Source organism: Gobius niger, assembly GCF_951799975.1.
Source record: "Gobius niger genome assembly, chromosome: 17".
In the NCBI taxonomy this organism is placed as follows: Eukaryota; Metazoa; Chordata; class Actinopteri; order Gobiiformes; family Gobiidae; genus Gobius; species Gobius niger.
In genome coordinates, this window is record NC_136868.1 from 13,171,429 (window position 1) to 13,309,904 (window position 138,476).

A 138,476-nucleotide genomic window follows, 5' to 3' on the forward strand; every position below is an offset into this window, starting at 1 on the left:
ACTGCCTTGGCCAAAGAGAAATCACGTGGATATTTGACAATGTGTGTCAACCTCGTAACTAACTGGCCATTGTTAAACGTAGTTGTTGTTATAGGAAGATGCAATAATGGGCTTAATAATAATAATGGCTTAAACTTGAAGAGTTCATTTGCAAAAACGGATATTTCTGTTTTTCTTTTTCTTTTTTTAAGTAAGAACAAGTTACTTTACATTTGTATGGCACTGAAAAGTCTGGTAAAGAAAAAAAACTTTCAAGCATATGTTGAGTTTTTTCAATGGCAATCTGTTTTTGCAAATGAACTCTTCACTTGTTATGCACCTTTCAAGCCTGTGTTACCAAGTTTCTCAAAGCGCTACACTTTTATCTTTCTCGCCATACTTGGCGGTGGTACTACTGTAGCCACAGCCGCCCCTGGGGTAAATAGGTCCCCCCCGACACACACTACATTCATTCTGGCCTATTGTACATGTTGTTAGTGGTAGGGGAAACCACGGGGAGAACATGCAATCGTGTTGCCCAGATGTAGAGCAGAGGTGCCCAAAGTGCAACTAAGAGACACATTTTTTTCTTGTTGCATTGGCACAAATTGCTGGAGATAGTTGTTTTAACTGCCAGTTTAAGAATTCTACTTGATTAAAACCTAATAACAAATATTATATTATGAGAAAGAGCTGCAAACAGGTTCCAAGGCTGAATAAATGTAAGGGGTATGGTTTAAACTTCTCTTAAATGCACCCATTTCAATAGTTGACTACACTGACCCCTGATCTATGGCCCTCCAACTTCATTATGTGGCAATCGATAAAAAAAGCTTGGACACCTCTGATGTAGAGGATGTTTTGTCCTCGTTATTGATTGAAAAACCTCATGGATAAGTGCTTACATGATGAGTGCTTACATGAACACATGAACACACACACATTGTGCAGAGTGAACTGACATTCACACCTGTTGTAATGCCTTTCGCACTGAACACCACTGAGCTCTACATTTGGATGTTTGCTCTGCCCTTGTCGAATATCCTGAAAGAGTCCCCTTTAAAACAAGGTAACATCGGTTCATGTGTGCTTGGGATTTATGAAGCAGATCCTATCATTGCCTCAATAACAAAATGCTTTATCAGCTTCACAAACATGGACCACATTAGGTAAAAACACAGACGCATTTTATTTCTGCAGTGGATGAATGGACATTGCACTGATGGCATACAAATCGACTTAGCCTCGCGCAGAATGGGAGGTGATGCGCTACACCAGTGGTTCTCAAGTGGCATGGCTTCGGGACCCACCATTACCCAAAGATGACCCAAAAAAAATGTCATTTGTCAAATATCTTATAAAACATTGTATTTTCCACACAGGTTTTTACTGAAAAGGCAGGAGATATTATTAAGACTGAAATTATGATCAAAACAACACATTAACTGGAAGTCAGCTGTGTTTCCATGCACTTTCAGATGGAAAATATTTTTTACAAAAAAGGTTCCGCAACCCACTTTTGGGTCCCGACCCACCAGTTGAGAATCACTGCTTTTAATGACAGAAAAATGAGACTTGTATGAAAATATATTTTAAACATGATTTTATATTGACTTCCAGCTGTTTGCTTGAGGTCCAAACATGATGTGATGAGGTCAGTATAGTTAATGGTATATACATAAAGATTTAGCATATTATTAACAACTAAAACAACATAAAATAATAATAGAGGCGTAACACACTTCTCCGCAATGAACAAAAATACCTCGAAACTCAGTAAACACATTATGCTACAAACAAACCTTACATTTTCATCTTTTTAAAACTGTAACAAAGTATATTAAGGCCGCACGGCTTGTTCCTTTGCATATTGTTTGCAGATTTTCTTTTCTTTTTTTAAACAGTCTTTTATGCCATAAGAAAGTACTTGGACTCAGTAAATGTCAGGCAGCTGGGCATATTTGCGATCCCAGTATCCACCGTTGAAGATCCAGTCCTGGGATTTGGTGTGTGGGTTTTGGCCCTGTTGAAACCACCTGGAAAAGGGGTGAGCTTATTAGTATTCAGGTCGAGCATCTAGTAAACAGAAAAAGACAGCAGGCGCAAAAACAAAACTAAAAGCAAGAAACAGAGATAAGCCATGCGGCACACTGAGCTAGCTGGTAATTTGCATAATATCGGAGACTATTTCTGGACCAGAGGGATCTTTCAAGTGGTTTAGCCAGTGTTAGATACAGTCCAACTGGGAGGGGAGTGATTGGCATCTTGGGTAATTTCATTTAAAGCCAGTGTTTTTTTTCCCCTAAAATTATCATTCATTTTGTGGGGAATCAAACCGATAAGAGTGAAGCGCTCTGGATAGAGACAGACAGAGGCGGCAGAGGGGTCACATGACACACATCACACGGTTCAGACGCATCAAACATATGGCAGGCAGCGCTAACCTTGGGCCGAGGGCAGGACTCCTGAAAATCAAAGTGAGGATGCAAAAAGGAAAAAAAAAAGGCAGGTGGGAGAGAGAAAGATTTAGCATTTAGCATTTCAAAGCATTAAAAGGTATGCAAAATAGATCAAATGACGGTCAAATATCACATTAAAAACGGGAGAGTGGTCACCCAATTGTAACCACTCTCTCTAATAGGAGAGGTGGGTGAAATCAATGAACAATCAGATAGAGCCAGGAAACCAGTGACTTTTGGATCTGTGAACTGAGCCTCTGTCCCCCAGTACATGAAAGTAACCCAGAAAAAGTACATATTGTTTGAGCGATCTAAAATCCACTGTGACATAACATTTTTTGCCCCGACCCAGAGGATGAATCACAGATCACAGCCTTGAATCTATTTCATAAAGGAAAAAAAACAACTATTGAATACATTTACACACCAAAAACACAGCATTAAAAGGCGCACTATGCAACTTTTTATGTTAAAAAAAATTGATATTAGTGCGTATTTGACCTTTGAGAGACCCAGTGTCTGCTCAGGTGGCTAAATAAGCGCCTTCACTTTCTGCCCTGGTGGCCTCTATGATGCTTCAGGATCCATCTTATTTAAACTATTTTTGCATTTCTGGTGTAAATGTATGTGTAACCATGGAGACAGTTCAATCAACAGTGAAAACCTACTAAAAGTCTTAAAAACTATTGATCATGGTGTGTCTTAGGGGCCGCCAGGATGTTGAGTAAAGGCGCTATGCTAACCACCCAAGCAGCCACTGGGTCAATGAAAGGTCAAATACGCACTAATATCAACATATTATCAACATATTATCAACAAACTCTAAGTGAATATGGACATGTTGTACATCATTTTGAAGCTAAGAACCTCTAACATTTGACTGCTGAGTTGGTTTTAACCTCTGCAAACTTATTTTTGATCGCCGCGCAAAATTCAGCGGCTAGCAATAGCATGCTGGGTCAGACACTACGATACAAATATACCTAATGTAGCTTAATAAAATTAAATCAGCCACTGCTGTAATGGCCAAGTGTTTGTGTAATGAAAGGATGTTAAAGAATGACAGATATAATATATTTTTAATGCTCTAGTTGTGATGATCAGATCATTTTATGTGAGTTGTTATATATATTATATATCAATGTAACCTAAATCGCCTGTCATATAGGAGGATATTTAGTGTAGAAAAGTCCAGTGATCCTTTTTAAAAGTGTGAAAAGTGTTTCCATAAGTTTATGGGGGAAAGAAGACCATTAACTTTTTCACTCAGAGAAAGTCTCTTGGTTATTATATAGATATCGACAGATTCTCAAACCCCCAGTATTGGTATCGGTAAAAAAAGCAAAAAAGCTCCATCGGTGCATTTCTAATAAAAAGTTGCATAGTGCACCTTTAAGTATTTGACCTTCAAGTACCACCGGGCCAAGATCATGATCAAATCAGAACTAAAGTGGGTCTACAATTGACCCAAAGGCTTCAAATGCTACCTACAGGTATTCATAAAGTAAACCTTAACCTGAAAGCAGAAAAAAAAAACAATATCTCTATACTTAAAATGAATAAAGACTACAATTGCAGTTGACCTTGTGTCATATGTACAAATGCCACCAGTGGTACATGAACCACAGTTTTAAATATGGCCCCTTCTCGTACTTTAATGCTAATTCTTCTTCCCGTTTCTAACACATCAAATTGACAGAATGTTCACTTTCTGCCTGACAGTTCTTTATCCCTTCTCCTCACATGTGTCAAAAATAATCCATTATCCACCAGTCCATGGTCCTGATTTTATGCACGATTCTAGTACTAGGACATATTCTTTGGGAGTACGCTCTTTCCTACCTGGTCTTCCACTCCTCGTCTGACTTGGCGCGGCTTTTGCGAGCTGCTCTTTGTTTTTCCTCAAGCCTTTTCTTCTCTTCACTGGCGAGATCTAAGAATCAAAAATTTAAAAAAAGCAACTTCAGATCTGACTTTTATCTTTTGACACTTGGGGCTAATTTGGTTGAGCCCAGGATGAAAGGGGGGGTGTTACCGATGTCTCCGTTCTCCATGGCTCTTATGTCAGGCCGCAGTCTGCAGTCGGTCTGTGGGATCACCCCCTCCATTTCCTTGTGAAACTCATTGAGTTGCATCGCGAAGGACGTGAAGTTGTACATCTGCAAGTCAGTGTGGAATCCATAAAATATATTTCAGTACTGTATCCCGCCAAAGTGTGCCTCGAAACTGTCAAATCCTGAGCCTTGAAATGCCAAAGACTAAAGTTATGAAAGTTATTAAAGTTAGTTTGGGGATTTGGAGCAGAAATATCAAACTTAAAGGGCAAGACTAGATTAGGCTTCCAAACAACTGTGGTTTCCTGCAATCTGTCGCTTGTAGATAATGAATAGTATGTAAATACATACAAGGTCAATTTACAAGGTCGATTTTTTAAATATGGTTTTCATGCATTTCATATTAGTGTTTATTATTTGATGACTTTGATGTAATTAAATTGACAATCTCTTGGCACCTCCTGGATGGGAGGTAAAGCTCAAAAATAACCCAGTGTGTTTGACTACGTTCTGAAAACTTTTGTTTCTGGCTGGTACTGACAGTAATTGGCTTTTGGATTGTCGAATAAAGCAGGAGTGGAATCAAAGCTAACACGCTGTTTTGACATTTCAACAATTTTAAGTTTCTTTTTTTGGTTTTGATATGCTTTTACTCACACAGTAGTTGAAAGTTAGTCAATTAAGACCAGGGCCGTCTCAATGAGGTTGAGAAACCGGGCATTTGTCCAGGGCTGAAGGGGCCCCCACATGATTTTGCTGCATGAACCAGCAGGCTTGTAAATCAAGAATATTTTATAATAAGCAAAATTTACATTTTCTACGAACAAAGAGGGCCAGCTCTTTTAAATCTTAATGCAAGATTACGTACTGGGCCTCCAGACTCTTTCACTTCTAAAAAGAAAAAAGAGGGGGCACTAGTTATCACTGTCCTGAGACTAACATTAACTAAAAACAGAGAAATTCAGTTGTTGGCAGAGGACATACAACAGACAGAAATAACATACAAGAAATAAGGTTTTAGCCGTGTACCTGAGCAGAGTTGGGCGGTCGGGGCGGGATCCTCCACAGCAGCTGACTCCCAGGGATCACCTGCACAGTGTCAGTGGCTGGAGACGGCCCTTCCTCCTGCTCCTCGCCGCCCTCAAACAGATCATTTTAGAAAATTACTAAATGAAAACAAACAGCGACGACGATATCACAAAACATCAGGCTAACAGATGCTACAGGAGGCTGCTTCTATCTAACCAGTGCCTATCCCAAAAACATGTATTACTAAACAGGTGAGGTCCAAAAAACTGGGCTAAATAAGAATTTATCCAGAAAGAAACAAGAAAAGTAATTTAAATGAATGCTGCTCTAAACTAAGATAGTAAAGAAAAACACAGAATAACAATACTGAGATACAAATCAACGCCACACTGATCAAAATCTGTATTGACTGTATGAGCAGCAGTGGCTCAGAGGGTTGGCCCCACGACTCCACAGATCGGCTAATTCATCGAAATCTGCACTTATTTGGAAGCCACAGCTCTAAATTAATCCAACTCCCTCGAGGATCATACCGACTTAGCCTTCTTCTCCTCAGGTGTTTTCTTGTCGTTTTTCTTGTGAGCGCCCGACTCCATGGTGTACATGCACTCGGTCCACTTCCCGTAGAGCGAGCAGAGCTTCTTCTTGCTGTAACCACACACAGGGACACACAGCCTCAGGCGCAAACACGGGATAATCAGCTCCTAAAAGCCACTCGCACATTGTGTACAACTGTATTTAAACAGGGCAAAGATGGGACAGCTTGTGCTTGCTTCTAACTTCACCCCAGTTTGGAGCTATACCTTTTGCATGACTGAGTGCACCCACAAAGACCTGACAGTTACGCATCAACTCGTCTAGGCTAAGGTAAGAACATATCTCAATATGGAAAAACAGTGGCCTATTCCTTTAACACCATTTTGAACGACAGTGCAGGATTTTAGAGGCAGTTGTGGTGAACAGGTCTGGGCTCATTCTACACATTAGGACATTGCTGGAACATGTAGGGGGGGAAATACTTCATTTTAGCATCTTTAGTGTGTCCACATGACTGTAGTTTTCCTCTATCAGCACTGAGGAGCGTGAAGCAGCTTGAATACAGATAAGATAATACCAAGAAAGGCTATTTAATTTTTTTTTGTCACTTAGTGTGTGTCTTTCAAGTAAACATTTCAATTATATATATTCGCGTTTGTGGAGGGTATGGATACTTATGCAACTCACTTTATGTGAGAGTAGCTACATTGCAACACAACTGCATTGGTTTCGCAAATGGAAAAAGTTCCTCTGGGTTAGTTTATTTTTCTCAATGTGTAACTCTGTGTCAGCCCTAATCGGTGCTTAACAGTCTAATCGACGAGGCTTTTAACAGTGCTTTTAACAAGGCTTCCTCTTCCTGGAGAAGGCAGGGTGTTCTCAGCGATCTATAAAGAAAACTCAACAGCCTAATGTTGAAGACAGAAATAAAAACTAGGTTCACAATCCCTTTTAAAGGAACCTTGAGTCAAGAAATCAGATACTGTACCTTTTATCCAAAATATAACCCTCCACTTTGTGCAGCTCTTTGCCAAATAGACCACAAGGTTTGAAATTCAGGAAGCACCTCTCACCGGTTCTGAAAAGGAAAGTTGGAGAAAAGTAGCTGACACTCCTGCTCCAGAATTTCTTTTCTGATTTATTCTGACATGGCCAAATCCCCTGCAAGATGAGTGTGAAGAAAGACAGAAATAACTACTTTAAAAAAATTGTCCTGATGATGCCTTTAAGGGAAGCTCTGTCATGGGTGTATAATATACAGTGGGAGAAAAAAGTGAGTACACAGTGTGGAATTTCTTACATTTCTGCCTAAATTTGTCATAAAATTTGGTTAATCTTTATGAAAATGACAAGAATGAACTGCAGCAGTTTTCTAAAGAGGAATGGTTCGAGATTTATCCTGATCGTTGTGAGCGTCTAATCTGCAACTACAGAAAAGCAGTTATTGCTACAAAAGAAGGATCAGCCAGCTATTTAATACAGGGGTTCACTTCCTTATTCACATGCTGTTGTGAATGTCTCATGTCTCAGCTAAATATTGTGAAAAACTTGTGAAGTAATTGTTCTGTTGACACTGTTTAATCATTCTTGTGATTTTAATAAAGATCAGACCACATTTTATGACAAATTTAGGCAGAAATGTGAGAAATTCCACATGGTGTACTCACGTTTTCCTCCCACTGACTGTACATCCATGACAGATCCATATAGTGATGCCCTAAAGTTGTGGACAGGTGATAAAATGCTTTAAAGCTAAAAAAACAAACACACAAACATCTAATCTAAAGTATCCAGATCATAGCAATTCAAAATTATTAGATTAGACATTATTAGATCTACTACATCATTCCCATTGCAAGATATGACTGGTGACTTGTTGGCTGACGTCTCCTTTCTGTTATGTGTGCACCACTGCATTTCTTTGTACAATGATACAGCTTTTGCTCTTACTTGTGATTGATTATCTCCACATTTCCATACTGCTCTATCCACAGCTGCCCCACGATGATGTTATGGACACAACATGTAGGATTCGTCCATGTGTATGATTCGTTAAAACTGCGAGAGACAAGGACACATTGACATTGTTTGTAACAGCTCAGTCCATAATGTTTTCTTTGTTAGGAGAAACTCACTTTGGTAGCTCCAGTGTGATGATGCCTTTGGGTTCGGCCTCCACACTTTTGCCCCAGAACTTGAGTTTGGGATAGATAGATCCGTGGAAAACAAAGTCGCGCTGCAGCCCCTCTGCGTGGAAGGCACTGATCGGAGGGTGGTGACTGACCTGCTCCGAGAGCAGACGGAAACCCAGGTCCTCCCTGAGCAGCGGCAAGCACAAAGTGAGAAAGCACAAAGTGAGACATTGTTTAGAGAGTGCTGTAATACTCACATAAGTTACACTACAGGGATACTATATTTAGATATCACTCAGTAGCTGGGTGGTCTGTACAGTTGAAGTTCACAAAAAATAAATCTTATTTGTAAATATATTTCTTCGAACTGTCCTAAACCTTTAACTTGGCAAGAGCTAGATTAATATGACAGTGTTAACATAAGCACTGATATCAATCCTGGATCGCTCCGGCTACATTGTTTGGGGAGATTACGCAACACAAATCCATTAAATATTTCCTTTTTAAAAATGTATTTGTTTGTATGTATGTAGCAGCAGAATACCTGTCGTTGCTGCTATATTAATAAATATCCATTTAATCCAAACCACTTTCGGTTCGAACTCAAATGGTTTGGTGTGAGCCGTGTAAGATTGACAAAGATTTCTTTAAACAGAGGAACGAAAATTGGACAAAATATGTTGGTAAATTTCAGCCCAAACTGTGGCTGAATATGTTATACAGCAAAAATGGCTGAACAATGTAATGATTTTTTGAGAAATTTAGATTTAATGCCAGTTTCAATCCAATTTAATATTTTTAATGTAATTTAAAGCCGTGGATTTGGCACAATTAATTTAAAGCAGTACTAAGTAACTTGTTTACCTTAATAAATTTGCTGCCACCGGGTCGGAGGCCCCAATACACACTAATGGAATCACGAAGAAGAAGCTAACAGGCTAACGGGCAAAGCTAACTACAGGCTAGCGCCACTTTAGCAGTATTTACAGTCAAGTTTGAGTGAAAAAAATAATCGCCATTGTGTAATTTTGCCGCGTAAACCTATGGAATAGCTTGAATGTGTCACGATGTACCACAGTTTGCCAATTTATATATATATATGTATAAAAACATGGTCTTCACAAACTATGGAGCTGGAAATTAATTATAATTTAAACAACAATTTTAACAATCAGTAACATTATTGTCGCTGGATTTCTATGGCCGTGATGTGTATGTTGTGGAAAGATATTCATATTTTGTAAAACAATTGTTGTAAATATTGAGTATCTCAGTTGTGCAGGTTGTTGTAAAAGAAGAACGATTTCAGCTTCTTTTGCACCTGTAAAAATATCAAGTAGAAAGGGGGTGGGACTAAATAAGTCACACTTCATCCCACTCCTCTTTGAACAATTGCTTGTACTGGTATGCATTACATGTATTATTATTGTTTTTAAATTGTTCGAAATAAACTAAACAAAAAAACAATAATAAAAAGAAATAATTGGATGAATATCCCTCCCTCCCCCCCTTTTTTTGTGTCAGCGTAGTATTTACTCTCACGAACAATTAATAACTAAAAAATCACAACATGCTACGACACCTGCAGCGGCGCTTATGGCCTCTGAGTTACTTAGTACCGCTTTAATGACTTTTAATGCCCTGTGGAAACCCTGTAAAAGAAGCATTGCTAAGCCAATAGAAAAAGAAAATATGACAGTGAAATGTTCTCAGAGTGAAAGGAGCAAAACCTTAACCTACAAACTTTGGCACAGACGTATTAACCAAACTATATTTTAACAAAAACATTGGAAAGGCTGGTTTAGACTTTCTGTATTTGCTTGTGACACGATCAAAGGTCAAACAACAGACGAACACTAGAGAAACTAAATGAAGTCACCTGACCCCAGAGACACGTCTCAAATGACCTCGTGTCCCGAGTGTTGACACGAGCAGCGCCCGGACAAAGGCTCAGACACAAAGCTTCCTGCGGAGGCGAGAATCGTGATACGGAGGCTTTTCTTTGATATAATTTTCAAGAAATGTTGTCTCAGTGTCAGGAAGATATTGGGTACATGGTAACTGCTCATTCTCTGCCACATGGTTGGGAAACATGAACAATAAAAACAGAGGAAAACATAGTGAATACCCTTGAAGAACACGCTCCAATTTATTGCTCTGTACCTGACAATGCAGTTGTGACAAAAGCAAAACGCCTTTAAACCACTATAAAGGAATGAAAAGTTTCCAGTAGAAAACGTCACACACACAAAAAAGAGGAGTTAATAGTTAGATCAATAAGAAATACCGATACACAACAGTGAACCTTGTAAGTGACAAATGTGTTCTGTACTTGGAATTTGAATGGTCATTTTGGAAGAAGAACATCCTCTACAAACAACAAAATACCTTGTCTATGGGGTTCTACTATAGCCAACCTTGTAGTTCAGACCCAAACATTTTCTCAACTACTGATGCACAATGGTTAACCCTTTATAGGTCAAGTGACTCTTTTTGGTAATTTCTGCACACTTAACATATGGCCTCCCTGCGGCACATCAGGAAAGTAAAGAAACATGTTGTCCTCACTGTGCCAATCAAAAGAGATCACCCCACATCACAGAGCCCACTACTGTGGCATTTGACCAATCAGCAGAGACCGGTCACGCGCTCAACTTCCTATTTTCTCTGAAATCTGAAAAAGACCCGTCTGGCTAAATTCACAGTATACATTTCTGTACATAACTTGAAAACTTAACATGGTGAGTTGATGAAATTCACACGATTTACTGGTGAATAATTGTTCTCAGTGATGATATGTGTGTTGGTTTTAGAGGACGTAGTGAAATGAGTGAAATTACAGCATGAAAAAGGCAGGCACCATATTTGAACATACATACATTCACTTAAACCTAAAGTATATTTGGTCATGCCCGTTGCACATTATTATTCATACTCAACGTATTTTCTTGACAAAAGAACCAATAAACCCTAGGACTATTTTTTTTAATGTTGCCAAAGGTTATTTTTAGAAAGTTTTTAGGCAAACAATACTGGAGGTGGCTGACCCTACTCACTGCGTAAAGCACAATCACATTACAAAAGCGCTTGCCTATGACAGGTGTGACCATTCAAATAACAATTGCTGGGTTGCAGGTGACGTCACAGCATTCTAAAGGCCTATACTGTTATATAGAGGAAAAATTATTTTGTCTTTGAGGAATTTTTTGGTCTTGTACAGAGAGATCATGGACCCAGTGACTGATATTAATGATCATTTTTCTAATCCATACATTGTCTTTTTAGCTACGACTTGTGGAAGTGTAATGCTGTTAATAGGAAAAACTGGCTCCTGCCCCCCGCTGGGTCCGGTGACATCATCATATTCTAGAACCTGCAACCCAGCAATATCACAAAACACGTCTCCTGAGTACCAGCACCCCCAAGACCTGAAAGTACTTTTTGTATGTTTTATATATAAACCTTTGTATTTTTTTTACCACTTAAAGAGCAATGAACTAAATATGGTAACTTTATGGTGGTTTACATCGATTTTTTTGAAACATTTTACATCAGAAAAAAACTTTTGTTATGTCCCTAGATATAATAACAAAGATGCCCCATTCAGCCCCATTCATTGAAAAAGGTTACCGAGTCCTCCTGTGTGAACCTTAATGGCCGCTCTATCTCCTTCTACGCAGCCTGTTCCTTAAAAGTGCAAAAAAGCAGGAAGCCTTGCGCTCCATGGGCGGGTGGAGCCTCCACAGAGCTCCAGAGCTTGATTGACAGGCTCAAGAGCCAGTCAATGTACTAAAAATACTTCCAAATTTCGGGGTTTTAACCAAAAGCCAGCGTGGTTACAAATATTTCACCTACCCCAGTGTGGTCACAGTCATGGGTCATAGCGATTTTTAGAAAAAGAAAAAACTCTTTGGAGCCGGGCGTTTAAGCTGTTCTTGGGACGTTTCAAGTCCCATTAGAATAAATGCTCCCAAGTGTCTCTTGGTGGAGCCCTGGCCACCAGGGGGTGATATTACAGCAATGTCAGCTCCTCACCATAAGGACTCATTGAAATACTTTGAAAAATTAATTTCAACTCGAGAGTGTTATTGTTAGGGTTAAAATGTAATGTTAAAATGTAAGCCAAATCTTAATTTTCTTAAGTAGTAAATAAATTGCTAATATAATCGCAGTAGAGGTTGTGCACATGACAGCATGGTAACAGCATAGCAAAAGCATAGCAACAGCATGGCAACAGCATAGCAACAGAAGTAAATGTCTTGCTCAGTATTTGCTTTTTGACACAGTCCAGAATGTTGAGGGTCTGTATATAGAAAATGGTATGCATACTCTCTATTCTTAATACTAAAGCCCTATAGTGAAGCTTTGAATGGGTCCACATACCTGACCAGTTCATAGGTTTCTCCCAACAGAGGGTTGAAGGGTTTTCCTGTGCGCTCCCATTGCGAGGCCACGGCTGAGACGGCAAACGCAGCAACACACTACAAACAAGGACAACAACCCTTAGCTACAACCACGGGGTAAGGTTTCATAAATCAGAGCCAGTGACAAGTATCCCTGAGGGTACTCAAGTCCTGGCGCACTCCTAGGTTAGTTCTTGGTTTGTTTTGAGAAAACTTGGCTTCAATCAGCACCAACAGCTTCTCCAACCAGCACCAATCACACATTACATTCACACAAGCAAGGAGAGTGTCTCGCCCAAGGACAAAATGGATCTGGGATCGAAATACCCAACGTTCCAGTTATAGGACAACCACTCAACCACCTGAGCTACTAGTTTATGGTTTGGTTCGTTAAACATGGAAAGAACGATGAGTTCCAGTAAACTTTCCAGCTGCTTCTGCTCCTGTTATTTTCTGATAGGGGATTAATTATCTCCCTCTAATGAATAAATATACACTTCACAATACTAGGGCTGGGCAATTAATCGAAATTTAATTTAAAAAAATCTAATTTGGTCAATTTCAATTATCATCCTGGGAGTTTCTATTCGACAGATTTACAGCCATTTCTGTGGAAGAAAGATTTTTGTGTTAAATGACAATGGAGGAAGGTTTTGTTTTTGTTTGAACCCCTCCTCCCCCCATGCATGGTATAGACAAGTCGTGCACCCCAGTCCAAAAATAATGCCCAGGTAGTTGCCAAGGCTGGTGCGACTTATACTCCGGAGCGACGTATAGTCCAGAAAATACGGTACGTTTATAATAAAGGTTTTAACACTGCAAGAGCTTATAAATGGTCACATTTATATAGCGCCTTTCTACCTGCTTTAGGCACTCAGAGCGCTTTACGTCAAAGAACTACTCACCCATTCACACTCTCATTCACACACCAGTGTACGCAGACACTGGAGTCCAGGTGGGTGAATCTTGAATTATTTACCAGGTAGCCTCTACACGCTATACCTGTTTGTTGTGCAAAGAGCCCAGAGAATCACTGATCTTGTCCAATCGTCTCACCTTCATCCTCTCTATCGAGTCCTGCGAGGCGTTGGCCTGTTGTATTAGGTACGTGTGCTCCATATACTCCGTCAGACGCTGCAGAAAACTCAGCGGTTCATTGAAAATCACCGGCATTGTGATCTTTGAGAGCTCCTGTGAACGCAGCCAAAAGGAATAAGGACATAAGGTTTCATTACTCACAGTACAAAAATCGCTCCATGCATAACACCATTGACAAAGTAATATTTGAAACAAGTGCGGGTTAATAGTGAGTTTAAACTCCGCTTCTCTGACCCTCTAAATTATTCCCAAACTGTACATTTTAAAGCAAAACCTTCAAGTGCAGAAACCTCTTTTAATTTCCTGTCACGCCTGGTGTGGGACCTTGGTGTTTTTCAGATGAATAAAATAATGCTTCAAACACTCAAGTAAAAGGAGAATTGCTTTCTTTTTACCATTCCAATGCAGTTTCGCAGGATACTCCAGATACTGAAGTCATTTCTGGAAAACATCGGCGCAGGCAGACTGGCCCTGAAAAACACACATTTAGATCATTTAGTGCACGTTGTTTTTAACTATATTGTACAGAGCGTTTAAATACTCAAGCAAAAGACAAAGTACAGATAAGTGTTGCCAAAAAACTGCTGCATAGATACAAATCAATACAAAAAGTGCAAAAAATGTGCTGGAAAAATGACAATAACACAATAAAAAAAGCAACAAAAGCACGACTAAAGAGTGATGAAAAAGCAACAAATAAAATGATTTTAAAAAGGGATTAAAAAAAGGCAATGCACAACAAAAACACTTCCAAAATGTGACAAAAACGTGGCAAAAGAGCGACAAAAACGCACTGGAAAAACAACAACAAAGCGACAGAAACATGACTCAAAAGTGATGAAAAAGCAGCAAAAAAATATACGAGAAAGTCATGAAAGAGCGACAAAAAAGTGACAAAAATGCAATGAAAAAGTTCCCAAAAACATGACAAACATGAGAAAAACAAGCAGCGACAAGTTATTGTAGGTCTAGCTTTCAAATGAGGCATTACACTGGCCTATAGGCTGCAAGCTCCTGTCAAAAAGCTTTTAGATTTGGGTAAAGCTGAACTGCAGAAAAGGCGCTTGTTTAAAGCGGAGGTTAAGAGGTTAAACTAGGTACTAGATACTCAATTGCACTTTTATCCCCTAAAATTGATTTGATTTTTTGATAAACAATGCCAGACAGAAAAGAGAAAGTAATGGAAATGAAAAGCGTTTTAAGAAACAACCATTGCCGCATTTTCACTTTGTTAGGCCATGTATTTGGTCGCTGCAAACAGACTGAAATGTATCGGGCAATAAAGTATTGCTATCCTTTCAACCAAAACTGCCCAAAAACGGCGCAGAAAATGGCCTGGACATTTATCTAATAACCTGGGACATTGTGACATATTTTCCAGGTGAAAATTGTCAACAAAAGCGAGAAATGGATTGCGTGGCGTCAAGGCGGAACTAAAGCTCTGGAAGCTATCAGCGTAAGTATCAGAGGTGCTGGACAGCCTCCCAAAATCCCATTTCCTCCAGCGTTAAAGTTTCACTCATACAGACACAAGGGGCAAAGATCACGCGAGCACTCAAATGTCTGGGATAAAGCGAGTGGGATGAGAAAAGGCGAGAGCGAAGAGGTAATGTGCTTCAGCAATCGAAGTTAGTGATGATGAACTGTTTATTCGCAATCACCACACTGATGAAGACAAAGTCAGGAAAGAAGCCAGGTTATAGCACAACATGCTAAAAGAGGTCTTCAGCATTGTGAGCCTCTGTATATTACATATATGATTGTAGCATTTTGATACCTGGTAATTGAAACCAATAAAGTGTTTATGTATCAACTGGAATTAAATGTACCAAGGCAACCACTTACAGATTATCTCCTTATTATGGCACCTGCTGTTGGGTTCTTTGGGTATAAACTTAATATTTGTTCCTAGAGCTGATGTGATAGAAACTGGAACACGTAAGAAAACAAAATTACTTTTCCACTTAACATTTGATGAGATTTACTCTGTTTTTGCGAGCATAGCCTTAATAAAAATCGCATGGTTACTAAAAAATGTGCCAAAGTTGAGTTGTATTCTTGACATTCCTAATTTAATACATGTTAGCCTTCTTTTGGTCCTAATTTTGTCATTTTAAGGCTTGTTTTGACACATTGTGATGAAAAAACAACATAATAATGTTTTTGTTTGCTTAATAGAACATATTATATTGCAATGGTTTAATTTTCATATCCCAATTTGTTTTTCTCATATCATCCCCCCAGTCCAATGGGAAAGCTGCACTTTAATAATATTTGCTGAAGAAGTTGATATGGTTCTGATAAGGATGTTACAATGTAAAGTCCATCACAGTTTGTTGCACACAGGGCGACATACACCACAACACCAATAACTGCAGAAGGTCATAAAGTCATGCCTGATCGGAGTATTTCGAAATTAGATTTTGAACCGCCGTCTAAAACTGCCCAGAGCAAATAGCCAGCACTGGATCATATCGCAGCACCAAGCGATTATTGCATTACACAGCCAGCTTATCAATATTTAAAAGTGCCCACACAGAGCTGTGGCCCTTTCAATACAAGTCTTTCCCGTTCACCAAGCCAGCCACGCTGAATTATTAACATTTTGAAGTGGAACAACCTCCCCCAAAAACAGAAATAGTCAACAAAAACAAACAGTGTGGAGTGTATTCAGGCAAATAGCAGCTCATTAAGGGCATTTTGTGATATTTATGGAAGAAACATAAAAGGCACCCAAACTTGAGGCGCAGAGATGGGCTGACCTGTGCTCCGAGATCCCATTGGGCTGATTCTGGTCCTCGTCTCCATGGTGATCCAACATGGCGGACGGGCTGCTGCTGTTGAACATCACAGTGTCTTCGTCGTCGTCTTCTTCTTCTTCTTCTTCTTCGTCAGAGGAATGACTGGCTACGGTCTCGAATCCACTCAGGGAACGGTCCGACCCTGAATCTAACATGAAATACACAGGAGGGAAAGATTGTGAGAAAGTATTTTTAGAAAGGATCCCAAATGGTAAAAGGCGACGAAAAGTAGTTGAGCCGCAATTTGAGGCTCTGAAATCCCCAGGCGCGTGGATGATTGTCCAAACTAGAGCTAAATAGAACTGGGGGGAACATGCAAACTCCAAACAGAAGGATCTACGTGGTCTGAGAAGTGCATTAAGGATCTTTTTGTTGTGAGGCAAGGGCACTAACTACTACAACCCTGATGCTGCCGAGGCTTGAGACTCTGCAGATGGTGAAGGCAAAGCTAGACATAGAGACTCAAAGCATGTACTCAATTAATTATTGCTACGTGAAATAAAGAATCAGAGACGGTGCCATGCGTGGCAGGCATTACACCAGATGCACTTCCTAATAAAACAAGCGGTGAGAGCAGGCGATGTGGTGGAAGTGTCTTGCATAAGGACACAACATTAGGTTAGACCAACAAAACTGTTACATTTGTAAAACAATTAGTATAGGTAAAATATACTGCAACTGTAAAAAACACTTGGTACTCATGTCATAGCTTTCCCAAACTTATTACTCTTATTACTCCTAAGAAAACAAAATATCACTGCTACAAAATGTATGTAATATTGTAGCTGTATACATCATATAACACTTTTTTAACAAAGTTCAAACAACTATACTGTAATACACCCAACAGAAAATAATTCAGAAAGTAGATCTTGCTTTACCCCACTAAAAACTCAACTACAGTTTATTCAGGAACTTTGTCAAACTATCGTCCACTGTAGTAAACATCAAACTTGAAAAGTCACACATGAAGGCAAAGTTTTTACCAACGCAGCCCATCAATCATAATTAGTGCTGTCCATTTCAGACGCCACACGACATGCGCGTATGTGCATCAAAGTCACATCCTCTTAATCCCATGCAGTGTCAAACATACCAGAGGCATTTACCCCCAGCAGGGAGGGAGACTCCGGTGTCCTAAGAGTGAATGACAGTCATGTGACCAAAATCTCACAGCCTTTGTGGGGTCATTTTTTATGCTCACAAAATATAGTAAAGTTGGCATTTTTACAATAAAATGTGATGTAATATTATTCATGTCGCAAGGAGCCACAATAGAGCAAAGTCACTGAGGTCTTCCATCTGACTGAGAGTTACACATTTTTTTGTTCACAAACCCAAAAGTAAAACATAAACATGTTAACTCAAAAATGTGCAGAAGTTCAATTGTCATGATTTTGCTAATCTAGCTTAGCCTTTAAAGTCTTGTTTTGACGATTTTTTCAGCAAAAACTAACTGGCTACCAATTTTCATTAATATTTTACGTACTGCTCCGCAAACTGCCACCTTATTGTGGTAGAAGGTTTGAGCGTCTGAACTAGGAGCCAATATGTTGCCCACAGCTTTGTGAACATAGTAGGGTCACAAAGTGCCCACGGGTCAAGGCTGACCGGTCAGAAGAGTGTCTCTCATCATAAAGGAAAACCTTTATGATGAGAGACCAAAAAGGCCAGGTGCATTGCTTAAATTGGAAGTTCCATCGTGGACTCACCACCTGCGGGAGGAGCCATAACGGGCTTGTCCAGTGAGAAACGGGCAGCTTGCATTGTTGTCTTCATGACACGGAAGAATGAATGGATAGAACGTACTGTGTTCAAATGGTTTCTACAAATATCGCAATATTGAAGTAAGACCAAGTGGGCACCTTTCAACTGATTTTGCTACAGTCAATACTGTTTCCATTATTCATTATAATAGCGAAAGATAATGAAATCTACAAAAGCCTGTATGCTCAAAGTCGTACAGGAGTTTTCCACCGTAGAATAGTTTTAAAGTCATCATCTGTACAGGGTTGTTTTTACACTTAAGAACTATTTCAGTTTCCAAAGTTTTTGTTGATCATTTTCTTGAGCTGGGAGTCAACCAGGTAACTTCACACTTTGCACTCACCAGGCATCAAAACATACATGACAACAAGGTTTTTTACCGCTCCAGTTTTTGGCACTAAACATTTTGCACAAGAAAATTTTCTCTACTCACCAGACACGGCGTCGTGAAACTCATCCTCGCTCAGCGGGCTCCTTGGCGAAGATCCTTTGACCATCGACTGCTCGAGCTCGTGGTGCTCCGTGGCCAAAGTCTGCAGCGCATCCGACAGGATCTTATTCTTCTCCAACTCGTGCTCCAATTTCAAACTGCGCACCTGAGCTCACGCCAGCACACCGTGACAACAGACAGAGACAAGGAGACCGCGATGAGTCACGGCAATACATGGACATCATTTTATTTCATCAACTTCTGTAAGAGTGCACACAAGCAAAATCATGATGAGACGTTTTTCATGCCAGAGCAGAAGACTGAAAAAATGTGTGGGTTGCAAAGTCGTATTACATTACATTATATAAAACATGCATAGCTTTAATCCTGTTCAATTATCTAGAGATGGAGAGACACTACTAGTACTATTCCTATGTATGCTGTGTGCCAAATAATCTAGGTGACATTAGTAAATACATCGTAACTATTCAAAACTACTAAACATTATCAATATTCCCAAGTCAAGGCCAAGTCAACTTAAATCCATGCTAGATATTTTGTTTTTGTTTGGCACATGCATCAAAATATCGGCCCTGATTAAACTAATACATCATATTAATGAAATGCACTTTACTATGGCTTGTACTAATATTACCTTAAATGGTCACATCGTTCCCAACTTTCTGTAGATACAAAAATGTTTGTTTCATTTTATTTGGTCAAACTGTGAGAATTGAATTTGTGTCGCAAACTTAATGTAATCACAATATATCTGAAATACTGAAATGACCAAAGTAAAATTATGCAGCTACAACAAGTAACAATATCTCTACTCAGGATGAAAATGAAAGACAACTGATCGACAGTGGCATTTTTATGTACGCGCAATCATTGCTCAAGATAAAAGTAAAAACACGGCCCCAGAGAGCGCCCGTTTGTGTGAAGACAACGAGTGAGTCCGTGTTTAAGCTGCTCAAGACGTTAGCATGCTACCGGTTAGCATTTAGCATTAACATGATAAACACATGTACACTAATAGTAACAGCTCAGCTCTGTTACTGTAGTATTTCTTCAGTGTTCATAGATGTTAGCCACACGTGTTTATTGTGTTGAATCAACCGTCAATCGTTGACAGTTGGTATCTGGTAGCATGCTAACCTCTTGAGCAGCTTAAACATTGACTCAGACTGAGACTCTGTTGACATGACAAATTGTAAAACTCACAGAAAGGTTTTCTGTTTCCTCTTTGATGTGTTAATTTAGTCTGAGGAGTGAAGCAGAGCTTCTTACGTCTGTGCCACATTTGCTGGTTTTATCACATAAACGTCTCTGGGGCCGTGTTTTTACTCTTATCTTCTTGAGCAATGATTACGAGCACATAAAAATGCCACTGTCAATCAGTTGTCTTTCATTTTCATCCTGAGTAGAGATATTGAGATATTACTACATGTTGTAGTACTGCATAATTCTACTTCGGTATTCAAAATGGCCGCCGGAACTATGCGTGATGTCATTGGAAACGCATGTATAGACAAATAAATGGATCTGATAGGCAAAAGATATAGTCTATTGCAGTAGAAACCTTTTGGCTGAAGTAGCAGTGATTGTAGCTATAGTTATAGAATGAGAAGAAGAAGTAGTAATAGTAATATCAGGTGCAGGTTGATATGTCTTTTATAATGCATTGAGGCTTTTGAATGGTACAACATACAGTCAATTTTGAATGTATTACTTCATATCCTTTTTTTAAATTAGGTGTAAAAAGTATTCTATTTATCATTCAAATATCTACTTCAGTACAGTACTTGAGTAAATGTATTCTGTCACCGACTTCCTCTGGTCGCAGTTCTATGCTCTGCTTTTGGCTGAAAATAAGTCACTATGATTTTGCTTGCGTGCACTTTTTAAATGAGGCAAAGGCAGGGAAAAAGAGATGGATCGGAGCATGTTTTTGTGTAATGGAGGACAGCTGCCTTCATGTTGCCGTCTCAAATGGCCAGGCAGCAACATGATTCTGACGCGGGAGGCGGATCAAATAACGAAATAGACTCAGATATAAACCATTAGTAAAACCTCTCCTTTTCGGGCTGCGCATTAGAGTTAATAATATGATGTTTTTCACTGACGTTTCTTTTTTTTTCTTCTCAGATTTCACACAGATTTGAATGATAATTGAAACAAAACAAAAGATAAAAAGATTTTACGGTGGTGATTTCAACTGAGGATTTAAAAGCCCTTGGCAAACACATTGGATTATTATCCAATGCTGATGCTAACAGCCAGCGCTTTTTTACCTCTACTTTTTATATTAGTCTATGGACAATAGAGAAGTCCACGTTTATGTTAATGGTGAATTTACAACATCCCATCCCGAAACTCTATTCCTTGGACTACTTTTCAGCCGCAGGCACTGTTGTTGTGGCATCTACAATTAATTAAGTGTAAATTGATTAACACTGACATACACACAGTTTACTAGAGTGATCTTGCAGCTTGCACATGTGGCTGGGACGGCGAGAGGTACTATCAGCTCCTACAGTGTCCTCCCTGGGGTCGACCAGCAGGAAGTTCCTCTTTAAAGTTCAATGTGTTGCATGCAACTGTCATTATGGTGCAATTTACACCACTTCACCTCTCAGTCTAATGTTTCCTCACCAGTGGAGGATAAACAGTGTCTTGTGACCAGAGGTTGCAAGGCTAACTGTAGTTAAATGAGTCTTCATGTTTAAAATTGACATATCATCATAATTAAGGCTTAAAACCATTATCTTGTGGTCCCTCATTTAAAAATATTGTCTATAATAGATGAGGCAGAAATGAGTGAGAGACTGTCCTGGAGGAGCGCCCTCTTCAGGCAGTAGTGGGAAGAACACATCATAAAACAGTGGAAACAAGCAGCTTTCACGCTAACAAATCAATGGTGTTGTGATGAATGCAATTTGGGCTCAGAACGATTCCGGTGATGGATAATGGACTTTAAAAAATTGGATTTTGTGCTCCCTCTAAAATACAACAAAATCCAGGAGCTAAAGATTGGTGTGCTTCAGCAGAAATAGAATAAACAACCAAAGAGAAGAGGATTAATCAAAACGGCATGAATGAATCCAAATATGACAGGTGAAAAAAAAAGGTGAATGACCTCTGTGAATGCTGATATCTCCCATTGGTCTTCATTCCTTTTTCTACCAATATGCAAAGCAAGTACTTCACATTAAGGAACAACCATTCAGAGAAAAATGTGAAGTGTCATGCCCAAGGGCACAGCAGCATTATGCACTGGAGGGAGGCGGGATCAAGTCAGGTCAGTATAACTGTAGTGGAAATCAGCACCATGGAGCCTCTACTGGCTTCTTCAGTCTATTTCTCTTTCAGAAACTGCACATTTGTAGATTTACTAAGCTGTTCCTGAAGTCATGCCACATAAACAAATATTCTGGGATACTTTTTTTGGCTTCATTTGACAGGACAGCTCAAGGCTAAAGAGGAAATCAGCAAACTGTTGAAGCAGGGGCCTGACCCCAAAACGCTGAGGCTGGAAAAGTGTTCTAAGTTTGTGCTCAGTTTTGTCAACTAGGATATTACTCAATAACACTGATTGGACATGCCCAAAACACCTCTCATGGCGAGCCGTCTAAGTGGCACCTGGAACAAACTCCCTAAGCCACCATCGTTTGCTCCTCTCAATGTGAAAGAGCAGAAACTCTAATCCGAGCTTCCCCCAAGTGGCCGAGCTCCGCGTCCTGCCTCTTAGCCTGAAGAGGAAACTCAATTTGACCTCTAAATCACGATGTGGAAATGGGAAAGGTTTTTCTTGTTCTTCCTTTTAAAAACAGGCTTGAAATAGACCCCTCCTTTGTCGTTACGTGAAGCGAACACTTCCTGACTGACACACTGAAGAACTTCAGGACGCGTCACTCTTTGATTCAGGCTGTGCATAAAAAGCTGTGGTCGCGCCACGTATCAGTTCAACAATCAGCGGCAGACGCAGTGACTAATTCTCTCTCAGATCCGCCGCTCAGATCAGACTCACTGCTGAAAATGTTTGCTAAAAAAGAGACTTTGATTGTGACAAACTACAATTTTTGCATCTACAAAACGGGAGCATAGATTACAATCAGGGCTGAAATTAGATACGTCCACTTTGGTGAAATTACATGTGCAGCGGTTGTGGTATGTATAGCTTTAAGAGCAGCTGTAGTAATTATCTAATCAGATATTTTACAACATCCTCGTTCAGATGTGAAGCACACTCGCCACATATTATAATAGCATGCTTGTATAACTGATTACAGGGGAGTAAAAGTACTGCCCGAGCTACATACAGCTCTAAACTTAGATCAACTGTATTCACATGGAAGTAGTATATAAATAGTAACAGTGGTTTGGTGAAGTACTTTAAAGTAATTAGGGCAGCACATTATAAGAAAATTAATTGATATTTAAATACAATCTTGCAAATTGGAAAGAAGATATTGCAAAATTTCACCAAACCACACATTAAACACATTATATCCAAATAGCCTTAAAGCCTTGAAGGTACAATGGGAAATAAATGAGGCTAAAAATAAAACTGAACTCATAGGCTGTCGACAAAAACTTAAAATCTCAGACAGATGGAAGATCTCAGCAATTTTGTTTTGCATTGGCTTTCTACAATGTGGATATTGCGTCACCAAATATTGCACATTTCACACCGAAACATCCTCCTCCATAGATGCATTTCTTATTTCAAAAGTTTGTGCCATAAATGTTTTTATGAAGGTCTGGCCAATGTCATCCCTTGCAGATTTGTCTGCATACATATAGTTTCTCAGACGTGCAGTGCAGACTTTCTCAAACATTAACTTTAAATAGGTTAAGTAACACTATACGTTTAGAGATTATGAGGATTTTGATGGTCCTTGAGACACTCACCCCCTCCTGTCTGGAGAAGAGGCTGAGACACACGCTTAAGCTGGCGCTTGTTTCGCCGGACAACTCGCAGATTTCTTGCATTTTATGGAGGAATGTGGATGGAAACTCTGCAAAACAAGGAAACGCGCAGTTAGCGACATTGGCACTGAAACAGAAATAACAGCTAAACGCAGATAGACGGTGCAATCAGGGCTCAATAAGCAACAGTAAACATCAGGTGACAGAAACAGATGGAGCAGGATGCTAGAAAAGCTTTTGTTCATTTACATTTGCTTTATGTTGCATATGGAAACATTAATCATGAGCCTTATGTTCCTGTCCATTAGCGGATCGGTGTCTGGGATGTTTCACATGTTTAAATAACACAAATGACAATTAAATAGATTTACGTCCGAGCAGCTCGTCGTTTTTCAGCATCGACATGAAGGATGCCACCTCCCTGTCTAGTTTCTTCTGACTGACGTCGGCTGCCTGTGAAAGACAGAGCAACAAGAACTTCAGAAAACAATCCCTTGAAATGTGTTTCTGTCTTGGGGATGTTTGCGAGAAATGAGGTGAACAAAAGGGCGGTGGACAAAAACACAAAGCAAAATATATAAAATGCAAATGAACGTGCTGCTGAGACCCTTTCTTGCAATGACTAAAACACTTTAGTTCAAGGCAGAAATACCCACTGAGCCAGAGCCATCACAGCGGGAGAGGCAAAGCCGGAAAGTGCCAAGGACCCAGAATGTGTTGCCTTAACCAACAAATACTGCATTTATGCAGTTACTATGAACAATGCTTCCTAAAATGATCATAAAATCACAATAATGTGCTTTGTTGACACTTACTACGTTTGAACAGTTGCGTCTTATGGCTGAGGTTGATGTGGGATTTGCACAATTTCTTGTGCAGGGCAATAATTTGTTGTGACACTCTTAAAGAGTTCAATTTAGAATTAAAATATGTTTTGTATGTTCACATGATGGATCTACAATGATATATTTTCAAGGTCCGATTAAAATAAACATCTGCATTTATTCAGATCATCTTTTGCAGCAGTTCACAGCAGAGCACTCCCGATCACAACGGTTGGACTCGATTTGACCAGAGTTCTGCCACTGCTCTAGTCGCATTGCAAAGGTTTGGTTACATGAATTCTCCGCAGTAGCTTTAGCGGGTGCGTTCAATAAGCCTGCTATTATTAATTTCTTATAGGAAATTGCCAGTGGGTCAGACCAGATTGTTTGGCTGACTGGATCTGGCCCCCGGGCCGCCAACTAAAGAGGCCGGATCTATAGAAAAGGCTCTGCACCGAGCCATAGAATCTAACAATCTCGCCATAGTAATAAATTTACTAAAAGGAATAATTTAGTAAGTGAAGTATCTCCAGTCCAATACATCATTGATACAAACTCCCTTAAAACCGGCTTTAATCAAACATAATGTCTGGATCCACAACATATTATATCATTTAAAAATGTTGTTTGCAAACCTGTAGTGACTCTGACAGTTGTCCGAGGGACATCATGTCCTCCTCGTCCTCCGTCTCGCTGCCCTGTTCCTGGGAGCAGTAGTGAGTGCTATAGGCCGAGTGCTCCTCCACAGCATCCAGCCAGGCCTGACAACAGCAGAACACAGAAAAATGAAGACACAACTTTCTTTATCGAGCTTACCCTGTAGCCACAGAAAAACAGCAGGGTGTTTGCAATCAGAGGAAAACTGGCGTTCACTTTTCTTGTTGCCTCTGGATCGTTGTGCGCCGACACTTTGAAGTGATGCACACTATCATCAAAGCACTTGAGTGTGAAAAAACAGTTGTCTTTGGCTCGAATCTGTGAAAGCAAACACAAAAAACAAACTGGTCACTAGTGCAAATGTCACATAACACAGTAAAACAAGAAGTAAAACAGGCAGACGTAATTATAAATCCATTCTGATACTTTCTTCATCCTTAAATATTCTTTTTTTGCTTTTTCTTCATAGAGTATTGACTACAGTATATCCACATCAAAGTAGCAATGCAGACTTTATGAAACGCCTTTTTTACGCCAAAAGACAGTGCAGGCCTCCAATAATTCAAGCTCAGTTACAGAATTTTGGAGGTTCACATGAAGAATGGCAGGTCTGTCCACAAATTGTCAAAATAGTGTGCTTGTATGTAGCTTCTTGCAACCCAAGTTAAGTTGTAGTCATAATGCATTCTTAAAGGTGCATCATGTAATGTATTAGTATGTATTAGTATGTATTTAACCTTTAAGTGCCCCAGTTGTTGTATGAATAGTTAGCATAGCATCTTTACTTTCCATCACAGAGGCCTCCATGATGCTGCAGGATCAATTGCTTTGAGAGTTTCTGGTAGGTTTTCTCTGCTGACAGACCCTCCCACCAGAAAACCAACAAAACAATTGATCCTGGAGCAGTGTAGAGACCACCGTGTGAAAGAAAAGGCGCCCAGCTAACCAACCCGAGTCATTGAGTCGATAAAATGCCAATTGACTCTGTGCATAACTTCAAATCATAACAACGGCGCCCAAGAAGTCACTTCCTGTTTCGATCATCCAGTACGCCAAAAGTGCTTGTGCTTTCGTGTTAATTGATGGTATTAGAGAAAGTGTAAAATGTGTCAATGTGTCTTTGGACATAGTGTCACAGTTGTAAAAGGTATTAGGCAGAATAAGTCTTGACTTCAGCCTAAACCCCTTTCGGTCAGGCTTCTTTAGCACTTAAATATTTAAAGTACATGTTTTTTTATTGTATAATGTTTAAAGAGGGAGTATTATGCTTTTTTCAATCACATAGCACTAGTCTATAGCACACTACAATGATGACGAAACCTTCTGTTGGTCTGTAAATGCAGTAAATAAGAATAACTGCCTTGTATAAAATTGCTTCTAAAAATGGCTGTAGCAAATGTCTTGAAATAGGCCTCTGTCTCTTTAAGAACCTCTGACCCTTTCCGACACGCCCCCTCCACACGCTGTCTGTGGCATCAGTGGGGAGGGGGTTCTGCTGAGGAGCAGTTGTTGGTTACTCGGCTGGTGACGAAAGCTCGGAGGCATCTCCAGGAGGTGGGGGCGTTCCTAGGAGGACTCAGGCAAACTTATCCCTAAAATGGCCGCCATCAGCGTTTTTACAGATTACTCAAAAATACGTGAATGTGCCAAGACAACACAGGGAATGACACAATAACATGATGTAAAGCTTGAAAAAGTCGATTTTGCATAATACTTTTAGATCTTTGGAAAACATGTGACAGAATATAATTAAATACACACATTTTAAGTGTTTTGTCTGTTAATAGTTACGCAGAAAGAAAGAATAATAATGAATAAGATGGTGCTTTTATTTTGGCGTGCTGGATCGAAACAGGAAGTCACTTCTTGGGCGGCGTTGTTATGATTTGAAGTTATGCACAGAGTCAATTAAACGCAAATCACATAAATCTCCATTGTGAGCGGAATTAAGTCTTATTTTATTTTAAAACCTAAACCTTTAAAGTCAATCTTTTCATACATTTACACATAGCTTGATTTTATTTAAAGTAAAGTACAAAAAAAGTGAACTTACCAAACAGCTCGAGTTAGTGAGAGATTTGCAGCCTTGCCTTTTGACATTGGCCACTGCATCTGACCTTGTTTGAGGCAAGAGAGAGAGAGACAGAAAGATTAATGTTTTTTTCTTTTTTTTCTTAAAGGCTCATTCGATCCCGCAGCTGATAAAATCTCAATTGGGATACAGTGCGTGGAAGACGTCTATTTTTAAAACCAGCAGCACGTGTCTAATGAAAAGCTGAGACCTTTTCATATGTCAGGGGCAGCGATCAAAGACAACGTGACAGGAGATACGTACTGTTTGGAATACCAAGACAAGACCCCATCCTGCAGAACGACCCAGTACGAGCGCCAGCCGAAGAATCTCGAGCTCTGCAGTCGACACGAGATCACACCTTATATAAAATTGTCAAGCTATATTTTCATCAGTATTATGACTCCTTACCTTCCAGAGAGGCCCCTCAAATTTCTTCACATGACGAGTTGTTCCCTGCAAAAAGTTGAGATTGGATTATAAGCGATAGCGAGTTGATAATAAATATGTATGGAATAAACAATGTGCTACGTTTTGTGGTTTTAATATGGAAATATGCAATTGCAGGAAAATGTTTCAAGTAGTTATCTGTGCTGGGCTGTTTTTTTAATTGAAGACTTTTCACCTCTCATCCATAAAGCTTCCTTAGTTCAGCTGTTCTCCTGGTTGCAAACTGGGCCTGTACTTATATCTATGGCTTGTACTGAAGAAGTACAAAGGCCAAAGAGAATATTTGGATTGAGGAAGCTACTACATGGATGAGAGACGAACAATCATCCATCCATCCATCCATCCATCAATCCATCCATCCATAGGCCACAGTGTCAGGAGGCTTAGCAGGGACTTTCCTCAGCTCCTCCATGGGTGGGAACCCCCAAAGCGTTCTCAGGTCAGCCAGCAATGTCTTCCCTGTGGACTCCTCCTGGTTGGACATGCCCAAAACCCCTCTCGGGGGAGGCGTTCAGGAGCAGAACAGACAAATGAGCCCCCTCTCAGTTGGCTCCTCTCGCGTGATGGAGCAGCGACTCTACTTCAAGCTTCCCCATGTGACTGAGTTCCTCACCCTAACTCTCAGGGCCTTGTAGCCACAGCTGCCCCAGGGGTAGACTGACCGAAGCGAGGCTGCAAATCTGCACCATCCGACCACTCACTCACACTACATTCACCCCAGGCTTCCTGGTGTTCCCAAACGGTCTCCTATCGAAGTATCAACCAGGCCCTTCCCTGCTTAGGTTCCGAGATCTGATGGGATCGGGCAAAGGTGATATGGCCCTAATATACAATGTATTAGTTGCTTTAAAAATATAAAGCATAAATAAAAATTTAAACCCTTCACACTGATCACCTAAATCAACCTAAAACTATAATTTAAGGCTAATTTCTAGTTAAAAAAAAGTATTATTTTTTTTTAAGTGGGGGGCGACAGTGGCACAAAGTCGACTCACCCGATTTATGTTGCTTTCAAGGACTTGCTTCATCACAGCGTCATTGGCCAAGTCCAAGGCTGTTTGGCCTGTAACACACATACATGCAAAACAAATCAAGTCAATGGATTATTGACAAACTACATGCTCACAAACTACAAGCCCAACACAGTTCGAGGCACATCAAGATTGATCAGGTAGGACAAATTTTATTTATTTGCTATTAAATCTGAGGCTACTGCAAGTATTCAACAATTTGCAAAAATAGTAAATAGTACCTTTTCAGTGGGTTTTACACAGGATTTCCTTTGTACATTTCTCCACTAGTGCAAATGTGGTCATGTAGACTGAATAACTAGAGACTTGATAACACCCTGAATACTGTCATTTACTTAACATTGCAGTAGCACCACCAACATTCTACATTTGGCTCACAATATGTATAAATTATCTTGGTTTCTGCAGAGGGTTGTCTTTGTGACCTGATATGATCTTTTCAGCTTCATTGCACAATGAACAATATCACAGTATCAGAGGTAATTTGGCGTTATTGCCATCATTGTAGGTGCGTCATACCCTGCTTATTGTTAATGTTGGGACTGGCTCCGCTCTTGAGCAGCTTCAGGGCGCACTGCTTCTGCCCACGATAGGCTGCACAGTGCAACGGCGTGTTACCCAGCAGATCCGTGCAGTTGATGTCTGGAGGCTTCTTCCTGCTGAGCTGGAGCCAAACGCATGCAACAAAAACAGTCAGGCGGAGGAGAGGGTTATTATTCAGGAGAACACCCAAGCAGAACCAAGCCTGTTTTTTGTACATCGCTAGAGCAATTAGACCAGTGCATTTCTGATACTCGTTGTTGATGCTTTTGGCACTTTGTGAATTTATAAAGTCTCACCAATTACAAAGATGGTACAATCTGAATAAGTTAAGTTTGAGAAACACTTGGCAATAGAGCATTTACTTTAAAGTTTGGGTTTGAAGGATTTAATCTTAATATTTCACAAACATATCCCACTTGTGTTTCTCGATATGATTTTTTTTTTTTTCTCAAATTGGTTATATTTCAATGAAAACGAGTGTCAAGTGAGGCGTTCAAGTATCTCGGGGACTTGTTCACGAGTGAGGGACGGATGGAGCGTGAGATCGACAGACGGATTGGTGCGGCGTCAGCACTGATGCAGTCGCTGTATCGTACTGTTGTGGTGAAGAGGGAGCTGAGTCGGGGGGCAAAGCTCTTGAGTTACCGATGGATCTACGTTCCCACCCTCGCAGGGTGGCTGGGCGCACCCTTCGAGATTGTGTGAGAAGCTCAGTTACCCGGGAGGAGCTCGGAGTAGAGTTGCTGCTCCTTCACATCAAAAGGAGCCAGCTGAGGTGGCTAGGGCATCAGTTCCGGATGCCTCCTGGTCGCCTCCCTCAGGAGGTGTTCCAGGCCTGTCCTAATGGGAGGAGGCCTCGTGGAAGGCCCAGGACACAATGGAGGGACTATGTCTCTGGCCTGTTGTCGCCTCGGGGTCCCCCCAGAACTGCTGGAGGAGGTGTGCGTGGATTGGGAAGTCTGGGCATCTCTGCTCAGACTGCTGCCTCCACGACCCGGCCTCGGATCAAGTGTAGTGTAGGAAAATAGATGGATGAATGATAACAATTGCAATTTATTTGCACATGGAGCCTTCATCTCCTCTGGCACGACTTTATGAAACTCTTTATGGAAGCTTTTAACGTGTACCCATGTAATCATAACTGTCCTGAAATATTTTTTTATTTGATAGGGACAAGTGAGAACAATCAACATGTAACACGCTACAACATTTACAGCCGAGGTTAATTTGCAATGTCCGTCCATAGTCTCCTTTGTCTTGATCCCACTGTCCTTGTATAAATTAGCACATTAAGTCTTTTTTTCCCTTATTTTTTTTTACTAGTATACATTCCCTTGCAATTTCAATTCAGCCTCACCGACTTGATCTCCAAAACATCGAACAGCGGTGCCTCTGATGTACTCACTCTTAATCCTATCCATCCTTTTCACCAAAGAGAATCGCAACACCTCCAGCTCTGCATCCTGTTCTTTGATCTGGATGCCACTGTATTTAAACCAAGCCACATGGCCAAACTCTCAGACACAATAAAAATATGTTAAGGTATAAGATTTTCCCCTCACCAATTGGGTTAGGGTGGACAGGTCTCCTTCTCGTGCTGCATCCAAAAGGCTCTCTTCTAGTTTTCGCTCCTCTGTCCTCTCAGCCGCTGGTATTAATGATAAGGTTATCATTTATACATAAAACCTCAACTTTTAACTACATGTACTGAGGATGTATTGATGTGTCAGGTTTGTGGCTGTCTCACCTTCTAACATGTCTCTGATCTCTGCGTTTTGAGTGACATCTTTGGGAATCTGTGCGGTCCCATTGATGACTGTTGCACATGCATCATAGTGTAGCAGCTGCATAACAACCTCCTAAAACATGCATAGTTTGATTAAACGGATGAATATGTGTATGCATATATTAAATTCAAAGCCATTTTAAACTTTCACCTTTCGACCTGTGAAGGCAGCTTTGTGTAGTGGTGTATCACCGATGTTATTGGGCAAATTAACATCTGCCCCCGCCTAATAGAAGACATGCAAATATTATTACCCTTGGGTTTGTCAAAACAAAATCAACTTTTATGAGAAACATACCCTAAGTAATTCCTCCACAACATCTTTGTGTCCAAAATAGCAAGCCAAATGAAGAGGTGTCCATCCTAGATTAGATTTACTCTTTCCTAAGAAAAAAAGAAAAGAAAATGTGTATTATTCATGCACATGGATCACAAAAATGCAATGCTATATCTTACGTAATTCTATTGTAGATTAAACAGTTATACAGTAGGTCTTGCACGAGGTCATTATTTTTAGACGATGAGGACGACTTAAAGAAAAAATTATGCAATGTATTGTATTCCTCATACAAACCATTAATCATTAGCAAATAAATGCTAAAGCAGGTATCCTAATGTGTTATATTGGAAGTTCAAGTAATCAATGATCTACTAAATTAAATGTTCTTATCTGACAATATAAAATGTATACACGTACAGGTACATTGTGACTGGTTTAGAGTCGCATACCTTTGCAGTTGATATTAATCGGTGTCTCTTGCCTTGATTTGGACAATAGAAGTATCTTGATGCCAGGAAGGTCACCATTCCTAGCACAATGCAAAAACTGTTCTTCTGGCTCCAACTCCTCCATGCACACCTACATAAAACAGGAGAGGGGACGGTTGATGCAAAAACTGCTGACATATACATAAAAGAATGCAATGGAGTGTTAAATGTAGGATTATTACTAAACTGATAGAGAGGTCGTCAGTCACTGGACCAGCCTGACGGGAAGTACATGCTCTTTCTTAATTCTTGGTTCACATGACTTTCTTCAATTGCATGTGTCATGTTAGTATGGCTTAGCTGTCAGAAGCCAACACCCACCAACGTATCTTATTTATAAACAGTGACAATTGTGAAAAACTGACGTAAAGAATGAGAAAAGCCAAACATTCTCGGATAAGATACAGTGCAGCCACTGTAGATGTGGTTGAGGTGTGGTAAACAAAAGGCTGGGCTGGCAAACAGGTTTACCTGTTGCCCTAAAGCATGTGACTCTAACTGCTTGTAATAGTTATTACATCAGAGTGGAATGAGAAAAGTACAGACAAATCAACAGATAATAATCTGCCAGTATGTTGTGATGATATATATTCATAATTATGCAGGCTAACCTCTTTGTGACAGTGTGTTTTTGTTAATCATGTAGAAACGTGGGTGAATTGAAAATATTACAAGCAATTCAATAATGTAGTTTATCTTTAGTATAACGGTGTATTACCCGTCTAAGCACTGGCTCATGACTTGTAAAGTCTGTAGGCTACTTGGAAGGTTTTATTTATTCTCCACATATGGCATTTATCAACTTCTTGACTGCCTTATATTAGAGACAAGAATATTATACAACTATAGTTTTGTTGCCTTAAAAATGCTCTGCTAAAAACAGTGACAAAAGACAACGGTATCAGTATCATTAGTTCATGGGTAACAGCTGGTTGAGCAAACAAAGGATGAACTTACAGCTTGAATCAGCAGTGAATAGTGAATTCCAGCAGCGTGACCAGGCAGGACAGGTCTCCCTCTCTCTCATACACAGGCCTTGTATGCTGCAGCATGTGATGTTTTAAGCCCATCTGAGCCGTGTTTGCCCCACAGTAGCTTCTTTTTCGCCTCAACGCAATCGTTTACTAGCGCGACATCAAACTGTGACACTACAGCTCATGCCTCATTTCCGCTGTCGAGACTTCATGACTTGAAGCTGACCGCTTGCGAAAGACTGAGTGACTGTCAAACGCCTCACACACGCGCGCCTCTGTCCTGTGTTTACATGAGCATCAGCTGATTTCACACAGCGGAAGTGTCGACTCCAACCACCGCGACCTTTCAGCGTAAAAGACCATATTTCATTCTTATATGGAAAAGATATAGACAAAAACTGCTCATCAACACACAATATTACAAATAAGGTTCACTTGAAATGCTAATCCAAATTATTTTCAATAAATACCCTAAAACTACCCAGAAAAAAAATTAACTATGGGCCACGACATTTGTTTACATCTTCCTTAACCCGGAAGTGCTCTATGCTAACGTGCTAGTTGCTGTCAAGTTTGTTAACACAGCACAAACTGGTTGATAAAAAAAATGTGTTTTATATTTTTTTGCTAAGTCAATTGACAATGAATCAAAAAGGCTATAAAATTGAGAAAAAAATCTAATCTAATCAGCTGATACATACAGATCATTTCTCACATAGTTTTAAGGCACTTTTACACACTAGAATTTTAACACATAATAAGGACATCAGTTCATTTTTAAAAGGAACAAAATTGGGGTTTACATTCAGGAATCTACACCTATGTAAATAAAATGTACTCAAAATTATGAAATTATTATACATATATTCTATTTATTTTTTTTATCTTTAATAAATACACCAAAATCTGCATGGGTACATTGTTCTTTACCTTCAACAAATTATATAAATCAACCCAAAATTTATGAACATTGTTACATTCATAAAATAAATGTTCTGGAGATTTGATCCATTTGACAAAATGTACACACGTTGTCTTGAAATTGGTATCTAATTCTTAAAAATTCTTTACAAGGGTATATATCATTCATGGATTTAAAGTGCACTTCTTTCATTTTAGGTAGGAGCGGAAATTATAGTTATTCATTTTCTGACCAATTTGGAGATAATACTTTCCTTTTCACATGGAGGGGGAAATATGTATTTGTTAATGAAGATCTTAAAATGGAATTATTACATTTTACATTAAACAAATTGGAGGAGAGTCTCACCAGGAGGGGGCAGCAGAGGTTAATGCAGGAGGAGGAGAGTCTCACCAGGAGGAGGCAGCAGAGGCTAATGCAGGAGGAGAGTCTCACCAGGAGGGGGCAGCAGAGGTTAATGCAGGAGGAGGAGAGTCTCACCAGGAGGAGGCAGCAGAGGCTAATGCAGGAGGAGGAGAGTCTCACCAGGAGGGGGCAGCAGAGGCTAATGCAGGAGGAGGAGAGTCTCACCAGGAGGAGGCAGCAGAGGCTAATGCAGGAGGAGGAGTCTCACCAGGAGGGGGCAGCAGAGGCTAATGCAGGAGGAGGAGCGTCTCACCAGGAGGAGGCAGCAGAGGGAAATGCAGGAGGAGGAGAGTCTCACCAGGAGGGGGCAGCAGAGGCTAATGCAGGAGGAGGAGAGTCTCACCAGGAGGAGGCAGCAGAGGCTAATGCAGGCGGAGGAGAGTCTCACCAGGAGGGGGCAGTAGAGGCTAATGCAGGAGGAGGAGAGTCTCACCAGGAGGAGGCAGCAGAGGTTAATGCAGGAGGAGGCAGCAGAGGTTAATGCAGGAGGAGAGTCTCACCAGGAGGGGGCAGCAGAGGCTAATGCAGGAGGAGGAGAGTCTCACCAGGAGGGGGCAGCAGAGGCTAATGCAGGAGGAGGAGAGTCTCACCAGGAGGCAGCAGCAGAGGCTAATGCAGGAGAATCCATAAGCTCACAGCCTATAGGCCAGAGTAACGCCTCATTCAAAAGCTAAGATCTTCAAAACTAAATGGAGCTTTTCCTTGCGTTGTTGCCACATTTTTTGCCACTTATTCATCGCTTTTTGTCACGTTTTTGTCGCACTTTCGTTGTGTTTTCTTCCTTATTTTCATCTCAATTTTGTCGCTATTTTGACCATTTTTTACCAAGACGCTTTTAGATTTGGGTAAAGCCAAACTGTGAGAGTTAAGAGATTAATATCTAATTCCTAACATGATTTATTGACTGACATTTACATTTTTCTGATTTTTCCACTAATAGAGAGCTTATTTTAAAACGAAAGATCCGAAATCTGCTCTTGTAATCTTCTTTTAGTCTTTGTGATTAATGTCACAAAATAAAACCATAAATTTAAACCTGGTTCGATCCATTATTCAGATTTCTTAACTGAAAATATGGGAAATTTGGGGCATTTGTATGCATAAAAGGGCTTATTTTTTATATGAAAACATGAAATGACAGAAAACTTGCAATAGTTTTTTTTTCTTATATTTAGGTTTCACATTGACATTGACATTTAGAAATGAGCCCACGTGCACTTCTTTAGAACCGCAGCAGTTTGATCAAGCTGTCCAATTAACAGAGGACAGTTTCCAGAGAAATTATAAGAGATGAAAAAGGCGATCAGATTTGTTTTAAGAACTAGTGAGGATTTAAGTTCAGATCTAAAACAATGCTCAAGTATTAATCAGTTCAAGAAGAAATATAAAGAAAACATTTTTCTTAAATATGAGACGACAGAACATACTCAGAAATTCATGCTTCACAAAGGGCCACAGTAAATCATCTCGCGGGCCGCATCTGGGCCTTGTGCTTGACACATGTGGCGTAAGAAGTAACGCTAAACACTGCTAGATTTAACCTGAAACGTTACTGAAAACATAGAATAGCCATCAAAATATATGTTGTAACCCACCTCTGTCACAGACGCAGACTTTTGCAGCTGCCCAACTGTTCATCTGCTGCTCCGTTACCAATTCATTTATGAAAACTTCAATGGAGTTTTTTAACCTCTTACCGCCCGCCTTAAGCGAGTGTATTTTCTCCAGTTCAGCTGGACCCACGTCTGAAAGTTTCTGGACTGGAGCTTACAGCCTTTAGGCCTGAGTAACACCTCATTTGAAAGCTAAGACCTACAAAACTGATCTAAACTGATTTTTCTGTGTTGTCGTCACTTTTTCACTTCCTTTTTTTTTCCCCATCTATTTTGTTGTGTTTTTGTCACAATTCTGTTTTGTTTTTGTTGCTGTTTTGAGGCTTTTTTGGGTCACTTTTTGACACTTTTTTGTTGCGTTTTCATCCTTTTTTTCTTCTCGTTTTTGTTGCTATTTTGATGCTTTTTTCAAGAAGCTTTTAGATTTGGGTAAAGCCAATCTGGAGATAGTGTGCTGGGATCAGGTGGGGGTTAAGAGGTTAATAGACTGCAGGGCTGCAGAGAGCGATCATGTGTTTAACCTCTTAACCCCGGCCTTACTACACATTTTCTTCAGTTCAGCTTCAGCCAAATCTAAAAGGTTACAGCCTATAGGCCAGTGTAGCGCCTCATTTGAAAGCTAAGGCCTACAAAACTCATCTAAACTGATTTTTTTCTAGTGTTGTTGCTGCATTGTTGTCACTTTTGGGGATTTTCCCCCCCAATGCTTCTTTGTTGCGTTTCCGTCGCACATTTTTCTCACTTTTATTTATTTATTTATGGTTTATTTGGTCGGGACAGTGCATGTTAATGAACATACATGGGTCTCATGCATGTAAACAAGCCACACCAGATTATAACCTTGGGATAATTTCCATCCGTCGTCCCTCCTGCACACTCTCAAGCACACTCTCATCCATCCTGCCCTATTGTACATGTTTTTAGTGGTAGGGGAACAGTTTCTGTTACTCTTTGTGGCTTTTTTGTAACACTTTTGTCACACATTTTTTTTGCTCTTTTGTGGCATTTTTATCCTCATTTTCGTCTCATTATTGTTGTTGTTTTGACACTTTTTCAAGAAGATTTAGGATTTGGGTAAAGCCGAACTGGAAAAAATGTGCTTGGTTCAGATGGGGGTTAAGAGGTTAAGAAGCTAACCCAGGCCTTTAGCTCATATCTATATATTTTGGTCCAATATGTATCTTACTAGCTGAGACCTGGCCTTTCGGCCGGGCCTCGCTAGTCTCCACATTTGATATTCTGAGATTATGAGTTAGTCCCTATAACCCGTCACTCAGTATAGCTGTAGACCCGCACTAAGTAGACCAGTGGTTCCCAACCCATTCCAAAAACTACATAAGATAACATATGACCTAAGACACAGCGGTTAGTGCTCGTGCCTCACAGCTCGAAGGTCCCGGGTTCGATTCCCACCTGGACGGGGCCTTTCTGTGTGGAGTTTGCATGTTCTCCCTGTGTCTGCGTAGGTTAGTGGTAGGTTATAAAAAAGATGTGCAATAGGTTAATCCTCCAGCCAGGTGTTTCTGACCACCAGCCTGGCCCCACATCATGGAGATGGGTCCCCGAGCGCCGGCCCATACTGGCAACTCACTGCTCCTACAGCTCGCCCCATGCGACACTGCAGAGAATTAATTTCTCTACAGAGATTAATACAGTATACCTTAACTTAACTTACTCAATGCGTTTGTTAAATGTGACGTCACACACAATAATAAGCTACTTCTGGGTCCAAACTGTTGAGAGTTCCACAGCAAAAACCCAACTTCATCTGAAAACTGCCAAAATAATAAATAAATCAATAAACTAATCAATAAATATATTGTCGAATAATTACCAAAATATCACTGCAAATGCTGAACCAAAAATATTATATTTTTAGTGGGGGTGGGACGCGTTAATTTTGTTTAACGCAATTAATCGTATTTCTCTCAATTCCACTAATCATTGGCTGCTAAAGTCTCAGCCTCTCTGCATTACTAGTTATGCTCCGTCAATAGGTCTGAAAAATTATAGAGCGTAAAAAAGTGTCTCACCAAGCAGTGAAATCAGAACTTCACAAGTGATGGAAAAAGAGCATTTATTTGTGTTATGGTTAGTCAGTCAAAGTGTTATTTTGTTAAAAATGTTATGTTTTTTCCACAAAAAAAGAATTCTACTGCCCTGCCATAATCACAATGTAATACAGTCAAAACTGTGACAAAATGTAAACACACAAAAAACGACAACACGTACAGCATCTCAACAACTATGACATTCCTATATTATATATGTAAAAATACTCCACAATATTTGGTTTTAAAAATACAAAAATGAATGTTTTTTTTTTATTCCACTACCTGTTGTACAAAAATCCAAACATGTTTCACTGTTTTGTTCATAAGTACGTTTTACACTAGTGCTCATTTGCATGATTTACCTCATTTACATTGCAAATCTTGTGTTGCATAATTTCTATGATTATTCAGACCTAATTCTTTCGCAACAAAATGATTTGCCATTAACAGGAGCCAATCATGCAGCATTATTATTATTAATGTGCTTGTTTTCGTACTCACTGCTGCATAATATTGATGTGATAAATCAGTGAAGGAACTGAAATAATATTAAGACCTAGTTCTAATTTCGCTTCACTCACAGAAACCTTTTTTCTTCTTTTTTGTGTGCAATTTAAAGCATTGAAAAAAACACTTTGTTTGAGAAATGTAGTTTAGATTTGAGGAGTTGGAGGCAGTGAACAGAGTTATGTTATCTTTCACCACTCTGTTGGTTAAAGATACAGTGTGTGAGGTTTAACATTTACAAAATGGGATACAAGGCATAACTTGCGATGCCGCAGGTGTTTTTTCCGTTTCGGAGCATCCTCATGTATCCTCCTTCACCCCAACTCGTGCCCCAACTGCAGCCAAAAACAGACAAACACACACCTCAGTGAAGCCAATGGTGCATATTAAACCCCGGTAATAGTCCTTGGACAGACCTGTTTTTGATGATCCAGTAGTCCTGTCCCCCCTCAGAGCCGTAGCCCACCAGCAGCACCGCGTGGCTCAGGTTACCAGGGTTACAGCTCGGCTCGTCGTAGATCCCTGTGACACAAATAAACTGGTTATGTTCAGCCGGCCGCCGGGGAAAGAAAAACATACACACATTTTTGTAAAACCTGAGTACACTTTATAAAAACATGTCGCTTTTGGCCGACCAGGAGACCATGTGTTTGAATCAGACGTTAATTGTGTTTAATTCAGGCTTGTTTAGTTGCAGTCCAAGTATTAGACAACAGGAGCTGCAGCCAAACAATGGTTTGCAGATGGATTCACTGTCACTTGATATGTTTATATGTTGCTGCTGCTTTTAATTGTTTCTTGATGTAAAGCACTTTGGTGTCACATTATTGACCTAAAATGTAATACATACTGTAAGTAAATGTGGCTTGGCATGAAAGGAGACAAAATTGTTCAGAAAAATAATTATCAGTGGAACATAGACACAAAGGGTTCACAACATAAGTTCACTGAAGCATGGAGACTCAAGATGTTGCTACATGTGTTACTTGTTTGAAGCACCTGAGCTGTAGAAGAGGAAGCTGGCGTGGTCCGCATCCATGGCCACAGTAATTGGTCCAATGGTCGCCACGGCATCAGCCAGTGCCTGTTCGTCTCCTTTAGGGATGAACCTGTAGTCCTTTATGTGGGCCACGGCCAGTCGACTGTCATAGAAACAGGGCTGAGTGTCCTGTTCAGGAATACACAGGTTACTAACGCAGAAGAACGGTGTTGAATGCAAAACATTATCAATCAATCAATCAAAAGAACTTTATCATCCCAAAGGGCAATTCTGATCGCTGTTCTCTGGTCATAAAAAAACAATAAAATGTAGACACATACAACCACATTCGATACATACGTCATGAACTGCAACTGCAATATAGGTGCTTTATTTGAAACCATAGAGAAACGGCCTACCACTGAAGTGTATGGGTAGTTGCTTGTTGACATGAGCCCATTGCTGATCACATAGTCGTACGCGTTTGCCATCCACGCCCCGCTGCACCCGTATGTCCCGTACGATTTGGAGCAGTCGACCAAGTTCTGCTCGCTCAGGGACACGAGTTGGCCATTCTGTTTGTACATCTGCCCCTCTATTGCTCCCGTGGTGCTGAATGCCCAACACGAGCCGCAGTACCCCTGTCAAAAATGATTTAGGACAGTTTAAAGAGGTTTGGGAGCAGTTTCAGTGGGGCGCAAAAAAAATCTTACCTGGTCCTTCACTTCACTGACATAACCTGTGTTCCTGTAGTCGACAAAAAAGGAGTCTAACTTGCGAGCGTTGGAGCGCAGTTTTCGTGCCGAGACCGCTTTGCCCCTCTTCACAAACTGGGCATCTATCACAGCACCTTGAAGGACTTGGTATTCCTGTCGTGTCTGCGTTTGAAAACCACAAGGAACATTATTTGTAGAGTGATTAATTTTCTAACTTTCATGGGTGATTAATGATGTGAATGCTCAGTTTTGAAGAGGAATAGACAGGCACTTAACCAGATCTCCGTATTTATTCATAGCCATGGCGAAGCCTCTCGAGCCCAAGAGAAACCCCTGATTACTGTCCTCAATCAGCCGCTTGTTCTCTTCCCAAATAGCCCTCCTCTCCATGTCATCCTACACACAAACATCAAGTGAATCAGCATTTATTATTGACAATATGGCAATAGCATTCAATAACTACGAAATATCAACATTAACAAAATTAGCATTATTTTACACCCGCCTTAACCTGGGGCTCCCAAAGTGGAGGTCGAGACCACACAGGGATCACTAAACTGGGCGTCCAGAGATTCTTTCAAGATATAAAGTTTTTAAACTTTTAAAAGTATATATTTTATCTCGGAAATTATGACTTATAGCAAAACTAAGTAACTCATGCCCCTAGAGGCCACAAGCGCCACTGCAGGTGTCGTAGCATGTTGCGATTTTTTACTCATTAATTGTCTGTGAGAGTAAATACTACACTGACAGAAAAGACAAAGGGAGAGAGGGATATTGTACATCCAATTACACAATGAAGATATTTTTTTTCACTCAAACTTGGTTGTATATACTGTTTAAGTGGCGCTAGCCCACAGTTAGCTTTGCCCGTTAGCCTCTATTAGTGTGTATTGGGGCTTCCGACCCAGAGGCAGGAAAGTTGCAATTGAGACACCGGGGGGAGACTAAAATTGCAACTAAATTTAGTCGACTAAATTTAAGAAGAATTTAGTCGGCTTTGCATTGATAATATTAATTATAATCATATTTAATCGTGTTCCTCTGCTTCATGTTTCTGCTCCACATGAACAAAGCTCAGAGCTGATCCTTTGGCAGAGAATTTACATGATCTGAGGCTCTTTCAGACGGTCAATAGAAGTTTGGATGAATTTAATCTCTCCTTCTCATTTTTATTTAGTCTTATTTTAGTTGACTAAAATATCTGGACATTTTAGTCATAGTTTTAACTTAATTTTTTAATTTTAGTCGTCAATAATTTTCTTTGACTAAAATTAAGACTAAATATGTTAGTCGACGAAATTAACACTGCCCCCCAATCATCTCATTAACACTTGTATTACCCCCAGAGGGACTACGCAAAGGATTTATTGAAGTAAACAAGTTACTTAGTTCTTCTTTAAGACGCCAAGCTGCAAATATAATTAATTAAAAATATAATTTGAAGAGATAGTCTGTCAGTATAACTGTTTCACAAAAATGATTCTGTATGATTTACTGCCTTGGCTTGCAATTTAATGTAAAGTAAGTAATGTTAACTTACAATAGTAAAAAGTTTAATTCAATTCAGCTTATAATAAATCATCAATCTATGACAAATGTGCGGTGGTTGTACATGGCACAAATGTACTATACCACCACAATACTTACTGACTACAGAACAGTAAAATAACCTAGTCTGGACTTAATTATTAAACTACTGGACGACCTATAACCTACACAGGTTGTTCGTATTTATGACCAAAACAAAATCCAGGCAAAAACTAGAACTAGGGCTGAACTAAGATAAAGCCAGGTTTAGCCCAGCTCCAGCGGAATAGTTTGCATAAGAGTCAAACCCTCTCTTCGTAGGTGACGCCGTGGTCGGACTTCCACATCTCCCACTCGGACGCGGGCATCTCCTCGGAGTCCAGGGCGGCTCCAGGGGGCGGTCCACATAACAGCAGGGAAAACAACAGCAGCAAACCGACCTGCAGAGCTGCAAGACAACAGACGCTGAAAAACCACAAACTAACTCATTGCCTGGAGTATGACTGCAATATTTAAAGTAACACTGCGGAACATTTCAGGTTGTCACAAGAGCAACTTAACTGTTGTATTTCGGAAAACATGAACCAAACCCGCTACAACAAACAAACAAACAAGCCTTTCATAAAGCAACTGGGAGAGGACATAATGAATCAAACCATTTGGCTACAAGTATATACCAAAAGTGGCAACATCAAAGTAAAATAAGTCAGGTCTGAGAAAAGGCGACCCTTAAAGATGTGTTGAGAGGCATTTTCCACAAATAAAACACCTGTGAAATAATAGTTGTATTTTGGTCTATTTTCTGGGTGAAATGTCATGCAGTCCACCTTAAGTCCACCTTAGCAGCAATAGTTAAGTTTCTGCTACAATGGGAAAGTATTTGGTTGGCTAATACAGCTGATGACCAAGGTTGGACATGTGCAGAAGTCAAGTGTCAAGTAATTTGTGGAAATATGAACAAGTTTGGTGAATATTTTCTAAAATTACCTTGTGCGTTACACTCACCTGCGCAGTTGTGAATAGATTCAGTCCCCATGTCTGCTCAGCTCCGCTCTTTGCGTCACCTTCACTCTCAGTCTCCCTGATATATAGCTTTGCAGTAAACACATGTTTTGGTGGACTTGGGTGTGAATCCCTAAATCAACACCTGAAGAGCTTATTAGTCGACAAAAATAGGACACATCCCTTCAGGTTCGCAGTAACACTTCTATTATCATTTGGAAAGAGCAGCAATATTGTAAATCCTCCAAATGGCAGGTTATAATTGTCCATAACATCTGACACACAACTTTCCAACAACTTTCACAATATACTGACGGCAAAGAAACTACACGCAATGCAAGAAAGTGACGTGATAAAGAGTAGTTTTTGAATACAGTGTTCTGTACTTCTTCTTGGAGTAATGTATTCATAATTTAAATGATCATTTTAATCCCGAATTGCTTGCATTTTTGTGTATGTAACAGTGTATTACAACTAATTTGTTACTTTTGTGACCAAAAAAAATGAAATGTTACGCAGTGTGGCTTTAAGGTGGATAACCAATAAACATCAATATCACAACACACATTTGGCCTCCTAATTTGGTAATAAAAATCAAGAGTCCAACAATTTTGAAGTAACAACACAGCCTTACTTAAGTATTCTACATTTTTGACCAAACAAACCCCTCCTCTTAAAGATCTGTAATTTGGCCTAAAACCTCTTGTAGGCCATTAAAGGCGCATTATGCAACTGTTAATATGAAAAAATAAAGTTGACATTTGTGCTTATTCTACCTTGTAGTGACCCAGCAGCTGTATGAGTGGTCATCATGGCACCTTTACTTTCCATAACAGTGGTCTCGCAACGTACTAGAATGAGAGGGTCCGTCAGCAGTGAAAACGTAATTGCTCCTGGAGCGCCATAGATGCCACTGTGATGGGAAGCAAAGGTTCCATGCTGACCACTCATACAGCCGCCAGGTCACTACAAGGTCAATTACGCAGGAATGTCATCTTTTTTTTTTACATGAAAAGTTGCAACTTTAAGTAGTGATGGTAAGAATAATAAAATAAATATTTCCCCATAAAACAAGCGGGGGTGACCAAAATGTTGTAAGAGAGGCTTGATATAGGCTAATTGTACTCAAGTAAAAAGTAAACACTACTTTGGTACTGGTATTTGGGCATAAACATCTGATCATTGTGATATTAGTGATGTCACCCAACAAACAAAACACAAAATACTGCCAAAAGTGTGATGTTTCTAAACAGTACTTGTATTGGCTCCATGTTTGTTACACACCCACCTCGTTACACCCACCTCGGATGAATGTTTGCAATATGCTCCCACCACATGGATGAACGCATGCCTCCACATGGCCTCAAATGACACTACTGTGCGTAAGCAGCAGCTCCCCCTGGCGGCACGTGAGCGCCACCGTCACTGCAGATGAGCTGACCGCCGGTGCATCTGTGCCGTTATGTCCGCGCCGCCGCCAACACCCAAACACAGTGCGGCAAAACAAGCATAATGGACGACTGCGCTACGACCTGAATCATGAGTCACGAATGAGGTGCGCAGGATCATGTCTTTTAAGGTAATTCTTTGCATCACTCTTTGACACACAGCTGCGAGGCCCAATGCAAACAACGCATCACCTGCCCCACTGTGCGTTCAGACACTGGTTTATTGTAATAACGTGCTACATTGGGGAGGAAATAACCCGGAGGAAATAGACGGGATTAAGTTGGTTTTGCATAGTTTTCCCTTTGATGAAATTTACTATTATTATAGTGTCTACCCCGTGCATGAATGAAAACAGGCACAGTACTGCAGCCACTGCAGCCAATGTTATGATGCTGCCGATTACTCATTAAACCGATTTAATTGCATGATGATAGTAATCCTCTTCACATCCAAAGCCTCTCCAGCCTAAATGCTTACAGATGCTGCACAATGTGTTGCCTTTAGTTTATATTGTCTCCAAATAGGATGTCTTTCACAGTTACAAGCCATATTTTTCACTGGATGCAATTTAATTATTTGTGAAGATTTTGCTTATAATGTTGACATAGCCTACAAAGTCTAAGCTGTAAACAATGCAATGCTTTGATTTTGGGAACTATCAATTAAGCCTGTCACGATAACAATTTTGAAGTTCGATATATTGAGGCAGGAAAGTATCTGCCAACTGTCAATTCTCAGGCATTAAAATGACAGTAAACCTTTGTAAACCTAAAAGTGCATCGTCATATCCTAAAATACCACATGAGCTGCAATAAACATGAAATATAAAGTAACTCAATTTGCTTCAGTTACAAATCTAAGTTTTACAAAGAAAACATAGCGGGGAATGCTAAGAAATGTACAGACGATAATCATCGGGCCAAAAATATATTTTTTATCTGTTATTTTTTGAACGATAAGTCGATATAGTAATCGTGACAGCCCTACTATCATAGGTGCATCGTAGAATACATTGCATTTTGTTAATATATAGCAGGGATGTCCAAACAACTGTCCCACAGTTCGGCTGTGGGAACTTTATTTGTTCGGCTTGGAAGCTAACAAATAATAAATCATAATCTTTGAAGTGTCAGTTGTTAAGACGGTAGATGTAAAACTCAGTTGACCAAAGTGGATTGTGAGAGTAAGAGAGTTACAAGCCAAATCAAAATTACAATTCAAGCAAGCCCTCGTTATTAAAATATTGCTCAGAAATTTATTTCTGATTGCATTGGGGCACTACGACCTGGAGTGTGCCTCTTGTTGTCAAAATGATGCTGTTGTTCGTCCATCACCACAGAAGCTGGCAATGGACAACTCCTTGAATGGCTCATATTGATTTTCTCCAATAGCACTAAAGTGTTGTTTACTATTTTGTGGTGTCATTCCTTGTTCTCGTCCCAATAAATGCCTAGTCAAGCATCTATTGATAATTTTATTTTGCAAACAGTTTCAAATAAAATTGAGGAGAAATATAGACCAGTAACAACAAAAACAAGCTGTAGTTTGTCCTTCAGTTCAACATTTAATTCAATGACTAATTGGCTCTATCCAACCAAGCAAAATAACTTTAGCCATATTTAGTAATCAATCATTATCAGTTCTATACAGACACAAGTTAGTATATATTTTCTTTCATGACATCATCAGTCGCCATTTGTGTCGTAAGTAAAATAACAAATAGTAAATCAACTACTTCACTAGTTTACTACTAAAATAATTGTTACTTTCAGCCCCAAAGGTTTTATCATTACTTTCTATCATTTTTATATGTAAGACCACAGGGGTTACATTTGATAAAAGTGGTCAGTTTGCCCACAAAGTTATATCCATTATCGGCCTGAATCACCCTGCGCTCCATTGTTTTCTCTCAGCTCATGCGTCTAATACTATAATGGTGGTCTGAGGCCAGTGCTTGTTGTGTGTATTTACTGCAGAAGGAGACTCCCCTGGCTAATGCAGTGTTTTGGGCGGCTCGACAGGGGAACCTGGCTTTACTGCAGCTGCTCCTGAACTCTGGACGAGTGGACGCCGACTGCAGAGACACGGTACAGACACTGCACGACCCGAACAGCTTTGAAACAGTCCCACGTCAGTCTTGTCTACAGGGATGCATTAACCCACAGTTTCTGCAAGTAATTGTCAATATACACTTTCCTAACCAAAAAAGCCTTCTCCAGCACATGCCAAAGATTCTCAGTGCAGTTCAGATCTGGACTCTGTGGCGGCCTGATATTGTCATCTCTTAAAAATACCTGTGCAAGGGAAGAAGTCATCCATTGATGGAATAACCTAGTCATTCAGAATGATCTCATTCTTTGGGCCTGATCTTGTGTTTCAAAACGCAGACTATAGCGCAACGTTTTGCACTTATTAGGAGTGCACTTTGACAGTATGAAGTAAGTGGGGTGGAGAAACAACAGTTATGTTATGAACAACAGCCTTTTTCCTCCAACCAGACTGCACTGCCAGGAAGGGGCAAGGGGTTGTGGGGGATTGGGGGGTGAACATGTGCATTTGTTTTGCTCTCTCTCTCTCTCTCTCTCTCTCTCTCTCTCTCTCTCTCTCTCTCTCTCTCTCTCTCTCTCTCTCTCTCTCTCTCTCTCTCTCTCTCTCTCTCTCTCTCTTTTTCTCGACATCAACATTGTTTAGCTCACAATGGGGTGAATGGCAAGACCAGTTTATTTAATTCATACACAAGGCATTCACAGCACTTTGAATTGCCAAACTAAAACCTCAATAAAGTTTATAGTTTGACCTGTGAAAGCCTATCATGCTTAAGGAAGAACACAAGTTATGTTATACTGTATTAATCTCTGTAGAGAAATCTCTGTAGAGAAATTAGTTCTCTGCATTTGACCTGTAGGAGCAGTGAGCTGCCAGCATGGGCCGGCGCTCGGGGACCCATCTCCATGATGTGGGGCCAGGCTGGTGGTCAGAAACACCTGGCTGGAGGATTAACCTATTGCACATGTTTTTTATAACCTATGCAGACACGGGGAAAACATGCAAACTCCACACAGAAAGGCCCCGTCCAGGTGGGAATCAAACCCGGGACCTTCGACCTGTGAGGCACAAGCACTAACCGCTGCGCCACCGTGCCTATAAGGCAGTGCAATGTAAAACAGGAGCCGAACATCAGAGCAGTCACCTCCTCTTGCGATGCCCTCTCGCAAGTGGCGAAGGCGCACAGCGCAATATCTCCACTACTCAGAAAATCTCAATTTGCTCGAAGCCTGCGCCAGGCACAAGATCTGGCCTATAGTGTTGCTCAATCTAGACCTGACCAACTGCAGCAGACCCCAGATCATAAGAATAAGCTAAATCAAGTTTTTTTGGGGGTCAGGCAGTGTGTTTCACAAACACAAAACCAAATTCCTATTTTGAGTCTCTTTATGAATCCCTTTGTCAATTGTCTTATATTCTAGTAACACATCAGAAAGATGTCATTTATTATCTAGTTTTCCCTGTGTTCAGTACGGGACCACAGCTCTGATGGTGGCCTCCTACAGCGGACACTATGACTGCGTGAAGGAGCTGATCATGCAAGGAGCTGACATCAACTACCAAAGAGAGGTACAAACGCACTACAAAGTTACTTTCATTCACTCACTGGCTTAATGTTGTGTCATGGATGATGCTTATTGGCAATAAAAACATTCAAAGTTTTACTGCAAAACTTCTCATCGCTTCTCAGTCAAATGGCTCAACAAAAGTGAGTTGAACTGTATAAATACTGCACAAGAGTATGTGGAGGTGAGAGTGTGAAGGAATGTGCTGCTCAAGAAAAAATAGAATGAAACCAAAAACAAAGGGGGTGAAAATAACTAGTCATTATTTTATCTTTCATGAATGCATCAGCCTACTTAGAGTTTGAGATTAAAGAGTCGATCTGTTCAGGTCCTTGATTCGCATAAAGCACATAAAGGCCACTGCTGTTTGGTTTATTGGAGAGAAAATAGAGTTTATTTCTAAGGAGATTAAAAGCATTCATGCATTTACATTTAAATTGAACCATTTCTCATCTAATCGAGCAATTTCTTACAGCTTTGCAAGGAGGTATGAAGTAGTTACTGACCAAAAATGTGCATAATTAAAACTGAATATAAAATGTCCATTGTAGGGCTGAAACAACTAATTGATTAATCAACAAATATGATTATTAAAATAGTTGTCAAATATTTTAGTCATTGATAAATCATTTACACGGATTCAGAAAGAGTAAAAATTACTTGAAAATGTGCTATTGATAAGAAACTATGTTATTTCTAAGGTGAGGGTGTATAAAGTGTTTTGTACATTGTAAATTTCATAGATATTACCTGTCTGTGTCTGAAGGCAATTATCCAATCAGAAAACAGAATTAGCTCCACTCTTATTGTTAACAGATACTTAAAGAAGAACTAAGTAACTTGTTTACCTTAATAAATCCTTTTCGCAGTCCCTCTGGGAGTAATACAAGTGTTAATGGGATGATTGGGGGGTCTTTCATCTCCCCCTGGTGTCTCTGGCCAGAAAACCGCAAAGCTAACTGCGGGCTAGCACCACTTAAGAAGTATTTACAGCCAAGTTTGAGTGAAAAAAAAATATCTCCATTGTGTAATTGGATGTACAATATCCCTCTCTCCCTTTGTCTTTTCTGTCAGTGTAATATTTACTCTCACGGACAATTAATGAGTAAAAAAAATACAACATGCTACGGCACCTGCAGTGGTGCTTATGGCCTCTATGGACATGAGTTACTTAGTTCTGCTTCAGGACTCTCTCTCACTTCCTCAATCCCAGCTCCTGTCCCCGATAAAGTCTCGAATCAATCAATAGTTGCAGCCCTAGTCCATAGTGATTGACGATAAAAAGTGAATAAGTGTTTTCATGATGTTATTTGAAATGCTCACATTAAATATAAAAATGTAGTCATAAAAGTGAGTAACAAACTAAATAAGAAAGGGAAAATAGAATGGACTAGAAAGCCAAAGAACCGGATGTACTTTGCTTAATTGGTGGGTTTTGAAAATGGCAGGCGCATTACCCCTTAACCTTATTCCATTACAGTCATGATCAGGTATTTAGAGGTGAACTCCTCAGCACACTGGCGTAAAGGAGCAGGTAAATAGCCGTGTCTTTCCTGTGCCTGATCAGACAGGTTCCACGGCTCTGTTCTTCGCGGCGCAGCAGGGACACCATGACGTGTGCAAGCTGCTCTTTGAGTTCGGCGCCTCCACTGACTGCCAGACAAAGGTATGCTGCTGTGGGCACAATGACGCTGGCTGGGGTGGGTATATAACTGTGGGCGGATGGGAAAAAACAGCTCTGATCCAAACATGTCTGAAGCTGTGAGTGAGTCAGAGAATCAGCAGCTTTGAGGATTGGACATAAAGGAAAATCTCAACATAAAAACAGATTTACTGCATTTAAAGACATGTTTGATAAGAAGTTTGTGAATCCCCATGCGGCTAAAAATAGACTGATGTATTGTCATAGCACAGCAGAACAGAGAACAATTGTTTGGAAAGCACATATAAAACAAACTTTGATTTACAATTGATTCTAAAAAACAATGTAGTCTAATCTTTAATCTCTGCACTAGTGTTTGTGCCAGGCCTTGTTGAATACATAAAACTTTGTTAGCAAAGGGGTCTCTGAGCGCTGTGGGGGGATTTTCCAACAACTTAACAGCAACATTTTGTAGCAAGTGATCAAAAACAGGCAAGTTTATTTGCCATCAGTGTGGGACCCGGAGACATGAACTCGAGACATTGCACTGGTCTGATGTTATGCTTCCACATGAAGAGGGATAAATGCCCTCTGTTGTGCGTCATACTGATATGCAAGCCAAAACATACAGTACAGAGCTGGTGCAGCTGTGCAGCATGACCCAATATGATTAATGGCAATTTGAGTTTATTCTCTTTGATAAATATTTGGAAAAAGTTGCATAAAAAGGATTTTTTTTGTTTAGATACATCCGATCCTGTTTATATTGTGCATTTTTCTGATGTATTTTGCACGGACTGTTTCTTATGCGTAGGACGGTGGCACTGCCCTCACTGTTGCCTCTCAGTACGGACACTCCAAGGTGGTGGACGTCCTGCTTAAGAATGGAGCAAACGTTCATGATCAACTAAATGTAAGTGCCTCTGCACCTCCTTCTTCTTGCAAAGTTGGTACAACGCCAGATAACCTCTCTCTCGTCTGGGATGTGATCTTTAGTCTTCCCTCGTGCACTCAGTGAGGGTCTTGTCGAGTCTGTTTCCCCCCAGAAATACAAATCCCACTATCACTCACCAAAATGGAATAGTTATCAGTTTTTCATGAATTACACATTGCTACATTTATGGGTATTTCATAGCCTGAGAATACCCGTGCTGCTGTGTGCGCTCAAATCATTTTGAACTGCACAACAGCTTGGGGACCATGGTCGAAATTTTCGCAGCGATTTGGGGAAAATCACAGAACGAGGAGGGACGGCAAGACAATGACGCACTATTCAATATACGGAAGCTTGTAATGTAGTTTATTTACGGATAAATAAATAAAACGTTTATTTACGGATCCATCATGAAAGCAGCAACGGCATATCTTAATCAAGCTTTAGACCGTGTTCTAAATAGTTTAGCTCGAAAGTTTACAGCGGGTACGTCATACGTCATCAGATACGATGATATGATTGGCAATGGCTACGTGCAGACGCATGATAGACATTCGTAGCATCCAATAAACAGCTACCTCTCATAGGAGAGGTGTGGTTTATGAATTAGCGGTCCCCAGATTAAATCTAACTTGTGACCACTTATCACTGTATCACTTTATGCACCATATGTAAATCCAATCATGTTGTTCTGTGTCAATTGTTGCCATATTTTACCTCTTATTTTTATCTTATTTAATTTAATATTCTTATGCATGCCCCTAAAGCCTTATAGCTTAAAGTTTATAGCTTATTTTCATCTAAACTCTGTGCTATATGTTTTTTATGTTTAATGTTACACGTCTCACGAAGAAAAATTCCTAGTTTGTGAACCTGTTTACAAACAATGGCAATAAAAACTGTTCTGATTCTGATTCTGATTCTGATTCTGATTCTGATATTTTGTCTGGCGATAGCCAGGCTAGGTATTTCACAGTGTTTTTATGATACAGATCTGACTCTTGCTAAAATATATTACATTTTATTTTTATGTTTTTCATAGTTTTATAGCACACAAAAAAGCATTAACCCCTGAAGATTCAGGTCTGTTAAAAAAAACTGTATCTTCACAGTCTCAAGATAAGACCAGTGCCTTGTTCGAGGTCTACATTGTCAAACTACTGCAATTTATCTTTCTCTGCTTTTAAAAGCAAAAAAAAAACTTTCAGTAAAGTTGGAGTATGGATAAAAGATAAAGCTCTTTGAATTCCCTCAACAGTGAGGCTGATGCCTGCATAATGTGAACCTTTTTTTTGTTTTTAGGACGGGGCCACTTCCTTGTTCCTGGCCACTCAGGAGGGTCATGTGACAATAATCCGTCAGCTGCTGTCGTCCGGTGCCAAGGTGAACCAGAGCAGAGAGGTAAAGTATAGACAAGTCCACGTTTGCATTTTCCATTCATTACTGTAAAGGACACCTTGCAGAATTTTGCTGGAGTCTGCTCTATTTCTACTACATTGATCCTTATCTGTGCTCTTGTGTCAGGACGGCACTGCCCCCCTGTGGATGGCAGCTCAAATGGGACACAGTGAAGTGGTGAAAGTGCTGCTCTTGAGAGGCGCAGACAGAGACGCAGACAGACAGGTAAAGTCATAAGGATTGAGAGTTGGGACAGCACTGAAATGCCAAGTGTTGCCATGTTTAGCTGTAGGTACCACCAGACCTACACATTATTAAAAAAAACAACTACAGTTTGCTGGAACTGTATAATAATAACTTTCTGGAGAGCTGTCTCAGGACCCACCAGTTATCAACACCAATTTTCATTTTGTTTTACCCTTTAAAACCGGTCTCTTTTATTTTTCCCTTTACTACAGAAAAACTGACAAAGAGTATCTGCCCTGGCCATGATTTGCTATAAGCATTACACTTAGGAAAAGAGATAAAGCAACAGGGAGTGGAATTGTCCAAATGTACAGGACACCAGACCCTAAAGTGTATTTGTGGAGATTTATTTACAAAGTTATTAGACTGTGTAAACTTTCTGAAGTATAGAAATCAAACTGTAAAGGATCCCATAACACTTTTTTTGCATAATGTCTTGGCACAAGTCTTGATTTTTTGTTTCCTTGAAGGACGGTACGACAGCACTATTCAAAGCTGCCTTAAAAGGACATTGCAGTGTCGTAGAAGAACTTCTCAAGTTCTCTCCGTCCTTTGGCCTCCTAAAGGTACAGTTTTTAAATATAGAGCTGCATGTTAACATTACCGTTGTGAACTCATTATAATTGTTTCTTTCCTGTTTATAGAACGGTTCTACAGTGCTCCATGCTGCAGTGATGGGAGGCAATCTGCGCACAGTACAGTTGTTGCTTGGAGCCTGCGCTGACCCAATGTTACGCAATAGGGTATAACATTTTACACAGTTATACCAATTCCCTAAAAATAAAGTGTATTTAGCAGTGCTTTACAATATATTACCAAACTACTCAAAATCACTAAGGTCTTTCGTCTGAGATTTGAATTTCTTTCTTACAGAATAATGAACTTCCGGCCGATGTCACAAAGAACGAGCGCATCCTTAGACTGTTACGTCCCGGCATCTGTAACGGACCCAGTTGATGCTGGACGAGCCCCTGAGCTTCGATGATGTGCACTAGAAGATAATCAATTATTAAACCTAAAAGTCATCCAGCCTGCTACTGTGTCGTATAATAACTAAACGAATGTCTGCCATTAATACAGGTGCACTGACTATTGTGGATATGCAGAATTATGTTATATGCATAGATTTCATACATGAGTGACATTTCAAGCTTTTAATTATCTTATAAAACATTCTTACTGGAGGTCACGAGTGATTGAAGCCTATTAGTAATGTAACATTGGTATGCCCTGGACAGTGGACAGATTGTCACATAGCAGGCATAAAAAAAAAGTCAGTCCAAATCAAATGAATTGGGCAGTATAGAGCTACCACTTGCATGTTTTTGATGATTACAGGCAGCAATGACAGGCTCCATCAAGGGAGATTTAAAGTTTCAGTAAAAACGGTCGGAGGGTGTTTTAGAGTTTCAAAGCGGTGCAAAGAGAGATACTCATTGAATGGCGGTGCACCCTTTTGCACCCCTCCCTTTGAGGGACCTCCTATACGGGCCTGCAAAATAGCCTAATGTCCTAATTTCTTGAGACAGAATTTTGGTATTCATTTTTTTTTAACCAAGTTGCACTGCTTTGGTGTCATCTCCTCTTTGCTGTGCTATATTAATTTATAGCGTTTACTGCAAGTGTTGTAATATACAGTATTTGGACAATTTTATTTCGCTTTTATAATAAATGTAATAAAAAACTGACAGCCAAAGCACAGGTGACGGTGCCTCTGTGTTGGTGTCCTAGGTTTGTGTTCACAGTGTATAGTGTATTTGTGTAAAGTGAATTTATCAAGTTAAGCCAATATTTCCACTAGAATGGTATTAACGCTATTACAGCCTTTCTGAATATTGGGACATGGACATCACATACAAAGGGGTAGGATTTCCAGTGGAACCATACATACAAGTGCTTTGAGTGCCTAATGTAGAAAGCGCTATTTATGAGACTATTCACCATTATATTATACCCATATATTCATAACTTCTTTTTCTTTCCTCTTCTCTTTCTTTCACTCATGTACAATGCGATTGACTGCGGAAATGCGGGAAGCGAATGCAGAAATTGCATAAACTCTTCAATTTGCATAATCTAATTTGCATAAACTGGTAAAATGCATAAAATGTCATGTTGCATAAACTGTATAAACTGCATAAAGTGGTAAAATGCATGAATGGGTTAATTTTCATAAATTATGTAAATTGCATAAACTCTTTAAAATTATAAATCCTAAATGGCATAAACTCTTAAGTTGCATAAACACTTTAATATGCATTAATTGGTTAAATCCCATAAAGTGGTTACTTTGCATAAATTATTAATGTTGCATAAACTTTTATATCCCATAAACTGGTCAAACTGTTGAAATGGCCTCAGTGCTTGATTGGCAGAAGCTGCACAAATGGTTGAAAGTCCTGGAGTCTCCCGATTGGCTGGATTCCCACATACACACCAATGCAAAAATTTCAAACTCTCGTATAAAAAAACTGGAAAACTGCAGAAGGACAATTTTTTCTCAAAACCCACAAGTTGCAGAAGCTGAACATGCACAAAGTGCAGAAGTAGCAGAAAATGCAGAAAAAAGTGCAGAAAAGCATGGATTTGCGGCAGCCCCATTATAAGTCAATGGGAAAAATCTCCGACATTTTGGCCGATTGCGGAAAAACTGTAAATTGCATAAGTCCCAAAAGTAATAGCACCCTTCTCCTCAACATGCGGAACGTTTTGATGCATAACTTGCATAAATTGCACAAAGCATGAAGGTGCTGAAAGCTCTAGAAAATCGGGAAAAAGATGGAAGAGGAATAATAATAAAGAACATGAAAACCAATAATTGACTGCGGAATTCTTCCGCAGTCAATCAATGAGAAAACCTGTCAATGTCCATAATCGGCATCACTATATAAAAAAATAACAATATTCATAGGATAATCTTACAATAATAGACCGTTTTTATTTGTTGCCATACTTCAGACAGCTAATAATAGCTCTAACCCTCCCTCTCTTTCTCTCTGGCTCTTATTATGTAAATGGAAACCTGGGCTGAGCACCTGTCAAAGATGACACTCGATCACGTGACCATAGCGGAAGTCACTAAAGTTTTCGCCAGTGCGGAAGAGACAAGCCTTCTCAAGTTTTACTGTTTTGAAATGTAAAACTACATAGTGAGAGAAGGACAAACAGGACAAACAGGCAGTACGTGTACGGTTTACTTCACAGCGAAACAGTTTTATTTCAGTACTTGGATTTTTAAGGTAACGCGCAATGGGAGGAGGCAATCTACAGGTGAGTACAGAAACTACTTGTTCAGAAGAAAGTGCTCGGTAGCGTGACAAACTATACTGCTGTTTTACATAAAGAAGTCCAGCATTTGGTGAACAACTTTCATGAAATGATCACGCCTTATTGTTTAAAATTACGCATTATCGTGAGGCTACATCCATTCCATTGTTATTGTAGGTGTGGTAACGTGTTACGTCACGCTGACTGATGGAAAATTATGAGTTTGAGATATTGCTTGATTTAAGTTACAAATAATGGGTGCATTTTGATATGTTGGCCCATCTGTGCTGGTTAGTGAGTTACCAAAAGCTACACTGATTTTATATTTCAATTATTCATATCATGGTTTTCATAATCTTGCTATTTAACATGGTCATATCCTACATTGCAAATATCTGGATTCTTCTTTGTGTTGTGCTTTTTCAGAAAGCTATTGATCTCGCCAACAAAGCATCTGCGGAGGACAAAGCCAAAAATTATGAAGAGGCTCTCAGATGCTATGAATCTGCAATACAGTACTTTCTACATGTTATAAAATGTATGAGGTCGAATTTCAAATCGGTCTTGTAGATTTACAATATGTGTTTTCAACCTTTCTGTTTTGTTTTAACCTCTTTCCTGTCCAGATGAGGCGCACGGGGACAGAGCGAAACAGAGCGTCCGACAGAAGTGCGCTGAGTACCTGGAGCGAGCGGAGAAGCTGAAGGAGTATATAAGCAAGAAGGAGTCCGCGCCTCCTGCCAAACCAGTCAAAGAGTCAGACAATAGGGGGTGAGAATTCATTTTTGGGTATTCTCGGGCTTAGCTATAAACAACGAAACAACGAAGAACATAATCATTTAAAAAGAGATGAGGTACTCTTGATGGAACAGATCCCACTGTGTTTGTATTGTCGCACATGTATGATAAGTAACTGAGGAAAAAAACAACCAACTCTACTTCTTCCTCTTTGCAACATTAAAAGGTGTATGCAAAGGTGTAGGCTGGCTTTCCGAACATCTGGTGGCTTTAGTTTCCTCTCCAAAGCGATATAAAGATATTAAATGCGCATGGAAGGTGATAAATCTTGATTAAAATCTGAGTGATCTGAGTAGAGTCCAATAACACCTGGGTAATCTCTTAACACCCACATGAACCGAGCACAATTTCTCCTGTTTGGCTTTACCCAAATTCAAAATCTTCTTGAAAATAGTGTCAAAATAGCGACAAAAATGAGACAAAAATGTGTGACGAAAATGCAACAAAAAGCCACAAAAGGGCAACAAAAAAAACAACAACAAAGAAGTGACAAAATGTGACACAAATGCAGCAACAACGCGAGTAAAAAGATCCATTTGGATGAGATCCATTTGTTTTGTAGGTCTTAGCTTTCAAATGAGGCGTTACACTGGCCTATAGGCTGTGACCTTATGGATCTGAGTAAAGCTTAACTAAAAATGCACTCCATTAAGGTGGGGGTTACGAGGTAAGAGTTGAATGTCTTGTTTACTTGATTACATTGTTGTTTATTGTTTATTTTTTTTCTCATTAGAAGTGAAAGTGATGATGATAAAGACGACTCTGAGAAAAAGAAGTTTAAAAACCAACTCTCTGGTAAATGCCATGTTTGCATACAGTAAACACCAGAAATTAATAAACCCTAACCTTGAAGCAAAATATATGTTATGTGACTTGATATCACTTTTGCATTCAAGGCGCCATTGTGATGGAAAAGCCCAATGTTAAATGGGATGATGTGGCTGGTCTGGAGGGAGCCAAAGAAGCGTTAAAAGAGGCGGTCATTTTACCAATCAAATTCCCCCATCTTTTCACAGGTGTTAATAAAAACTGAAGGATTTGGGTGTTCATATTTGGTTTGTGCATGTAATGTGTAGGATAACCTCTGACTGTGTAGGAAAGCGTACTCCATGGCGGGGGATCCTCTTGTTCGGGCCTCCAGGAACAGGGAAGTCCTATCTGGCCAAAGCTGTGGCCACAGAAGCCAACAACTCCACCTTCTTCTCCATCTCCTCCTCTGACCTGGTCTCCAAGTGGTTGGGCGAGAGCGAAAAGTAAAATCATTGTCGTTATTCAGGATTGTATCCGGACCAATGTTGGGGATTGTAGGACTGTATGATGATTTTAGAATTCTTCATCCACTCAACATATTGAAATCGGACACAAAGGGCAGTTTCATAGATTTACTGATGTTCAATTTGTCACAAAGGTCTAATGAGGTTACAAACATCTGGTATCTGAAATTACATGGGGACAACTATTACTACGAGTAACTTAGCTACACACATAACTCAACACCTAAATCACATTTCTTAAATTATTACGTGAAACTATACTAAATAACATGAGTTAACTCTCAAACACCTCACACACAGGCGCAGACAATTGTGGCTGCCCAACTGAAGCTAACTGACAGCTCAACTGTATATATGGTGCTCCGTTACTTAGCAACCATAGACTCCTCCCACCTAGTAAACTGTATTAGAGAATTTACAACAATCGTATTAACATATGTCAAACAAACTATAGGCACTGTACATACAATCTGGTTGCATTTGTCTCATACCAGGCTGGTGAAGAACCTGTTCTCTTTGGCCCGTGAACACAAACCCTCTATAATCTTCATTGATGAGATCGATTCCCTCTGCGGCTCCAGGAGCGAGAACGAGAGCGAAGCTGCTCGGAGGATCAAGACCGAGTTTCTTGTCCAGATGCAGGGTACGAGTCTGTGCTTTCATTCACATAAGTATTAGTGGTAAGAGAGCGCTATAAAGTTACAAAGTGCAGTCATTAAAATATTTTATTTATTTTAATTTATTTATTTATTTGAAAAGAGACAGTGCACATTAATCAACATTTTAAAATGTAAATATGCCCGAGTTAGCAGAGAAAGCTAATTTTCATGGATAGTCCCTTTGGCAGATGTCAAAGCCAGCCTAAGAAAGACAGAATTAAAGTCACACACTAATTTACAAAACACAATATAGTTACATACATACATAGTACATAAAATGAGCCAAGTATACATTTTCAATATAACTAGTGCTCACAAGTCTGTGTCTCCACAGGCAGTCTTTTCTTTATAAGAAAAGACTGCCTGGCCCAATGCAGTTTTTCTGAGGGGGAGGATGCAGTCTTCCCTCACTGCCCCTCGGGTTACTCGCTCAGTGAAGAGGGAGCAGAGCCAGATTCTATAAATTAAACAGATGTTTTTTTTAATTTTATAAGACAGTCCCAACTTAGTAACTTATATTTCTGTAAATTCTTACAATGGTGATGTCTGTAGGTTTTTTGTCCAATGTTTTAAGCGCTTGTTTGTATAATGATTTCATGGGATTGCTTGTTGTTGCATGTGTGTTGGACCAACTTATGATACAGTATGTGACGTGTGAGATCATGGAAAAAAAGTTTATTTTGGCAAATATAAAAAGATTTGTTGATATACCGTAAATATCAATCTACATAACATCATTTTTGGATGAAAAACTAGAGCGTGTTTCGTTAACACACTGTTTAATTACTGGTTGGTGTTTTCTTTCCTTTCAGGCGTTGGAAACAACAATGATGGAGTCTTAGTTTTGGGAGCCACAAATATCCCCTGGACACTGGACTCTGCCATCAGAAGAAGGTTTGTGAATTAAGATAGACCATACCATCTAGTCAATGCAGAGAAGACCATGTGGATATTATAGGCAACTTAGGTGAATGGAGAGTGGTCGTGAGTCTTTTAGAAAAGCATGTCTGGCGAAAGAGTGCTATCCAAAACTCTTCCTTATTCTTTTCGTAACCAACATGTTTTTGGGCTGGTAGGTTTGAAAAGCGTATCTACATCCCTCTGCCGGAGGAACACGCTCGCTCCTTCATGTTCAAGCTGCACCTGGGCTCCACCCCCAACAGTTTGGCCGACGAGGACTTTGTGACTTTGGGCAAAAAGACGGAGGGCTACTCTGGGGCAGACATCAGCGTCATCGTGAGAGATGCACTCATGCAGCCGGTCAGGAAGGTCCAGACTGCAACGCATTTTAAAAGGGTAAGCTTCAATAGCGTGACACAGAGCTTGTTGGTTCTGAGCATAATGACTCAAAAATGTGTGAATGAAGTATAATACTGCTGTAGGTATGTTTCAGACAAGGGAAGGTAATAACATGGTTAAAACTTTAAACTGTTGATGAAGCATGACAAGTCCCCTTTAAAATCTATTATAGAAAACGCAATCTCAATGGCCGCCGCCATGTTTATTTCCCATACCGACTTTGAAGCTAAGCAGGGAAGTGCCTGGTTAGACCTGGGATGGGAGACCGTTCCTCGGAAGCTAAGCAGGGAAGGGCCTGGTTAGGACTGGGATGGGAGACCGTTTGGGAACACCAGGAAGCCTGGCGACAGTACCGAGTGTGTGCATGGTTGGTGTTGGGGGCTGATGTGCGCAGACTGGTTGCCTGTCCATGAATAATGCACCAAATTGTTAGGCGACTTTGAGCGTCTGGAAAAGCGCTATAATGCATTATTACTCTTATTATTATTATTACATCCGCGGCTGGCCCCCACGTGACGGTCCCACCGGCCGCGGGCATTGGCAACGGGTCCATATGGACCGCGGTGCTGCTGTCACAAAAAACGCGAGTGCACGAGATCTGACTGCCGTGCGTGTGCGCGCATCCAAACAGGGCGATGTGTTTGTGCACGCGTGTGTGTGTGTTCGTGCGTGTGTGTATGTATGTGTGCGCGCGCATCCAAACAGGGCGATGTGTGCGTACGTGTGTATGTGTGCGCGTGCGCATCCAAACAGGGCGATGTGTGTGTATGTGTGTGCGTGTGCGTGCGTGCCCAAAACCTGCTCAAATACGAGCCTCTAATCAAACGCGCTGCTCCGACTGATTTATCCTCCGTGTGAGTAAAAGCGAAAATGAAACTACCACTTAACGAGCGCATGGCCTGCACTGCGTAGTTTTTTTTCTTTTTTTTTTACTTTGCTGCTGTACCATTTGTTTTCTATTTTGCTTTCACGTATTGTGAGCCCAGAGGTACATTTTATTCTAAAGCAGCTTTGAACGCATTGCCAATTTTATTGTAAGGTTATAAATACTGTCTAACAACGATCATTAGGCTATTCCAGTTCAAAGCCAACTTATTACTTTTTTTATTGTACACTACCGTGATGCTCCAAACCACGGGTCCTGCACCGTGAACTAAACTGTTAGAGCTGAACCCCTAATATTTATCCATCATTATTCCACTGTCTCTTGAATCCTGTTCCCCGAGTTTAGCGAAAATATTGTCGTTGTAGTTTATAAGAAAGGAGTACGGGTGCATCAAACACTCCAATTGCAGTTTGTTTGAAAACAATTTTTGCCTTCATTCTTTTACACATTTGTAGTGGCCATAGTTTTTGGAATGGGTTGGGAACCACTGGTCTACAGCTGAACTGTGTGACGGGTTGGACATTTCTTTGTAATCACTCACAATCTCAGAATATCAAATGTGGAGACTAGCGGGGTCTCAGCTAGTAACATAAATAAGCAACAAGGATTAATCAAAGCTCAGGTCAGTACATAATTTTGACAGTACAGTCCTAACACAGCTCCGCTCTGAACAGGTTCGGGGCAAAACCTTTAATAACCCCGATGTCGTGGTGGATGACCTCCTGACCCCGTGTTCTCCCGGAGACCCTAACGCCATCGCCATGACCTGGGTTGACGTGCCCGGGGACAAGCTGCTGGAGCCTGTGGTTTCTACGGTAACGTCAACACTTTTAACACTTTTAACACTTTAACCATTTCTCCAACTTTTGAAACACGGCTTTAAGACTTTTCTGTCATCTCCTTTTTAACCCCCATTTTGAAACCACCTGTCTTTGTCTATTCTGTGTTCTACTTATTCCTCTCTAATATCAACTACCTTCATGTCCTTTAAAGGAATAGTAGTAGTTTAAGGAATAGACCACCGTTGTTGTTTACTGAGATATGTTCTTACCTGAGCTTAGACGAGTTGATGCGTACCTGTCTGGTCGAAGTTAGAAGCTACTACTTGATTTTCCCGTTACACAATGTCGATTTTCTAAGCTGATAATAAGGGGTATATATTGTGAGGCACAGCTTCCAACTTCACCCCAGTTTGGAACTATAGGAATATGCTGGGAGAGGCTAAATGATAACGTCGTCTTTGGTCTTTTTGCGTGACTGAGCACACACACAAAACCAGACAGTTACACATCAACTCGTCTAAGCTCAGGTAAGAACATATCCCAGTATGCAAAAACGGTGGCCTATTCCTTAAACTACTACTATGTATATGACGTTGTGCTATTACTATATACATTATCTATTGCAGCCTGACATGCTGAAGTCTTTATCAAACACAAAACCGACTGTGAATGAAGACGACCTGGAGAAACTGCAGAAGTTCACTGATGATTTTGGTCAAGAAGGCTAAACTGGAGTTTCCGACACAACTGATAAATGAGCAAATTTGAGATTTCTAATTACGTACTCCCTTCAAAATACTATGTTTACACATGTTTAAAATAATGTCTATCTCTGTTTTGATTTGCAACTCCAAATTGATGATCCGGGTAAAAGCACTTTTAACAATACAAACACTCATTACCTCTTTATAAATGCTTTACTTTTTATGCTGAAGTTGTCGCTGTTGAGAGACCATTTGCTCATGTCATATCTATGCATTTTAAACATTTTAGTCTATGGGGGTCTGTTACTGTAATAATTCAGTTATTGTTTGCACTATTAAGATGTTAAACCTTTGTTTGGAGAGCTTGTCAATGTCAAATTCTGATGATTTTGTGTTGTATTCGACATGTTTTGTGAACACTGGATTCAGGGGTTAAATAAACAAACAAACATTGTTGCATTGGGATGAAATGATTGATTTATTAATAAATACTTTTTGGTTAATAAATAAATGTTTGAAATATATTTCGAGTCGATTAAGTACATTATGACAATATTTACTGTACATTCAAGATGTACAAAATGACATCATTAAGATGCATAATCTGGAAGTAATTACCTGGAGTCCTTTAATCTGTTAATAATAAAGGTAACATTTTACAGGAAGATAACTGTGACATGTCTTAACTGTTTTTAAAGTATGTTGAGCAAACAAAATGTTTTCATCTTCAAGGCAGTGACAAAGACAACATTATTTTGTGCCGTGGTTCGATTGAAATGTAAAACAAAAACAGAGTAACAGCAGCTGCCAAAAGTGGAAATGAATGAACCATAAAAAGGTACCGGGTCCCACCTGAAAGTAAATGTAACATAATGAATTACTAATGGATATAGGTGATCTATTCTATCAAGCTGGTCCATAGAACTTCAAAAAGAAAGCTAATTTATTGCTATATATTTGTGGCCATTATTACTGAAGCCCACTACCGCCACAAATAACCTGAGAAAGTGCTATATATTTAAGCTTATATAGACAACACATCACTAGAAAGCGAAGCAGTGTTAATTTTGACAACATATTTTAATTTAGTTTTAATCTTAGTCTTTTGACGAAAATGTAATTCGATTTTAGTCTAGTTTTAGTCAAAAAAATATCTTCAATTTTAGTCTAGTTTTAGTCGACTAAAATTGCAAGTAAATTTAGTCGACTAAATTTAAGACGAATTTAGTCGACTTTGCATTGATAATATTCATTATAATCATATTTAATCTTGTTCCTCTGCTTCATGGAGCTGCTCCACATGAACAAAGCTCAGAGCTGATCCTTTGGCAGAGAATTTACATGATATGAGGCTCTTTCAGACGGTCAATAGAAGTTTGGATGATTTTAGTCTCTCCTTTTCATTTTTATTTAGTCTTATTTTAGTCGACTAAAATATCTGGACATTTTAGTCATAGTTTTAGTCTCATGAAAAACTTTTAATTTAGTTTTAGTACAATTTTAGTCGTCAAAAATAACACTTTGACTAAAATTAAGACTAAATATTTTAGTCGACGAAATTAACACTGACGCGAAGCACAATGGAGTGATATAAAACAACCTACCTGTACCAATAAAGAGAACAAACTAAAACCAAAGAAAAAAATAAACAGATGCTATAAACAAAGGCTGCTAGTCAGTCATTTAAGTTTCCATTAAAGTGCATAAATATTCACCTTTTGGTTGATAACATTCATAGAAGGCAAAAGGGGTTAGGATTTAGGAATGGACCATATATAGCATAAGTGCAAGGAGCGTAAGGACAAACAGGAAGAAAGGTACCTGTCCATTTACAATCATGCTTTAAGCTTAAGATACACCTACACTCACAGGCCACATTATTAGGTACACCTATTCAGATGCTACTAAAAGCAAATATGTAAATCAATCGGTGTCAAGAAATCAGCTTAGGCCACTCGAAGACTTACTGACCTAACCCAATGAAGGAGATTTATTTGACTTTGAGCATCTTCAGTCGTGCCATCAGGGAAAAGGCTGCACCCATCACATCGCCTCTTAGTTGCTGCGATCAGGAAGAATACTGCAGCCTTGATCCGTGCCAGCTCCACCTGACAGAAGGACAACTTCATCCAGAAAGAACTCTCCCTTTTCCTTGGTTTCCCTTTAGTTGATATTTATCTGTATAAGGGGTTTGAGAGTTTTGATTCTCTATGTGCTTCAGAAGTGGTAGAATTGGAAGTTCTTGAGAGACTATCCATCCACAGAGCAGGTAAGTGAAAGATGCACCGAATAAATGTGGCCGCTAAGTGTGAATAGCTGAACAGTCACTCTTCCTCATGGCACAGAAAAAGCCACAATAGAAAGTACAATATGCTACAAAATACAGTTAAACGTAAACTTACCCAATTTTAGTTTCATTCTTACTTCTTAGCTTGCTTTCAAAGTGGTAATTGTGGTTCAGGTCTGGACTCTGGTCAGACACTTCAATATGCTGATTTACTCATGCCAATTATTCCTTTACCGCATTAGCTGATTGATTTGAGTGGTGACTGAAGTTGTTGTTTATTATAGGAATAGATTTCAGGCTTAACTGTAAGTACCATGCATCATTAATCCGCATTAAAACACAGAGAACAGAGACCCGAGGGCCAGACCCGTAGCGGCCCCTGTCAGCATCCCAAAAGCCATGTCTGTGCCGTTGTCCCGCCGCTGCTCTCGAATGATGACGTGGTTCACTCCAGCACTGGGAGCCACGTATCCACCTGGACCAGAAGACAAGAGGTACTGTGTTATTCTGGCTTCATTAAATTACAAACTAGTGCAACTCAAAGAACATATCTGGCCTTTGGGCTACAATTGACTAAAACAGACCCAAATAAATGATAAGATTATGAAAAAACAAGTAGCTAAACTGTTCGAAAAGTGGTTTTGCCTTGCCCTGGCTCCAAAGTCTTTAAAGTTTCTGCAACGTAAGAGTTTTTTTTATAATATTTCTTAAAAAATGGCCAATTTGTGTCCCAGGATAATACTGGTTTACTGGTAATTGCAATTTCAATTTTCAACATTCATTATACAAAAATAAAAATTATACATGATATAAAAGATGTTTATGTTGAAATGTCTTTGTCTGGGTTCATGGAGGAATTGTATGTATACTGTATGTAATTAGAAAGCAGAGTGATCCCCTCCCAGGGTTGCCAAGTCCTATGGCAAAAATCAGTTTGGAAAAGGAACAGAAGGGGATTCTCTCCTACTCCCACAATCCGAGCACCTTTCCCAAATCAAGTCCAATCTGGTCCAAACCAGTTTAATCATAAAGCACTATTAAAAACAACAAGGCTGGCCAAAATGTGTGAGACAATATATAAAACACAATAGGAAAAATCCAAAACAGAGCCTCAAAAACACGTTGTTAACAGTAAAAGTCAATACTTCATACTAGTTAAATGCCAAGGAGAACAGGTTTGTGTTAAATAGTGCTAGTGCAGACTCCAGTAGTTAAAACTCACTGATTGAATTCAAGAGGAATATGAAAGTTGTGTTTGTGTCGTCCCATGTAACTTAAGGCAATTTGTTGTTGTTGTTGTTTCCCTAAACCAGGACAGAACACACTGTGAAGACTTTAAAGCGGTTTAAAGCTGAATGTAAAAAAAAAAAAGGCATCTTTTATCTTAGCACCACTCGGGAGCAACAATTAAAGCCTGAATACCACCACACAATAAGTACTAATTACATGTGTATTCAAACATATATTGAATGTACATATCAAGCACAAATAGCATTGCACATCAAACATAAAAAGAGGTTGTCTGTAGGGCCAGGAAATTTTACAGTGTTCTACTTTGCATTCATATTGTTATACATTCTCTATTATAGTTGACCAGGTGGTAACGGAGCACTATATAAATCGAAGAGCAGTCAGTTAACACAGTCAGTTGGCTTGTTGCAAATGTCTGCGTCTTTCTATGGAGCAGAAGATATATGCTGGCTGCCCCTGCTTTATGCCATAGTCAATATGTCAAAGTCACTCATACCTTGATACTGATAAGGGTAGGTGACAGCGTATGGCTCTCCATCGGCAGAGTATACAATCTGTGTAGGCGGAGCAGCAGTGTAGTCTCCATATGGTCCAGGGACATAAACCTGTTGAAATTGATGACATAAACACAATTACTATCATTTTGTAGACTAAAAACTACATTACTATAAATTATATCAAAGTAGCAAATGCTGTCGGCAAATGTAAGAATGTATTTATTACACTCAAAAGTGAACAAGACAAATTGCAACTTTTGAAAGCAACTCAGGAAATAAAACAAGTACAGTATAATCATCCGGAGGTTATTTACCGGGGGACTTGGTGCATATTCAGAATAGGGAGGTGGAGCGGAGGCCATGGTTTCTGGCACAAAACCAATTTGAGGAGCTGCAACAACCTGGAAAATAAAGCAAACTTTTAATAAAATAATAATTAGATAAACAACACAGGGGTTATGAGATTTTTAAGTATTTAGAAGTACACAAAAGTCAAAACGCTCCTATCAAGAGAAATTTAAGGTGCCCAAACTTTTAACAGGTGGCCACAAGAAAATTTCTCCTGCCTTGACTGATATGCTGACAACTTATGTATAGCCAATAGTTTAATATCACAGAAAGCGCTTCATGGAAAATCTTACCATATTGATCCTTGCATCCTGGAACGCCATTGTCCATGCCCTGCAGTTTTAAAACGCAACAGATAACTTAGGCCTCAGATTCACGGCTGTAGTAGCCAAACCAAGAACTTCAGATTTAAAACAGTGCCTTACAAAGCATCATCTGCACTGTCTGCACACAAGCTGATGACTCGTCCATCACGGCACACAATCTGGAGTAAAGAGTCGTGCATTTTTCCCTCAGGTGGATTTATATCTGGACAGAAACAAAGGCTTAATTCGGCTTCTATATACTCATTCTAAATCCTGCCTGGTGTGTACCTTGACAAGCGACAGAACTGCGAATGTTGATACAGTCAATCTTCATATGGATGTCATCTTCCATGTCACGTCTCAGCTGATCATTGTAAAACACAAGACGTCCATCTGAATACAGGTCAAACCAGTTCTTCTTCCAGCGGTGCAGAATTGTACCTACAATCAAAAATGTGCAACTTATTTCTGCAAATTAAAGTATACATAAACATACATGTATTGAACTCACTACTTACTTTGTCTGTGGAGCCATCCACTCTTGACCATAGCCATTTTCTAGGAAAATCAGCAATAAAAGACAAACTATCATTGGGAAGAAGAATAGGGCCTGTCACGTGATCCCAAATACCTCGTGACTTTTGACAGATGGGCCTGAAGGCGCAGCTAACTGTTATCCACACATACATTTGCTTTTAAGGATTAATAAAATACGCTTGAACAATGTCTAAGGACGTAAAAGCTATTGTTTTTGGGTCGTTTGCTGCTAAACTGGTACAATCTGGCCATCTATGTTATACTAGCTAGAGGTCTGCAGCCTTTCAAGCATACACTATAACGGTGGAACAGTGTATAGGCGACGACAGGCATAAAAACAAGCCATATATTGGGATATTAAATATAATCCGTAATAAAAGGTCCGCAAGAGACTTTAATGTTGCATGTACACAAACACAGCGCTCACAGACAGACTTGCCTTATTTATTCGTTTCGCAGTATCGTAGACTGTCAAGCTCGGCAATGACGGAAGGCCACTTGGCAAAGGCTTATGAAATCAGTGGACACTGGACAAAGCTTCCCCTGGCTTGGACTGATAAGACCCACAAATGTCTGGACAGAGAGGGCTCTTTTAGCATCTTTCACTCATCGAAATTTCTGGTTAAGCCCCGCCCGTCTTGGGAGAAGGAGGTGTTTGTTATGAGTGACGATCACTGACGATTCGCATCAGCTGACTATTATGGATGGAAGTAAGAATTTGAATTGGAGTAAGAATTTAATCTTTAAAAAAAATGAGATAACAAATGTCACTTTTGTAAACCTTCAGTTTAGTTTCCGCCAAATTAGGGGTAGACATTAAAGAAGTATCAGCTGCAACAATAAAGTTTTGCCATGCATACGTCAACGCAAATTTAAATATTTGATATAAAACATGATAGATAATATGTTCATGTGTGTGTACAGTTCACAGATCACATATGACACTGGTCTGATAAAACAGTGCACAGTGAAGGGACAGGGAGAATCCCGCGGCGGTGAACACCGGGTCACAAAACAAACTCCCCCCACTCACAGCTAACTCCGGATTAGCACAGCAGCTACATCTGAAATGGCGACGGCAATTTATTTGGAGCATTACCTTGACAGTACGTATCTTTTTACATCTAAAACTTACAATTGTGGCGAATCTTTTATCTGTTATATTACTAGTAATTGGTCTGAAAGTTGTGTAGATTTATCGCGCGAAAGGGTGTGTTTACAACTCATGCTAATAGCATGCTATCAGGTACTAAAGCAGACAGCTCCTTAAATGTCATGTTAGGAGCTGTTTTTTGTTCTGAACACATCTCCACACGTCTCAATTCAAGCGTACTATTTATTTAAATATAATAAGCTGGAAATTTGGCAAAAGTTACAACTCTAGCGTGTTTAAGCCGAATATACTGTATTTATATTTAGGTCACTTGCAAAGTACATGTAACGTGAAGGTCTTATTGACCCTGTCACGTTGTTTTGACTTGATTCTGAGCACGTAAGATATGCTTGATGTAGTTTCTTTTATGCTGACTCGATGCTTACTTGATTTACATTATTGATTTTCAACCTGTTGGTGTCCGCGTTTGCTGATAGCGTTTACGCGCCTGGGCGGGGTGTAGTGCTGTGCGTCACAGATGGGGGTGCTTAACTATTAACACTAGTTGGTTGTTTAATAGTAATATTTATTATCTGCACAATGATTGAATTTCATAGATGCTTTTCATATTGTATTTTTCCATTTTTAGGCATTGAAAATCTACCCTGTGAACTCCAGAGAAACTTTACATTAATGCGGGACCTTGATAACAGGACAGAAGGTAATCATCATACAGGGTTTTTTGGCACTTGTTAATGAACATTTGATGAATTTATTTTTTATTGAATTTGTGAGCAGAGTAAGTTATTGGATAATTTGCAACAGTTGTTTTCTTTTTTCCTAGAACAAAAAGCAGAGATTGATAAACTGGCAGAAGAATATATTCTGAATGTGAAGAATCTGGTATCAGAGCAGCGAGTGGAGCACCTGCAGAAGATACAAAATGCCTACAGCAAATGCAAAGAGTTTAGTGACGACAAAGTTCAGCTCGCAATGCAGACGTATGAAATGGTAGGTTTCCTTCCATTTTACATGCATTCTACATTTAATCAGCGAACGGCAACAAATCGTTCTCTTTCTGTAGGTGGACAAACACATCCGCAGATTAGATGCGGATCTAGCAAGATTTGAGAATGAGCTGAAGGAAAAACTTGAAGTGAGCGGCTATGAGAGCACAGAAGGAAGAGGCTTGAAAAGTAATGCTGGACAACTCTCCCATTTCACTTAGAGTAAATGTAAGAAAGACATTAATCGCGTATTTTTAATCTAGAAGGAGAATCGAAGGGCCTGCGAGAAAAGCGTGGTTCTAGAGGAAGAGGTAGAAAGGGCTCCGATGAAGATTCACCAAAAAAGAAAAAGATGAAAAGGTAAGTACATTTTTGGTATTTAACTTTTGTGTGACAGCTAAAAATAACCATAATTTCTATTACATCTTTAGCCCAGACCTGAGTGACGCTCTCCTGCCCATGCAACCATCGGACGTCCTGGACATGCCAGTGGATCCGAATGAGCCCACGTACTGTCTTTGCCATCAGGTGTCATATGGAGAGATGATTGGATGTGATAATCCAGATGTACGTTTTTTTTTTACTCTGCTTTTCTATATTTGATCAAAAAACACAGTTGTAGGTTATAACGCACTTATTTTTGTTTTTAGTGTCCGATTGAGTGGTTTCACTTTGCCTGCGTTGATCTAACCACAAAACCCAAAGGAAAATGGTGAGAAAACATACATTTACATTTTTTATAGGCATTATTACTGTTCCCAACATTTACTATTTGTGTCTGCAGTCTTACTTACAGTATCTTAATTTTTCAGGTTTTGTCCAAGATGCACTCAAGATAGAAAGAAGAAATAAGATTAAGATTTGTTTGTAGCATACAACATGGATTTGTATATTTCAGTTACAGATACTAAAATGATACATAATGCTTTGCTTTTAAGTCCAGATTTAAAATCCTTTTTGCAACCATAATTTCCTGTTGGTCGAAGTCGGCAGTGAGATTTCTAAATTGGACTGCAGACAAAGGTAGCACAAAGTTCTGGATTGTGGCTTTAGGAAACTTGAATACAATTTTATGGATAACTATTTTTAAGGAATCAAGAGCCTGCTGAGAATTTACCCTTTCTAAAAATGTCTAAATCAATTATGGTGGTAAGAAAGTTACAGTTGTTCTTTCCCTTTTACCTACCTCCTAATAGAATATATCAGCACTGCATAAATGACTGCAATTGACACTGGTAAATTGTTTTCAAAAGTGTATAAATTCAATCGTATGATTTTATTTTCTATGCGATGTTTTTGAATGTATTGTGGTACTAATGTTCAGTCGCACAGTGTTGTAAATTGTCTGGGTTCAATAAGCACTTTGAATGAAATTCTGGAGGTAGTTTTTATGCTTTGTCTGGTTTGCCATAATATGTCACTTCAAATATATAGATACAGTATATTTTATATAATACTATACAAAAATATTTTGTGAACAGCTTTCCAAAGATATATTTGTGGGTTGACAAAGTTTAAATTACACTTTTATTTAAAAGAATTTTAGCATGTGCTTCATAGTCAGCTGTGAATATTTCATTTAATTTAGGTGTAAGCCAGAATTGCGGAGCCAAAGTCTTTGTATTTTGTAAAGTCAGTATTTTATAACAAATAAATATTATTCCACTATCAATCGTATCATTTTATCTTGTCATTTGGTGTTACTTATGCACAGCTACAAGCTCGAGCACTAAATTATTTTAAAATCCATCATCTGACTCCTCATCCCAGCTACATTTTTCCTGGTGATTCGCTGAGAACTCAACTTCCACATCGTAAACAAAGTCAGGGTCATCTTTTTTCTTTCTATTCTTCTCAAAGAGTTGATCCATTTTGCCTTTCTTGTGGGCCAGTTCGTCCTCATTAACTTTGTTGAGGTCTTGCGTGGGGTCCAGCCGAAAAGAAGCGAGACTTTGCTCCAAACTGAGTCCCTTCATGTGGTCCCTTAGGATGATGTGCAGTCTCTCCAGCTGACTCAGGGAAACACTCTCGAGGTATTCACTGTGGCGAGGATGATTCTTTAATCTCTCGGCCGCCATACTGTGGTCTGCGGGTTGGGAGAAAGGGCAAATAAGTATTTTACAAGAACCAAGAGATACGGAAACGTCTTTGGTGTACAGTAATTGCATTGACTTGCCGGAAAACTCTGAGAAGTTCCGCACTGGTATGACCCTCTGTCGTAGCTTGTTGGTCTCCTTGTTTTCATATATTAAAACTATGGATGGAGGATTAAATTTCACCCCACAGCGCTTTGCCTGGAAAGTCATCTTCAATAAATCCTACAATGCCAGATCTGTGACTGTTATATATTAAGGTACATTAGCATTTTAGAAATCCGCGAGATAAACCATTTTCACCCAGCGACCGATTCGAGGGGTCCGGGGTTGCCAAGGTGATCGGCGATGTGAATTTGTCCGCGGAGAAAGCCTGTTAGCGTAACACTAAAATATGTATTAATTTGATAATTGACCTAGCTTTCTCCATGTATATCTTTAAATTAATATAAAAAAGTATGTAAGATATTTTTTTGCTGTAATCTGAGAGTGTGAACTGACTATTGACCGATATTTCTGGTCAGGCAATACTCAAATCTCCTAAAGGGTCCTTCAAAAGCGTTTCCGTAAACACGATGGGCTAATGGGCAAAGTAGTTCTAACAAAGTAAGCTCATGCTGCTCATTAAAAGGATGTTGGTCTATATACTACTGTTCTCAATATTTGCTTGTTTATCGGAGACCCACTCTACAAACAATCACGGTAAAATCTATAACCTGCTTGAAATTTGGTGTCAGCTCCACCACTGTTATTATAAGATTTCATTGATAAATATAACTTTGCCAAAGTGCGTCTCAGTCTTTAATAAATAACCCAGAAACCTTAGAGTCTTTCTATTTCATTCCCCCATCGGCTTTGTTTCGTATTCCTTTTGCAGATGCCTCAAATGACTGCAGCTTTTTGGAGCATGTTAATTCTGATGTATCTCTGACGTTACAAAAGACTGGTTTCCACAGGTAATACTGTATAAATTCGCTAAATAGTATTGATTATTATTTCTGTAAATTTAATTATAAGACAAATATTTTGCATTTCTTTTGTTTCAGGGAATTGATGACCACTGTTCAGTTCAATAATGGGTTTCTTGGAAAGTTGTTGCTATTTTACAGCTGGCCAAAAGACATCTATGTTGACCCTTATCAACTTGTATCATTAGGGGAACAAAGAAACTGGGAGGTGATAACCTGTTTTGATAGAATTATTATTGTCCACCTCTGCAATAATGCAAGGCCACATTGACACTATATTTCTTTTATCTAAAGATGTTACTAGACTCAACGATTGATCTTGAGATGCCTGCCCACAAGTCTTCAGGATTTCGCACATACCTTTATCCACATCTTGAAGAATTGACAGCAGAACAAATAAACCTGACAATGCCTATCCACGGACGGTATCAAAAGCCCTCCTTCAATGGGAATGCCTTTGAGACTGTCATAATACATCCTCCAGACCTTCTTCTGCGACCTGTTAAAAATTGTAAGCAACAATGTTCTAGAAAATATAATAATATTTCAATATTCAACACGTTTTTAAGTTTTAACACTGTCAAATGTTTCATTTGTGTTGGTTTGGTGGTTTGATTTTTATCCTATTAGTGTTAGTTGTGCTTTTATGACTGAGTAAAGAGTAAAGTGTCTTCCTGCACCATTAATCTGGAAGGACTAGGTTGCAGAGACAGGGACGACTTCTTTAAGCCAGACACTTTCCTCCAGTTATTGTGGGAATCTCTGATGCATTTTCAGACCAGTCTAGTCCCTCTGGGATGAACACCTCTCCAGCAAGGAGGAGGATTTCTAACAGATAACTAAGCCACCTTACCTGGCTTCTCTCAATATACAAAGGCTTTATAAACACTATCTCTAAAGGATTGCAAACCTGCAGAGTCATTTTGAGTTTTTGGCCATTTGTTTCCAGTATCTTGTTTTTCAATACTGATTGCTATTTAGATTACAATTTGTTGAGAGTAGGAACATGGATTAACCAATAAATCAGGATTTTTGTCTATTAGTACAGCCTCTACCCTTAACAGACCCCAATAAAATAAATGAGAAAAATATACGTAGTTACTATGGTGAAAGAATCAATGAAAGTTGTAAGATTTATGTAATTTGTTAATACTCTCTTCAATACATGAGAAATGTGTCAAAAATTGATTTGCCATTAGCAAATACCATATACCCTGTGCTGCTAAAAGTTATAATAATTGTCTGAATTATAATTATTTTCAAAGGTATACACTCCCACAAAATGGAGTCTTATACTATTGTGGATGCACCTTGCACTGCAAACAACTCAAGCACATGTCAGTGGATTAAAGTTCATTATCAAAAGGTATTTTATACATCAATTCATTTATCATTGTCATCTTCTCTTAATGACACTTTATTAAATGTTTCTATTATGTCACATAGCTGACTGGCCCTGTGACTCTTCAGTTTCCTGTTGGGGATGCGTCTCTGATCATTCCTGTCAGTGGAGGAACTCTTCTTGTCACAGTAATCTGCTGTGTAGTACTGTCTATATCAGCATGGAGACGTCAGATTATGTAAAACAGTACTTACCATAGTGGGAGCCTCACAGGAACTACAGGGGGCCCTCACAGCTTGTCAGCCAAAAAAAGTACACAAAAATATGAGTTTGAAAGGCTATTATATGTGTTTGTTAAATATTACCACTTTGAATCAGTGTGTAGCCCACAGTAATTACTCTTTTATATGTAACGTTAAGCTGTAAAACATAAACAATTTCTACTGAATACAATAAAATATCATTGGGGGCCCCAAGAGGAATCTTCAGAAGCTCTTGTAAATGGCTGTTGTAGAGCACTGAACACTGACCTACCTTTTTAAAAAAAATAAAATCTATATTTTTATATTATTATATAAATGTATGTATGATTTTTTTTTTGTAATACATTTCTTCCTTTGTGTATATTTGTTTTCCAATGGTGTGGTCTCCATCGACAGTAACATGAAACAGTCTACGTTTCTTTATTATTATTCATTATTATTTGTTCTGTTTATTAGTTTATTTACTGAATGATGTAGCAAGTAGGAATTTGGGCTCAGGAAATTGACAAACATAAAACACCTTTCATTTGAAACGATAGACTTGGGTTGGGTCGGTAGTTCCGCTTCCCCTTCGCCATAGCGGAATTATCCAGGGCCCAAAAGATACAAGAAAAGTTGCATTGTAAATAGTCATATTCCTGCTTTTTTCTTACCAAATTATTGTGGCCAAGGGTCGATCAACGTTAAATACAACAACAGACGTGCTTTCAATGGATTTATAATCGTGACCTGAAGCGTCGGCCGAGCGAGAGTGAAGTTGTGCTCAAGTTTGTCTGGTGTGGATTTCTCCGGTGAGCTCTGCGGCTCCTGCGCCGTCTTCGCTAGCTTTAGCTACAAATAAAGTGCTATCGACCCGGAAAGTTTACTAGCCTTTACGTTGCTTGGTCTTATTTTACTGCATGCATTATTCTGGATCAAGTTTATTTACATTTATGAAATTGCTTATCATTATTTTAAACATAGTGGAGTTATATATGATGAAGGTGAAAGCTGAGGTTTTCACTGTAATGAAAGTGTAGCTTCTGTTGCTAACACTAGCTGATTGCTTCTATGTCTGTGTTGCTAGCACACTTGTCCGTGTGCTAACCATCGGAGCTAACCTGCATCCACGGGGCTAACGTAGCCGCCCTGCAGTTGTTTATTTGAAGGGCATTTTAAATTGAGAAATCAGTGCTTGGGACTAAACCAAAGGGAAGAACGAGTGTATATGGTTGTCCCTCTTTGACTTGATAAATATCACCTTTTGTTACATTCATATAAAATGGTGAGTTCTACAGATTTACACCCGGCATTCTCCTCAGACTCATTATTTATTTATATATTTGTGTCTACCCTTTAGACATGGGGTGTGCTCATTTTTAACGAGAGTCAAATTATTAAGTACAGAGTATTATCGTTAGTTTTGTCATACCTATTTTGCTAAGACATTCCCTACATGAACTGAATATGTAATCTCTTTATAGGAACTCTTCTGATTGCTTCTCCTGGGCTGTGCATGAGCACACTGCTGCCTCATGCTGATGTGAGCGCTGTTTGGCTCAGTCTTGTCTGTTTGCCCTCACCCACTGAGCCCCTTTACCCGGTGATATTTCTCACAACATATCACAATGTGTGATAACGGAGATGCAGAGGACAAGCCTCCTGCTCCGCCTGTTCGCATGAGCAGCACCATCTTCAGCACCAGCTCTGGAAAAGACTCTCTCTCAGCCAATCACAGCTCCAAACCTCTGCCCTCTGTCCCTGAAGAGAGGAAACCTCGCAACAAAATCATCTCAATTTTTTCGGGGGCGGAGAAAAGTGAGATAGAAAGCTGTTTTTTTTTTTAAGGGTTTGACACATGTCGGTAATGTAACGTATGAAATTGTTGATTGCAGGTGGTAAAAAGAAGGACAGGGACAAAGAACGCCCAGAGATCTCTCCACCTTCAGATTTTGAACACACCATCCATGTTGGGTTTGACGCCGTCACCGGAGAGTTTACTGTAAGTCTGAGAAAATACTGAGGGAAAAGCTGACCACTCTTAGATACTGCTCAACAACTACCTGCCACTCTTGCACACAGGGTATGCCAGAGCAGTGGGCGCGATTACTTCAAACATCAAACATCACTAAGTCTGAGCAGAAAAAAAACCCACAAGCCGTGCTCGACGTTTTAAAGTTTTACGACTCTACAGGGAATGGTCGTCAAAAGTACCTCAGCTTATCATCTTCTGGTGAGTACAAAACACGTATTACACTTGGTCTGTTCCATTAATTGTAGAGATGATCAAGTGTTTTTGCCAGTAAAAATACACTTAGGGAAAAGGCTATTGTGTGCTGGGCTTTATTGTATTGCATTACAAGCTTGTAGTAAATCCTGTAATCAAATTAAAATATATGAACTCTTATTTGCACATTCACAGAAAAAGATGCATACACTCCAGGCCCTCAGTCTGTAAGTATTTCACATCTGTAACGTGAGTCTGAATATTTCTGTCATGCAATGTTAACATTTTTTGCGTTCGCTCTGAATTAGCCCGTCAAAAAAGGCACTGAACCTTCTCCAAATATTAAAGACATTGACGATGACGACGACGATGAAACCCCTCCTCCGATTGTGGCGCCAAGACCAGAACATACGAAAAGTGTATGTGTCAGAGCTCTACAAAGATCATAAATAGAAGTGGCAACAGTAATTTATGTTGATTTTTTTTTCTTTTCTGCACAGGTTTATACCCGCTCTGTTATTGACCCTATTCCTGCTCCAAGCACTTGCCCTGATGGCGATGCAGCCTCTAAAGCTGCTGACAGACTGAAAAAGAAAAACAAGATGTCTGATGAGGAGATCATGGACAAACTGCGTAAATATAATATAGATTCCTTTTAACCCACTCTGAACATGTCTTTGTACAATTCACAGGTATAAAAGTATGTGCTGTCTTTGATACAGGAACCATAGTCAGCATTGGAGATCCCAAAAAGAAGTACACAAGATATGAAAAGATTGGACAGGGGTAAGTGACAGTGAGGAAGTCAATCATTTCATTATAGTCTATATACTCAAAAAACGGTAGTCCACTAATTCGTGTATATCACGAATTACAATGATGCTCCTCAGTGTTTTACAGTCTACACACCTTTGTCAAACTTGTCCTGATCCTTTGTAAGCTTTGTTTTGGCTCTGCTTTCCTGTCACCGCTATAAGGATCAGGATCAAGTGCATCTTCGGCCGGCCTTAAGTTTAACTACATTTTACATTATCATAAAACACAAGGATATTCTTAAGATTATCCTTGTGTTATTTTTATAAGAGTTATTTTACACCACTTAAAATGTCAAGCCTCAGGGATATAAAGCAGTTGTAAAAACTGGACAAAGCCTATGACATTTAGCGATCAAATATTTAATTCATTGAAATTTGTTGTTTGCAGTGCGTCAGGAACAGTATTTACGGCCATCGATGTTGCGACCGGACAAGAGGTGAATTTGAATTTCTGAAATTTTTGCAGTTTGGTTGATGTTTTTTTTTTAATAGTTTAGTTTAGTGTTGTTGGTTTTTTTGAGCAATTTTACATTAATTTTGTCTTTCAAAATTCATGCATTTGTGGATGCTCAAACGGGAGTAAGCTAAAGCAATAAGCTTATAAGTGCCTACCCCATACTCAATTGAATATACATTTACATAACATAATAAATGATGGTCTAGATTACATTGACTTTAGATACAAACAAGTCCTTCCTGAGCTGAACAGATACAGTTTATTAACGATCAGTTTTAAACTTTAGACTTAGCAAAATTTGCCATGAAGAGCATTTAAATGCATAACACAGCAGCTTGGTGCATTTGTTACAGATATTTATAGAATGAACCTAAAGAAAAACAATTGATTGGGTGAATTACTACGTCGTTAATCTTACTTTTGAGGATGTAATTAGAGATTAATCACAGGTTTACACTATAGTTCTTTCAGGTATAGGTTCCAATACCATTTTAATGTTGTTTCTAATTATTAAATTCACGTGTATATAATTCATGTTTATGTCTTTAACTTCCTTTTTATTTGGCATCTTCACAGGTGGCTATCAAACAGATCAATCTGCAAAAGCAGCCGAAGAAGGAACTGATTATCAATGAGATTTTGGTGATGAAGGAATTGAAGAACCCCAACATTGTCAACTTTTTAGACAGGTACACCATTTGCCACCTTTAGCGATATATATACAGATTATGAAATGTTTTAAATTCATATTTGGTGTGTTGTATTTTTAGCTTCCTGATGGGGGAGGAGCTCTTTGTGGTGATGGAGTATTTGGCTGGAGGCTCACTGACCGATGTGGTGACAGAGACTTGTATGGATGAGGCTCAGATCGCTGCTGTCTGTCGAGAGGTACATTTTACCCTTAACAAGGCATAAGGAATAAAATATAACCTGTTATTGGTCAAATGCGTCATCCTTTATTTATGTCTTTCTAGTGTTTACAAGCACTGGAGTTTCTGCACGCCAATCAGGTCATCCACAGGGATATCAAAAGTGACAATGTTTTACTAGGCATGGATGGCTCTGTCAAACTCAGTAAGTCCTGCTTTGTGGTTGTGGAATTATAATATTACTATGTGCACTTACATTTCACTCTCCTATGCAGCGGATTTTGGCTTCTGTGCACAAATTACTCCAGAGCAGAGCAAACGAAGCACCATGGTAGGCACTCCTTACTGGATGGCCCCAGAAGTGGTGACGAGAAAAGCCTATGGGCCTAAAGTGGACATCTGGTCCCTGGGGATCATGGCCATTGAGATGGTTGAAGGAGAACCTCCATATCTGAATGAAAATCCACTACGAGTGAGTATTTAGGATTGCAACATAAAAGGAGACATCACTTTTCCTAGTGTTCCCTTGTCAAAACATACCATTTATTACATTTTTTAAAGTGGAACTAAGTAACTCATGCCTCCTAGAGGCCATAAGCGCCACTGCAGCTGTTGTCGCATGTTGCGTTTTTCTTACTCATTAATTGTCCGTGAAAGTAAATACTACAGAAAAGACAAAGGGAGAGAGGGATATTGTACATTGTGCCACAACCCAACTACAGAATGGAGATATTTTTTTCACTCAAGCATGGCTGTAAATACTGTTTAAGTGGAGCTCGCCCGCAGTTAGCTTTGCCCGTTAGCCTGTTAGCTTCTTCATGATTCCATTAGTGTGTATTGGGTCTCCGGGTTGGAGCAGGGAAAGCTGCCATTGTGGTTTTCTGGCTGTATTGCTCCCGGAGGGACTACGAAAAGGATTTATTAAGGTAAACAAGTTACTTAGTTCTGCTTTAAGCCCATAGTTCATCAAAAATGTGTACACCATGATCTCATCGATTTGCTAATTGCTAGCATGTTGAAGCTTGTTTTCACTGTGTCATTCATGCTACTGCCTGCTGAGGGCGCTCCAATCCCATTCAAAATTCTGACCAGCCCAGTCTCATTACTAGCTTTACTTTACACAAACATTATTTCAAATTATACAGCGTAAAATATAATGCTCGGGTACCAAACAAATGCTTCAATTATGCATAGTATGTCCACTTTAATGTACAGACCTTGGTTTTGGTTCTTTTTTTGTTTTTTTCTTAAAATGTTTTTTGTAAAGAAGAAGATAGTTTCATTACATTTTTTGCTTTCGAGCATTAAACTGTTCATTAAGTAAAATGTGTATAATTTGCGCTGCCTCCTCAAAATCTTTCTCCCTTCTTAGGCATTGTACCTGATTGCCACCAATGGCACTCCAGAGCTTCAAAACCCAGAGAAGCTCTCCCCGGTCTTCAGAGACTTTCTCAATCGTTGTTTGGAAATGGATGTGGAGAAAAGAGGTGGAGGCAAAGAGCTGTTGCAGGTGAAAATATTTCACTTTTCATTCACTGTGCTTTATTGTGCAAAATATGTGTCTTTCATTGGTACTCAGGCTGCTTCCGGTGTGTTTTGTGCTCCTCTTTTCTTGACTATTTAATTTTTTAGACTATTTTCAAGTAGTCTTTGCTTGGAATTACCGTAGCCATGGTTTTAGACCTAGTTAAGCGTTAGTTTAGGCCTTATGCAGCTCACAATTGGACCTATAGTCCTGCATAGGCCTGGTTTCGTTCTGGTAGTACTCAGATGGCCTATTTTTACTTGGTGGTCCTTCGTGTGAACATTTTGACAACCACTGCACTCACTTTGTACATGTCTTGTTTTGCAGCATCCGTTCCTGAAGCTGGCCAAGCCCCTCTCCAGTCTCACACCTCTCATCCTGGCAGCCAAGGAGGCCATGAAAGGCAACCGTTAGCTGTCCCCAGTAGCTCGAATGCTGTGCACCAACATGTGCCAACACATTAGATTTTGTGCCAGACAATAGGCTGACAGTTTTAAGAGATTTGCCACTCTTGATGCACCAGCCTAAAAAGCCCTGACAAACCTCACTGTGAAGACCAAAAATATGGAGCACAACCCACCGCTGTCCGCATGATCTCAGATCTCAGAAGACAAGTCAAACATGTGCTTAATTTCAAGAGTCAGGCGTAGTAACTTTGTACAACAAATCTCTTGGCAACAACGTAGGACTTGGCTCGTATTTAACTTGGAATGAAGAAGATGCCTAGTTCGTTTTTAGTTTTTTTTAATCAACTTGCCTTAAACAAATGCAAATGTTGCCTAATGTATTGTTGATTATGTCTGTGTCCTTTTCCCATGATTTTTACTACCTTTGTAATTACCTTTTCAGCTTGTCAGTGTCTTAGTTATTTTGATACTTGAATTTCGTATGTGCCCCTTTCTTGGTATACTGTATTCTGACTCTTATTCAGCATGAGGCATGTTATATGGACTTTCTTGCAGGTTTTATAGGAAACAATCCACAGCATTTCATGATCTTGATAATGTGTACAAACTTTGTCTATGTTGAGTAGCCACATCTGAATGACCTACTGTACCAGTTCCCCTGTCAGTATCACCCGTCTCCTGATCAGAGGTGCACCTTACAGGCAAAGCAAAATTTTAGATGACAGGGTTTATACGTTCTTCTTTATTGTTATTAAAAGTGAGTATGTCCCACTGTCCTTTGTGTCCTTCAAGACTTTGTATTTGTGTATGTTTAGTTGGAGCCAGATGGCAGTTGCTAAAAGATGTAGGCGATCAAAATGTTGAGTTTTTGTTCTTTTTATGTTCTGGACAACTAACACCCCTGTCTGCGCTCTCTAATAAATACAAATACAGCTGCTTTTTTGATACGGGCTCGATAGTGTTAAATATGCTCATTTACATCGCCTCAGCCATTGGGGCTTTTACTTTGAAATGTGAGTCGGGACCGGAAGCATGTGCTCCAAGACTGTTTCAGGGCAGAGCGATCGACCTGTGAAGTTTACCGAAAATTGCATAAATACTGGTACTTGTGATGGCAGGTTTGAAAGATAAAGATGCCTATTTACGACTTAACTTTCTTTATCAGGTAGGCCACCTTTACTTTGACTTGTCATTTGAAAATGCTTGTGGTAACCGATGTGTCAACATTAGCATCATAGCTAACCTATCAGTGTGAAAAATGATCAAATAAATGCTTTGTGTATTTACAGGCAGCGCATTGCGTTTTGGCCCAAAATCCAGACAACACTGAGCTTGCACGTTTTTACTGCTTCACCCAGAAGACCATCGCCAGACGCTTGGTTCTAAGACAGTGAGAATAAATGACTTGTTATGATTACATGGGCTGTTTTATCTGCAGATACGTTTTATGCGAACAAACACGTTCTAACACCCCAAGTGAAAGACATGGATCATGCTGCATTAGATTTAGTTCACTGATATGTAACTTAAGTCACTCACCGATGTCCGATGTGGGTGCGAGGCTTTAGATGTGTGGTTCTTAAACCTTTTTAAAGTACCACTCATAGACATTATACACTGAATATAATATGTGACTGAATAGTCAAATGTGAATATGTCAAGTACCACCAGGCCCAAAGCAAAAGCAAATCGGAAAACTGAACCGGGCCTAAAAGGGTTTAAAATGGAGCATAGTTTATGTCTGAAATGGTCAACAGGGGCTAAAAAGCTTGCTTTAAATGCATTATTTAAGCATTTTCTGTAATCTCTAGATTTAATAAAATCTGATATTTCAATTCACCTTGAGCACCTTACTGTAGATAACTCTGGTATTATTAGACTGTCTCTTCTTACCTTTTGTCTCATTTCAGGGATCCTTCTGTAAAAAGGACACTATGTAAGAAATGCTGCTCACTGCTCATTCCAGGTGTAACAGCAACAACAAGACAAAAGAGTAAGTGGTTCATCTCTCTGGAAAGATGAGTATTATGTAAACATGGATGTTGATAAATGAACTAAACATGGTATTTATGTTCATAGAAAAAAAGTGCAAAGCCCGTTTCACAGTGACGACATGCCTGAGCTGTGGAGAGAAAAAAACTTTTCTGAATAATCCAGATTATGTTTTATGGTCTGATCGTCCTGAAGCCCAGCTTCAGGAGCACAGAGAAACATGTAAGATTATTGACACTAATGGTCAAACAATTCTGATGTGAAACAAGACTAAAACATGTATGTCCTTTTGTTTTATCTACTGCAGTCCCTGGACCTTTGTCTAAAAATCAGCAGAAATCAAAAAATCCAGATGGAAGGTCATCTTCTAAAGGCAGTGAAGAGCAGGCTAAAGCTGGCAGCTCATCTGATGCTAGATCCACTGTAAGAAGTTAGACTTTTTGTCTTTAAGAATCGCTTTGTTATTGAGGTTTTTGTCTCTGTGAGACTGATGAATGTTGCCAGGCTGATGTTGAAGCCACAATGTTATTACATCACAAAAGTAACAAGAAAAAAACTTTTATTTTATCAATCACATTTTTTGTTACAAAATAGTACAAGACAGATGGATTACAATTGTTTTGTTTTTTCTCAAGTAAACTTGAATGACTTGTTTATTTTTTCTTTTTCTCTGCTTTCTCTGCCTTTGGGGCTCTGAAACGCGTTTTCTGTGAATACAGAAGGTTCTTTGCAAACAGTTTTGGGATGTGACCCATGAATAAGAGGAGGGCCAGCATCATTCCTAAAAAAAACAGATTTTTGTGAGAAGCAAATCCAGATTTTATTATCGATGTTTGTCCAGTACTTACCGGTGACAGCGCTAAGCCAGTAAACCACGGCATACTGTAGGTGACTGAACCCAGGACAGTGGAATGTGAGGCCATAGGCCAAGGAGGGGTTTACAAACCCTGAGGTGTAGTTTCTGGCTGCAAGACAGTGGTTTCACACAGTAATCAATTGTCAACTTCTGGCTGATTTTGATTTATTATACCGGTACATTAAAAATAAAAACAGCTTTTCCTTATTACCTGTTTGTGAGAGAAAAGTTAGCAGCAAAGCGATCAGGGGCACACGAATCAGAGCGCTCCGCCGTCTCAGGCTGAGTAGTATGAGGTGAAAAACCAAAGCACAGACAAACTCTGTGAAAAACCCCTGCACCAGTGACACCTTCAGTGACGAGCTGCATTCACTGGCCATCAGATTTTTGATCATGTGCATGTCCGTTAGCTCCAGTCTCCAGTAATACACTGCTGTCATGATGGCCAGGTGGGAACCAACGAACTGTGCCACAAGCGCGAGCAGAGTGGGCAGCGCAGAGGCATCCAGCTGCAGGAACTTCTGCAGAGACACAGAGGGGTTTCCAGAGGCTGTCCCGGAGATAACACCATGACTCAAAAGCACTGCAAATAACATGGTCACTGTCACATCGGGACCCAGACCCCCTGCCCATTCACCCACTTCAACTATAGTCTGCACCTCTAGCAGACATCCCACCAGCATGAACGAAGATGCAAACTCTAACAAAAAACCCAAGCGAGGCAATTTCCTTATCAGAGCCCGACTCAAGATGGCAAAGATCACAATTGCCACAAAGTATCCAAGAGATGCGTTCAGTCCAGACATGGTTCAGGTGAACGGTCCAGTCTTGACCAATGTGAAATGAATGAGATCTGTGTCACAGCTATATTTTCTCTAAGACAACGTGGCGCTCAAATAGGGGAATATCTTATCAACGACACGTCAGGTTCTATCGCTCAAAACTAAACACCTGCCAAAATACACATGGGCCACCACAGGGTCATGTCAGAGGGTTGGCCCACATATCAGGTCACATGCCTCCAAAGTGTCTACGGCTTCATGCTTTGAAGTCTGCAGCCATACACGGAATATATATGAACTTTGGGATTACACGTTTTGAAATCTTCACAGTTCAAATGGTGCAAACTACTTAAAAAGTTATCAAAAACTTAAATTTAATCATGCATTCTGTATATAGAGATAAAAGTGATAGGTTGAGAGCAGGACGTCTCCAGTTCGTCTCCGTGGAGATGTTATGAGAGGTTAGGTCCTCATCCAAATCCATTCTTTGATTACCCACTGCAAAAAATATCCTTTTCTGTGTCTAGCTTGTCATTAGGAGCATGTTTTGTACTGCTGGCAGCAAGTATACTCCAAAATGTTACCCCGCGTGCTTTTAAAGGAAAAGGCCACCGTTTTTTCATACTGAGATATGTTCTTACCTGAACTTAGACGAGTTTACGCGTACCTGTCAGATGTTGTTAGCATTTGGCCTTTCCCAATGTATTCCTATAGCTCCAAACAGGGGTGAAGTTGGAAGCTACCACGCTCTTCCATGGACACACACAAAGACCAGACAGGTACGCATCAACTCATCTAAGCTCAGGTAAGAACATATCGCAGTATGGAAGAACTGTGTGGCCTCGGCCACGCAAAAAGACCAACGATGTTGTTAGCATTTGGCCTCTCCCAATGTATTCCTATAGCTCCAAACGGGGTGAAGTTAGAAGTGACCAAGCTCTTCCACGGGCACGCACAAAGACCAGACAGGTACGCATCAACTTGTCTAAGCTCAGGTAAAAACATATCTTAGTATGGAAAAACGGTGGCCTTTCCCTTTAAGATATAAACAACAAGATGTAAATAAGTGACATTAGAGCAGTCTAAAGTATCAAAATTAGCAATGTAAGCCGTGGAAGGTGACACATAGACAGAACCACACATCTATAAAATAAAATAAAATAAAAAGCTCCACATGGGTGTAGTTCATAGTTCCATGCATGCCCTTTTTTATTTCTATGCTCCACCCGTGGATGTATTATTTATTTAAAGCTCCACCACACCACCCCGCCCCACCCCCTGGCACGCGGGGCCGGGCGGAAGTGGCATCGCGGCGCTGCTGCTCCACCAGAGACGCCCCCGTGGTGGAGTCGAGGCTGCTGCTGCTGCTGCTTCTGTCACCGGTGAGGAGAGATGGCAGCGGGGGAAGAGCCGACAGCACTCACACGGGCGTGAGAAGCGATCGGGGATGGCGGACAAACCTCTCACACTGTTTGTGAGATTATGTGCCGCGGGGTTTTACGGTCTGAGCTCGTTTCTCATCGTGGTCGTCAACAAAAGCGTCCTGACCAACTACAGGTACTTTAACGCTTTCTAACTGTGCGCGTGAATGCTAGCGCGTTAGCTCAACCGTAGCTTCTTTTACTTGGCATTTGATGAATAGCGGGGGGAAACTGAGTGGAACATATTAGCAACTCTCGGCTAGCGGGCTTGGGAAGTGATGCACTGTACTCACATTTGCCAATTCGTCGTATCTAATGGAAGAATTTGCCTACACGCTATTTACAAATCCTTGTTGAAATGTTTTTTTTTGTGATGTTGCAGATTCCCTTCCTCAATATGTGTCGGAATTGGCCAAGTAAGTTGGAAGAAAGTCTCTATTGTACACGCCCTTCTCTGCTTTCTTGTTAAATGAATACCAGTACAACTCGTTATGAACTTGTAATTCATCTTTTCAATGTTGTGCACAGATGTTGGCCACAGTGGTCGTGCTGTGGGTGGGCAAGGCGGCGAGGGTGATCAGCTTCCCCGACTTCGATATGAGCATACCTCGCAAGGTAAGTTTAAGGACTCTTCCACTTTTCGCTTATTTGGACTTTTATGCGCCAAACTCTTCTTGAAATCTTTTTCTTTTTTAGACATTTCCTCTACCTCTTCTATTTGTGGGGAATCAAATCACAGGGCTCTTTGGGACCAAAAGACTAAAGTAAGCTGGCGTCATGTTAACACAGGACACTATTGTCAGTTTGTTGTTTATTATTGCTCAATGTAATCTATTGCAACATCTCCTTTTTCCCTCCAGCCTTCCCATGTTTACAGTTCTCAGGAGGTTTTCAATATTATTCACAATGCTTGCGGAGGGGTATCTTTTGAAGTAAGGTTTCACACACCATTAACCTACTTTGGTGGTGGGTTTCACAAGCTCCTATTGTATATAACGTATTGTTGTTGTGCCTTTGCCATTGTTAGGAAGACGTTCTCTCGGCCAGTGCAGTTGACAGTATTCACAATGATCCTTGGGGCGTTCATAGCTGCCAGGTATGTCGCCCGACATCCAGGTGTGCGGTGATAACCATAACAAAAGTGCTCGCACTACAAAGACTATCATTACTCTATCACCTGTAAAAAGTGCCCTCCCTAAAACATGTAATTACATATGTGAATTACAACTTTCTCTCATGTTTTCAGCGCTGACCTAACCTTCGACCTGCATGGATATGTGTTTATTCTCTTAAACGATGTCCTCACTGCGGCGAATGGGGCCTATGTCAAGCAAAAGCTGGATACTAAGGTATGTGCGCAGTTTGCGAAGCACCGTTTTGCCTTTTTTCAGATGTCTTGTTTATATAAATACTCAATCAATATAGTGAAGTTGTTGATGGAACAAGTCAATTTCTCCATTGTGAGATCAATAAAGTCTTATCTTTTTGTGGCATTTAAAAGTACTGTAGATTTCTTGTTTTCATAATGGGAAAAGCAAACATCCTTCATCTTATCTATCCCTTAAGCCTATCAGGATCCACCTTCAGTGCGTATCATGATGAGCACCAACCCAAATGAAAATATCAATTTCTTTGTATAATATGAATATGTAGCCGTTTGACCCTGCTATGGTGTAACTAGAGCTAACTATCAAAAACTACTTAGTGAAACAATTTATAAAAAATATCGTATTCCTCTGGTAGTGTCTATCCCATCTGACAGATTTACAAACAAAATACTGTATAGTAGCTCTGTTTGTCCTTTTAAGTCACATGAGCAGACGGCACTCGTGTTACTGCAGGGGCGTGATGAGTCCATATTTAGGCTGTTATGTCTGAGAACACCATCTGCTGATGATAGTTGACCTCAGAGGTGAGAAGGGAAACGTTACGTCATATAACAAAATGACATAAGTAGAAGAAGTAAAGATGATTACTGAAGAGGGAAAAAAATAATTGCTAATATTCTACGGTGTATCTCTTCAGTTTGTTTTATTTTAGTTTTTATTAAATTAAAAAACAAGTTAGAGAAATAAATAGGTCTACATGAAGGTATAACACAAGGAACAAAAACCTTTATTTATCTCCCCTTCAGGCTTTTGTCATGCACACACTTACTTACTCTCACAACAGTATCCTCAACCGTTACTTCATGACATATTACGTGAGAATTTGTAAACTGTGATCAAAGCACCCCTGGAAGTGCTATTTCTTCGCTTGCTAGTAACCCTCTAAAGACAACTGTCTTACTGCCCACGTACCCACCGAAAACAAGCATAGTGTGTGTTGCTTTCAAGAAATATCAGCACTAATCCAACTATGAAGCATGTGAGTTATAAAAAGTTCAATGGCGCTCCTCTTGGTATAACCAACGCAGTGACCTGGTCTGACATCTGCACGCTCGTTATGAGGAATGCACCTTGATTCGCTGTGAAAAGCGGCTCTGTTCTGGCCCAGCTCATCTGTCCCTGCGTTTTTTCCTCAGGAGCTGGGCAAATATGGATTACTGTATTACAACGCATTATTTATGATTATGCCCACATTGTTACTGGCAGAAGCAACGGGAGAAATGCAAAAGGTAAGTTTTAGTTCACAAATTATTGTAGATTTTAATCATGATCTTAACACCCTGTAGCTTTTAGTGTTTTTACTATTCCCGTTTTCAAGACATTGAAGTCGTTGTTAGTCAGCTGCTGCCCGAAATCGTTTCTACAATCACAATAGAGACCTGCACCGGGCCGCTCCCACCTGGTCGCGAGGGCCTCTAATTGCTTGGCCCCCAGAGAGACACACAGGTCTTGACAGATATGTTGATGTGCACATTAATGCAGGCTGCTGTGGGAATGCGCTCTGCCAGTGACTGTACCTCCTGTTCGTCCCGATTCTTCATGTGGATTCATTAATATATACAGTCTGCTTCTGGCATGTGACCAGATTTAGGTATCAGGGCGTTGGCAATTAATAATTCTAACAGAAAAAGTATGTTTTTTTTTTTCCTCCCACAAAATCCTCCATTCACAAAATAGGCCTATGGTGGTAAAATAGATTTACAGGATTTAACACATTCATGAATCAGTTACTCCACCTTTTTAAGTTAAGGCTTTGAGGTAATAATATAACAAACAAATCTTTTTCTTTTCTTTGCCTGAATATCTAGGGGGCAAAAAGTCCTTGCTTCTCAAAAATCACCCTATTCCTACTAGAGCACATTTTAATAAGGGACCCCCTGAAGTGTGTAGGTATTTTGAGGCCACACAGTTAAAAAAAAACAAATGCTACTACACACCATGTTACAGTAAGTGAGTAAAAGTACATGATTTGATTGAGTGAAGATATCTGTAGCCTCATGTATGATCTGTAGAATGCTGTACATTTAAACGCCCTGTCTGCCTAAAGTAAAGACACATGTGTACAGATGGGTGTGTGCCCTCTATGAGGCTCGGTCTGTCCGTCTCTGGGCTGGCTCAGCTGGGGCCCGGGAGCAGAAGGCACAAAGCTGCCATTATGCACCTCATTTGGTTATTACTGTGAACGTACAACCTCCCTGCTCTGAATAAACACTACAAGTGCTCGGAAGTGTTCAGCTGAAAGCTTTTAGTAAGGCCCTGAAACATGAATGGTAACAAAACACATCAGTCAAAGAACTCATTTAAAAAGGATGACGCAATTGGAGAAAGCCCATTAAATCAAATAATGATCATGTTTTGACGTCACTAGGCTGTAGAGTACGAAGGCTGGTCAGATGCAGTGTTCCTCACGCAGTTTGTTATGTCCTGCATCATGGGGTAAGGCACAACTTGCAGAATAACTATTGTTCTCGAATGTAGAAAAAAGATGTAATTTTTTGTAATCATTTGGTTATTTGCAGATTCGTCCTGATGTATTCCACAGTGCTATGTACGCAATATAACTCTGCATTGACAACCACAATTGTGGGCTGTATCAAGGTAAAACAACATTTCCATCTTTTGTAGTTTAAGTGTACAGCACAAAAATATGTTTTAAAACAAAACAAAAAAAGTGACCCTGGCACATTTTGCAGAATGTGCTAGTGACGTACATCGGGATGGTGTTCAGCGGAGACTACATCTTCTCCTGGACCAACTTCATAGGCCTAAACATCAGGTATGAAATGACATAAACATGTTGTCTATGGCTTCATCAAACCAAATGACATCAAGTAATTAGTTGTTAGTAAGTGGTTGCTTTTAAAGGACCCCAGGAAGGCAGTTACTATATGAGCAGCTAATGGGATTGTAATAAACGATACTTAATTTTATTTCACAGGTTTTTATGTTGATTTGAGTTGTGGGATAAAAGTCCAGTGTGTGGCAGTCCCTTTTCTAGAGTTCCAGTCCTATCAAGAATCTATCCTGATAGTGAGGCCATCTTCTCTCAGGATAGATGCCCTGAGTGCATAACCTGCTCCAGACAGGGGTAACGTCCTGGAGAAGATATTATTTAGATCCAGATGCTCTTTGAGCAAAATTTGCTCATGGCCCTTATTCACAGTGTGTAGATGTTTGCTTAGATGTAAAAAAAAAAAAAATCTTTTTTTTTTATACAGAGTACAGAGTATGCCAGGGGGTAACAGAATTGTAGAATACAATTATTCAGTTACAAATATATTGTTGTTGTTTTTTAGCAAATACTGATTGTTTTTAGAGCCTTTTTGTTATCAGAACCTTCCAAAATCTTAATATATGAGAGAGTATCACTAAAAAAATGTGTAAAGTTGGGTTTCTGCTTAGAATATTTACATTTGTGAATATAAAATTTGGTGCTTAGATGTAAATGTATTTGTGTTAACTGTGTGAAATGAGTCATCTGATCTAATAGTTAGATCCTAACTGCCTATAGGCTACATCGTGCTTTACAGTTGTCTGTGTGTGTTCAGTATTGCAGGCAGCCTGATCTACTCCTACATCACTCTCACTGAGGATCAGTCCAGCAAAACGAACGAAATCTCCAAACTGGACATTAAGGGCAAGGTCATTGTATGACACAGAGACACTGGATCATTTTATTTTTATTAAGAGACCGCCTCTATTTTTATTACAGCTTATTTATATACGGTACATTGTTTTAAATGTTTCAATGACTTGATGTGGAAAAGCTCTGTTACTGTCTGCTGCTGCCATGGAGCCAAAACCTCCCATACAGACGTGGGAAACTTTTGTTAACTTTCATTTAGATGGTACTGTGAGTATTGACAGAAAGTAAAAGGGAAATTTATGTTTTTACAAGTATTTAGGCAAATACAGGCACTTGTCATATGAGTCCAATTGTGAAAGTCGGAGTTTTAAAAGTGAAACATAAATGCTGTATTGCAGAGTTCAGTTCACATTGTGATAATGGCAAGGCAACTTTAGTTATACCGCGCATTTCATACACAAGGCAACTCAATAATAATGACTTGCTGTGGACTAAAATGTCACTTCAACTTGTCAATAGAGTCCACACTTGCTGTCTGTTGCCCCGGGAATGACACGAACTGGTGCTTCTGCCCCCTTGTGGCTAGATTTAAAGATACAATGACTGAAATTTTATACTCAGTATTTGCAGTTTCACTTTTTGAAATGAATCACTGGAAGTACTTTACTTTACAGCACAATAATGTGGTAAAACGATGGAGATACTTTAAGTACCTAAATGTGTCATACATGGTCCTTGAATGGAAATGGGACACTGCCAATTTATTTCATGGTAATATGATTAAACTTACCAAACATAAGAAAATAGAGCTGCAAAATTATCTCAAAATCTTTCTATTTTCATTATATATATAGATATATAGATTTATAGATATAGATTATAGATTATAGATAATAGATTATAGATATATAGATATATGTATGTATATGTGTATATATATATGTATGTATGTATGTATATATATATATATATATATATATATATATATATTTTTTTTTACTGTGCCGTAAAGTAAAGCCCCACAGACCCATTAAATCAGAATTGTTTTTTTTGCCAATCAGACAGAAAATATAAAATAGTCATTTTGATTTTCCACAATATTCAGACCTATTCTGCCTGTATGTTTGTACTGGAAATGAGGCAACTTGCTTTGTTTTAAAGACACAATCCTTATTTGTTTGGCCTTTTCCGTTTTGCGGTTTACAGGGAATGTAACTTTTAATGCCTTTGAAGCACAGCGACATGCACTGCCTCATTTTCTGCTGGTCTTATCCCTTAATTATTGTTTTGGTTGCATGCACAGCACACTGTTTTAGGCCTTTTATTGCCCAACAAATAGATGGTCGAGGGTTGAGAATCTAAAAGTGCAAGTGACATTTACAATGAACTTCACAGGACTGGGAAAAACTGACTTTTTTCTTCAATAATATTGCTGAAAACCCTCCTCTTCACAGACAGATGTGTATATACTTGAACAGCTACTGTTAACCCATTAATCTCGTGTAATTAAAAAAAATCTTACTGCAAGCTTTAATTTGAAACTTCTGCAAAATGATTGTTCTTGCAGTATATATTCCTATGGCCAAAAATGTATAAACATTGCAATAATTATATTCCCCCCCCTTAAAAACCCAAAACAAGAGTGACATGATGCTATTTACAAATTGAAACACAATCTTAATTCTTTACTTTTTTCCCCTTCTGTTTTAGTCTTGGAGTTTGAGAAACTAAATGTTTATGTAAGCCCTCGGTCGCCCAGGAGTTTCCTATCGGAGCAAGGGTTACAACTACAACCCAGCCTAGACATTTGTTATATTGGGAAATAAATTCAGTTTTTCTGGTTTTCATGTAATGGATCTTGCGTCAAAATATCATTATCGCACTCTTGGAGACAGGAATATCTGTTTTTTCCTTAGTCATTTTGTTGTCACTTGTGTGTTTAACTTCTCAGCGTAGTTTGATTTGAGTTGTGACTGTGCGTACACATTTTCTATTAAGGATTGTGGCTTTATTGCAATTTTTTTGATAACTTGGTTTACATATCACCCCCTCAGTATTACTGAATGTTTTTGTAGACTAAAGTGGCTGTAGCTGGTTCTCTATGCACAAACTAACAGTCAATGTTGGTCAGTGTTGTTTATGGGGATCCCTTTATCGCACTTTGAACTGTTTGGCTTATGGGAATGTCATTATGTTACATCGAAAAGTACGAGGTTACTGTGCTTTACTGTTCAGTTGTATTTGAGACTAAACCTTTAATAGTCAGGTACAAGGGTTGACTTTTTTTTATACATTTTATATTTATTTTGTTTAGATATTTGCATTTCAGTGGGAGTTCCTTGTCTCAAAAGCTCTACAGAAAGAGTGGCCAATGCATTTCAAAAAGTAAAATGTCAAAATTGGAGGATTGGATTATTTTGAAAGAATGGTTTGTATAAAAACTTTTACATTAAACATTTTTGACGCACTTTTTTTGGTCATCTTTTCTTGCTTTAGGAGGTGTATAAGTAAATCTTGCTGAACAGAAGGATCGGCCATCAATTTCGCTAATGTTTTAAAACCATGTATTTTCTGAAATGGCGCTACAGCCTCCACATTACACTTGTCAAAACCTATTTGCCAAAGCCTGGGAACATTTTTAGGAGTAACCGAGTTCACAACAGCCTGAGGGGGGACTGTTTTTGTAGTGAGTTCATTTCTTCACTTGAATGTAAGGGCTTCATTTTGTCGTCTTGTAGCCACAAGTGAACGCTGTTCTTGTGTAAATTTAGTATCATTATGACTTCTGTTCCCACATCAGACCGTTCTTTCCATTTTTGTGAAGCTAATTACAGAAACCTACTTCAGTCTTGATGGTGAGTGAGACCTAATCTAGACCTAAACAACTAAACTAAGTACAAGTGAACAGAGGTTTTGGCACCAAATGAAATGGACATTTTCACACATTTTAATAAAAAACATTTTATAAATCCCAACACCACAATCATCTATGAACAATCTGAAAACATGTTAAACTGAAACCAGCAACTTACAGAAACTAACATAACACCGTGTGTGCTATTGTTGCATAAAACAAAACTAATGACAGTGTTGTATTATGCACAACTTGTTCAACGGCACTTTTAAAGTGAAATCTGCAAACAGGAAAGTCCAACTGCAGTCAATGTCAATGACAACTAAGAAAACATTCAAGTACAAAAGCAGGACTTCAGTATTCTGTACCAAAATCAAATGTTCATTAAATTCCTTGTTGCAAAAAGACTTGTGCATGAGTTTAAACTTCACACATTTGGACTGAACTGCCTGTAACAGAATATTGCATTGTTTTTGCCAGTAACGCTGTCCCCAGTGAACTCATCATGCACTAAGCACAATCACTGAGTTGACGAATGTGTTCAGTACATTATGAATCTACACATGGGAACTACTGTACAGTACTGATCATCTACAGAGAAAACTGTAGACAACATAGTGATAAGTTATAAGAATGTATCTGAACATCAAGTGACTTTTACCCTCAGACAAAAATTACATAAATTAATGCTCTGCCTCTTTCATGATGCATTCCCTTTAGAATCCCTGTATGTCTACAATGAAATGAAGTTCATTCTGCATCTGTGAATGGCTGTAGCAGAAAACCAGGAAGTGGATGGTCAGGTCACTACAGACCTTCATAAAGAGCAATGTTTTGTTCAAAAGTTCTCCTCATAAAACACGGCCAGCCACATCAGTGTTATTGTGACTAAGATGCTCTTTGTGGTACAAATTAGTTTTACACAGGGATGGCTTTATTTCCTGATAGGTGCAGTTTGTCAAACCAGTGACAGCACATTTTGACCGCTGGATCCTCAAGACTAACAGGAAAAGCAGGAGGGGTCAGTTTTTTCCCTTTCACTATCTTTATTGGAATAATTTAATTACAAAGTGGATTGTGAAAATCCAACATTTCCCTTTGATTTTATTGTTAAATCTTTTTTATATAAATGCTGTTAGTGTCTTTTCTTTTGGCATGTGTCTAGCTCTCTTGTCGTACCAGTTGTGAGCAGAGCAGCTATGGCAGCCACTAGGTGAAAGGTAAGGTGTGACTCATGTTGCAGGACAAAAATTAGTCTCCTGCTGAGTTAATGACAAAGGGCAACTCCACTCAAACTCTGAAATTTACCCAAGCAACAGGAGTAAAAACCCACCACTTCTGATGGTAAATAAACACGGGACAAAGTTTTAAATATATAACTTACTCCATCAATAAAAGTGTCCAGCAGATTGGATTGTCTACAATGTGACCAGGTTCTCGGCCACGTAGCATAGACTGTGGAAGTTGCAGCCGATGCAGCACAAGTTACACAGGGAGGACAACAGTCTGTAGAGCCACAGGCGGCTGCTCAGCTGCTTGTATTTGACATCGTTCTCGCACAGTTTGGCGTAGGCCTCGCGGTTTGTCGACAAGCCGATGTCCTGACCCAACCCACAGGCCTGTTCGATGAGGTGCATGTCCGCCATGATCTCAGATGTCATTTGGCCAAACCACTGGGCATTAATGGCAGCTATCGTCACCGAGACAAAGAAGATAAAGATCTAGGGAGATAAAAGCACAATCAAATAAAAGTAAAAGTTAAGGACAAACTTCCGGCCAACCATATATGGGTGATTGGACAGACCTGGAAGGATTCTCTTTCATCTAACATGTCCTTTGGGTGGTAAACTGCATAAATGGTGAGGTTGAAGAAAGCGCATGCAGAGCCCAGGTGCAGATAAAATGGTACAAGTCGACTCTGAATGAAGCCAAACGTGTGTCTGCTCAGGTGGTTGTCCATGATAAAGCCTAACGAAAAAAACAAGAAAGCAAGGTGTTAGCTCGTTTTGCATACAATGCATTTATAACTTCCCAATAATTAGTCTAATAAATCTCATTCCGAGATACTCAAAGTCACTCAACGGTTTAATGCTTTATTCATTCACTCCTCACATTGGAGTGAGCTCGTACTGTAGCCACAGCGGGGGTGCATTGATGGAGGCATACCTGCCAATCTGCACCTACTGCCACATCACTCACTCACACATGGACAAGGTGAGTGAAGTGTTTTGCCAAAGGACACATCAACTGTATGCAGAGGCTTCACCTCGGGCTAGAATGATTGATCCACAACTGCCTCTTTTACAGTCGTGTAATAATAAGTAATCCTTTCGCGTGCAGCTGGTTTGTGTGGATTCCAAAGCTTCTTGCAGTAATACACTGTATATCAAATAAGTATGAAGCAAGTATTCCGAAATGTCAAGCCACAGCAGGTATTACATTGTAACTCCATGTGAAAACACAAAGTTATACATTGTTTTAGTGTTAAAGAGGTACTCACTTGAAACAAAGGTGACCCATATCTGCATGCCCCAGTAGGTGGACAGGAGCAGCAGCTGCACCAGTTTGACGGTGAAGGTGGGCTCCTGGTCCGTGCTCATCCTTCGGTCTCTGAACCTGCCCAAAGAACACACGCCTGGGGATAATGCGGAAGTGAACTCACGTGCACTCACAATAGTAGAAATAAATCTGCAGACAGAACATTAGATTCTAATCTAGTGATGCGACACCAAAACGTAAACCTCGAAGATTTAGATGAAGTAAAACAAATGACAGTGGATCACAAGTAGCTACTTCTCAAAGCTAGCAACTGTCAGACAGACCGTAACCGTAGCACTTTCAAAGTCACCTTTAACGAAACATTTAAAAAGTTGGTATAAAGTTACGAAACAGGTGATCAGATATAAATCTATTTAGCTTAAACACAGACCAAATTCTTTATCTAAAACCCTCAAACTGTGTACACAATCTTTGAGCTTAGCAGTTCCCCCAAGTTTAGAGCTAAAGTTAGCAGTTTGTCTCAGTGGCGAATCAGCAGCGATGTGTCTCAACCAGCGGCAGTAAACGGACAGCGTAAATGCACTGGTAAATGCAAAGCCACTCACCCTTTTGTTTGAACGTTAAAAACTGCAGATGACAGTCCGAGTTTGCTTTCCCTGAAAGCCTCAGTTTCAGGTCCCACAGGTTTGACTGTGGAGGGGGCGGGGCCCTGCGCACGCCCCTCTCGAGCCTTCAACTCATTTCCTCCAGGCCTCCCTTTGATACTTACACATAACTTACAGATATATGTGTATCAATCTGCAATGGTCCCAGCAGCAACTATGGTGAGTTCAGGTACAAGGAAAGGAGAAAGACAACGACCAAACTTTTAAAGATAGACTTTATTTTATTACAACATTGTTTATTTAAAAGTGATGACATATTCATGGATATGAGCCAAGAAAATATTGGCAGCATTACCCAATGTTACAAAACTTACAAAACTACTTTCCACAATTGTTTTTGTTTGTAAATTAGACATCATTCTATGTCTGTCAGTGTTGCTTAGTAAATATAAACTATTTGGCTAACAATCATAATATGCATTATTTAAAGGTGCATTACTGAACTTTTTATGTGGGGAAAAAAATGTTTTATTTGCGTGTATTTGACCTTTTAGTGACCCAATGGCTGTACGAGTTGTCCAGGAGCAATTGTTTTTAGAGTTTCTGGTAGGTCACTGGCGATGGACAGGACCCTCTTACCAGAAAACCTACAAAACAATGAATCCTGGAGACTTGTAAAGTCTAGGCCACCGTATTGTAACAGAAAGGGCGCCATGTTAACCACCCGTACAGCCATTGGGTCACAAAAAGATAAATTACACACAAATATAAGAGCATAAAAAGTTGCATGATGCACCAAAGCAGTGGTTCCCAACTACTGGGTCAGGATAGCTTTCATGGGCCTGAAATAAAAATTAAAAAAATGTTTTGAAAATCAGTCTTGTGATCAATGACAGCATCACTCAAAGAAGAAAAATGTACTTTGATAATAAATACACTAAAACAGGGCCAAACAGCACTGTTTCATAAATTGAAATTCATATTTTTATTCAGGTCATGGTTGGTCATGTCTTGGTTGGTCCTGAAGCTACATCAGTGGTGAATGATGAAAGAAACAACTACACAAATGCCAGCGTGGGCCTCTGTGTTAATGCCGCGCAGTTTTACAGATTTTGTCATAAACCTCAGGAAACGCGTCTTTACAGCCGAGCTCTTCTCTAAGACGGTGATACAGCTGTCCATCAAACATCTTCCAGAACTCCTCACGGTCCATGTACACATCTGCATACAACATCTGGAACCTGGAAATGGAGCAAAGAAACAAGTATATTTACAGCTCCTGATACAGTTCTACCACCTCTATTATCACTATTACTGAGGCAAGCATGTGACACATTTCAAAACTTTCAAAATAAAGTATAATTCAGAAAACTATTTGAAATACATTCCTTGCAAAACACTAAGGTTTTGCAATCCCACACTCACCCGTGCACGTCTCTGACAAACTTCTCCAGCTGCCGTGTTGATGCTTTAGCTTCAAAATGTTTCACTTTGGGTTCTCCATAAGCTCCAATGTCCACATACAGCTCCTCCTCCGGGCCACTCGGATGAACCATCCCTCTGCCCGCAGGCAACGTAAACGGGCACAGCCACAAGGGGTAAACCTGAGACAACATCACTTATTATAAGACTGCATTTTGTAAAAGTTAAGTGCAGTTAAGTTTCATGTTAGCAGCACATAAAGTCATGCTCAAAAGTTTAGATACCCTGGCAGGATTGTAATTTTTTGGACTATATTTCAAAGAATATGAAACACAAAAGGTTTTTTAGTTAGTGGTTGTGTGAAGCCATTTGTGGTGAAAAAACTAAGTCTGCTCTTATTAAATCATAATGAAAAAAGGAAGTACCAAAAATCACCCTGATCAAAAGTTTATGATCGAGTGGAATGGGCCACTTTACCATTACATAATAGAGCTCACCAGTCCCACCCACTCCCGGTCACGTGTCGGGGTCCAACATAAAAAATCACATGTATTTTTAGCACTGACTTTCCGAAAAAGTATTAAGAGTTACCATCACGGCGCCGGCTAGTCAGCTATGTGCAAACTCAAGGACATCAAACATACAAGGTAAAATTGAATGAAAATGAAAATTGATTATAGAGTTCAGGAATGTGAAAATGTGCAATTGTAAACTAATGGAGATTTAAAAGTTAAAATACTGGAGTTGTTGTTCACATTAAAACACTTGGACACCACAGTGTGTTATATCTATTTACCAGCAGTAACTCAGCAGCTAACAGAGTTGTTGCAAGGCTATCCACATGTCATCTGCACTGTTTTTAGCCAATGTTAGTCAGTGCTAACAGCTGCAAAGATGGCGGATCTCCATGGTAACTGTGGAATTTCCTGAACTCTATTGAAAGGACAGTGTGAAGCTACATTAAAAAGATGGCTGCACCAGATTTAGCACTATGCTAATTCCCATCTGTAGTCCTACACAATTAAAATGACATAACAACATTAAGAATTACATATAAAAAGGCAGTTTACAACTACAAATACAAAGTGCAAGTTACAAGGTGCAATATTGGCATTTTGGTACTTTCTTTTTTCAACAAAAAAAAAAAAAAAAATGTTTTTTTTCTTCATATCTTTCATATCCTTTGAAAAATGATCCAAAAAAACAAAATGGTCCAAAATTCTGCCATGGTTTGTAAACTTTTGGGCACAACTGTAAGTGTGATGCAAAAATGTTAATATCAATTTTAATTTTATTTCTGGAAATAAAAAAAACATCTCGTTCACAAGGGAAACCAAAAAGAATATCTAAACGGGTGCAATGACATTATAGGGGTCCATTTTGGTTAAATGTATGCGTTTTTTAAAGACTGTTAAGATGGTTTTATTTTATTGTTGAGCTGCTTTGCTCACAGAAGTTTGTCCAGGTCTAAATTTCAAACATCTTACGTTTATTTCCTGGTGGAAGCATGTGATGGCCTCCTGCAGGTTTTTCATGGGCACGAGCATGTCTTGAACCACGTGGTGCTGTTCGTAAAGCTGACGGATCGTTTCGCCCTGAGTCAACTTCAGCAGAGAGATCTTCGGAGGGACCATCCACCCGAACAGCCACCGAAACGCTGCATTATTGCCAAAAGGGATTATGTCCTGCAAGAAATCATCAGTGTGTTGGATTTATTTGACACAGCTTGAATTTTCTGCTTGACTTTGTTTGATGTGTCAGCATATGATTCAAAATCCCCATAACGAGACTAGTGAAGCTGTCTTAAGGTTAAACACAAAAACATGGATTCATTTGAATTCTTCTTTTCTCTTTCCTTCCACCAGAGGGCTCCAAACGCGCTGATCCCAAACTTTCCCCACTCACCACCAAAAAACATTTATTTCAAACTCCCAGTCAGCTCTGGTTTAGTTTGATGACTTTATATGTCTCCAAAATCCGCATATTTCTTTCAAATACAGGCCGTCTGACAGACTATGAGTTGTTCCTGTTCGGCCAACACGCTGCATAATTTATCAGGCATTTGATGGTCTGAATGAGGGAGGCTCCCTCACTAATGGCTAATGGTACAGCAGCCTAATACTGTACTATGTGTGCTCTAAATGTGTGAGAAAGAAAAACGAATTGAGCAAAAAACTGAAGAGACAATGACAAGGTAAAGTGAACAAATGCAATTATCCCAAACTATCACAGTCGGCCTACTTTATATGCTTAATATTAATATAAAACTTAGAACAGTCCTCCTGAAGATGAGACTGGCCTCTACTGTGACAAATAGTTCACAATAGTACACAATAGTATTTAGCTGTAAGTAAGTATTTTATCTGGACTCTTTGCTTTTAAATTTCTTTTGTAATGATAATTTATATGTTATAGATTACATACTGTAATAGATTCTTGTTTTCCAAAGCATTATGAATTACTTATGAGCTTTGAACTAAAAATAAACTTGCCTAGCCTTATATTGCAATAGCAAAATGACAATGTTTCACTCATTTGTAACGGCACAACAGTTTTTTGGACTATTGACTACAGCATTTGTTGTCTCTTTTAATTGTGGCACAAAGTTTATTTTAAACATCAATGTGTTTACTACAGGATAAAGAAAACACTCACACTGGACATTAGTTCATATGTGCTGGAGGGGAAGACAATGAACTTTGAAACAGCTTTTGCTTCATGTGGATTCTTCCAGTAATGACCGAGATATTAACCAAAAACGAAGACAAAAAAAATCTGCAATTCACCAGTTATCACAGTAACCATAGTTTGCGTCATAGTTCGAATTTTCAGTTGCTCCACCTCAATTTTATGCCACGTGAACGCAACCTATTAGAGTGTTCAGATTTGCTTCTTCGCTATAAAAATTAGCCGGTCTTTTGAACAGCTCTTTGAAATCTGCAGAGCATTTTAAAATATGCTAGCAGGAAAAAATATCCATCCTCTGCTGTAGAGAAAGCTATTTTGAACAAAATGGAAGAGTTTTTGCTGATCACCAGTATTGCTTTAAAAGGAATTCTAGATCAGTACTTCAGACACTGTGCATGTGACTGAAGCTGTAGGGCATGCTGTTTATTTTGTAATTTTCTGTAGACTATAGCATAAATAAATAGGTTTCTATTTTACAAAACACAATTAGGCTCAATGGGTGTTTATAGGGTTTTGAGCCTATGGTTTAGCGCATGGAATTGCTTTTAAATAAATGACAAGCATTCTTTTTTTTTTAAAGATAGAGCGAGAAAGAGAAAGACAAAGACAAAAATAAACAGGCTAGTTGTTATTTTTTCTCTAAATTAACAGAATTTGGTTGGGTCTGCAGTTCCGCTCTCAATAGAAGTGGGGGAACATAGGACCCAGGGAACATGATCAACGTCTTTGATATAAAATATAATGTCAAGAAAAGCCCCGTCATGATTGTTCGGAGCAGGGCAAACACTAAACTGCCACTCCCTGACTTCTTTTTCTCTCCGATCAGGCAGTGATGAATGTAAATATTTGCGGCAGATAATAAAGATAATAAAAGTGCCGTATGCTCCATGGACAGACCAACATGCTGCTCCATCACCACCTGAACAGACCAGATGTTTTAAGCCCTACTGCCCTCACTTGTGGAGGCGCTATAGAATGAGCAGCGCTATAATTATGGTCTGTGATGATGGATTTATTGCTTGCTTATCATGTAGGCCTACCTGTAGCTCCCAGAAGAGGCAGCGCGTGTGTCTATGGTAGTAGTGTCTCAGCGGGATGTATTCCACTCCGGAGCGGTCCCTCTTCAGATACCCCTCCACATGTTTGAAGAACCAGGGTTTGAAGTGCAGCCCGATTCTGTTGATCTGACACACAAAGAACATGCAGACAATTACTCAAATGGTCTTCCTTTAGGCCAAGTGTGTCATATCTAAATACCAAATCTGGCTCGGCGTGGTCCGTCATGGTTCCCGTCATGATCACGGCAGAATCGAGTGAGTACTGGATGCCCTCCACAAATGTGTTCTGCCTGTTTTGCGATGCCTCCGTGAAGCGTTGGCAGATGTTTTCCAGGCCCCGCACAGGCTCGTAGCGCAGCTTCACCCACGGTTTAGCGGGGACAATTTTGATTTCAGCGGCGACGAGGAAGCCCAGGGTGCCACAGGACCACGGGACGGCATGGAAGAGGTCCGGGTTTTCCTCCTATGAGAGTTTTGTTTCGGTTTGAGTTAGGGCTGTGCAATATATCGCCACATTATATTAGGGGATGCAATGTTCATATCACAAGAAGAAGCCGAAACATTTAGCAACATCGCTGGAGTCTTCCATCTGATCAACACATTACGGCTCTACTTTGATTGTTCATTTACTCGTTTTCGGTTTCACATTTCCTCTTTTTACTCTTTTGTAACATTGGAATTGGGCTATGCATCATTTTCCAAATCTTTGTCTTAAGGTAAGGGACACACTTTTTTTCCCCTGGGTCACCTATTAGTAATACTGAATGAATTAACTAAAAAAGGATTTGTAGGTGGCTGGAGTCATAGAGAAGAGGATGAGATTGAGTGGATGGAAAAAAGAAAAATGCAATGCGCTACTTAGAGAGCACTGGGTTGCTAACATTAGAGCCTGCATTACGCCTCGCTTTAGCGCCAAACCCACACATTAAGTAACCTCTCACAGCACCAACTGCGCTGTCGTCTTGTCGGAGTTCCTGTTTGGAGATGCATCGATTACAAAGCATTTCACAGACCACAGTGCAGTCAGAGCCGCGTGCTTACCTCGGTGCAGCGGACCAGGCTCCCATCAGCCAGCACCAGCTCATAGGCCACACAGATGTGCTGAAACAGTCCGTAGATGTGGGACGAGGACTCGATGCCTGTTCCCATCACCAGCCCACCTGAAAGACACAGAGAAACAATGTTGCTTAAGACTCAGCAACATGAATAAACTTTCAGCGGTTGGTGCAGCCACAGAAGGTCACAAGCTACTGCACTTCTTATCAGTCTACAGAGTCAAGGCCGACCCATGAGTGCATGCCGACCCATTATATTTATTTATTCGTTTTGTACCTTGTGCTCACTCAACCAACCCCTGTGAATTTTGACACCTTTAAATAACCTCTCTCCCTGGTGGCCTGGGGCGACTCCAAAAGACACTTTTTAAAACTTTGCACCTCACAAACACTGCTTAAAAGCCTGGCTCCAAAGAGTTTCTTTTTTTCTAAAACAGGCTGTGACTTATGTGACAACGCTGGGCTGGGTATCATGTTGCTGTTTTTTTGTGCAGTAGAGTGAAAACGTTTAAGCCTGAGACTTTGATTGACAGGCCCTGGAGCACTGTGGAGGCTTGTTGCTGCTGGTCTCAAGGATTCTTACCTTTTTTTTTTACTACAGGGGAAAACTTCCTCTGGACAAATGGACATATGGCCCATTCACATTTCAACTGTAATGTGGAAAAGGAAATTCCTTCTTCGGCCCTAAAAGCAGCACTTGTGACAAATCCGAGTCAAGTTCCACGCTATCAGTTGAGTTGGGTCAAAATGTTCACTCCTCGTCTCAGCCCCAGGCCAGGGTAAATGGAAAGGAAAATGCACGCACTAATAAAATCATATTCAGTACCTGTGAAATCATAAGTGAATTTTGTGCGCTCAGATGGGAAAACATGAGATTGTTGTTGATGCTCCGTTTAGGACATCAAGAAATGCATTATGAAACCTGAACCGCGGGGGCTTCCAACGCGGTCGCCATTTCCTCCCAGTTTCATCTTTGGAGCGACGGCATCAGTCTTCTAACACGATTACAGAAATCACCAAAGGTCCACACAGGACACAGGAAACAGCCATGCGAGGAGGAAATGCCTAATCTGCATCACAATTGTTGGTAAATCTATTTCTATAGCAGCAGATCAACCCACTGCCACTGATTCCTGGAAAATAATTACAGTTATCTTAATTTACTCCAGAGACTGAGTAATTTATTTTGGCCTTCTGAAGTTGGCACAATAATAGTTTATAATAGGACAAATAAGGTATAAGTATTGTTGCAATTGGTATTATTGTTTGATTAAATTAGCAATTTAGGAGGCAGAATATAATGAGTGATGTGCAGTACAACCTTTAAAAACAGATATGAATGACCATACCGACAGTGAGGTCGTCGAGTTCAGGCAGCACTGGCAGAGTCCAGCCGATAGAGTTGAGCAGAGCAGTCACCTGTCCCATGTTGGCCAGTGGTTCAACTCTTACCACCTACACGAGCAAAGACCGTTATGATTAACAAAGAGCAAACAAGAAAGTCGAAATAATCTATGTTTCGCTCAGCTCCATCAGAGCAGCATAAACACTGACTTTAGAACATGGGTTAGGTGCTTAAAAAGTAAAATGAAATGACGTGAATTGCTTGAGTAGATCATATTTGCGAGGAAATCAGTATGCTGTTTAAAATATCACGGAATTAAAGCAGTACTAAGCAACTTTTACCATAATAAATCCTTTTCGTTGTTCCTCTGGGGGTAATACAAGTGTTAATGGGATGATTGGAGGGTCTTTCATCTCCCCCTGGTGTCTCTGGCTGGAAAACCATGCTTGCAACTTTGCTGCCACCGGGTCGGAGGCCCCAATACACACTAATGGAATCACGAAGAAGAACCTAAGAGGCTAACAGGCAAAGCTAACTGCGGGCTAGCGCCACTTAATTTATTTATTTTTAATCTCCATTGTGTAATTGGATGTACAATATCCCTCTCTCCCTTTGTCTTTTCTGTCAAAGTAGTTTTTACTCTCATGGACAATTATTACGTAAAAAAAAACACAACATGCGACGACACCTGCAGTGGCGCTTGTGGCCTCTAGGTGTATGAGTTGCTTGGTACTGCTTTCATCTTCCCAATAGGCGTAAGGCTGGGATTTTGAAGTTATTTATCCCTTGTCAATTATATCGTCAAATACATTGTTATGGTGATATTCCTTTTTTATATCGTGACATAGATTTTAGGCCATATCGCTCTGCCCTAATGTACAGTATTGTGGGGCTTTTGAAAACATATCAAACTGCAATTTTTCTGACAAGTATGCGATTAGATTTGCGGTGTAACTTTTGAAATAGTTACAACTACAACAGTGAGCCAGTGAATGACGTTCTATTGTGAAGTCTGTGCGGCTGCTGTGATTAATCATAAACCTGTCATCCGTGTGTGTGTCCACTTTCTTTCCTACAGAAAGGAAGCGAGTCTTGCAAGCTAACGGTAAGCATTATTCTTTCACTCCATACAGCAAGGGTAGGCAACGTCAGGCCCGGGGGTCAAATCCGGCCCGCCAGCACAGAACCTCTGGCCCCCAAGATGATTTTGAGCAAATAAGAGATCAAATACCCGTTTATATACTCTAAATATGCGAGAAATCGGGTCAATATTTTTTAATCTCCTGCCCTTGGTGTTGTGGCAATGATTAAAATTGGTCCTCCACAACGCAAACTTGCCTACCCCTGCCATAGGAGTTTACCCCTGGTGGTAAGCTCCTATTGTAGTCACAGCTGCCCTGGGGTAGACTGATAGAAGCAATTCTGCGCCATTGGCCCATGTATGTGATTTTTTTGTTTGTTACCAAAACAATTCGATGTACAGCTGTTCTGTTATCATTGAACACATGTACCTTTACCCGCAAACAGCCAGTTACCTGTTTGCTTGTGTCCACCTCCAGGATGTCCATCATGTTGATCATTATGTTCTTGTGAGTTTTCTTGTACTTTCCAACTCGCAGAGACACAGTGAGCCAGCCGGGGCGACCAGTGCACATGAACTTCTTATCCCCAGCGTTTCTCCACTCTCGAACCTGCAAAGCAACAGTTCGTTTTCTTTTTCTACTTGGAGAGTTGTCAACGAGAGTATCTACTCTGTCTGCTCACCTGCCGCTGGATGTCTCGCACGCGCTGGTCGTGAAGTTTGGGCGCAGAGCACATCTTGAAAATGATCCACGCGCGCACATAGTAATACACATCAAATACGACGGAGAGAGGCAAGAGAAACAAACACACAAATATCCAGCGCTGGTGCACGATCACGTATTCTACACCTTTGACTTTGATCCACACGAGAAACAGAACAACCAGACCAGCTAAATACAGGAGAGAATCCATCTTCAGGGGGAATGCGGGAGAGGTTTGTGCGCCTCCACTCGAAATTCCTTCACATTTAGGCAAAAACTGGGTTGCACACTTTCCTGAACTCTTTATCGATTATCGCATACAAAAAATCACTCCGTGGCTGGTATAGGTGCGCAGTGCTCGGTGGTCACTTCATCCCGCCTGGACTGTCTCCTGATTGGCTCCTCTTGGTAAGTAGGCGGACCCAGTGACCTCTCCAGCTCGCTGATTGGCCCAACATGTGGCTGTCTGCACTTCTGGGGCAATAGTGTCTATGAAGCTGAACCAATAGCAACGCAGTAAGACTGTCACACCATGAGTCGCGGATACTGTTACAACACATGTATGAACACCAGCTGAGGGAATAGATGCGCAGAACCTGTGCGTAACCGTGTCAGTTTAGGTAAAAAAAAAGAAAAGAAAGTAAACAAATAAATAAATAAATAACTATAGGAAAACATCTGCAGCTATTAAAACTGACCACAAAATACAATGCAATACAATTCATGTAAAAAAAAGGCTGCTAAAAATATTTTAAAACTAGAACTGCACCGTAGAATGATGCAGTATCCAAGGTAGGTAATGTTTAAACTTGGAACAGGCCGAGTAATTGTATCTCAGTCCTAGCGCCAACTTCACCCACTTAGGCTACACTTCTGGTTTTATATTCCAGTAATAACTATGGTATTTTGTACATGTAGATTTGGCTTTAATGTCCGACTCCGGCCCCTTTGTCCCCTTACATTTTCATCCTAAAACACTCGCACACGCGCACGCACACACGCGCGCAGGGCTAAAGTGGTCCCCTTCAGACACATTAGACAGAGGGAGGGTGGGGCGCCAGTAAAGATTTCTTAATGTGCTCTACGTCCTCCCGTCCATCTGCTGATGATAAACACTCCGCTGGTCCACATTAGCCCGACTACTCCCTTTTGCCGCTTTTGCCGAGGTTTGTCTTCAACATCTGGACTTTTGTTGGGGTCCAGGATTTACAAAATGCCTCTTTGGATTAGAGCAACACTTTTATCAAAATGTAACATTTCTGTTCACGATCATTTAGGGAATACATTCCATTAACTGGATTTCTACAACTTTGGAGTAGTGCGTCAGTACGCACAGAGAAGGCTCTCCATGGTACACTTCTAGGTTACTCACACCCCTCCTCGGGTAAGATGCCCTCGCTGCACCACGGAGCGATCTTCATCGGAGCTTTCCTGATTGTGACCGGGGGCTCCACCGCCTTCCTGACCTCGTATCAGAGCCGGTTGCAGGCCTTCTCCCTCTGCTGCGTGGTGCTGGGGGTCGTGATGCTCATCCTGGGGCTCTTCTGGGCCATGAACAGTAAGAGCACCGCGAACTACAACCCTCAGGAGTATGACCCGGAGTGTCCTCACTATCCCTATAACGACTACCCCAACTTCAGCAGCCACGCGCTCTTCTCTCCCCCCGGGCGCCGCTTCGTGGAGTCTCAGTCAACCTTTCTGCCAAGGTTAGAGCTTCACTTTATAATCCTTATCATTTATGTTTCAGTACAAGTAGGTTTTTACCTTTTATAGCCTGCTTGAAAAAACAAAATATATGACTAAGATCAACGCTTTAAAGGTTTAATCATTAGGTCCTACACTTGTCAATTTGGTGATATCATGAATAAAATATTAGGCAAGATCTATGGGAGAGATACAACCAAGTGTTCCTCAAAATAACTTGATCAAGTGAGAATAATTTAGGATACTCTTAAAATGGCCACTGGTCATTTTTGGATCAGTATAAAATTGTGGTAATGCATCCTGCTGTGAGATATAACATCTAAAGGAATTTAAATGATGTATGTAATAATTACATTTAAATGATGTATGTAAATAGTCAGTGTAGTAGAAAAGACTGCAACACAGACATTGTGCATTAGGAATCCAGTTCCTGTATTCGTGTTCATCTACAAATGAAACATGACCCCGGTGCAATCAGATCTCAAAACCACAGACACAAATCAATGTATGTTTAGACGTTGTAGTGCATTCAATAAAGTGTGTGTGTATTTTAACAGAACCATGGAGCGTCCCAGGTGCGGAGCTCACGGGGAGGATTTTGACTACCCTCCGATGGACCAAGGTGGCTTCAGCCCCCCCCCCAATCCCCCTCCCTGGCTCGGACCACCACCCCCATATGAAGTGGCAATAAAGACCACGTGTAGCTCTACTCAACTGCGCAGGGCATACTCCGACACACACTTGGCATCTGAACCTCTGTTTGGACAGTCCAGGGAGATCAGCTTTGAGGTGTAATGGTTCACGATGTGTCGCACCAAAAAAAGAATTTAAGAAGCATGTGGTGAACTGCTGTGGACACTGGCATGCTCCTGGTGCAAAATGGCCTAAAACAACAACAAAGACAATCGCGTTACAGAAGTCAGTCCATGAGTGCCTAAGCGTCCACAACAAAAAACAAAATCAGATCTTTTTTAAGTTGACCCTGTTTTAAATGACACAATATCTCACAAACTTAAACGGCCTAAATGTACCTACATGTTTTATTTGTTGTAGAGTAAAAAGTTTTTTGCCCTTATTATAAAAACAGTTATTTGTAGTAAAACTATTGTGTACAATTTGAATTTACAGTGAAATATGATAATGAGGATTTGTTTGTGTTGCAAAATGGATATAATTTTTTTTTTACACCGAGGAGGACGGCCGTGATTTTGACCAAATCTGACAAAAAGGTAAACATTGGGTACTTCAAAGTGATTGTTAAGCAATGACATAATAGCATAACCGCAAGTAATGTCATTCTCGTAAGGCACTCCAGGGTTTATGAATTACAAACTCAGTTAGTCAGGATCAAATATATCTTTATTTTCTCTTTTTGTATTACACTGAAATGTGCACTATTTGAATAGTATCATTATAGGCAGTGGTACGAGACATTGAAGTATTTTCCTGAAAGCTTACGAACACACTACAAAAACATGCATGCACTGGGTGAATTGTTGAGTTTGAAAGTGAATGGTTGTCCGTCTGTGTGTTTGTGTGTCAGGTACACTGCTGAGTTGAGCACCAGTGTACCCTGCCTTAGGCTCATAGTTGCTGAGATACAGTAAAGTCTGATGACCTGAAACCCAAATGCAAAAGAAAACTACTTTGAATGCATAAAACATGAACAATTGATTTAAAAAAAAAGATGCATTTTCTCTTCAAATCATTACAAAATAACAATGCTGATTTGATTATAATTAGATTTAGAGTAATGTGTTCAACATTTAACTCCTAACCGAGTAGATGTTGGTAGACCCTTGTGTGGCACAGATGTTAAAGTTGAGGAAGAATGACTCACACGACTGAATGATTTTTCCACTGCTCATCGGTACAGCTCTGTGGCAAAGCTGTGAAGATTTCCCACCCTTTCAATTTTAATCAAATCAAAAAGTTCTATAAATTAGAAGAAATCAGAGTGAAAAAACAACAGTGCAGGGCTTAAAGCGCATTACGGTAACCCCTCACTTTCCCAATGAAGGAACCTATTGATTTTGTGATAAAAAGGAGTCCCTCAACCTTTGGGACCAGCTGTAATAGGACGCCCCAGCGCCGAGGATCACCACTGATGCACTATTAAAAGGTGCAATGGCACAAAGACAGAAATCAGCTGCTCTTCAAATATAGACACACCAACACAAGGTGGTTACTGCTGTATGCATGCCTAATGAGTGTTCAATGAATGCAAACCTTATCCACTGTGGATGGGACTTGCCGATAGTGAATAAAGATTAAATTGTACTAAATCTCTCTCACTTTTCTTTGTTGCAAAATATGTCTAATTTTAACTTCAGAGGCCTTTGCAGAAATCATTTATCAGAATCAGAATTGTTTTTATTACCATTGTCAGTGAACAGGTTCAAAAACTAGGATTTTTTATTTCGGTTCAATCGTGCAACATGAAACACATAACTTAGATAAATAATCAATTATAAAAACTTTAAAACTATAAGACTATAATGGCATGCATAAAGAAGATTAAAATGAAATATGATAAAGACAACAATTTGACATAGAACAACATGTATGTCTTTACATATGTGCAGGTCCATTAAGTGTTAGCAGCAGATGAGTGTGGACACACCACATAGTGCAATAGTGCAATAGAGCAGACCAGCAAATGGCTGGAACAGGTTATTACGTACATGAGTGTGATACAGAGTTATTGGGTCTTGTTTTCGTTCATGAGTCTGATGGTGGAGGGGTCTGAGTGGACCGTCGCCTCCTGCCTAAGGGGAGAGGGGTGAATAGTCTGTGTCCAGGGTGAAAAGGGTCAGCTGTGATCCGATCTACACACCTCCGGGTACTGGAGTTGTACAGGTGCTCAAGAGATGGGAGGTTACAGCTAAACCCCTACTCAGCGGCAGCACAATGTGCTGCAGTTGATGCTTGTCCCGGGCAGTGGCGCCGGGTACCACACAGTAATGGAGGAAGTAAGGATGGAATTGATGATGGCCGCGTAGAACTGCACCAGCATCTTCGTCAACTAGTGTGTATAATATAAGTAGTATTAAAGTTTTAAAAAGAAATATCTGGATCTTCTTGATTGATTATTTTGTAATAAGCTTTTGCAATGCTTATTTATTTATGAACATTTTATTGGAAGATCATCAACTGTTGGCTTACACAAAAGACGAGTGCACTGCTAAAAGCAGTTTTTTGTGATAAATTGTGATATGGTGGCACTTGGGCTTCTTCACGTGGTACTCAGGGTTATTTGCTATTTTAGACTTTATTGATTTTAATTACGGATCATTTCTTGTCCCCTCATGGAAGCACCACCTTAACGCGGTGGAGGGGTTTGATCACCCGAATGATGCTGGGAGCTCTGTTGTCGGGGGCTTCGTGCCCCTGGTAGGGTCTCCCATGGCAAACAGGTCCTAGGTGATGGGTCAGACAAAGAGCGGTTCAGTAGCCCCTTATGAGAGACTAATATGCCCGGTTAATCGTGAGGCCGTTCCCCCATGGACCCACCACCTGCAGGAGGAGCCATAAGGAACTGCTGCAACCTGATTTGGGCAGCTCCAACGGCTGCCCCCACGACCCGGCAACGGACAAGTGGAAGAAGATAGATGGACGGATCATTTCTTGCATGCTCTAGCAGGCCTAATGCATTTAAGTATTGAACAATAACAAGACCCAATAACTTTATATCAGCCTCATGAAAATAATAACCTGTTCCAGCCATTTGCACTGCTCTATTGCACTGTAGTTTGCCCACACATAGATCCGCTGCTAATACTCAATACACCTGCACATCTGTGAACACAATACCGTTGTTGTTGTTGTTGTTGTTATATGTCAAATTGTTGTTGTCTTTATGATATTTTACTTTTATTTTTTATTCATTTATTTTAATCTTCAGCATCCATGCCCTTACAGTCAGTTATATTTTTTTTAAACTAGATTCAGTGTAATATGTTTTATGTTGCACGATTGTACTGAGAAAAATTCTTAGTTTGTGAACCTGTTCTAGACAATGGCAATAAACACTATTCTGATTCTGATATAGCATAATATACTATGATGATCATATTATGATCATCTGTAGTTACAATGTAAACACAATGGTTAAGCCTAAACCCTTTTGGTCAGGCATCATTTAGCACTTAAAGTACATGTATTCTTATTGTATAATGTGCCAGATCACTGAAACTATGTGACATGTATTCTAATGTTCATAATGAATGAAAAATAAACTACTACTACTACATAGCAATAATAGTCTTGTTTGCAAAGCCTTGCAGCCTATACATTTTATCAAATGGCAACAGGTCAGGGCAAAAACATTGGAGCGTAAGATAATCCACTGGGTTTCTTTACAAGTCCACACTATAGATAGTGTCCTAAAAGTCATTCTCATACTATGTTTGAGTTTTAGCTTTCCGCCTGTTATTCATGTTTTCTATGAGTAACTGTCACTGTCTGTCAGCTATAAGGACTTCTTTCTATAGGTCTAGTCTAAAGCTAATTACTAATACTGTATCATGATATTGCACTGGAAATCAATCATCTTGGCAAATGCTTTTTCCTCTTATAGGCCATATACATTATTCAGTTTGATGCTGCACAGTTTCACCCCCAGCAGAGCAACAATCACAGCAGCTATTGTAACTCTCTCCTTCTGTAGACAGACAGTTTGCCCCGACACCAGATCGAGATGTGACACAGTGTAGCCCGCCCTGCCCCGTCTGTCCTCCATTTAAACCCCTCCTCGCCAAATTCACTTCCTCACTCCTCGCGCGTACAGCTCTGCCACCTCTGCACCACCGCTGCTCCTGATCCCGCTGTGTCCAGACCAGCCCGAGACCATCCCAGCCCCGACTTCTCCCTGCAGCACATTTCCATCGCTGTAATCACTTCACGACCGGATATGCTTCTGTGGGAAGCGAAAGCCGAGCAACAGGAGACAAGATAACAAGAATGAGGCGAGGAAGAGACGCGTTGTTGAGTCAATGTGGAAGCGCACGGGCTTGGCTGATGTTTTTGCAAGCGTTTTTCGCCGTAGAAAGAAGGAAGTAGAAGTTAAAAACTGCAGAGGGAGGTATGGTTCGGACGGCAAACGGGATTTCGGTCCACGCATCCGATGAGGTAAGATCGGGCACTCGTAAATTGTTGGCACGTTGCGTGATGCGCGTTTCTCACAATTTCAACTCCGCGTGTGCTTTGTAAATGGATTATTTGTGTTTTCCACCCAACACGTGGACTGTCTTCTCCTGCGCTGTAGATGGGAAGCTCTTGGAAGAAGAGGCTGAGAATCTAAAGGCGCAGAGTTCCCACGATGCCGATCCCCCAGGCCGTGCTCCCCTGCCTCGGGCTGGTGATGACTACCGTTGGTGTGGTAATGACCGTCTTGGGGTTCACGGGTTCAGTGCCCATTTCCGGGCTCGGGCTGTGTGTGGCTCTTGGGGGCATTGGGCTCTTGGTGGTGAGCTTCTGCAGGGAAATTAAGAAACATCTGGTGCCGGGCGTCCCGGGACACTTCCTCCTGCATCCACGGACTGGCACGCGCTTCAGCCCTCAGCAGGGTCTGGCCATACAAAGGTAGGGTTCACTGTTACAGCCATACTGGGACTTTTCTTTTCTTTAGTGAACCCTGAATTTGTGCGCGCAGTGATTTGAATATTAATTTGTCCAGGGGGTTTGAGTTATTGCTCTTCTGTCCACACCTTTTAAAATAATTGTAGACCACACTACAGTAAGATAACACTTAGCTGAAGGAAGGAACAAGGAATACCTTGGTTAAACATATTCAAATAGATGCAAAAACCCGCCACACAGTTATAGGTTTGTGCATTCAGGCAAATGACAAAGAACAAGTTTTGAAGAATAATTTAAAAATCATGGAATTCATTATTCATTTTTGGATAATTAAGTCAAAAGGTCAAATGAGTTTTGTGACATCATGATTGTTCAGTTACTGGAATTCTATAACCACAGCTGCCCTGGGGCAAAATGAGAGAGCTGTGGTGGCCATTATGCTCCAACAGCCTCTCTGCTGCCAACTTTCCTGTAATCTTGGACATGCTCTACCCCCAGAACGATCAGCAGAATCTCTCATTCATTACACATAGGTAAACATGACATGCTTCCGTTGTGTTGTGTAATCTAAATAAAGCAGAGAGACAAACTCCAGGCTGCACAGTTTCTGCAGACCAGCGGATAAATGTTTTTTTTGTGTTGAGCAGATTCTTGGACACACACTTCATCACAAGCTCATATCAAGTTTGTTATGATCTGACAATAAGCAGCAAATTGCTCTCAGAGCCACCCGTCTTGTGACAGTGGTGAAAATGAGACATTTGGTGATTGTGGCTTTTGTCAGAGAATCACTTATGCCTCAGAGACATGGCTGCAGTGAACAGATGTCTGGCGTAGTCTATGATAGTTCTAAAACCTAAACAAGACAGACTCGGTTTCTTGTTCAGGGCACCAGACACAGAGCAGAGGCACTGTTTCCATCATCTGGGATTTTTCTAACTCCTCACACTTCCCCACCAGGTTTAACCTCAGTGGGAAAGGAAAAGGCGTCATTACAGGATAATGAGGCTGGTGTCCTGATATGCCAGTGCACTCATAGCTAAGTCCTAAGCAGATGCAAAACCTTGGCCACAGATGGCTGTATATTCAGGGGAGCTCGAGAAGGGAAAAGTCAATAGCAAAAAGAAATGTGTCAGTTAGAATCTTGGCTAATATCATGCTGAGTCCACATTGTTCGTTTACATGAAACCAACAAGCTCTGCCAATGCTCCTCCAATATGTAGGGCCAACTTTTTCACAGATGGTAGAGTATGTCGTCTAAAGGGAAGGTTGGCAGTCTGAATCCCACAGCAGATTGTCTTAAAGGTGCAAATACTGACCTGCTATATCGGCCTGTCTCTACTGTCTGTGCCTATTGTTATTACAAAACTCTGTGTTTGTCTTGTATCTGACAGGAGACTGGACCGTATTCGCCGGGAGATGTCGTCGGACTCGGTCAGTCGACCCGAACCAGACACCCCTCTCCCCTCCACCCCTCCCCCTTGGACCATGGAGCCTCCCCCCTCCTACGACACTGTGATGAAGGGTCAGGAGCACAGCCATGAGGAGGGACAGGTGGAGACCTGGGGGAACAACCGGGATGAGAGGCGGGAGGAAGGCTGGGGGAACAGCCTGGCGCCATGTGAAGAGCGGACTAACTGCAGCACTGTAGCAGAGGACTCCAATGTCTGCTCTCAAACTGGTGATTGAAGGCAACTCCGATGAGAAGTTCAGCAGTGTTTTGTAAAAGTGGTTCTGTCAGATAAGTTTGAAATTATTCCCTGTAGAGAATTGAGTAGAGCTTATTTCACCTTTGAAGGAAGAAGTCTGTCTGTAAGTCAGTCACAGCTGTAATTGCGGGCGCTGAACTACATCTATTTGTTTACGCACATTAAGTAGCCATGTGAGCTCCCGATTACAGCTGTTTGACTCGATTCTGCCTCTACTTTAACTCTTTCTTTCCTAACAGTAATGCCGTGTTAGGATTAGCAATTAGCCTATTTATTTATTATGGAATCAAGGTTATGACTGCTCTACAGAGAGGGTATGGCATTACAGCATGACCCAATATAATGAAGATGCTTTTAGACTGTGATTCCGGCTCATTTACAGTGATGTTAGACCGACGTCTGTGCCAAGTTCCGGCCGTTCTCACTTGTTTGAGGCTGTAGTACAGTGCCTCTCGAAAGTATTCATACACCTTGAACTTTTGCACAATTTTTCATGTTTACAACCATAAACATAAAGATTTTATTTTGAATTTTTTACTGAACGTTCACACATAAGCAACAGACAACTCTGAAGTGAAAGCAAAATGATACATGATTCTGTTATTTAAAAAAAAAAAAAATAGAAAACCGAAGAGGTGGAGCGTGCATAAGTATTCATACAGATGAATGAATACTTTGTGGGACCCCCTTTTGCTGCAATAACAGCAACAAGTCTTTTGAGGTATTACACATTTAGAAACTGACATTTTAGCCCATTCCTCTTTACAAAACAACTCAAGCTCTGTCACATTAGAAGGAGAGCGTTTGTGAACAGCAGCTTTCAGGTCTTTCCACAGATTTTCAATAGGATTTAGGTCAGACTTTGACTGGGCCATTCAAATACATTAATATGTTTTCTTTTTAAACCACACCATTGTAGATTTAGCTTTGTGTTTAGGGTCATTGTCCTGCTGGAAGGTGAATCTCTGCCCCAGCCTCAGTTCTCTCTCAATTCTCTCTTCCCAACAATTCTTACAATCTCCCCTGTCCCCGCTGTGGAAAAGCAGCCCCATAGCATGATGCTATGATGCATTTCTTACCAGCGCTCTCCTTGTTCTGTCTGTTAGTTTAGGTGGACGGCCGTGTCTTGGTAAGTTCGCATTGGTGCTATACTCTTTCCATTTCCGAATGATGGATTGAACAATGCTTCATGAGATATTTAAATCTTGGAAAATCTTTGCATAACTTAACGCTGGTTTAAACTTCTCCACAACTTTGTCCCTGACCTCTCTGGTGCTCCTTGGCCTTCATGATGTTGTTTAGTGACCAATACACTCCGACCATACCTCTGAGGCCCTCACAGAACAGCTGAAATTATACTGAGAGTAGATTACACACAGGTGGCCTCGATTTAATGGTTAGGCCAAGGTGTGAACATTCTGCAGTCATTAGGAATGTTTTAAAGGCAATTTAATGCACTCCGAAATGCTGTATGAATACTTATGCACGCCCCACTTTTCACTTTTCTATTTTTTGAAAAATAACAGAATCACGTATCATTTTGCTTTCACTTCACAGTTGTCTGTTACTTGTGTGTGAACGTTCAGTAAAAAATTCCAAATAAAATCAAAAGCAAAAGTTCAAGGTGTATTTGTACTTTCGAGAGGCACTGTATATCGGAAATGAAGAGCTGGTTCTAATTTACTACAGTACAAGTTACATTAATTACCGGCTATGCAATTTCTCTAGCTAGCTCCTCCAAACATAAGCTGATGTACGTATGTAGTTATGGAGGTTGTATGTATTCAGAGCCACCTTTACAAAAATACTGAAGGATCTTTTAATATATTCATCACCAAAGCAGAGGAGGAAGGACGGGCAGCGAGTATTTCCTGGAGAAGTGGCCTCAAACCTCTCTCTGGAGATTGATTGCGGAAAAGCTCGAACTAATCACTATGAGATTCACTTCTCTTTGATCGTTTACAGAACATTTCAAAAGACTGAAGTCAATTCGAGACTTGACTGCTTGTATTTATGTGACCCACTACTGTAGCTTCAAAGCCTTTGTTATAGCTACACTTTGTATCAGCACTATTGCCTGCTTTGCATTTGCACATATTGATTACTAAGTGCCTTACCCTGTGACTGCAGAAAGCCACGTAGTGTTATTGTTGAGCTGTTACTGTTTGCTTTTTTTTTTAGCAATTCTACCACTCAATAGAAACGGTTGAAATTTTTTAATTGCCATGGCAACAGTTCTCATGTTTCATCTCTTTGCATCTGACTTTCTCAAAAAATGGATCAAGGCCATCCAACAGTTTACATCTCCTGTAGATAGTTTTCATGTGGCTTTCTTGGAGGTCAAAATATTGAATATTGAAGCACCGTTTACTGAATTTAAACAAAATTCTGGGCTTTGTGTTTATGCATATTCTCATCATAAAGAACCGACTCGGAAATCTGATTTATATAAACTCCTGTCAGATCACTTAAAATCCACATTACGACTTACGACCTCAGGGCGTTCCAGGTGAATAAACTCGTATGTTAATAACATGGCTAATCCTACAACAGCTAGCTCATACGATGCTAACGTTATATGAAAGTTTCTCCAAACCAGATATAATTAAAAACATGCCACGTAATGTTATCTTGAAAACTATGACTAAAAGTATGCAGTGGTTTTGTTACAGTTTTAACATTAGCTGCGCTCCACCACTGGGAGGCATCATGACTGTCTTCATCTTGTACACAAACTCGTAGTAATCTTGAGGTTTCCGAGTTTCCAAGTTCCAATGCATTTTTACAATACACTAGTTATCAGTTATTATACAATATTTTGTGGTCAAGTGTCTAAAATCTAATTGGCTAATATGTTACGGTGTGTGTGACCATGGTTACTGACCTTCAAGTAATGTCAATGAAAACTATTGGAGCGATTTTTTCTGAAGGAACCTTCGAACCTAAAATCCAAAGATTACATTTATTTCTCTTTTGTGAGTGATTGTGTCTTCAAACTGCACTCTGACAACTGCCAAGTCAGATTCAAACCACCTTTTTACCCCAAACTGAGGGGGGTTAATGAGCAAAATCAATCCATCATTTGTTTCATGTGGATAGGGAAAACAATTAGTCAGATGTGAACCATAAACCAAGTGAAAGCATCTGCATTTGTGTTTTTATCCGCTGATTATACCGTTGACTGACCTATACTCCATTATCTTTCATGCCACTATTGTTTTGTCCATGCCTTGTGATTAGCAATATACTATCCAGGGTTTAGTCCTAATGCCCATAGTAGCAGGGAATCCTTCCAGTCATCTTCAACCCCTTTCATAACAGTGCATTAAGACTATGCATGTCATGTTTGCAAGCTCAACCCTTTTCTATGTAAAACCTGTCAGTATTTTGTATGTTTATGTAACATATTGTATTTAAATTTTCCAAAACACCAAACTACTATTATAAAGCACTACTGTTTCAAAGCCCGAGTTGCCAACTTTCCTTCCCTCGCCGGCGGCAAAGTGACCTTGCTACTCGCACACACCTGCAATTTTATACCTGACCACGCTGTCTGCAGGCTGTAATAGGCAGCAGACTGGAACCCGGCCTCCTCCCTCACCTTCACATTCACCTCTCACAACCACCTCTGTGCCACAAGTATTTGAGTTTCAGGTTTACTATAAGCCCTGTGGAGTGATAATGGGAGAAGGGAAACCGTACCGCTATGGGCTGATGGCGGCTGGACTGGGCGTGATAGCAGTGGGCCTTTTTATCATGGTAGAGGAAAAGCCACACGTCTACGGGACAATGTGCGCTCTAGGGGTCGTAATGCTGTGTGCCGGGACTGTTTGGAGCCTCTGTCAGTGCTATCCCAAGGTACAGTGGAAATTGGCTGGATACAATTATTGGGGCATCACTAACATTTTTTTTAATGGTAGGGTGACCTCAAATAGTTATAAAAGAGGGACAAAGTTAAGCTATTAGCTGGTTTTAAATATCTAATTCACTGGGTCCAATAGGCTGTCAAGTGGCCTGCAAATGATTTTATTTGTGGTTTATCCCCCGAAACATTTGAAATTACAATGTCTTCTGACTGTGAGATGGCAAAACACATTTCAAACAAGCTAGGAATGAAAAATGCAGTACATTCGACATTTGTAATATTGATAGTGTAACATTAAAGGTGCATTATGCCACTTTTTTACGCGGAAAAAAAAGTCTGTGCATATTTGATCTTGTAGTGACCCAGCAGTTGTATAAGTGTTTAGCATGGCACCTTTACTTTTGATCACGGTGGACTTTCCAACGCTCCAGGATCAATTGTTTTGTAGGTTTTCTGGTGAGAGGGTCCACCAGCAGTGAAAACCTTCCAAACAATTGATCCTGGAGCATCCTAGAGACCACTGTGATGGAAAGTAAAGGCGCCATGTTGACCACTCAGCTGCTGGCCTCAAATACGCACAAATATCGTTTTTATATCGTTTTTTTTTTACACATAAAAAGTTGCATAATGCACCTTTAATTTCAGAAGACACCAATAATAGTAGGAATGTTTTGCACCTGAAATCATTTTATGTCCTAAAACATTTTGTTGAACTGGTGATTTTGGGGTCACAGATTGTTTTAGATTGAGGTGCCAATTTTCAAATGCTGAGACTACCCTCTGAGCCACAGTGGGTAGAGTGAATGCGCTCATGTATTTGGTGTGGGTTGCAGGTCGTTTTGGTTCCCCGTCTCCTGGAGAAACCCTCAGAGGAAGTGGCTTGTGCCTCAGATGGACAGAAGAGGTATCTCTAACACACAACTGTGTCCTAAGAGGGTGTGTGCCTGGGCCTTAATGACCCCTGTGGTCTGTTCCCAGACATCAGGATGCTCAGCAAACAGCTTCGAGTGGGCGAATATTGAGACAGGAGTCATATAATGTCTCTGATTTACGCTAATATAGTTTCTAGACACTAATTAATAATAATAGAATGGGGCTAAAGGGGAATAAAAAAGAGATTACCAGAGAAGTGGCTGTAGATGAGGAATACATTAAAGTAGCTCTTCCTATTCTAATTCAGTATTACTCATCTTACCACATCCTCTGTGCTTCACTCACACAACAGTTAACCGTGTCCTCTCTGTCTAAATCCTCAATATACTTTTATCCATACCTTTCTGGGTTGCAGTAGGCACATGTTGTTTAAAGGCCTGCTCATGATTTTCTTTTTTCTATAGTGAAATAAAATCAGTTTTTATCCACGAGTATAATGTAAAAGCAGACATGGTGACTATATGATGCACATCTAATTATAAAGCCTTGTTATCAACCGGGAACAAGCAGGTCTTATCTTATTATGCCTGAAAATCTAGTATGTGGCCTTTAATGAAGAAGAGTAAAGTATAGCACGAACATTACTTGATTGATTGAAAGATTACAGCAGGATAAGGGAACTTGTCACAAACATAAAACAACAAATTAGTAAATGACACATTGTTCTGCCTATGGTAAAAATCATCTATCACAACTAAATGAAGCTGTTTCAAGGATGCCGGGTGCTACGCCAGATATTTAAGGGTTAACACACTATTTGAGACACAGAAGACTTCAAGCCCTATAGCTTCACTCAGAATGAAAGACAGATAACGACTGTGCAACTCAGCACAAAAATGACAGACTACTCCAGACTTCTAATTTAGTCTTATCTCATTTTATTTAACTTTAGACTCGCTGACCCTCTACCAGTATTTCCTGGACACAAGTGTGAAAGCAGCCCCCAGAGTCACAGCTGTCCCACTCTGCACCTGGTCTGACGGAGGACGCACACCAGGGGGCGCCCTGTCCTTTGAACTATGCGTCTACGGCAGAATGGCTCTCGTAACATTTGCGCAGCTGGTGGACTGCTTGACGTCTGTTCTAGATGCTATGCACCGTTTCTCCACTAGGTGTCACTGTTTGACATTTGGAGGAGAAAACCTGAAGTTCAGAGTGGCCAACATCTTCACACAGAGATGCCATCTCCAGTCTCTGAAGATTTGAGTTGTACATTAATGGGAAGGCTATAAGTTAATGTATGTAGTCTATAAAGGAAAAAAAAACTAAAAACTTTCCCTTGGGCTTCTCATGCCACATGGCTTGTGATTTTCTCTTTGCAGGAATAGTCTATATTCTACAAGTCTGATTTGATCATGAAATCATTTGTTATTTTGAATAAAGCAGTCATATTTGAAAATCATGCAAACCGTTTGGCCTCTCTGGCTAAAGGATTTGCCACATAAGTCAGGGACAGTGCGGTGCTATTTAAATAATCAGACTAAGGGCCGATTTTAAGTGATTTCAAATGCAAAGACTGTGTTCAAATCCTCAACTCTGTACAAAATGTCAACAAATATATCTGTATAAACACGTAGAAAAGCACGACTGAATTAATACGCCTATTTTCTTTTCTGAAGAATCGCTAAGCGCGCGTATTGACGCACAGTAATTACAGAGGAGAGTGAAACCTGACTCCGCCGCTGTAGAGGTGTTTTTAACGGAGGACAATCATTCGATACAAAAGCAGTGGCGTGAGCCCGTGAGACGTCACCAATCCCCGCCTCGGATTATTAAAATCAATTCTTCTTTTTTTTTTTTTTGTTACCCCAAAATTTGGAGAGATGCTTGGAGCCGTTGCGGGTCTCACTCCACGCGCAGCTGCCAGACAAACAAATCATTTTGCCAACTCAGACCTTATCATCCCCTCAAGTGCATGTGCGTCTTTTTGAAAATTGACAGTTGAAAGGATTTTAGTGAAAGAGAAGTATGCGCACTGTGCCTGTATGGTTTGGACTGGCATTGTGCCTGTGCGCATCTTTGGCCGTGAGCGCACAGGACGATCCTGAGGACGACGAGATGATCCTGGACTTAATCCGAGAGGACGGGACTCAGCCCGAGTCCGGACCTGAGCCATCAGCCGAATTTCTCAGGTGCAACAAGGTACAGCCACTTTCTGCACTATTCACTAGATCTGTAGTACGGGGCATGAGGCGTAACAATATTATCGGTCTGATCCGTGTGTTCACGTAATTATTCTTTATACATTTATATTTTATATAATTATATATGGCAATTATATATATTTTTTCCAAACTTTGTCCATGCACTTATCGCGCGCTGCAGGAGGCTTGGCGCATGCCCGGTCAGTACCTGGTGATCCTGCGCGAGGGGAGCCACGAGACCCACGTTCAGAGGACTATTCGGAGGCTGAGAGCTAAAGCCGCCCGGAGGGGTTACCTCTTGGACATCCTGCAGACCTACTCCGGGGCTCTGCACGGGTTCCTGGTCAAAATGAGCAGTGACGTGCTTCACCTGGTGAGCTCCGTCTTAAGAGTTTTAGATGTACTGTAGGAGTAATCAGGTCTGAGTTTTAATGCCATCTTTGTCTCCAAGTTGCTGACCCAAGACAATACGAACTGTGTTGCTTTGATAGATGGTCAACAAATGCTTTGAGGCATGATAGAGGTTCCACAGACTGATATCATGTGGTTGGATGGTATTTTGGCAGACAGGCCTATATTATAATGAATCTCACACTGTTTTCTTGTTGTACAACAGTAGCTCTAGTGAGATCAGATGAAATGATCTCATCTGGATCCTTACAAAAGTAAACACAGATTTGTGAATTTCTTATACTCTTTTTGATACCAGGCAGTGAAGCTCCCTCACGTCCACTACATAGAGGAGGACTCATCCATCTTTGCTCAGAGCGCGCCCTGGAACCTTCAGAGAATACTGCAGCCTTACGGTGGAACCTCTGAGAACGGGACGTACAACCCCCCCAGTAAGTTGACCCTGCAGACTCATAAAGTATGTGCTTGTACTGTTTCACTTCCTCTGCGTGCTCTGCAGATGACGGCGGCCTGGCCCAGGTCTTCCTCATGGACGGCAGTGTGCACAGCTCCCACCGAGAGGTCGAGGGCCGCGTTCTGGTCACGGATTTCAACCATGTCCCAGAGGAGGACGGGGCCAGGGTCCACAGACAGGTACCAGTCTTTAGAACTGTAGAGTTTAGTAGTTGGGAGGGACCACATAGAGCTGTTGTCTTGGATTTTAAGGATTGGTAGTATTGATAAGATTAAAAACAAAAGACATGTCACACATAAAAATGATCAGGTGCTTTATAGAAAATGGAGTTAACATGTTCCAGGACATTGGATCTCTATTCTAATGCTTTGGCTAAGTGATGGGACTCATATGGACAATGTTGCGTTGGACTATGGACTGTATTGGAGGACAATGGGCTGACAATAATTCTTAAAAGCTGAATATGTGGTTGGATAATGTGTTCTCCACTGCATATTTTCATTAATATGCACTGTCCTCTCCAAATAAACAAATCATCCACTTAGTCAATTTTGGTATAAAAACACAACACAATAAACACTGAAACTCTAGCCCCTGGTCAGATAACAACTAGTATTCTTGCATTAACATTTCTCACTGATGTGTTTGGGTGTGTGAAAGAGCCTACAGCCGCCCTCTCTCACCTCTCGCTGTCTGTGACACTTGTGCTGTGCAGGCAAGTCAGTGCGACAGCCACGGGACGCACATGGCGGGAGTCCTGAGTGGAGCGGACTCTGGAGTGGCCCGAGGAGCTGGGGTCAACCTGGTCCGAGTGCTCAACTGTCAGGGCAAAGGCACCGTGTCAGGAGCGATGGCAGGTGCAGAATACACGTTACTACATGACCACTACTTTGCCCCGTGTGTCCACCGATGTGAATTTACCACACAGTCACTATGTCCTACAGGGCTGGAGTACATCCGCGCCTCCTTGATCGCTCAGCCTCTGGACGCAGTTGTGGTACTGCTGCCGTTTGTTGGAGGTTTCAGTCGATCGTTAAACACGGCCTGTAGAGAGATGGTGTCCAGTGGAGTCGCGGTCATCGCCGCTGCTGGGAACTACAGAGAGGACGCCTGTCTCTACTCTCCTGCGTCAGAGCCCGAGGTGCCAACAAGATAAATAATCACACTTTACCACACAGTCTTAAGGATAAAAACATGGTAGACTAGGATAATGAAGATAGTACATTTTGCAGCACCTTTCTGTATTATTACCATAAAAATACTAGCCAGGCCTCCAGGTAAATTACACTCTTCATCCTAGGATCTAGGTTAAGGTTATGACTAATCATATTACTATGAAATACATTGCTGTAATTGCTTTGCCAGAAAACATGACTAGGTGTTTTGAATAGCATAGAATATCTCTTTGCCATGTCTTGACTTGATTGACTTGGGTGTGATGGTGAATGCGAGACACCAGACTAAAGACCTCAGACTCTCCCCTCTCTAAAGCTGTGTCTGTCACACAGGTGATTACAGTCGGGGCGGTGAACTCAGCGGACCAGCTCATGTCTCAGGGCGCGGGGGGCACAAACTTCGGTCGCTGTGTGGACCTGTTTGCTCCCGGTGATGACATTGTTAGTGCCAGCAGTGACTGCAGCACTTGCTTCACTCCACGCAGCGGGACGTCCCAGGCTGCTGCCCATGCTGCAGGTACAAAACAACACACAACATTTAGAAATACTGGGTTACACTTAATACATTTGTAAATAATGAATAAATACTGAATTTATTAAACAGTTATTAAGCTTTCCTAATAATTATTAATAATATATAAGCACCTAAATAGATGCTGTTGATGTTGCCGTAGTAACAGTTGTCTAATAGGATCTGAGCATATGTACTGATCCGGTTAAGTCACTATTTTTGTTCTTATAAATGATTAACGAATGATAATTTAGGATAGGTAAAGGGAGCAGCCCCAAAAAAAGGATTATACCAAATCAATAAGCAAATCACTGCAAATCAATGATGATATTTATTGGAGCGGCAGCAACATAGTAGTTCCCCTCATGGATTAATAAAGTATTTCTGATTCCTATATTCCTGTAAACAATGTGCTCATTTGCAGGCATAGCAGCTGTGATCCTGTCAGCCAATCAGAAGGCCTCTCCGGTGCAGCTCCTCCACACCATGCTGCACTACTCAATCAGAAACACCATCAACCTGCTCTCTGTCCCCGACCCACAGCGACCGTCCACTCCAAACCTGGTCTCAGCTATGCCCCCAGTCTCTGCAGACACAAGTAAGAATACGTTTGTACCATGTCGTCAACCAGTAGTAACATTTAGCAGATTATGATGGGCATTTTTATTAACCCATAATGTCTACTGGGTTCTATTATACTAGTATTTGACAGGTTTTAATCATAAATGTAGTTTTACACCAGTGAAGAAGACATAATATTTACCCATGCTTATGTTGGAGAAAAAAAAGTTCTTTCAAAGGTGCTCCTCCCCATCTGCTGTAGACAAACATTTGACCACTTCCTAACTATGAATGCTTATTCTTTTGCAAACCTCTCAGTGAAACTATATGCAACTAAATAGTTATTTAACACCAACAATGCAGATTTTTCTGAAGAGTTCTAATTTCTGAGTGATTTTCTTTGTCAGATGGGGGTCTGTTGTGTCGGTCGGTGTGGTCGGAGAAGTCAGTGGTCCGAGCGGTCAGCCGCTGTCGTCATGGAGAGAAGATGACGGGCTGCAGCAGTTACGCTCCTGAAGGCGGTCATGTTGGAGAAACTATAGATGTAAGTAGGGCGACCACCTGTCCCTTTGTTTGGTTGATCTGCACGGCTATTTAGACTTTTGTCCCCATGTTCCAACAACTTTGACGACTTTTTCTACATTTCCAAATGAGCTGTACTGTATATTGATTAGATTTATAAAGAGAATGACATATTATGCACACCGACTGCAAAAAATGTACAACATTGCATGTCCTAACTCCTAACAGTCCCTTCGAGTGCTTTAGGCTAAAATAGCATGAAATGCATCAAGGCAGATCTTCATGTCCCAAAACGTAACACAACTTATCCCACTTGTACTACCATTTGAGGTCACCACAGATGAAAGAAGAACATATAAAATCTGAAGAATAATTGTAAGATTTCTTAAGAATTAAAACCTAAACACAAGAAAGCTGGGCTGCATCTGAATGTCCATGGCATTCCCAGTATAAGTAGAGGCTACTGGTCACTACATTTTGTAACGGTGTCCAAATGACACACTTTATTTGATCTTTATTTAACCAGGATAATCCAGGATAAAGAGTCAGCATCTCTTTCAGGTGACTCCTAGCCCCAGAAGGGACCCTACTGTATATGTTTTTAGTGGAGGATGCCTACGCTGGTAGAGGGAAGACATACCTATTTTTTACAGAAAAGCACCGCCCGACTCTGTCTCCTTTTTTTTCCTGGAACTAAAATAAAGAATCACAGATTTTCTTTCCAATTCAAAGCAAAAATGTAATAGTTAATTAACTGATGATTAATTTCATGATTGAATGGTAGATGTTGTTTGTTGGATAGGCGTTAGAAACCCACTTTCATGCAGTAACAGCATTGTATTTCTGAATTGATCTGGTCTAGTGTTAAATCCGGCCCTTGTGTTGCACAGGAGAGCAGCGGCCAGATGGAGTGTGTGGCCTACGCCGGTCCCGCAGGTAAAGGGCTGTACGCCGTGGCTCGCTGCTGTGTTATCGCAGACCTACAGTGCCATGTTCACAGCAGTCCCAAACCAGGGCAGGACGTGGAGTGTGAGAGGCCCCAGAGCCACCTCACCGGTAAGGATCTACGCTGTAGCAGAAATACAGGAATACACGGAAACTTACAGGCTTATACACAAAATGCTCTCAAAGGTGGAGAGGTTTGTTTCTATGGCAATGTTCTTTCACGAATTGCACTTACTGTCAAGAACAATGCTATGAATAGAACATAAATCATTAAGGCTGGTGGGGTGTTATAGTGCAGTTCACATTTTTGCTATTACCTCAATAAAAAAACTCTGCCATTTTAATAAGATGTTGCTGAACGTGGGTTTCTATGTAATTACCATGATCAGCATGTTATTTCTATTGTAGGTACCAAGCCATTTCCATTCTATGGCTAAGCTATTACTGTGCAGAAGCAAAGAGCTACTGTTTCATTTAAAAAAAGAAAAAATACTAAAAATGAAGGTATGGTCTGCCAGATGGATTAAAGTAGACAAAAAAACTCCAAGGCACCCGTTTTTTTTTTTAAATTGGCTTTTTTGGGGGGGGAGTGCCTTGGAGTTGTCAGTCTGCTTTTATCCATCTGGCCATATCCATTAATTAATTTTAAGTAAAATGGTAGTTAAAGTAGAATGGGTAATGCTTATATTAAAGGTGTGCTTGCTAAGTATTAATAAGCATTAATAATATGCTTGTAAATGTAGCAGAGCGAGGTTTTTGTTTTTAACCTTTAGCTTTAAGACACACAGATAAGTTCTATTGAAAAAGGGGCACAAATGTTCCATTGGTTAAATAGAATTTATTTGTTACAAAATCTTTTTCTTTCATTGCATTTCATAAGTATGCTTGATTTAAAACCTTTAGCACATATGTTTAGTCCATGAGATACAGATTCCACATTTAGGATAAGAGTCCTCCAACAAGTCCCCGCCGACCGCTGGACAGACCCAAATCACACACGGACATTTAGTGAAGACAAGACAGCGATGGGCAGTGCTGGTGCTACTGCCTGCGCCTATTAAAAAGGAATGCATATTATTAATTACATATATGTTGGCCTTTGCTACCCGCCCCTAGAGTTGAAAACATACCAGTCAGCACAACCTTTCGTGCGCTGTACCAGGGAACACGCTCATCAACAGGACCATCGGGGAACCGCACACCCAATCTACTGCGATGCTACGGCGCTGCGCCATGACGCGCTCCCGTGAAGGGACCCACAGCAACACTAACACGAGGAAACACTAATCAGGGCGAGCATAAAGGATGAATTTAAAATAAATGTTGCAGAGATATCTACCTGTCGGACAGAGCACACCAGCGCCAGCACCGGGTACAACAGGCAGCAGGAGATACACAAGGTCAGAGGGCAAGCAACACTAACGTGAGGCCTTTTATAGTGCGCCCCTAGTGGCGCGCACAGGAACACCACTACCACAAATTACTCACATCACCACATAAAGTATTAACACACTGCTTATTATACTTTTATCTGTTGACATACTACTAGGCCATTAAGAATACACTTAATCATAGCCAACCCTTACACTTAATGAGCACACCTTCAAGGAGTAATACCTGATTTTTTTTTTTAGTAATGGAATGAAATTTGCTTTGTCTTCCTTAGCATATTGTAAACTTAGACATTTGTGGGGAAAACTGTAGATGTAGGTATAAAGCATTTGTATCAATTTCATGAACTTGCAGGATAGCTTTTGAGCATTGCAAGTGACCCTAAAAAGCCGTTAAACATGTCCCTGTGAAGAACTGGGATGCTACAAATACGTTAGGAAGATTGGGGAAGCGTTTTTACCTCAACCAACATTTTAATTTAGTGATTTCCTCTTTCATTGTTTGATGTGAAAAAAAAAAACAGGTATAGGGCCTGTAATGTAAAGCGATACCAAGGAATGACTCAACTATCTTCAATGAGCTCCTGACTGATCTGTTTTACCTTTTATTCACACATTCATTTGAACTAAATAACTGAATGAAAGAAGGAATAGTCGTTCACCATGGTCTGCTCTGGTCCTCGTAGGATGTACCTCCTGGTCCACCGATCACTTCTCTTTTGGCTCGCGTCCTCATCACGGAGACCGGAGGCTCTGCTCGGTCCCGGAGGGCGTCATGTCCAGCGCCGTGTGCTGCCACGCCCCGGCCCTGGAGTGTCAAGTGCTGGAGCACACAGCCACAGAACAGGTGAAGACTTGAACAGGAACCTTCTCAACCACTTTATACATTTGCATATGAGGGCACAAGCACATGTTGACATCCCAGCTCTCATTTGTAAGCTAAGAACCTCGACAGTTCATTTGTTGAATGGCACACCATTAAAAAGTGTTCCTCTCTCTGCTTGACTTGTTATCATCAGGTGGAGGTGTCGTGTCCGGCTGGATGGACTCTCACAGACTGTAATGCAGTTTCCCACGGCTCCATCTTGGGTCCAGTTGCCAAGGGTAACAGTTGCCATGTTCACAGCAGCTCTGGGGCGGATGGGGTGGTGGGTATCGCTGTTTGCTGCCACATTAGAGACGACGCTCAGCCTGTCTAAATTTCGCAAAAGTGACCGTTTTATACCTGGGTTTAAAACATCAAAGTACTTAAGTTACTTGTACCGTGTTGATGCACATGCTTTGATTAGTTAGCGGTATTCGTACAGATACACCACCGCCTTTTTTGACCAGGCGGTACACTACAAAATCATCTTTACTGTATAATTATTGTAGATTTGTAGGGACTGGAGTCCAAAGTTATTAATTAAACTTTTTTTCACTGAACAAATAAAGGTCATCGCTGGTCTTTTACTTTATCAGTGTATGTAAGAAATCCATTTGAGCTTATGAAAAAGTCCTGTGTCCTTTGCATTTTCAGTTGTTTTTACTTCTTCTATGTTATTCTATGTACAAATAATATGTATTTTTTTGTACCAGTCACAATAAAAAAAAAAACATTCTCAGAGATTGTGGTTGTACATTTTTTTGAACAGACAAATTAAACTACGGATCAATTTACATCTTCAAAAAGAAGTAGAAACACAGATTCATTCTCAGCAGCGACGCCGTCTCAGCTGGACAGCTCTCCACAGGAAACGCCTCACTGCGTCTGAGCCACTGATGAAGATAATGAGCCTGATCAGCCGCGTGATTAACACAGCATTTAACTCAAGCACCTTTACTTTGTCTTTGCCGATTTAACTGCTGCTTTCGCTTTCGCTTGTTTGGAACTTTTCCGCTGCAGCAGGACACCCCCTTGAAACGTTTCTTCAAGCTGAGGTGGTGTATAATTGATGGGAGTCGCTTGCAGTTTCAGTCTACAATATTTCTTTACGGATTGACTGTTGTTTTCCCCGATTTCATCACAGTTTCTTTTTTCAACACCTTAACCCCCCGCTTTAATCGAGCACATTTTCTCCAGTTTTAACCAAATCTAAAAGCTTCTTGACTGGAGAGTTTACAGCCTATAGACCAGTGCTACACCTCATTTGAAAGCTAAGACTAACAGAACTCATCTAAGCTTCATCCTTGTTTCTCTTTTATCTGGCTTTTGTCATGTTTGTTGCGGTTTTATCACGTTATTGTCACACACACACACACGCTTTTGTTGCTTTTTTGTCATGTTTTCACAACTTTTTTGTCTCATTTTCGTCGGACATTTGTCACCTTTTCAAGGCTTTTTTTGGCTGCGTTTCTTTTCTTTTTTTATTCGTATAATGTAACTGTGATCAAGCCACAACAACAATGTGACCAAAACGTGTCAAAAGAGCAAACACATGATAAAAACACAACCAAATAGAATGAAAACGTGACAGTCACAATGAGGGAGAAGCTTAGATGAGTGGAACCAGAACAGGCCACCGTTTTTCCATACTGAGAATTGTTCTTACCTGATCTTGGACGAGTGGATGCTCAGTCATGCAAAAAGACCAAAGATGTTGTTAGCATTTAGCCTCTCCCAGCATGTTCCTATGGCCCCAACGGGGGTGAAGTTAGAAGCGACCAAGCTTTTCCACGTTTGCCCTATTTAAATACAGTTACGTGGGCAAGTATGGTCACACAAAATTAAACATGTCTATTTTCTAAGCGGATAAAAAGGGGAACTATATTGTAAGGCGTAATAACACCTTAGGAGCACTTCGACGTCTGTGCAGTAATATCTTCACTTGGAATGTGGAAGAGTTTGGTCGCTTCTAACTTCACCCCCGTTTGGCCCCATAGAGGAGAGGAGGAGAGGCTAATTGCTAACAACATCTTCGGTCTTTTTGCGTGACTGAGCGCACACGTAAAGACCCGACAGGTACGCATCAACTCGTCTAAGCTCAGGTAAGAACATATCTCAGTGTGGGAAAACAGTGGCCTGTTCCTTTAAGCATTCAAGCACTGCAAGCTCCATTCGAGAAGCTTTTAGGGCGAAACTGGAGAAAATGTGCTCAATTAAGGCGGGGATTAAGGGGTTGAACTGGCAAATAATCCAAACTTTGGAACCCCGTGGATGCCTCACAACCATTACAACATTTTTGGCACCTTTTATTTATTTCATGTTAAGCTTACAGGAGTCCTTTGCAAAAGGGATCTGTCCACACACTGGCTTACAGTATTCCAGTGGTTCTCAAAAAGTGTACATGAGATGTGTGAGTGGCTTTTGGTGGTGGTGCTCATGTTTTGCAATTGAGGAGTGACTTATGAATGACACAATCTTTAGGTTTATCCCTGTGTGTACTGGAGACTTTCAGTGAAGCACAGTGGTTCTTAAAACGTTTCACACAAACATATTGGACCCCGGTCTATAACAGGGCTGTAAGACACATCCATATATTTCCCGTGGTGCATTTAAAAAAAAAAAAAAAAAAAAAAAAAACTGTAGCGTCCAAATTAACAGATGTACCCAAAGTTGTGCATTCCAGTTTATTTTATATCAAATTCCCCCTTAATCAAACTCTTGATGTACAAATTAAAACTCGAGTCTTAACATGCGATACAGAATCCCGCCATGGCAGAAGTGAATCTTCAAATGACAGTAAAAACCCGTATAGATGCCGATCCCGGACCCACGCGCTTCCCCGTACCCTCCCTGCATCCCCGGATTAAAAGAGGAAAAGGATTGTTGGGATAGTTTGTCCGTTTGTTGTGGTGATTGGTTGTGGATGGGGGGGGGGGGGAGACAGAGGGGCCAAGCTTGGAAGAGATTGCAGGATAGATGCAACAATGCGTGTATGGTACTGCACACACACCCAGACCCTTCGCACTGAACAAGAGAGAAAAGGCATGACGGTTGACAGAAAGGGCTCATGACAAAATCACAGCAAGAGAAACGGCGAAAACAGAGAAAGAGGGTTCGATTTGTCACAGAACAAGACGGTCTTTCCACCACCTCTTACTGCCAACACATGCAAACATGCCAGAGAGCACAAGGACATTCACGTCTATGGAGGACATGGGTGTGGGGTGAGCGTGAAAGGGTTGCAGAAAGTGTCCCAACAACTCCTTGGGCTCAGAGATCTCTCAGCGAAAAAAAAAAGAAAGAAAGAAGAAGAAGCAGAAAATCCCCCCAAACTATAATGCATGGCTGCTTTATAAGTCCATCTACTGTAAACATTAACCTGTTAAAGCTAAGCAAAATCAAGTCATATCTTCAATCAAGAAGAGCTTTTAAAAGGGGAACCGTGAAACTTTTCAGCATGGATTCATAACGGGAACTTCCAACACCTGATGCAAGTGCGTGAGCTTCTATAAACACACTTTAGTCACGCATTTAGATAATGTTAAACAGCTATTCATTGTTTCTATGACTATGGCAGCCTCAATCCAAGAACCTAGATATGTTTTAATTTGTCCCACTACATCGCACAACCCTCTTTTCCCCCTTTGTGGAGGTGGTCACCCGCCTAGTCCCAGGACACCAAGAATGTCACATCTGTGTTACATTAATAGCAAATTTTAAATGTTTTTCCTTCAAAATTTCATATTTCTTTTTCAGATATCTATAAACCTCGACAACGATGGATAATTCCCGTATGATTGAGAGCCTACACAAACACATTCATTGAGAAAAGCTAATTGAACAAAGCTGCACGGTTCCCCTTTAAATATACAGCGAGAGAAAGAAGCAGCATTATAATACCATTACCAAACCCTGTCCTAACACCTTAACCCTGTATTTGTTTCCAAAAGGGTACAACCTACGCCCCCCGTCCCATAACACACAGTGAGTTCGAAAGATCCCTACAATCCTTTGTCACAACACACACGTTTTTGTTTTGTTTTACTAAGTTCCCTGTTTTGTCTAATCGAGATGACACAGAGACGGTGATGGTTGATTTCGGAGCAGAGAGAGAGAGAGAGGCGATTTTTCTCGGGAGGTTAAGGCACTTGAAGACTCCCGACTGGCTCGAAAGGTGTTCAGGAAATCTCGCTACATGTGGCTCCTCTGTACAAGTGTGTGTGTGTTTATGGCAAAAGCAAAACAAAAAAAAAAGGCAGAAAAACTCAAAACTCAGATGACGCGGAGGTAATGGCGATAAGATAAGACGTCGAGGATGTGGTTTGCGTGTGTGTTGAAAAGTGTGCGAGATTTTTTTTTTTAAAGAAATGAGCGCATACAACCTTGGCACCTAAAAAAAGAAAATAAAACAGGCTGCTGATCGGTAGCACTTTGCGACCAGCTTGTTCTTGCATAAGGCTCACGTCCCTAAACTCCTTCGAGAAAGAGAAGAGATTGGCAAAGAAATGATAAAACACAGCACTAAAAACCAGTGCGAAAGAACGCCAGTCAGCAGGAAGTAGCCAAACTGCTGACTGGGGCACTACTGCGGGGCCTGGGACAGACCCCGTGTCCCCGAACTTGCATCCCCCCCGTGGCTACACTGCGGATGGCCAAGGTCAAGAGTCGAGCCACACGGAGCGGATTGGCAAAGCTATCAGGGCTGTCTACGCGTTTGCAATGTGGCATCGGACTCAGAATTGATCATAAAAAGCGAAAAAGACAATACAACATGAAGGGAAGCCCTGGAGGAACTGACCAGTGCTGCACACAATAGACCGGGTTTAGCATAAAGTGCGTATACATAAGCCGACCCCCGTCCCGAGTGCTCGCGTGTTTTTTTTTTTTTCTTTTTTTTTTTCTTTTTAGGGAGGTATATCCTGTACAAGTGCACCTGTTGAGAAGTCTGTCTAACTAGTCGTCAAGTTCCTCTCGAGCGGCGAGAATAACGTGGAGAGAGAGAGAGAGAGTTGTCGTATGGCTGTGAGAGGAAGAGCACACGAGACTTTTAAAATATATCTTACATTGGAAATTACAACTATGGAACAAAGTCTTTACAATTTGAATATGTCTATGTAGATATGTATAATTGGCAAATATGAGCAGACAATTGTTTAAAACACAACGCCCCCCCCCCCCCCACCCCCGCCCCACTCCAAGACCCATCCTTCCTCTTCGTGTTGCTGCTGTCATTCTGAGTGAAAACGAATGGATAAAAATGGATCAACTACAGTCATCTGAAGCTCATCTCCTTCCATGTAAATCACCAAGAAAAAAAACAAAACCTGTCGATGCCCTTAGTGACGCCGCTCCTCCGTCAGCTCGGTTTTTACTGGTCTGAAAGGAAGTCATTTGGGGGGGGGGGGGGGATTGCGGCGTCTTCGTTGCCATAGCGACCGAAACACAGGCAGTTCCGATTGTTTGTTTCTTTGTTTTTCATAGTTGGAGGGGTGTCCCCGACATGTCCAGGACCAGAGGCGAGGTGCAACCAAGTTTTGAAATTTTTTTTGTTTTTGTTTTTTTTCTTTTTCTTTTGGAGCGACCGCCTCCGGAGAGCCTTCGTGAAGCCTCTCGTCTTTGGGGGGGGAAGGATCCTCGAATGTTCTCCCGGGAACTTACGGATCGACGTCTTCTAGATCGCTTTTCGAGTCGCCGAGCATCATGGGAGACTCTGATCCCTGCAAGTAAAGAGAGGGATTTTTATTTTTTTATTGTATAATTTTCTTTATAGGAGAAAATAAGGTCACGTCATACGAACAAAATTGATTATTGTCTTGTCTAAACTTACATTCTGGTTGCATCAGTACGCCAAAGAATTTTTATTCAGGCGCACCACATGTACACTACAGTACTTATCAATATTATTTCTCTTTTAATTCATCTTTCATAGTCGTAAATGTTGCATAATATTGATGTATAATTAGTCGGTTCACTATGTTTAGATCTCCACTGATCACAAAACTCTATATTTTTGGAAACCTTATGGTATAAGAAATGAGAAAAACATATTTGCCCTTGTCATTTGGTAAAATTGTGCAATTATACCATTTTCCCATTAGAGTAAATGGGGAGTTCTGGTCATCGCTACGGCAACTCCATGAGACATATGACAAGGTTTCTATTGACTTTTTTGATATAAACGACCAAATGGAATTTTCTGCCAAATTTTGTAAATTTACGCCAAGCGAAGTTTTTTACTCCCCATAGAAATGTTTTATCGCTAATGTCACACTTTTTTTTTCTTTTTTTTTTTACATATCAGAGCAAATGGAAACTTTTTTTTTTTCTGATTGCTTATTAAATAAACTTCAAAAAATATATATAGTTTTGATACTCTCCACAAAAATCTGCAGAGATTACAAAGTGAACCGGACTAATGGGATAGTGATCGTTTTAATATTAAACAGCTCTAAAAGAGTAAAAAGTGATAAAAGTTCTTATACTGTTTAAAAGGTAGGGGCTATGAATGTTTCTTTGATGTAGTGAGTTATGCTTAATAGGTAATAAAGGGATACATAAACTTAATGTATTACAAATAAATTAGTTCATAGATAAAGTTAGTCATGTAGCAGCTGCAAACAAATAAATCAGAAGGAGATATCTGTGTTTGCAAGTCTCGTTGTAAATTTCAATTAACAATCTTTGACATATTCTGACGGTGGAGTGGACTTTCGTAGTCTGGGTGAATAAATGATTGGAAATGCTGCCAAACTGGAGATTATGTTTTTGCGCCTGAGCTTGTGCGACAGACGTTGTTCTGGGCGCATTGGTGATTGGAACAGAACACGACAGCAGCAGCAGCAGCAGGTGAGGGAAGAGAGTCTCTGCTTTTTGGCATAACTGTGGTGATTCAAAAATGCTCATCGGAGTAAATTCTCCTGTGCAGTTTGTGATCAGTGTTTACACTTAAATGAGTTGCTGGAGAACGGGATGTGATCAGGACAGGCGGACCAGGAAAAGTGTTTAGTCGTACTTAGTCCGATTCACTATGTAATTTTGCGGGATTTTTGTGGAGAGTATCAAACTATACATTCTTGAAAACTTTATGAAATCAGAAAAAACAATGCTTCCATTTGCTCTGATATGTAAAAAAAAAAAGTTGCGATAATAGCAAAAATAACATTTCTATGGAGAGTAAAAAACATAGTTTGGCGGAAATGTATGAAATTTGGCAGAAAATTCCATTTGGTCGTTCCAATCAAAAACGTCAATGAAAACCTTGTCACATTTTTCACGGTGTTACCGTAGCGATGACCAGAACTCCACATTTATTCCAATGGGAAAATAGTGCAATTGGTCAAAGGTTTCCAAAAATATAGTTTTCATACTGACGAAAATCCTACAACAGTGGAGATCTAAACATAATGAATCAGACTAGTGACATTTTTTCCCTAATATTGCAATACATTTACCATATCATTTCAGCAAAGTACAATACCATTGGATCTTAACACAAATTGTAATAAGCATTTTTTTGTAAACTACCGTAATGTAATGTAATGAGTATTTTTTTTATATTATCTTGTAGCTTGAAGGACTTTCTAAAATGCAAGTCTTTCAGCACACAGACAAGACTAACAAATAAAAAATGAGTAACAAAACAATGCTAAAATAGAAGAATATGAAGACATGAAATTCTGAACTTCTTTAAACTTTTGAGCGTCTTTGTTCTACACAAGAATAGTTTATCACATTAATAAATTGTTGTGACTCGAGTTCACACAATTTCACTTCCATAATATTTCACATACAGCCACATATGCAAACTACAGGGCCTGAGTGGCTGTTTACCGGCGACTGGATTATGATCTGTACATGCTTATTATGATCGGCGGTTCATGTGTGGGCTCCTGACGGCGACAGCACAGCGCAGAGCCTGGCGCTAATGACAGCCGTGGGAGGCAACAAAGTGCCTCTACAGCTGACGACAACAGCCAGAGAGATGCCCCATTTTCAGGGCTTTATTCCTGGTTTAGATCAGTCATGAGTCAGACCCCGGTGGGATGAGGGGTATTCTATGGGCACACACATACACGCGGAATCAAACGCCAACGGGACTGCTCGATATTGAGAAAAACCCCGGCTAAAACTGAAATTCTGCTCTGTTTATACTTATTGAGGCTTCTTGTGATGGATGTTCCTTCACCTCATACTGCGACAACAATAATCTGGTACCTGTCGGAGGCTGCGGTCCGCGTTCTCATTGGCTGGACTCCCGTCAGAGCCGTTGCTGCTGCCAGACTGCTCCTTCTCATTTAACAGCGCTGTAGCATAAGCCAAGGTGTCCTGTAGAGACGGACAAGCACAAGATGAGGTCAGAACTCTGCAAAAATAGTGAAATTCAATATATTTCGTCTACTGGGTTAGAGCGACAAAACGCGGCATTAGAGGAATCGCAGGGCATCTTGTTACTCCATAGTTTCAGGGGCAGGAAATCTGCCAGCCCCATTCTCTCCTCAAAGAGAACTTAATTTAATGTCCACTTTTACGTTAAAAGTAAAATCTAATTCCAGGTTTTCCTGTAAGTCTCTTGTCTGGCTGCTCTAACCTCACTGTCTGGTACAAATATCAGGTGATGAGTGTGTATTTTTTAACCGTAGTTCGAACTGTGGTGCACAAGCTTCATCTAGTGGTACTTGGGGTGTCATGCAATTGAAATTGTTATTAATTTTAATCAAATAACATCTAATCTTATCCTTCAGTTCTGCAAATTATCTGTGAGGTTGTACTTGGTGTGAAACGTTTGAGAACTACTGCTATAGGCTGGGTTAAATTAATCATTTTGAATCGATTTCCCTTTGAGTCGTCCAATATAGATTCAAAAAACCCTTAAAATCGATCCTTTTAATACATCTTTTTCCCGTAGTAAAGTCATGTAACGTCTTGCATTTTTGTTTTAATCTGGTTATGTTAAATAAAAAGTACAAGATTAATGTAAGATAAGTAACTATTTCCCCTAGAGGCCTTAAGTGTAATTGCAGGTGTCGTAGCAAGTTGCGATTTTTTGGTGGCTGGGAGATAAATGGCTAGGAGAATACTTGGATCTTCTCTCCATGGAACAAGCAGCTTTAGCGCTTACAGACATGAGCGAAGAGCACCTTAACATATTTAATACTTAGTATGATCTGCACTAAAACAAACAAATATATAGAATTATGGCCTTTATGGAAAATGTGAAAATATCTGTCCCAGTTAAACGAACTATGAATGTCTGCATGATGATGTGTCTGTCTTGTCTCCCAATCCCAATGGGAAGACAGGTATGGCGCTAACGTGTGGGAAGGTGTGTTTTGTCTTTTAATGGCATTTGTAAGGTTGTAAGGTGGTTTCCTTGCCATTGAAAATCTTGTGGCATGATGTTTAGCGTGCTTGACTTCACAAGGAGCAGGGACCTAACTAAATTCACTCGTCAAATTCTCTTGTGTAGTGAAGTCTCAGGGGGTCTGTGTGTTTATTTACAATTTCTAACTAGGATTGGACCTAAATGGGTTGTATACACTAATTGAGTCTCCGCATATGAACCCAACTAATGGTTATTTAATAATAAAAATAATAATAATAATAATAATAATAATAATTAATAATAATGTCACCCTGTTCATTGTTCATGTACATTTGAAGTATGAACCATATGTAATAGAATTCTACTCTGTCTGCCAACTTACCCCCCTTTCCTTCCCTATGTTGTCCATTGTCATATTGTCAAAAAAAATAATAATAATAATAATTAAAACGTATTAATTGTCCGTGAATACTACGCTGACAGAAAAGGCGAAGGGAGAGAGGGATATTGTACATCCAATTACCAATATTTTCACTCAAACTTGGCTGTAAATACTGCTAAAGTGGCGCTAGCCTGCAGTTAGCTTTGCCCGTTAGCCTGTTAGCTTCTTCTTCCTGATTCCATTAGTGTGTATTGGGGCCTCGGACCCCGTGGCAGCAAAGTTGCAATTGTGGTTTTCTGGCCAGAGACACCAGGGGGATATGAAAGACCCCCCAATCATCCCATTAACACTTGCATTACTCCCAGAGGGACTACGAAAAGGATTTATTGAGGTAAACAAGTTACTTAGTATTGCTTTAATATACACATTTCTACCATTGCACCAAGTTAGAATTAGTTTCTTCTATTTGCAGCAATGGTTCTTCTCAGAGTGTCTTCCATATCCGAGTAAAATTGGTTCTGTGTTATGTCCTTAACTAAATCGAAGATCAGTCAAATTTGATTGACTCGAATTGATTTGGGAAATCCCAATCGACACCCTGCCCAACTAATAATTACAGGACAATACAATAGGTCACAAGCACTTTATAGATTGTCCCATAATTAAACTCACGATTACTCAAACCCCACAGTTCTTGCTTCTCCAGAGCGTGTCCTATATGGTGAATTTTCATTGTTGCCTTCAGGACGTTGTTACGCCTTGCCATGCAGTAAGAGGAACCGCAATATGAAATCTTTTATCCCTGAGGCTATACAACTCCTGAACTTAATTTGAGCTCGTCTCTTGCCCGTTATTGTATCTATGTGTGAGCTCCACTTGTTTGTTTGTATGCGGTTTGTGTGGCTGTTTTATATTGTTTTCTGCTCTAATGGAATTGCCCCATGTGGGATAAATAAAGTTGACTGAACTGAACTGAACCCCAGGGTGACGCCGTA

At 40.3% G+C, this 138,476-nt stretch overlaps 16 protein-coding genes and 1 pseudogene across 18 annotated transcripts in view; 9 read left to right on the plus strand and 8 right to left on the minus strand.

Moving 5' to 3' along the window:
* Nucleotides 1-1,161: 1,161 nt before the first annotated feature.
* LOC306977029 (oxysterol-binding protein-related protein 1-like) lies at nucleotides 1,162-33,028 on the minus strand (annotated as a pseudogene). Its single transcript, XR_013794305.1, has 27 exons — nucleotides 32,709-33,028; nucleotides 31,713-31,842; nucleotides 31,282-31,367; nucleotides 30,945-31,209; nucleotides 30,760-30,845; nucleotides 29,174-29,318; nucleotides 28,619-28,686; nucleotides 27,585-27,629; nucleotides 27,438-27,511; nucleotides 27,156-27,219; nucleotides 25,319-25,420; nucleotides 25,081-25,206; nucleotides 23,993-24,074; nucleotides 23,604-23,710; nucleotides 18,693-18,855; nucleotides 16,454-16,640; nucleotides 14,087-14,162; nucleotides 13,650-13,784; nucleotides 12,574-12,671; nucleotides 8,194-8,376; nucleotides 8,009-8,116; nucleotides 7,047-7,136; nucleotides 6,055-6,169; nucleotides 5,522-5,632; nucleotides 4,474-4,597; nucleotides 4,281-4,371; nucleotides 1,162-2,015 (listed from the first exon to the last, which is right to left on the minus strand). The product of XR_013794305.1 is annotated as an oxysterol-binding protein-related protein 1-like (transcript).
* A 5,433-nt stretch (nucleotides 33,029-38,461) lies between these two features.
* On the minus strand, nucleotides 38,462-43,920 carry cts12 (cathepsin 12; the record flags this gene model as incomplete). Its single annotated transcript, XM_079575192.1, has 9 exons — nucleotides 43,786-43,920; nucleotides 43,742-43,755; nucleotides 41,760-41,899; nucleotides 40,198-40,317; nucleotides 39,919-40,083; nucleotides 39,625-39,846; nucleotides 39,226-39,394; nucleotides 38,643-38,748; nucleotides 38,462-38,561 (listed from the first exon to the last, which is right to left on the minus strand). Exons 3-9 carry the CDS (start codon nucleotides 41,817-41,819, stop codon nucleotides 38,462-38,464), a joined length of 942 nt encoding a protein of 313 aa, XP_079431318.1. The 5' UTR covers nucleotides 41,820-41,899; nucleotides 43,742-43,755; nucleotides 43,786-43,920.
* ankrd29 (ankyrin repeat domain 29) lies at nucleotides 43,883-53,104 on the plus strand. The gene is made up of 10 exons (XM_079575193.1): nucleotides 43,883-44,032; nucleotides 45,879-45,989; nucleotides 47,419-47,517; nucleotides 49,081-49,179; nucleotides 49,970-50,068; nucleotides 51,392-51,490; nucleotides 51,614-51,712; nucleotides 52,204-52,299; nucleotides 52,378-52,476; nucleotides 52,607-53,104. The coding sequence occupies exons 1-10, from the start codon at nucleotides 44,021-44,023 to the stop codon at nucleotides 52,688-52,690; spliced, it is 897 nt and encodes a 298-aa protein (XP_079431319.1). The 5' UTR covers nucleotides 43,883-44,020; the 3' UTR covers nucleotides 52,691-53,104.
* Nucleotides 53,105-54,794: 1,690 nt separating this feature from the next.
* Nucleotides 54,795-63,043, plus strand: LOC306976946 (vacuolar protein sorting-associated protein 4B-like). The gene is made up of 12 exons (XM_079575077.1): nucleotides 54,795-55,003; nucleotides 55,427-55,538; nucleotides 55,627-55,771; nucleotides 56,535-56,593; nucleotides 56,695-56,814; nucleotides 56,895-57,051; nucleotides 57,567-57,715; nucleotides 58,544-58,625; nucleotides 58,808-59,027; nucleotides 60,591-60,731; nucleotides 61,325-62,460; nucleotides 62,979-63,043. Exons 1-11 carry the CDS (start codon nucleotides 54,983-54,985, stop codon nucleotides 61,424-61,426), a joined length of 1,308 nt encoding a protein of 435 aa, XP_079431203.1. The 5' UTR covers nucleotides 54,795-54,982; the 3' UTR covers nucleotides 61,427-62,460; nucleotides 62,979-63,043.
* Nucleotides 63,044-63,145: 102 nt separating this feature from the next.
* Nucleotides 63,146-67,275, minus strand: plekhb2 (pleckstrin homology domain containing, family B (evectins) member 2). Its single transcript, XM_079575078.1, has 8 exons — nucleotides 67,067-67,275; nucleotides 66,609-66,648; nucleotides 66,379-66,531; nucleotides 66,211-66,313; nucleotides 66,079-66,118; nucleotides 65,752-65,838; nucleotides 65,437-65,545; nucleotides 63,146-64,164 (listed from the first exon to the last, which is right to left on the minus strand). The coding sequence occupies exons 2-8, from the start codon at nucleotides 66,643-66,645 to the stop codon at nucleotides 64,022-64,024; spliced, it is 672 nt and encodes a 223-aa protein (XP_079431204.1). The 5' UTR covers nucleotides 66,646-66,648; nucleotides 67,067-67,275; the 3' UTR covers nucleotides 63,146-64,021.
* Nucleotides 67,276-67,595: 320 nt separating this feature from the next.
* On the plus strand, nucleotides 67,596-69,925 carry ing5a (inhibitor of growth family, member 5a). Of its 2 annotated transcripts, none has more exons than XM_079574657.1 (8): nucleotides 67,596-67,733; nucleotides 68,370-68,441; nucleotides 68,565-68,731; nucleotides 68,805-68,916; nucleotides 68,994-69,087; nucleotides 69,159-69,294; nucleotides 69,378-69,439; nucleotides 69,540-69,925. In XM_079574657.1, exons 1-8 carry the CDS (start codon nucleotides 67,697-67,699, stop codon nucleotides 69,577-69,579), a joined length of 720 nt encoding a protein of 239 aa, XP_079430783.1. In that variant the 5' UTR covers nucleotides 67,596-67,696; the 3' UTR covers nucleotides 69,580-69,925. The 2 variants fall into 2 exon arrangements, with proteins under 2 accessions (XP_079430783.1, XP_079430782.1); XM_079574656.1 differs by having other exon boundaries at nucleotides 68,991-69,087; nucleotides 69,540-69,897.
* A 331-nt stretch (nucleotides 69,926-70,256) lies between these two features.
* cep19 (centrosomal protein 19) lies at nucleotides 70,257-71,137 on the minus strand. Its single transcript, XM_079574658.1, has one exon. The coding sequence runs from the start codon at nucleotides 71,031-71,033 to the stop codon at nucleotides 70,467-70,469; it is 567 nt and encodes a 188-aa protein (XP_079430784.1). The 5' UTR covers nucleotides 71,034-71,137; the 3' UTR covers nucleotides 70,257-70,466.
* Nucleotides 71,138-71,406: 269 nt separating this feature from the next.
* pigx (phosphatidylinositol glycan anchor biosynthesis, class X) lies at nucleotides 71,407-73,436 on the plus strand. Its single transcript, XM_079574432.1, has 6 exons — nucleotides 71,407-71,522; nucleotides 71,698-71,776; nucleotides 71,867-71,996; nucleotides 72,083-72,299; nucleotides 73,054-73,154; nucleotides 73,235-73,436. Exons 1-6 carry the CDS (start codon nucleotides 71,435-71,437, stop codon nucleotides 73,370-73,372), a joined length of 753 nt encoding a protein of 250 aa, XP_079430558.1. The 5' UTR covers nucleotides 71,407-71,434; the 3' UTR covers nucleotides 73,373-73,436.
* A 516-nt stretch (nucleotides 73,437-73,952) lies between these two features.
* On the plus strand, nucleotides 73,953-80,448 carry pak2b (p21 protein (Cdc42/Rac)-activated kinase 2b). Its single transcript, XM_079575186.1, has 15 exons — nucleotides 73,953-74,184; nucleotides 74,857-75,190; nucleotides 75,268-75,374; nucleotides 75,455-75,605; nucleotides 75,795-75,826; nucleotides 75,908-76,018; nucleotides 76,100-76,232; nucleotides 76,322-76,385; nucleotides 76,803-76,851; nucleotides 77,448-77,560; nucleotides 77,642-77,759; nucleotides 77,846-77,945; nucleotides 78,016-78,212; nucleotides 79,113-79,250; nucleotides 79,593-80,448. Exons 2-15 carry the CDS (start codon nucleotides 75,001-75,003, stop codon nucleotides 79,677-79,679), a joined length of 1,590 nt encoding a protein of 529 aa, XP_079431312.1. The 5' UTR covers nucleotides 73,953-74,184; nucleotides 74,857-75,000; the 3' UTR covers nucleotides 79,680-80,448.
* A 1,134-nt stretch (nucleotides 80,449-81,582) lies between these two features.
* On the plus strand, nucleotides 81,583-90,040 carry LOC306977032 (solute carrier family 35 member D2-like protein). Its single transcript, XM_079575187.1, has 15 exons — nucleotides 81,583-81,665; nucleotides 81,752-81,886; nucleotides 81,972-82,087; nucleotides 84,554-84,859; nucleotides 85,106-85,139; nucleotides 85,252-85,338; nucleotides 85,420-85,487; nucleotides 85,584-85,655; nucleotides 85,751-85,819; nucleotides 85,970-86,072; nucleotides 87,248-87,340; nucleotides 88,480-88,547; nucleotides 88,631-88,709; nucleotides 88,805-88,887; nucleotides 89,660-90,040. Exons 2-15 carry the CDS (start codon nucleotides 81,833-81,835, stop codon nucleotides 89,763-89,765), a joined length of 1,338 nt encoding a protein of 445 aa, XP_079431313.1. The 5' UTR covers nucleotides 81,583-81,665; nucleotides 81,752-81,832; the 3' UTR covers nucleotides 89,766-90,040.
* On the minus strand, nucleotides 82,116-83,720 carry aqp12 (aquaporin 12). Its single transcript, XM_079575194.1, has 3 exons — nucleotides 82,732-83,720; nucleotides 82,513-82,629; nucleotides 82,116-82,445 (listed from the first exon to the last, which is right to left on the minus strand). Exons 1-3 carry the CDS (start codon nucleotides 83,324-83,326, stop codon nucleotides 82,318-82,320), a joined length of 840 nt encoding a protein of 279 aa, XP_079431320.1. The 5' UTR covers nucleotides 83,327-83,720; the 3' UTR covers nucleotides 82,116-82,317.
* A 3,344-nt stretch (nucleotides 90,041-93,384) lies between the features above and the next one.
* Nucleotides 93,385-95,749, minus strand: LOC306976960 (transmembrane protein 205). The gene is made up of 4 exons (XM_079575105.1): nucleotides 95,656-95,749; nucleotides 95,052-95,167; nucleotides 94,356-94,519; nucleotides 93,385-94,272 (listed from the first exon to the last, which is right to left on the minus strand). Exons 2-4 carry the CDS (start codon nucleotides 95,149-95,151, stop codon nucleotides 93,970-93,972), a joined length of 567 nt encoding a protein of 188 aa, XP_079431231.1. The 5' UTR covers nucleotides 95,152-95,167; nucleotides 95,656-95,749; the 3' UTR covers nucleotides 93,385-93,969.
* A 768-nt stretch (nucleotides 95,750-96,517) lies between these two features.
* On the minus strand, nucleotides 96,518-105,370 carry dhcr24 (24-dehydrocholesterol reductase). The gene is made up of 9 exons (XM_079575224.1): nucleotides 104,988-105,370; nucleotides 104,759-104,914; nucleotides 103,228-103,333; nucleotides 101,865-101,983; nucleotides 101,023-101,286; nucleotides 100,806-100,949; nucleotides 98,565-98,762; nucleotides 97,081-97,259; nucleotides 96,518-96,896 (listed from the first exon to the last, which is right to left on the minus strand). The coding sequence occupies exons 1-9, from the start codon at nucleotides 105,216-105,218 to the stop codon at nucleotides 96,743-96,745; spliced, it is 1,551 nt and encodes a 516-aa protein (XP_079431350.1). The 5' UTR covers nucleotides 105,219-105,370; the 3' UTR covers nucleotides 96,518-96,742.
* Nucleotides 105,371-106,216: 846 nt separating this feature from the next.
* On the plus strand, nucleotides 106,217-107,632 carry LOC306977076 (uncharacterized protein). The gene is made up of 2 exons (XM_079575244.1): nucleotides 106,217-106,713; nucleotides 107,269-107,632. Exons 1-2 carry the CDS (start codon nucleotides 106,397-106,399, stop codon nucleotides 107,504-107,506), a joined length of 555 nt encoding a protein of 184 aa, XP_079431370.1. The 5' UTR covers nucleotides 106,217-106,396; the 3' UTR covers nucleotides 107,507-107,632.
* Nucleotides 107,633-111,435: 3,803 nt separating this feature from the next.
* LOC306977169 (uncharacterized protein) lies at nucleotides 111,436-114,215 on the plus strand. Its single transcript, XM_079575357.1, has 3 exons — nucleotides 111,436-111,841; nucleotides 111,978-112,294; nucleotides 113,686-114,215. Exons 2-3 carry the CDS (start codon nucleotides 112,032-112,034, stop codon nucleotides 113,978-113,980), a joined length of 558 nt encoding a protein of 185 aa, XP_079431483.1. The 5' UTR covers nucleotides 111,436-111,841; nucleotides 111,978-112,031; the 3' UTR covers nucleotides 113,981-114,215.
* A 6,253-nt stretch (nucleotides 114,216-120,468) lies between these two features.
* pcsk9 (proprotein convertase subtilisin/kexin type 9) lies at nucleotides 120,469-128,284 on the plus strand. The gene is made up of 12 exons (XM_079575056.1): nucleotides 120,469-120,940; nucleotides 121,124-121,315; nucleotides 121,652-121,784; nucleotides 121,853-121,986; nucleotides 122,523-122,664; nucleotides 122,752-122,948; nucleotides 123,316-123,499; nucleotides 123,918-124,091; nucleotides 124,462-124,598; nucleotides 125,467-125,632; nucleotides 127,599-127,759; nucleotides 127,932-128,284. The coding sequence occupies exons 1-12, from the start codon at nucleotides 120,767-120,769 to the stop codon at nucleotides 128,109-128,111; spliced, it is 1,974 nt and encodes a 657-aa protein (XP_079431182.1). The 5' UTR covers nucleotides 120,469-120,766; the 3' UTR covers nucleotides 128,112-128,284.
* Nucleotides 128,285-131,805: 3,521 nt separating this feature from the next.
* usp24 (ubiquitin specific peptidase 24) overlaps nucleotides 131,806-138,476 on the minus strand; it is a 38,333-nt gene continuing 31,662 nt past the window's right edge. Inside the window, exons 62-63 of the mRNA XM_079575676.1 lie at nucleotides 135,992-136,102; nucleotides 131,806-133,494 (exon numbers count right to left, since the gene is read on the minus strand). Of these exons, the coding sequence (XP_079431802.1) occupies nucleotides 133,432-133,494; nucleotides 135,992-136,102 (174 nt within the window). The 3' untranslated portion in view covers nucleotides 131,806-133,431. The remainder of the gene's footprint in view (nucleotides 133,495-135,991; nucleotides 136,103-138,476) is intronic.

What these genes read in the sequence shown, in the direction of transcription:
- aqp12 (XM_079575194.1), bottom strand. Translation starts at nt 83,326, where the DNA reads ATGTCTGGACTGAACGCATCTCTTGGATACTTTGTGGCAATTGTGATC. An exon ending in AACTTTTCTCTCACAAACAG is followed by an intron (nt 82,630 to 82,731) that starts GTAATAAGGAAA and finishes ACTGTCTTGCAG; the next exon opens with CCAGAAACTACACCTCAGGG. An exon ending in CTGGCTTAGCGCTGTCACCG is followed by an intron (nt 82,446 to 82,512) that starts GTAAGTACTGGA and finishes TGTTTTTTTTAG; the next exon opens with GAATGATGCTGGCCCTCCTC.
- cep19 (XM_079574658.1), bottom strand. Translation starts at nt 71,033, where the DNA reads ATGACTTTCCAGGCAAAGCGCTGTGGGGTGAAATTTAATCCTCCATCC.
- LOC306977169 (XM_079575357.1), top strand. Translation starts at nt 112,032, where the DNA reads ATGCCGATCCCCCAGGCCGTGCTCCCCTGCCTCGGGCTGGTGATGACT. An exon ending in CAGGGTCTGGCCATACAAAG is followed by an intron (nt 112,295 to 113,685) that starts GTAGGGTTCACT and finishes TGTATCTGACAG; the next exon opens with GAGACTGGACCGTATTCGCC.
- ankrd29 (XM_079575193.1), top strand. An exon ending in AGGTGAACCAGAGCAGAGAG is followed by an intron (nt 51,491 to 51,613) that starts GTAAAGTATAGA and finishes CTCTTGTGTCAG; the next exon opens with GACGGCACTGCCCCCCTGTG. An exon ending in CGTCCTTTGGCCTCCTAAAG is followed by an intron (nt 52,300 to 52,377) that starts GTACAGTTTTTA and finishes TCCTGTTTATAG; the next exon opens with AACGGTTCTACAGTGCTCCA.
- dhcr24 (XM_079575224.1), bottom strand. Translation starts at nt 105,218, where the DNA reads ATGGATTCTCTCCTGTATTTAGCTGGTCTGGTTGTTCTGTTTCTCGTG. An exon ending in TGCGAGACATCCAGCGGCAG is followed by an intron (nt 104,915 to 104,987) that starts GTGAGCAGACAG and finishes GTTGCTTTGCAG; the next exon opens with GTTCGAGAGTGGAGAAACGC. An exon ending in AGGTGGACACAAGCAAACAG is followed by an intron (nt 103,334 to 104,758) that starts GTAACTGGCTGT and finishes TTGCTCGTGTAG; the next exon opens with GTGGTAAGAGTTGAACCACT.
- LOC306976960 (XM_079575105.1), bottom strand. Translation starts at nt 95,151, where the DNA reads ATGAGCACGGACCAGGAGCCCACCTTCACCGTCAAACTGGTGCAGCTG. An exon ending in ATGGGTCACCTTTGTTTCAA is followed by an intron (nt 94,520 to 95,051) that starts GTGAGTACCTCT and finishes TTTTTTCGTTAG; the next exon opens with GCTTTATCATGGACAACCAC. An exon ending in ATGAAAGAGAATCCTTCCAG is followed by an intron (nt 94,273 to 94,355) that starts GTCTGTCCAATC and finishes TTATCTCCCTAG; the next exon opens with ATCTTTATCTTCTTTGTCTC.
- pigx (XM_079574432.1), top strand. Translation starts at nt 71,435, where the DNA reads ATGCTGCTCATTAAAAGGATGTTGGTCTATATACTACTGTTCTCAATA. An exon ending in GGGAACAAAGAAACTGGGAG is followed by an intron (nt 71,997 to 72,082) that starts GTGATAACCTGT and finishes TTTTATCTAAAG; the next exon opens with ATGTTACTAGACTCAACGAT. An exon ending in TCTGCGACCTGTTAAAAATT is followed by an intron (nt 72,300 to 73,053) that starts GTAAGCAACAAT and finishes TTATTTTCAAAG; the next exon opens with GTATACACTCCCACAAAATG.
- ing5a (XM_079574656.1), top strand. Translation starts at nt 67,697, where the DNA reads ATGGCGACGGCAATTTATTTGGAGCATTACCTTGACA. An exon ending in CCTTGATAACAGGACAGAAG is followed by an intron (nt 68,442 to 68,564) that starts GTAATCATCATA and finishes CTTTTTTCCTAG; the next exon opens with AACAAAAAGCAGAGATTGAT. An exon ending in CAATGCAGACGTATGAAATG is followed by an intron (nt 68,732 to 68,804) that starts GTAGGTTTCCTT and finishes CTCTTTCTGTAG; the next exon opens with GTGGACAAACACATCCGCAG.
- LOC306976946 (XM_079575077.1), top strand. Translation starts at nt 54,983, where the DNA reads ATGGGAGGAGGCAATCTACAG. An exon ending in ATTCCCCCATCTTTTCACAG is followed by an intron (nt 56,815 to 56,894) that starts GTGTTAATAAAA and finishes CTGACTGTGTAG; the next exon opens with GAAAGCGTACTCCATGGCGG. An exon ending in TGGTTGGGCGAGAGCGAAAA is followed by an intron (nt 57,052 to 57,566) that starts GTAAAATCATTG and finishes GTCTCATACCAG; the next exon opens with GCTGGTGAAGAACCTGTTCT.
- LOC306977076 (XM_079575244.1), top strand. Translation starts at nt 106,397, where the DNA reads ATGCCCTCGCTGCACCACGGAGCGATCTTCATCGGAGCTTTCCTGATT. An exon ending in CAGTCAACCTTTCTGCCAAG is followed by an intron (nt 106,714 to 107,268) that starts GTTAGAGCTTCA and finishes GTATTTTAACAG; the next exon opens with AACCATGGAGCGTCCCAGGT.
- LOC306977032 (XM_079575187.1), top strand. Translation starts at nt 81,833, where the DNA reads ATGTTTTATGGTCTGATCGTCCTGAAGCCCAGCTTCAGGAGCACAGAG. An exon ending in ATATGAGCATACCTCGCAAG is followed by an intron (nt 85,339 to 85,419) that starts GTAAGTTTAAGG and finishes TTTCTTTTTTAG; the next exon opens with ACATTTCCTCTACCTCTTCT. An exon ending in TTTGGGACCAAAAGACTAAA is followed by an intron (nt 85,488 to 85,583) that starts GTAAGCTGGCGT and finishes TTTTCCCTCCAG; the next exon opens with CCTTCCCATGTTTACAGTTC.
- plekhb2 (XM_079575078.1), bottom strand. Translation starts at nt 66,645, where the DNA reads ATGGCTATGGTCAAGAGTGGATGGCTCCACAGACAAA. An exon ending in AGGATGCAAGGATCAATATG is followed by an intron (nt 65,839 to 66,078) that starts GTAAGATTTTCC and finishes TTTATTTTCCAG; the next exon opens with GTTGTTGCAGCTCCTCAAAT. An exon ending in CTACCCTTATCAGTATCAAG is followed by an intron (nt 64,165 to 65,436) that starts GTATGAGTGACT and finishes CTTCTGGTCCAG; the next exon opens with GTGGATACGTGGCTCCCAGT.
- pcsk9 (XM_079575056.1), top strand. Translation starts at nt 120,767, where the DNA reads ATGCGCACTGTGCCTGTATGGTTTGGACTGGCATTGTGCCTGTGCGCA. An exon ending in AATTTCTCAGGTGCAACAAG is followed by an intron (nt 120,941 to 121,123) that starts GTACAGCCACTT and finishes CGCGCGCTGCAG; the next exon opens with GAGGCTTGGCGCATGCCCGG. An exon ending in GGCTGCTGCCCATGCTGCAG is followed by an intron (nt 123,500 to 123,917) that starts GTACAAAACAAC and finishes GCTCATTTGCAG; the next exon opens with GCATAGCAGCTGTGATCCTG.
- pak2b (XM_079575186.1), top strand. Translation starts at nt 75,001, where the DNA reads ATGTGTGATAACGGAGATGCAGAGGACAAGCCTCCTGCTCCGCCTGTT. An exon ending in ACACTCCAGGCCCTCAGTCT is followed by an intron (nt 75,827 to 75,907) that starts GTAAGTATTTCA and finishes GCTCTGAATTAG; the next exon opens with CCCGTCAAAAAAGGCACTGA. An exon ending in GACCAGAACATACGAAAAGT is followed by an intron (nt 76,019 to 76,099) that starts GTATGTGTCAGA and finishes TTTTCTGCACAG; the next exon opens with GTTTATACCCGCTCTGTTAT.